Source organism: Eleutherodactylus coqui, chromosome 1 (genome assembly GCF_035609145.1).
Source record: "Eleutherodactylus coqui strain aEleCoq1 chromosome 1, aEleCoq1.hap1, whole genome shotgun sequence".
Taxonomy (NCBI): Eukaryota; Metazoa; Chordata; class Amphibia; order Anura; family Eleutherodactylidae; genus Eleutherodactylus; species Eleutherodactylus coqui.
The window spans coordinates 5,473,761-5,602,877 of record NC_089837.1 but is presented as its reverse complement, the minus strand read 5'-3'; the positions used below and the strand labels follow the sequence as shown (position 1 = coordinate 5,602,877).

Sequence of the window (129,117 nt, the reverse complement as noted above, 5' to 3'; positions counted from 1 at the left end):
TCCACACACACACACACACACACACACACACGTAGTATTACGTCCCCGGTGACGCTCCCCCCCCTTGTAGTATTACGTCCCCGGTGACGCTCCCCCCCCCCCCCCCTTGTAGTATTACGTCCCCGGTGACGCTCCCCCCCCCCCCTTGTAGTATTACGTCCCCGGTGACCGCTGCCCCCCCCACACACACACACACACACACACACGTAGTATTACGTCCCCGGTGACGCTCCCCCCCTTGTAGTATTACGTCCCCGGTGACGCTCCCCCCCCCCCCCTTGTAGTATTACGTCCCCGGTGACGCTCCCCCCCCCCCCCTTGTAGTATTACGTCCCCGGTGACGCTCCCCCCCTTGTAGTATTACGTCCCCGGTGACGCTCCCCCCCCCCCCCTTGTAGTATTACGTCCCCGGTGACGCTCCCCCCCCCCCTTGTAGTATTACGTCCCCGGTGACGCTACCCCCCCCCCCCCCACCACCACACACACACACACACACACACACACACACACTTGTAGTATTCTGTCCCCGGTGACGCTCCCCCCCCCCCCTTGTAGTATTACGTCCCCGGTGACGCTCCCCCCCCCCCCCTTGTAGTATTACGTCCCCGGTGACGCTCCCCCCCCCCCCCCCTTGTAGTATTACGTCCCCGGTGACGCTCCCCCCCCCCCCCCCCGTAGTATTACGTCCCTGGTGACGCTCCCCCCCCCCCCTTGTAGTATTACGTCCCCGGTGACGCTCCCCCCCCCCCCCCTGTAGTATTACGTCCCCGGTGACGCTCCCCCCCCCCCCCTTGTAGTATTACGTCCCCGGTGACGCTTCCCCCCCCCCCCCCCTTGTAGTATTACGTCCCGGGTGACGCTCCCCCCCCCCCCCCCTTGTAGTATTACGTCCCGGTGACGCTCCCCCCCCCCCCCCTTGTAGTATTACGTCCCCGGTGACGCTCCCCCCCCCCCATTGTAGTATTACGTCCCCGGTGACGCTCCCCCCCCCCCTTGTAGTATTACGTCCCCGGTGACGCTCCCCCCCCCCCCCCTTGTAGTATTACGTCCCCGGTGACGCTCCCCCCCCCCCCCCCTGTAGTATTACGTCCCTGGTGACGCTCCCCCCCCCCCCCCTTGTAGTATTACGTCCCCGGTGACGCTCCCCCCCCCCCCCTGTAGTATTACGTCCCTGGTGACGCTCCCCCCCCTTGTAGTATTACGTCCCCGGTGACGCTTCCCCCCCCCCCCTTGTAGTATTACGTCCCGGGTGACGCTCCCCCCCCCCCCCTTGTAGTATTACGTCCCGGGTGACGCTCCCCCCCCCCCTTGTAGTATTACGTCCCCGGTGACGCTCCCCCCCCCCCTTGTAGTATTACGTCCCCGGTGACGCTCCCCCCCCCCCCCCCCTTGTAGTATTACGTCCCCGGTGACGCTCCCCCCCTTGTAGTATTACGTCCCGGGTGACGCTCCCCCCCCCCCCCCCTGTAGTATTACGTCCCTGGTGACGCTCCCCCCCCCCCCCCCTTGTAGTATTACGTCCCGGGTGACGCTCCCCCCCCCCCCCTTGTAGTATTACGTCCCCGGTGACGCTCCCCCCCCCCCCTTGTAGTATTACGTCCCGGTGACGCTCCCCCCCCTTGTAGTATTACGTCCCCGGTGACGCTCCCCCCCCCCCCTTGTAGTATTACGTCCCCGGTGACGCTGCCCCCCCCCCCCCCCCCCACACACACACACACACACTTGTAGTATTCTGTCCCCGGTGACGCTCCCCCCCCCCCCCCCTTGTAGTATTACGTCCCCGGTGACGCTCCCCCCCCCCTTGTAGTATTACGTCCCCGGTGACGCTCCCCCCCCCTTGTAGTATTACGTCCCCGGTGACGCTCCCCCCCCCCCCCCCTGTAGTATTACGTCCCTGGTGACGCTCCCCCCCCCCCCCCTTGTAGTATTACGTCCCGGGTGACGCTCCCCCCCCCCCCTTGTAGTATTACGTCCCCGGTGACGCTCCCCCCCCCCCCCTTGTAGTATTACGTCCCCGGTGACGCTCCCCCCCCCCTTGTAGTATTACGTCCCCGGTGACGCTCCCCCCCTTGTAGTATTACGTCCCGGGTGACGCTCCCCCCCCCCCCCCCCCTGTAGTATTACGTCCCTGGTGACGCTCCCCCCCCCCCCCCTTGTAGTATTACGTCCCGGGTGACGCTCCCCCCCCCCCCCTTGTAGTATTACGTCCCCGGTGACGCTCCCCCCCCCCCCTTGTAGTATTACGTCCCCGGTGACGCTCCCCCCCTTGTAGTATTACGTCCCCGGACGCTGACGCTGCCCCCCCCCCCCCCCCACACACACACACACACACTTGTAGTATTCTGTCCCCGGTGACGCTCCCCCCCCCCCCCCCCTTGTAGTATTACGTCCCCGGTGACGCTCCCCCCCCCTTGTAGTATTACGTCCCCGGTGACGCTCCCCCCCCCCCCCCCCCTGTAGTATTACGTCCCTGGTGACGCTTCGTCCCCGGTGACGCTTCCCCCCCCCCCCCCCCTTGTAGTATTACGTCCCGGGTGACGCTTCCCCCCCCCCCCTGTAGTATTACGTCCCCGGGTGACGCTCCCCCCCCCCCCCCCTTGTAGTATTACGTCCCGGGTGACGCTCGCCCCCCCCCCCCTTGTAGTATTACGTCCCCTGGTGACGCTCCCCCCCCCCCCCTTGTAGTATTACGTCCCCGGTGACGCTCCCCCCCCCCTTGTAGTATTACGTCCCGGTGACGCTCGCCCCCCCCCCCCCTTGTAGTATTACGTCCCCGGTGACGCTCCCCCCCCCCCTTGTAGTATTACGTCCCCGGTGATGCTCCCCCCCCCTTGTAGTATTACGTCCCCGGTGACGCTCCCCCCCCCCCTTGTTGTATTACGTCCCCGGTGACGCTCCCCCCCCCTTGTTGTATTACGTCCCCGGTGACGCTCCCCCCCCCCCCCTTGTTGTATTACGTCCCCGGTGACGCTCCCCCCCCCCCCCTTGTAGTATTACGTCCCCGGTGACGCTCCCCCCCCCCCCTTGTAGTATTACGTCCCCCGGTGACGCTGCCCCCCCCCCCCCCCCTTGTAGTATTACGTCCCCGGTGACGCTGCCCCCCCCCCCTGTAGTATTACGTCCCCGGTGACGCTGCCCCACACACACACACACACACACACACACACACACACATCGTCCCCGGTGACGCTGCCCCACACACACACACACACACACACACACACACACACACACTTGTAGTATCACGTCCCCGGTGACGCTGGGGGGGGCCCCCTTGTAGTATCACGTCCCCGGTGACGCTGCCCCCCCCCCCCCTTGTAGTATTACGTCCCCGGTGACGCTGCCCCCCCCCACACACACACACGCACACACGCACGTAGTATTACGTCCGCGGTGACGCTCCCCCCCCCCCTTGTAGTATTACGTCCCCGGTGACGCTCCCCCCCCCCCCCTTGTAGTATTACGTCCCCGGTGACGCTCCCCCCCCCCTTGTAGTATTACGTCCCCGGTGACGCTCCCCCCCCCTTGTAGTATTACGTCCCCGGTGACGCTGCCCCACACACACACACACACACACACTTGTAGTATTACGTCCCCGGTGACGCTGCCCCCCCCCCCTTGTAGTATTACGTCCCCGGTGACGCTCCCCCCCCCCCTTGTAGTATTACGTCCCCGGTGACGCTGCCCCCCCCCCCCCCCTTGTAGTATCACGTCCCCGGTGACGCTGGGGGGGGCCCCCTTGTAGTATCACGTCCCCGGTGACGCTGCCCCCCCCCCCCCCTTGTAGTATTACGTCCCCGGTGACGCTGCCCCCCCCCACACACACACACGCACACACGCACGTAGTATTACGTCCGCGGTGACGCTCCCCCCCCCCCCTTGTAGTATTACGTCCCCGGTGACGCTCCCCCCCCCCCCTTGTAGTATTACGTCCCCGGTGACGCTCCCCCCCCCCTTGTAGTATTACGTCCCCGGTGACGCTCCCCCCCCCTTGTAGTATCACGTCCCCGGTGACGCTGCCCCCCCCCCCCCTTGTAGTATTACGTCCCCGGTGACGCTCCCCCCCTTGTAGTATTACGTCCCCGGTGACGCTCCCCCCCCCCCCCCCTTGTAGTATTACGTCCCCGGTGACGCTGCCCCCCCCCCCTTGTAGTATCACGTCCCCGGTGACGCTGCCACACACACACACACACTTGTAGTATTACGTCCCCGGTGACGCTCCCCCCCCCCCCCCTTGTAGTATTACGTCCCCGGTGACGCTCCCCCCCCCCCCTGTAGTATTACGTCCCCGGTGACGCTCCCCCCCCCCCCCCCCTTGTAGTATCACGTCCCCGGTGACGCTGCCCCCCCCCCCCCTTGTAGTATCACGTCCCCGGTGACGCTGCCCCCCCCCCCCTTGTAGTATCACGTCCCCGGTGACGCTGCCCCCCCCCCCCCCCTTGTAGTATCACGTCCCCGGTGACGCTGCCCCCCCCCCCCCTTGTAGTATCACGTCCCCGGTGACGCTGCCCCCCCCCCCCCCTTGTAGTATTACGTCCCCGGTGACGCTGCCCCCCCCCCCCCTTGTAGTATCACGTCCCCGGTGACGCTGCCCCCCCCCCCCTTGTAGTATCACGTCCCCGGTGACGCTGCCCCCCCCCCTTGTAGTATTACGTCCCCGGTGACGCTGCCGCCCCCCCCCCCCCCTTGTAGTATCACGTCCCCGGTGACGCTGCCCCCCCCCCCCCTTGTAGTATTACGTCCCCGGTGACGCTGCCACACACACACACACACACACTTGTAGTATTACGTCCCCGGTGACGCCCCCCCCCCCCCCTTGTAGTATTACGTCCCCGGTGACGCTCCCCCCCCCCCTTGTAGTATTACGTCCCCGGTGACGCTCCCCCCCCCCCCCTTGTAGTATTACGTCCCCGGTGACGCTCCCCCCCCCCCCTTGTAGTATTACGTCCCCGGTGACGCTGCCCCCCCCCCTTGTAGTATCACGTCCCCGGTGATGCTGCCCCCCCCCCCCTTGTAGTATCACGTCCCCGGTGACGCTGCCCCCCCCCCCCCCTTGTAGTATTACGTCCCCGGTGACGCTCCCCCCCTTGTAGTATTACGTGCCCGGTGACGCTCCCCCCCCCCCTTGTAGTATTACGTCCCCGGTGACGCTGCCCCCCCCCCCCCTTGTAGTATCACGTCCCCGGTGACGCTGCCACACACACACACACACACACACACACTTGTAGTATTACGTCCCCGGTGACGCTCCCCCCCCCCCCCCCTTGTAGTATTACGTCCCCGGTGACGCTGCCCCCCCCCCCCCCTTGTAGTATTACGTCCCCGGTGACGCTGCCCCCCCCCCCTTGTAGTATCACGTCCCCGGTGACGCTGCCCCCCCCCCCCCCTTGTAGTATCACGTCCCCGGTGACGCTGCCCCCCCCCCCCTTGTAGTATCACGTCCCCGGTGACGCTGCCCCCCCCCCCCTTGTAGTATCACGTCCCCGGTGACGCTGCCCCCCCCCCCCTTGTAGTATTACGTCCCCGGTGACGCTCCCCCCCCCCCCCTTGTAGTATTACAGCCCCGGTGACGCTCCCCCCCCCCCCTTGTAGTATTACGTCCCCGGTGACGCTCCCCCCCCCCCCTTGTAGTATTACGTCCCCGGTGACGCTCCCCCCCCCCTTGTAGTATTACGTCCCCGGTGACGCTCCCCCCCCCCTTGTAGTATTACGTCCCCGGTGACGCTCCCCCCCCCCTTGTAGTATTACGTCCCCGGTGACGCTGCCCCCCCCCCCCCTTGTAGTATCACGTCCCCGGTGACGCTGCCCCCCCCTTGTAGTATCACGTCCCCGGTGACGCTGCCCCCCCCCCCTTGTAGTATCACGTCCCCGGTGACGCTGCCCCCCCCCCCTTGTAGTATCACGTCCCGGTGACGCTGCCCCCCCCCCTTGTAGTATCACGTCCCCGGTGACGCTGCCCCCCCCCCCCCTTGTAGTATTACGTCCCCGGTGACGCTGCCCCCCCCCCCTTGTAGTATCACGTCCCCGGTGACGCTGCCACACACACACACACACTTGTAGTATTACGTCCCCGGTGACGCTCCCCCCCCCCTTGTAGTATTACGTCCCCGGTGACGCTGCCCCCCCCCCCCTTGTAGTATCACGTCCCCGGTGACGCTGCCCCCCCCCCCCCCCTTGTAGTATTACGTCCCCGGTGACGCTGCCACACACACACACACACACACACACACACACGTAGTTTTACGTCCCCGGTGACGCCGTCCCCCCTCTAGTAATATGACCCCGGTCCCGCGTCCCCCCCTTCCCCTGTAGTATTATGTCCCCGGTCCCGCGTCCCCCCCTTCCCCTGTAGTATTATGTCCCTGGTCCTGCATCCCCCCCTTCCCCTGTAGTATTATGTCCCTGGTCCTGCATCCCCCCCTGTAGTATTATGACCCTCCCTGTAGTATTGCGTCCCCCCTGTAGTATTATGTCCCTGGTCCTGCGTCCCCCCCCTGTAGTATGATGTCCCTGGTCCTGCGTCCCCCCCCCCTGTAGTATTATGACCCTCCCTGTAGTATCACGTCCCCCCCTGTGGTATTATGTACCGGTCCCATGTCCCCCCTCCAGTATTGCGTCCCCCCGCAGTACCCTATGACGGTCCCGGTCTCTGTCACACAGCAGCGGGCCTCCACCTTGGCGCCGGCAGCGGCTGCACACCGCCTCCCCACCTCGGACGTGCTGCTCATCTCTCCGGGACATGAGGTGCAGATGGGCTACGGAGACAGAAGGGTTAATCACTGACTCGGCGGGGGGTGGAGCCTATCCTGCTGGGCCCGCACTGCGGATGATGCGGGTAGTTGTCGCCGCTCACCTCCGCCACGACCAGCGCTCCGCTCACCAGCAGCAGCAGACACACCGCGGCCGCCATCTTACCGGTCATGTGACCTCAGCGGCCGGACTACCGGTCATGTGATCGAAACTCTCAGGGGGCAGGGGCTGGAAGGTCACGTGAGCGGGACAAGGGCGTGGCCTTGTAATGGCGGCTGAGGCGTTAGTGAGGCTCGGCCCCGCCCCCTCCAGGGTCCCCTGTGTATTTGGAAGGAGATTCATGAAACCAATGACCCTTAGAAACCGGACCGCAGCAGCTAATCATCCCTAGCAACCAATGACCCTTAGGAATCAATCACCCCTAGCAACCAGTCCCCCAGCAACCAATCCCCCCTAGCAACCAATGACCGTTAGCAACCTGTCACCCCACAGCAACCAATTACCCCTAGCAACCAGTCACCCCCCCCCAGCAACCAATCACCCCTAGCAACCAATGACCCTTAGGAGCCAGTCACTCAGCAGTAACCAATCACCGCTAGCAACCAATCAACCCTAGCAACCAATAACCCGTAGGATCCAATCAATCCTAGCAACCAGTCACTCAGCAACTAATCACCCCTAGCAACCAGTCACTCAGCAACTAATCACCCCTAGCAACCAGTCACTCAGCAACTAATCACCCCTAGCAACCAGTCACTCAGCAACTAATCACCCCTAGCAACCAGTCACTCAGCAGCAACCAGTCACCCATAGCAGCAACCAGTGACCCTGCAGCAACCAATCACCCCTAGCAACCAATGACCCTTAGGAACCAATCACCCCTAGCAACAAGTCACTCAGCAGCAACCAATCACCCTTAGCAGCCAGTCGCTCAGCAGCAACCAGTCACCCCTAGCAACCAATGACCCGTAGGAACCAATCACAACTAGCAAAGAGACACTCCCAGCAACCAGTCACTCAGCAGCAACCAATCATCCCGTAGCAACTAATCCCCCTGTAGCAACCAATTGACCCACAACAAACATACACGCCTTATAGCAAGTCCCCCCAGCAACCAGTCAACCTGCAGCAACCAGTCACCCCTAGCAACTGGTCACCCCTAGTAACCAATCACCCCTAGCAACTGGTCACCCTGCAGCATCCAATCACCCCGAAGCTATCATTTAGTACTATGTACTGGTAGAATGAAAGCTGCTCTGCGATTGGTTGCTAGGGGCTACTAGGACCGGTTTCCCCGTGGTCTCTGTCGGTCCGATTGCCCCATGACTGGTAATACCCAGCTGTGGCACTGAGGGCCCCATTACATCACACACAGGGGCCGCGGGGGTTGGGCAGTTTGTGGGGGATGTCCTGGGGGAGATTTATCAGAGATTTGGGGGAAGAAAGTTGAAAAATTTGGCACAAGCCCGCTGATGCCATGGAAGGAGGCGTGTCCTGTCTGAAGGGCGTGTCCACCACCGCTGTGCGTAGATAGCGGAGCGGCGGCTGTCGCTGCTTCAGGAACCGGTTTGGCTCTGCTGACTTACCTTATGTTCTGGTTTATCAGCGACACAAACCGTTTCTCGGAGTTTGTAAAGCTGTTTGTCCGCTGCGGGCGGGCGGCGATGACACGTGCTGCGCTCCTTTGACAAGAGGTTCTGCCTGACATGACGCCATTAGTCACACCGCCGGTAACGAAGGACATCCCCCGCCACCAACAGAACCTGTTTATTTACATGGACACAATTTTCGGTTGCCTGAAAAACAACCCAGCGCGTCTTGAGATCAGTCCCGTCAGCGGGGGTCCGGGCTTTATACACTCCGTGTCACAGACACACCGCCCCCAAAAGAAGGCATTGTGTTGCTGTAAACCCCAACTTGCAGCTCCATCTCAGGCACATCTGTAAATGATGAGAGTTGTGGGGTTATTATGCAACGGCCGAGTGCCCCAAAGAGGTTGAGACCACGGGGATTGTAGGATGGTTGCCCCGGGTGGCTCTGTAATCCCTCCCGACAGGGGCAATAAGGGTGCTCTGCTCAGCCCTCGCACAGTGGCAAGGTTAATGTACATGGTTACGTCTACAATAAACTGTTGTTTTGTCACGGGTGACGCCAGCACTCCAACCTGAACTCCCAAGTCTAAAGATGGCAGAATAACTTGAGACGAGTCCAGCAGCTTGTATTAGTAAACTGGGAGCCCACAGGTTTACTGAAGCCTGTGATGATAACAATTAGTAATAGCATAAACTTTGCAGCAGTAAAGACGTAGCAGAGCCAGCAGGGATGCAGGAATTGAACATGGTGGATTTGTTCTTTACAACAACAATTCCTTCAACACTCTCTACTTTCCTAGAAGTTGCTCAGGAAGATCCTCCCTCAATGCTAGTTAGCTGGTGGGTTTACCGGAAGTGTAAGATGCAGGTGTCGGATGAAGGTTAAAGATGGCCGCTGACTAATCCTGGCTTTGAATTTACCGGGTAGTTAAACTCACTCTTTTGTGGAATGCTAGCCTTCAACTCAGATCTCCTCACTGCAGGACAGACAAGGGAGTGGAAAGGGACCTCGCTACCCCTGCTGGCTTGCTAACACTCCTCCTCTCCGACCATAATTGCTGCATACTCCTTCTCCTCCGACTTCTCTCTTCACTCTTTACACTGTCTCCTCCTTCACTTCCTCACCCAGTTCCCACACTTTCTCTCCTCTCTGCCCACTCTACATAGAGACTCATATTAAGGCTTTTAGCCTGGGACTCACTCACCAATCAGTGGAGGTGTGACAGACAGCCAATAGGTAACTAGCTATTTGCCAACAGAGCCCTGATCTTAGGAAGGGGAGAAACTGGGTTTCCCTGACACGCAGCACCTTCTCTGCTTAAGAGAAGTTCATAGACAGGTGTCACAGTTGATGTGACTATTCTGGAGGACCTTCCGGGCCACTACAGTTTCCCCCTACTTAAAAACACAGCCGCCCTCAGCTATACTGAGCTGCGAGGGGCGGAAAGATGTGCCTACCGAGTGTATATGGCAGACATTATTTTAGAGTTTTGGTGTACTTGCTCGTTTTTAAGACTTTGTTGGGGTAAGACTGACTCTTAGGTCCCTGCTAGCTATGGGGCACCTACTGAGCTCTTCTCCCCAAAGACAGACTATGCGTAATACAAATGCAAACAGTAAATGACATTTTCAAGAAAAGCACTGTATAGTAGACAACCGGTTAGGAGAGGAATTTATTAGAAAGGCAGCAATCACATAACTTTAGAGTCCTTTGCAAGAGTCTATATATGCATGTACAACCTGAAAATGAAAGCATGCAGTGAAAGACAGAAAGTTTCTTCTTTTCTTGGCAAACCTTTCGAAAAAGTGGTTACGCTACCACCAGGGTAGGCAGGAAAGCATAAGGATGAGCAGAGGAAACTAGAGTCCATAAAGCAGTGGTGCGGGGCACTAAATCAAGCCTCCCTGAAAAAGGTTAAAGTGAGGATGAGCATAAAAACACAAAAGCAGTATTAATAACGCGTAGAACTCATCAAGTAGTCTTTTGAGGTGGGATTCTTCAACGTTACTAAGAACACGCTGGGAAGTCTCTCAGGGCACAAAGCTTGATGACCTTGAGAATGTTACATAAATTAAACTGATGAGGAATCCATAGGATTAATAAAGGCTCTTTATATAATGAAGTTAGTCTTGGCGTCTGCAGGGCAGTTGTCCACGAGTGGATCTGGTGGATCTTCTGGGAACAAGTGGTAGTCCAGGAAGTCGTCTCCTTCAAATAGGTGAGATGACTGGTGAAGGGGCTGGTGACTGTGACATTGAATTTCCTGGATCTGCTGGCGATGAAGAACTGAGTATTGGTGGTACCGGTGCTAGTGGCTGATATATCAATTGAGCAGACGGGTTCTGGTACCACAGTATCTGGTTTTCCTGGTCAAATGAAAAAGGACATTCGATACTTGACTTTTCTGTTACTTTAGTATCTGAATCAGAGTCTATTTCTTCCGTACCTGAATCTGATGAAGAAGGTTGAGCTAAACAAATCTTAAGGCGGTTTTTGTGTACGGTCTGGATCTTTCCTTCTCGGTGAGCAATACGGTAGAGTCCTCTTTCATGTGAGATAATGGTAATGATGGTATAGGGCTGAAGTTCCCATCTGGGGTCTAATCTTCCAGTGTAGTGTTCTTTGTGTAACCATACTTGGTCTCCTATTTGTAGAATCACAGGGGCAGAACTTTGTCTGACTAAATCAAATTGGAGCCCTTCACAGTGATAGACAGACTAAAATATAACTTTAATTCAAGACTAACATAAAATAATGACTTGGGCTAGGAACAAGACAAACAGACAGAGAATATTACAGATAGGTGGGTAATTGGAGTTATTAGAATCACCCCACCTAGGCTATGGTAAAGACGAGACTGAAGAGTCGCTAGTGATGCATCAGATAGTCCGTAATTTAATGAGTAGAACCACGGGTATCAGATATAAGTCTAAGAACACTTTGGTACTGGAGCAAAATTGCTCAAAAAACCTATGGAGATCGCACTGGTTTAGTCGTCACTTGCGATTAATTAATCCAATGGTCACTAAAGTGGGGCCCCAGTACCTATAAACTATAAGAAGAGTGTCACGCATCAGTATAGCGACCGTCTGTAACAAAGTGGTCACATTCGGATAGGTTGATGATCACAGGATTTGATAGTTACTTAGCCAATAATATGATTTGAGGAAACCAAAAAAGTACCTCAAGTATTTGGCTCAGAGTAGTATCAGTCCATATCATTTGGAGAGAACGGTAAGCTCTCTTTAGTATAAGTATAGCTCAATATACAACTCATATAACTCAAGAGAGAAGAATGGATGACCTCTCTTTATGTGAAAGGGTGATTACTGCTCAAGAATAATTACTGCTCAACGCGTTTCCCTACTAGGATTGTTGGTAGTTCATCAGGAGCAATTGTATGAGTTATGCCATACGATATGACAGGTTCATTGAGTTGAAAACTCAAGAGAAAGAGAGAGAAAGTGCCACAATCTTGTTTTGAGACACGAAGGGTTAAATACTTTGTCAGATTTTGAGAAAGTACCACAATCGTGTTTTGGGACACGAAGGGTTAATTACTTTCTGCCAGATTTTGAGAAAGTGCCACAATGGTGTTTTGGGACATAGAGGGTTATATAATCTCTGTCAGGTTTTTGTTGGTGTGGTCATGCAGGCGCGTTAGGGGATGTGCAGGAGATATACTGATTTATAGAGAAATACTGCACATCAACTGACCTCAAAGAATTGGAATGGGATCAGAACTAGAAAGTAGGGATTATTCAGGACCCATACTTAGTTCATCATCCAATAATCTTTGTACAAGGTCGCTAAATAGCGAAATAATAGCGGTCTGCAACTTGTTCATATAATAAGCTCTATAGATATATAGTAGCCTGGGACTAGTCTATCAAAAAAGAGAGAGAGTTCTAGGCTACATAGAGCTTTTTTCAGATCCCTTTCATTCTATCAAGGTCTCTAGGCAGCGCATAGTAGCATAAGCAGAGCGGTGTCTGTGCTGCCTGATATGAGACCTGCATCCAACACACACACATTCAGATAAAATAACAGAAGTGGTAGAGCCTGGAGCTCTGATGGTGAGCTCAGGCATTATCACCATCAGAGCTCCAGGCTCTACCACTTCTGTGTGTTGGATGCAGGTCTCATATCTAGGCAGCACAGACACCGCTCTGCTTATGCTACTATGCGCTGCCTAGAGACCTTGATAGAATGAAAGGGATCGGAAAAAAGCTCTATGTAGCCTAGAACTCTAGTCCCAGGCTACTATATATCTATAGAGCTTATTATATGAACAAGTTGCAGACCGCTATTATTTCGCTATTTAGCGACCTTGTTCAAAGATTATTGGATGATGAACTAAGTCTGGGTCCTGAATAATCCCTACCTTCTAGTTCTGATCCCATTCCAATTCTTTGAGGTTAGTTGATGTGCAGTATTTCTCTATAAATCAGTATATCTCCTGCACATCTCCTAACGAGCCTGCATGACCACACCAACAAAAATCTGACAGAGATTATAGAACCCTCTATGTCCCAAAACACCATTGTGGCACTTTCTCAAAATCTGGCAGAAAGTAATTAACCCTTCGTGTCCCAAAACACGATTGTGGTACTTTCTCAAAATCTGACAAAGTATTTAACCCTTCGTGTCTCAAAACAAGATTGTGGCACTTTCTCTCTCTTTCTCTTGAGTTTTCAACTCAATGAACCTGTCATATGGTATTGCATAACTCATACAATTGCTCCTGATGAACTACCAACAATCCTAGTAGGGAAACGCGTTGAGCAGTAATTATTCCTGAGCAGTAATCACCCTTTCACATAAAGAGAGGTCATCCATTCTTCTCTCTTGAGTTATATGAGTTGTATATTGAGCTATACTTATACTAAAGAGAGCTTACCGTTCTTTCCAAATGATATGGACTGATACTACTCTGAGCCAAATACTCGAGGTACTTTTATGGTTTCCTCAAATCATATTATTGGCTAAGTAACTATCAAATCCTGTGATCATCAACCTATCCGAATGTGACCACTTTGTTACAGACGGTCGCTACACTGATGCGTGACACTTTTCTTATAGTTTATAGGTACTGGGGCCCCACTTTAGTGACCATTGGATTAATTAATCGCAAGTGACGACTAAACCAGTGCGATCTCCATAGGTTTTTTGAGCAATTTTGCTCCAGTACCAAAGTGTTCTTAGACTTATATCTGATACCCGTGGTTCTACTCATTAAATTACGGACTATCTGATGCATCACTAGCGACTCTTCAGTCTCGTCTTTACCATAGCCTAGGTGGGGTGATTCTAATAACTCCAATTACCCACCTATCTGTAATATTCTCTGTCTTTATGTTTGTCTTGTTCCTAGCCCAAGTCATTATTTTATGTTAGTCTTGAATAAAAGTTATATTTTAGTCTGTCTGTCACTGTGAAGGGCTCCAATTTGTAGATCTGATGCGCGGGCCTTTTTGTCAAAGTGTCTTGCTTGTTTCTCACTTACTCTAATTAGACGGGTGTCAGCAGTTTCTTGGGCTTCTTTTAGATGTGTTTGATGATCTTGATGATTCTGTTTTGGGCAAAGGATTAGTGTCGTTAGAAACTTGGATTCCTAGTCTGATGTCTGCCCGCAATTTCCCTTGATGGCCAAACATAAGGTAGTAAGGGGTATATCCCATAGACCAATGAGGGGTGTTATTATAGGTGTAGATGAGTTCTGGCAATAAGGTGGGCCAATGAGCTTTCTGCTTGGGTGGAATAGTCCTTAATAATTCTAGAATGGTTTGGTTTGCTTCCTCACATAGTCCATTACCCTGTGGATGGTATAAGGTGGTTCTGAGTTTCGTGCAGTCATAGGTGTCACAAAGTTCTTGGAATAACTGGGATTCAAATGCGGGTCCTCGGTCAGACAGAATATGACCGGGGCATCCATAATTCAGAATGAAGTGTTTCCATATAATGGCAGCTGTAGTTTTGGCGGTCAAGTCTTTTACTGTTAAGGCAACTGTGAGTTTGGTATAATGATCAATGAGCGTTAGCGCATAACTAAACCCCAACTTACTGGTTTCAATTTTCAAATGGTCAATAGCTAAGAGTTCAAGTGGTTTAGTGGAAACAATGGGATGTATCGGGGCTTTCTGGTCATTTTTGGCTCTGCTGCGAGTTCCATAAACTGTACATTCTGGAAACCATTTTTCTATATCATTGCACAAACCTATCCAATAGAAACGTCGTCTGAGGATTGCTTCTGTGCTACGTACGCCGAAGTGTCCAGATTGGTCATGATAGGCAAGTAGAACTTGGTTGGCATCTCTGCGTGGGATTACTATTCGGTGTAGGCGATTTCCAGAGGCCGGATCAATAGAACTTCTGAAAAGTTAATTCTTTTTTAGAAACGGTCTTTTCCTTTGTCTCCACAAGCGCTGTAGTTCAGGGTCCATGCATTTATGTAGAATGGCTCCTATTGTTCAATAGTCTTGCAGTTCTCCAAATGTCCTGCTGTAGGAGAAACCATCTTTGTAGAGAATCTGTAGTTTCTGAGAAGGAATTAGTTAGTGAATCCAGTCTGACAATTTTGGTGAGTTGTGAAGTTTGGCATTTCAATGTCTTCCCATAGGCCATCTTCAGGGGAGTGATCCATTGAGCGTTTTCCTGTACAGTATTTTATATTGAAGTTGAAATTTGCTGCTCTTGAGAGCCATCTTTGTTCTAATGCTCCTGGTTTGGCTGAACTCCAATGGGCGACTGGGTTGTTATCCGTTTAGGCAGTAAATGTTGCAGCAGCGAAATGGTCCTTAAATTTTTCATTGACTGCCCAAACTAATGCAAGTAGTTCCAGTTTGTAAGAGCTGTAGTTCTGATGAATTCTTTCTGAGCCTTTTAGTGACCGGCTGACATAGGCAATGACTCTCTCTTTACCTTCTTGTATTTGGCTGAGTACGGTGCCTAACCCTTTGAGCTGGCGTCTGTGTACAGGTTGAATGGGAGGGTATAGTCTGAGTAAGCAAGTATAGGAGGGGTTGTCAGTTCCTCTTTTAACGTCTGAAACGCTTCTTCTTGATCTTTTTCCCAGTTTATGGACAGCTGTCTTTTATGGATCTCCTTAGGATGTCCTCGCAAAACGTCTTGGAGAGGGGCAGCAATCTGTGCAAATTTTGGAATGCACCTTCTATAATACCCCACAAAGCTTCTAATGTCTTTTAGCGTTTTGGGGTAGACCAGTTGTGTACTGCAGCACCTTTGTCTAGATCTGGACAGACTCCCTCTGCACTGACAATATGCCCGAGGTAGCGTTGCAGAGACCGAAGGGCATGCAGTTAAACTGAAATTAACTTAAGGTTAATGGGGTAATTACCCCAAGAAGTGGTGAAGGCAGTTTTCTCTCTATCTAGCTAACTCATGGGCACCTCCACTGGTCAGGTCTAGGATGGAGAAGTAGGTGTTAGCACCTAGGGCAGTTAGGGACTCTTCAATGCGGGGTAATGGATAAGCATTAGAGATGAGCGAGCATACTCGTCCGAGCTTGATGCTCGTTCGAGTATTAGGGTGCTCGAGATGCTCGTTACTCGAGATGAGCACCACGCAGTATTCGTCTCGATTAAACGAGCACTGACCATTGAATTCAATGGAGCCGGCAATACAGTCGACTCCATTGAAAGCAATGGACTGCTGGCGATCTCAGGATGAATTTTCGGGAAGGGCTTAAAAATATAAGCCCCTCACTGAAAATCATCCAAAACTGTGTAAAAAAAAATATATATATATATATGTCAGCATAAAGATCGTTCTCCTCTGCATAGCTGTAACAGCTGTGGCAGAGAAGAACGATGTTAGCCCATTGAATTCAATGGAGCTGGCAATACAGCCGGCTCCATTAAAAGCAATGGGCTGCCGGCGATCGCGGGATGAATTGTCGGGAAGGGCTTAAATATATAAGCCCTTACCTGAAAATCATCCTAAAATGTGTAAAAATAAAAAAAAAAAATGTATACTCACCTTTCCGCTGAAGCCGGAGTTCAGCCACGTCTGGCCGGCAGTTCTCCTGAACTGCTCTCTGTAGTATTCAGCAGGTGGGGATTTAAAATCCCCGCCTGCTGAATGAGCTGCCTCTGATTGGTCTCAGCCTCACCAATCAGAGGCAGGTCTCACTCACACCCATTCATGAATTCATGAATGGGTGAATGAGAGCTGCCTCTGATTGGCTGAGCACAGGGACCAATCAGGGGCAGCTCTCAGCTGTCATTCATGAATTCATGAATGGGTGTGAGTGAGAGCTGCCTCTGATTGGTGAGGGCTGTGACCAATCAGAGGCAGCCCATTCATCAGGCGGGGATTTTAAATCCCCGGCTGCTGAATACTACTCAGTGCAGTTCAGGAGAACTGCCGTCCGGCTGTGGCTGAATTCCGGCTGCAGCGGAAAGGTGAGTATACATTTTTTTTATTTTTACACATTTTAGGATGATTTCCAGGAAGGGCTTATATATTTAACCCCTTCCCGACAATTCATCCCGCGCTCGCCGGCAGCCCATTGCTTTCAATGGAGCCGGCTGTATTGCCGGCTCCATTGAATTCAATGGGCTAACATCGTTCTGCTCTGCCACAGCTGTTACAGCTGTGGCAGAGGAGAACGATCGTTATGCTGACAGTGGGGGTGGGGGTCTCACTCTTGCCACTATTGTGGCTTAATAGTGAGACCTTGGAGCCCGAAATGCAGCCCTGCATGTTGCTCCTCGCTGCCTTATCCATTTCTGTGTTTTTACATGACTTTGGTGATTTGCTAAGATTTTCACAAATGAAAACCTTAGCGGAGCACCAGTCATATACAAAAATGCTCTAGTCGCCCATTGACTTCAATGGGGTTCGTTACTCGAAACGAACTCTCGAGCATCACTGAAAGTTCGACTCAAGTAACGAGCACCCGAGCATTTTGGTGCTCGCTCATCTCTAATAAGCATCTTTGTGTGTGACACTACAGAGCTCGTGGTAATCTACGCAGAAGCGGATGCCTCCATCCTTCTTCTTAACTAGGACAAGTGGAGCGGCCCAGGGACTTGGACGTTCTCTGATGAGTTGATTATCTTTCATTTCTTCAAGCACATTTTTCACTTGTTGGTAGAAGGAAGGTGGAATGGGCTTATATCTTTCTTTGATGGGAGCGTAACCATTAGTTGGAACGGAGTGGTAAATGTCTCTGACCATACCAAAGTCCAAACTATGATGACTGAAGGTGTTCTGCTTTTCTACAGCTACATCTTTCACCCCCTTGTATCTGGTCAGCAGAGGTCTGTGCGTGCCCAATGTGAAGGTCAATGGGGAAGGAGGCTTGGCAGGATCTGGCTACGTGGACTGCGCCCCCTGGTGGACGCTGTCAGTCTGTTTCTCAAGTACATCGTCAGGTGAGAGCCGGGATACCTGAGCTACTGCAGTGTATTTCTTTAGATGCACTGGAACACTTCCAATATTAATTAAACGGATCAGCACTTTGCCATCTTTGACAGTGGCCAGACTCCGGGCGGACAGTAAGAACGGGTGACCATCAATGGGAATGGGCTTAATAAAAGCCTCGCACTCGCGACCATGTAGTCCCGGACGTGTCTGGCACCATAGCACAGATTCAGACTCAGGTGGCACTGAAAGCGGTCTGATGTTGGCCTACGTGACCCTGTGGGTGAGTGAAGCGTTGCTGAGCCGTGAGAGCTCTGATTGCTGTTCTTAGCACAGGGCTGAGCCTGGGACGCTGCAGGGATAGGACTCTGGAGGGCCTCCAGCATTTCTACATAGCAGTGATGGTATAGTTCTGCTGTGTCGGCTGACAGTAGGCTCCCAGTACCCAACTATTGGTACGGCCAACCTGTTGCTAGCTGTGACATTAATGAGCTGCTTGGGCGGGCAGCTGAGAACCTCAGGGGACCAATATTTGTCACATTTCCGGATGGTGGTCACCTGTGATCCGGTGTCAAGCAAAGCGGGTAATGGCATACCGTCCACATAGATGGTAACTTCCTGATGGAGGCCAACATATTTAGCTATCCCTTTCGGGGGGCGAGGACCTATTATAGTCTGTCCTCCCGGGGTACGGTTCTACTTCCCAAGAGTTGCCCATTTAAAAGGTAGCATGAGTTACCTTCATGTCTGTAGCGGCAGGAATGTTCATAAAATGGCGGCGAGGGGCGCGGATAACTTACAGCCGGCTGAGGCGATCCAGGCGGTAGCCTGCGCTCGGGCGGTGGGGGCTGAGAGGCAGCTGGAGGACTCTCCATTTCACTAACTTTTTTTACACGAAGCGTCGACTCTGCGAGTCACTTCAGTCATCTGTCTCTGTATTTCTAGTAACGGTGTTGATGTGTCAGCGCTGCATGGCGCAGCCTGTCTATACACGTCACACTTGCGAGGGACGTCCCCCAGGAGGTTCATCCACTGTTTAGGCTGCTCCCCCTCAGCGGTCTGGGGCTCGGTACCCAGAATATTGATGGCCAACTCCTTGAACTCAAGGAATGTGCTGTCGGGATGTTGTACTGATGACATTTTGAGTCGGCTCCTAAGAGTTTCAATCAATGAGCCCTCAATAAATTGTTCTTTGAGGGCCCGATTAGCATTGGTGGCCTCCGTAGGGTCGGCACGCACCACGGCCTTCATATCCTCCTGTAAGGACAATGCATTTTTTATTTTAGACATGGTATGCATGCCAAATATAGTTTGGAGTCTTTCAAAGATGTCCTCCACCGTCTTTTTATGCTCACACGGCCATGTTTTGACTTCTCTGGCAGCGGCGCCCTCTAATTGTCCCATAAGTATTTCTATTTTTTGTTCCATCGCTAATGGGTATAAGTGGAATATAAGTGGAATATAGCTCCCATCTCACCTCCAAATTTCCAGACGGTATGGCGCTGGACACTATATTTGGGCAACCAGCGTGCTGCCAGACAGTAGAGCATGGTTAAAGGTGCGAAAGTAGAAGGACCAGTAGCTGCAGGGGCGGCATCTGCAGGCGCTATGGCAACTGGCGCGGCAACAGGCGCTGAATACGGAAGGCCTACCGGAGCATCTGCGGCAGCTGGCTGAATGCCAATGGAGTGATCTCCATTATCCAACATTTTGAGGAAGGATTACTTGGAGTGTTGCCCAATTTTGAAACTGGTGGTTGCAATTTAGGTTTTCTGCATTACCCAACCACGTGCATGCGGCACAGAGGCGGCTTTATCCTGTCCGTGACACCAAGGTTGGTGGGTATGCAGCGGGCGGGTGTAAATTTCTTTATTTGTACATTTTGTCATTTTGCTAAGAAAAAAATTGAAAAAAATAACTGTGATTGGAAGTCGTCACACTCAGGAGACTAAATGATTGTTGGAGCCGACCAAGGACCATCATCTGGAAAGACGTCGGCCGTGTTTGAAACTTCCACCCGATAGTTGGACACAAGACCTGTCATCCACAAATGTTCTCCAGAAGATCTGTCATCCATTGGTCGGCATCATGGAAGGAGTGCGGACAGTTAGAATGGCGGTGATGGCTTTTAAGGACTAATATGTCAGTGTCTGCATCTAAGAGACATTGTTCAACCATCAGCCTACTTCTGTCTAGTGTGTATGGCTGCCTTCAGAGCAGGAGCATCAAGTGCTAGAGTATAAGGGGGAGCCATACAGATGCAAATGGCCCCGAACTGGTGTGTGGTCCCGCAGTCCAGTGTGTAGAAGATGGCGGTGTGAAAGAGACTCTACCAGTGGACTGCAGCTTAAGATGTGGTTGTGACTGTCCGAGCGGAGAGGCAGCTGAGTGACTGAGCAGGCTGAATACTGCTGTACTAACCCCTGTCAGGAAGGACTGACGAGGACTAACCTGGTGTCAGGGAGGACTACCAAGGAGTAACCCGTGTCAGGGAGGACTACCAAGGACTAACCCGTGTCAGGGAGGACTACCAAGGACTAACCCGTGTCAGGGAGGACTACCAAGGACTAAGCCGTGTCAGGAAGGACTACCAAGAACTAACCCGTGTCAGGGAGGACAACCAAGGACTAACCCGTGTCAGGGAGGACTACCAAGGACTAACCCGTGTCAGGGAGGACTACCAAGGACTAAGCCGATGTCAGAGAAGGCTACTAAGGACTAACCCGTGTCAGGGAGGACTATGAAGGAGTAACCCAGTGTCAGGGAGGACTGCCGAGGACTAACGCGGTGTTAGGAAGGGCTAGTAAGTACTAACTTGGTGTCAGGGAGGACTACCGAGGACTAACCTGTATAAGGGAGGATTACTGAGAGAGAGTTCTGCTGCAGAAGTTTGTATTGCAGATTCCCAGAGCTGACAGCCAGAGGGATCATGTCTGAGACCACCATGGAGGAGGATATATCATCTAACCATTACCAGAGACCATCAAGGGAGTTTGGAGGTCTACAGGTCAGAGGACGCCTGAGGCTGTTAGTGAGGATGGACCTCTATAATTACTGAGTGTGTGCACATGAATAACTGGGGTTAGATAGCAGGCCTGCTAGACAGGGACATACTGGGTTATTAAATCGGATGTCTGCAGTTGTGTTCGCTCGCAGTGATGTATTTTTTACGACCTGGAGACAAGCCAGTACTTTGTGTACAATCCTATCTGCTCGTCTTAATTGTACAAGCTATTCGGTCAGCTTCTTTGTTAACATTGCGCTATAGTTGAGTTCATGCCGCCGTCAGAGACGTCCGTTGTCCAGTTCACAGAATACATCGTTATACTTGTGTACTAATTGTAGAGTCTGAAATCATGATTGTTAGTTAGCGCAGCCGTTCACAAATGTGGCACAAATTCTCACAGACACCCCAAAATCTTGTGGAAAAACTTCCCAGAAGATTGGGGGCTCTTAAGGCTGCAAAAGGGGGGGCGGTCATATTAAAGGGGTTGTGCCGTTAGCGGACAACATCTCTTCAGTAGCGCTCACTGTAGTAAAATAAAGTGATCAGTATTTGCTCCTCCGCCGCAGTCAGAATCCAGTGCTGCAGCCCGCCGCGGTACCGGTGTCTGTTGTGACAGCTGCTGTCACCGGACGTCAGGTGACCGGTGCAGCATTGCCACTTGCTCTCCTGGCATCAGTGCTCACATCCTGGGCACCATGATACCAGGAGAGCCGACCAGTAACAGTAAAGCCTCTGATTGGCTGCAGCGGTCACCGGACTTCTGGGGATGTCAGCTGTCACAACAGTTAGTGAGACCTGGCAGACCGGCAGCACTGGATCCTTGCGACAGAGGAGAGGTAAGTACGGATCAGTGTGTTGTTTTATCACAGTCAGAAGGGATGTTTTCCGGTAACACCATGGTTTTATATGGGATATCCAATCAGCTGATACGGGTTTGATGGTCAGGGGTTCACATACTTTTAGTCACATAGTGTAGCAAATTACAACGCCATGGATGCCCCTTGTGGTGGGGGAGGAGCTGGCACGCACCAATAAGGTTGAGAGCTATGCTGGTGGTAGTGTATTCTGTTGGTAGGGCCACCCATGCCAGACAGGTTTCAACCGAGGAGCCTTACTAAGTGTATCCGCCCAGATGACGGGCAGGCTGGGCTTACTCGCCTTCATTGGTCACCAGCCTACGAGAAGGACAACTCTGACGTAAAAACCTATGAAGCGGGGTACCCATAGTCCTAGCTCGGTGGGCCACATCAGATGTACCCCAGGGGAAACAGGTGGGTCGGTACTGCGCACGTTGTACTCAACATAAAATTTCCCCTGCGTAGGTTTGAAAGGCATGCCCATGTCTATCCTGACTTGGACTTGTCGGCCACCAGCAAGTCTGTAGTGGACCCCCCTTACCTAAATCACCAAGCCACATGCAGAGCAGGTTGACAGATTTGGTATATCGGACCACAGAAGTCACCTACAGATCAGAGAGCCCGGGGTCCTCGTGACCGCAACAGACCTAATCATCACATCTTGCATCAGCTTAAACCTCCTAAAATGGCGCCAGTATATAATGCCAACAGAAGAGATTTATCAGAGATTTTTTTCAAATAGGAGGCGGAGCCATATGCTGATAGCGCATCTGTCTGCACTGCTAAACAAAGCAAATCCAGAGGAGAGGGATGAGGGTCTGGCACAGCTCTACATCCACTTATCATTAGGGAGCTAAGGATGCAAAAGGTTAAAATGCCTCGTATCAGTCCAGAATCAGACACAGCATGGTCCTCCTAGGTTATAGACCGGAGAACAGTCCAGTACCTGGTTCAGTATGGTCCTCCTAGGTTATACACCAGAGAACAGTCCATCACCTGGTACAGTACGAACTACCTAGATTATAGGTTATAGATTGGAGAGCAGTCCAGCACCTAGTACATCATGGTCCTCATAGGTTATAAATTAGAGAGCAGTCCAGCACCTGGTACATCATGATCCTCATAGGTTATAGATTGTAGAGCAGTCCAGCACCTCGTACATCATGGTCCTCCTAGGTTATAGATTGTAGAGCAGTCCAGCACCTGGTACTTCATGGTCTTCCTAGGTTATTGACCAGTGAGCAGTCCAGCACCTGGTACATCAGGGTCCTCCTAGGTTATAGATTGTAGAGCAGTCCAGCACCTGGTACATCAGGGTCTCCTAGGTTATAGATTGTAGAGCAGTCCAGCACCTGGTACTTCATGGTCCTCCTAGGTTATAGATTGTAGAGCAGTCCAGCACCTGGTACATCATGGTCCTCCTAGGTTATAGATTGTACAGCAGTCCAGCACCTGGAACATCATGGTCCGCCTAGGTTATAGATTGTAGAGCAGTCCAGCACCTGGTACATCAGGGTCCTCCTAGGTTATAAATTAGAGAGCAGTCCAGCACCTGGTACATCATGGTCCTCATAGGTTATAGATTATAGAGCTGTCCAGTACCTGGTACTTCATGGTCTTCCTAGGTTATTGACCAGAGAGCAGTCCAGCACCTGGTACATCATGGTCCTCATAGGTTATAGATTGTAGAGCAGTCCAGCACCTGGTACATCATGGTCCTCATAGGTTATAGATTGTAGAGCAGTCCAGCACCTGGTACATCATGGTCCTCATAGGTTATAAATTAGAGAGCAGTCCAGCACCTGGTACATCATGGTCCTCATAGGTTATAGATTGTAGAGCAGTCCAGCACCTCGTACATCATGGTCCTCCTAGGTTATAGATTGTAGAGCAGTCCAGCACCTGGTACTTCATGGTCTTCCTAGGTTATTGACCAGTGAGCAGTCCAGCACCTGGTACATCAGGGTCCTCCTAGGTTATAGATTGTAGAGCAGTCCAGCACCTGGTACATCAGGGTCTCCTAGGTTATAGATTGTAGAGCAGTCCAGCACCTGGTACATCATGGTCCTCCTAGGTTATAGATTGTAGAGCAGTCCAGCACCTGGTACATCAGGGTCCTCATAGGTTATAAATTAGAGAGCAGTCCAGCACCTGGTACATCATGGTCCTCATAGGTTATAGATTATAGAGCTGTCCAGTACCTGGTACTTCATGGTCTTCCTAGGTTATTGACCAGAGAGCAGTCCAGCACCTGGTACATCATGGTCCTCATAGGTTATAGATTGTAGAGCAGTCCAGCACCTTGTACATCATGGTCCTCCTAGGTTATAGATTGTAGAGCAGTCCAGCACCTGGTACATCAGGGTCCTCCTAGGTTATAGATTGTAGAGCAGTCCAGCACCTGGTACATCATGGTCCTCTTAGGTTATAGATTGTAGAGCAGTCCAGCACCTGGTACTTCATGGTCCTCCTAGGTTATAGATTGTAGAGCAGTCCAGCACCTGGAACATCATGGTCCTCCTAGGTTATAGATTGTAGAGCAGTCCAGCACCTGGTACATCATGGTCCTTTTAGGTTATAAATTGTACAGCAGTCCAGCACCTGGAACATCATGGTCCTCCTAGGTTATAGATTGTAGAGCAGTCCAGCACCTGGAACATCAGGGTCCTCCTAGGTTATAGATTGGAGAACAGTCCAGCACCTGGAACATCAGGGTCCTCCTAGGTTATAGATTGTAGAGCAGTCCAGCACCTGGTACATCATGGTCCTCCTAGGTTATAGATTGTAGAGCAGTCCAGCACCTGGTACATCATGGTCCTCCTAGGTTATAGATTGTAGAGCAGTCCAGCACCTGGAACATCATGGTCCTCCTAGGTTATAGATTGTAGAGCAGTCCAGCACCTGGAACATCAGGGTCCTCCTAGGTTATAGATTGGAGAACTGTCCAGCACCTGGAACATCAGGGTCCTCCTAGGTTATAGATTGGAGAACAGTCCAGCACCTGGTACATCAGGGTCTCCTAGGTTATAGATTGTAGAGCAGTCCAGCACCTGGTACATCATGGTCCTCCTAGGTTATAGATTGGAGAACTGTCCAGCACCTGGAACATCAGGGTCCTCCTAGGTTATAGATTGGAAAACAGTCCAGCACCTGGTACATCATGGTCCTCCTAGGTTATAAATTAGAGAGCAGTCCAGCACCTGGTACATCATGGTCCTCATAGGTTATAGATTGTAGAGCAGTCCAGCACCTCGTACATCATGGTCCTCCTAGGTTATAGATTGTAGAGCAGTCCAGCACCTGGTACTTCATGGTCTTCCTAGGTTATTGACCAGTGAGCAGTCCAGCACCTGGTACATCAGGGTCCTCCTAGGTTATAGATTGTAGAGCAGTCCAGCACCTGGTACATCAGGGTCTCCTAGGTTATAGATTGTAGAGCAGTCCAGCACCTGGTACTTCATGGTCCTCCTAGGTTATAGATTGTAGAGCAGTCCAGCACCTGGTACATCATGGTCCTCCTAGGTTATAGATTGTACAGCAGTCCAGCACCTGGAACATCATGGTCCTCCTAGGTTATAGATTGTAGAGCAGTCCAGCACCTGGTACATCAGGGTCCTCATAGGTTATAAATTAGAGAGCAGTCCAGCACCTGGTACATCATGGTCCTCATAGGTTATAGATTATAGAGCTGTCCAGTACCTGGTACTTCATGGTCTTCCTAGGTTATTGACCAGAGAGCAGTCCAGCACCTGGTACATCATGGTCCTCATAGGTTATAGATTGTAGAGCAGTCCAGCACCTTGTACATCATGGTCCTCCTAGGTTATAGATTGTAGAGCAGTCCAGCACCTGGAACATCATGGTCCTCCTAGGTTATAGATTGTAGAGCAGTCCAGCACCTGGTACATCATGGTCCTTTTAGGTTATAAATTGTACAGCAGTCCAGCACCTGGAACATCATGGTCCTCCTAGGTTATAGATTGTAGAGCAGTCCAGCACCTGGAACATCAGGGTCCTCCTAGGTTATAGATTGGAGAACAGTCCAGCACCTGGAACATCAGGGTCCTCCTAGGTTATAGATTGTAGAGCAGTCCAGCACCTGGTACATCATGGTCCTCCTAGGTTATAGATTGTAGAGCAGTCCAGCACCTGGTACATCATGGTCCTCCTAGGTTATAGATTGTAGAGCAGTCCAGCACCTGGAACATCAGGGTCCTCCTAGGTTATAGATTGGAGAACTGTCCAGCACCTGGAACATCAGGGTCCTCCTAGGTTATAGATTGGAGAACAGTCCAGCACCTGGTACATCAGGGTCTCCTAGGTTATAGATTGTAGAGCAGTCCAGCACCTGGTACATCATGGTCCTCCTAGGTTATAGATTGTAGAGCAGTCCAGCACCTGGTACATCATGGTCCTCCTAGGTTATAGATTGGAGAACTGTCCAGCACCTGGAACATCAGGGTCCTCCTAGGTTATAGATTGGAAAACAGTCCAGCACCTGGTACATCATGGTCCTCCTAGGTTATAGATTGGAGAACTGTCCAGCACCTGGTACATCATGGTCCTCCTAGGTTTCTGCTCTAGCGATACAATCCTTCTGCCAGCGGCGCTGTTCACATTGGCTGTGGCTCCTTGGTTATTTACAGCTTCATTCTGAAATAACAAGCACAACGTCATCAAATGTCATTGAGCAGTCACATTTACCATATCTATGGTCATAGTCCCTATGGTCATCCTGACATTTACCATATCTATGGTCATAGTCCCGATGGTCACCCTCAGATTTACCGTATCTATGGTCATAGTCCCTATGGTCACCCTCAGATTTACTGTATCTATGGTCATAGCCCCTATGGTCATCCTGACATTTACCCTATCATTGGTCATAGTCCCTAGGGTCACCCTCACATTTCCCCTATCTATGGTCATAGTCCCTATGGTCATCCTCACATTTACTCTATCTATGGTCATAGTCCCTATGGTCATCTTCATATTTACCATATCTATGGTCATAGTCCCCATAGTCACTCTCACATTTACCATACCTATGGCCATAGTCCCTATGGTCACCTTCACATTCACTTTTACCCCATCTATGGTCATAGTCCCTATGGTCATCCTCACATTTACCCTATCAATGGTCATAGTCCCTATGGTCACCCTTACATTTACTCTATCTATGGTCATAGTCCCTATGGTCATCTTCATATTTACCCTATCTATGGTCATAGTCCCCATAGTCACTCTCACATTTATCATATCTATGGTCATAGTCCCTAGGGTCATCCTCACATTTACCATATCTATGGTCATAGTCCCTAGGGTCACCCTCACATTTCCCCTATCTATGGTCATAGTCCCTAGGGTCACCCTTACATTTCCCCTATCTATAGTCATAGTCCCTAGGGTCACCCTCACATTTCCCCTATCTATGGTCATAGTCCCTAGGGTCACCTTTACATTTCCCCTATCTATGGTCATAGTCCCTAGGGTCACCCTTACATTTCCCCTATCTATAGTCATAGTCCCTAGCGTCACCCTCACATTTCCCCTATCTATAGTCATAGTCCCTGAGGGTCACCCTCACATTTCCCCTATCTATGGTCATAGTCCCTAGGGTCACCCTCACATTTCCCCTATCCATGGTCATAGTCCCTATGGTCATCCTCACATTTACCATGTCTATGGTCACCCTCACATTTCCCCTATCTATGGTCATAGTCCCTATGGTCACCCTCACATTTCCCCTATCTATGGTCATAGTCCCTAGGGTCACCCTCACATTTCCCCTATCTATGGTCATAGTCCCTATGGTCACCCTCGCCAGCCACTGAGGTCATCTTCTGCAGTCTTCTCCTGGCATCCTCAGCTCCCTCCGACATAGCGGTCCTGCTGTCTGACTCCTCTCCATACATCCCCTATGTCCAGGTAGCTTCCCGATCCCTGCACACCAACCAGTCCTACATCCCTCTCCATCCTTACCTTCGGTCAGCGTCATTGCTGCTCCGCCTGACACTCCGCAATCAGCAGCAGCTGCTGGATCTCCTGCTGCAGCTTCAGCTCTAAGACCTCCACAAGGATGGACTGACGCAACGTCTCTTGTTGGATTCCCATCCGCTGCAGCAAATTATCCGTCAACCTCAGCAGAGCCCGTCCTGCAAGAAGAGCCGGAACATACCACTGATGGGGCCTGTCACATCATCCAGCCTCCACCATTAACCATGCCTCTGCACATCATTCATCATCTTCTCCCACATCATCCATCTTCCACCACTAATTATGTCCTATACATCACCCATCCTCCATCACTAATTAAGTCATCTCACATCATCCGCCATTAATCATGTCCCCTCACATCCTCCATCACTAATCAAGTCATCTCACATCATCCGCCATTAATCATGTCCCCTCACATCCTCCATTACTAATCTCCCCATCACCCATCCTCCATCACGTATCAAGTCATCTCACATCATCCGCCATTAATCATGTCCCCTCACATCCTCCATTACTAATCTCCCCATCACCCATCCTCCATCACATATCAAGTCATCTCACATCATCCGCCATTAATCATGTCCCCTTACATCCTCCATTACTAATCTCTTACATCACCCATCCTCCATCACTAATCAAGTCATCTCACATCATCCGCTATTAATCATGTCCCCTCACATCCTCCATCACTAATCAAGTCATCTCACATCATCCGCCATTAATCATGTCCCCTCACATCCTCCATTACTAATCTCTCACATCACCCATCCTCCATCACTTATCAAGTCACCTCACATCATCCGCCATTAATCATGTCCCCTCACATCCTCCATTACTAATCTCTCACATCACCCATCCTCCATCACTTATCAAGTCACCTCACATCATCCGCCATTAATCATGTCCCCTCACATCCTCCATCACTAATCAAGTCATCTCACATCATCCATCATTAATCATGTCCCCTTACATCCTCCATTACTAATCTCTTACATCACCCATCCTCCATCACTAATCAAGTCATCTCACATCATCCGCCATTAATCATGTCCACTCACATCCTCCATTACTAATCTCTCACATCACCCATCCTCCATCACTTATCAAGTCATCTCACATCATCCACCATTAATCATGTCCCCTCACATCCTCCATTACTAATCTCCCCATCACCCATCCTCCATCACTAATCAAGTCATCCCACATCATCCGCCATTAATCATGTCCCCTCACATCCTCCATAACTAATCTCTCACATCACCCATCCTCCATCACTTATCAAGTCATCTCACATCATCCGCCATTAATCATGTCCCCTCACATCCTCCATTACTAATCTCCCCATCACCCATCCTCCATCACTTATCAAGTCATTTCACAACATCATTAATCACTTCCCTTCACATCACCCATGCTCCATAACTAATCATCTCCCCTCACATCATTGAACCTCCATTATTAATGTTCCCTCACATCATCCATCACTAATCACCTTCTGTCATGTCATCCATCACTAATCATCCCTCTCACATCACCAATTCTCCACCACTACTCATCACCATCCACCTGTAATAACAGATTTGGAATAATCCAGGGGTGAGTGATGATAATAAACGATTGACTGAAAGGCTTGTCCAGGATGAGAAAAGCATGACGTTTTTCTTCCATAAACAGCGCCACACCTGTCTGCAGGTTGTTTGTGGTATTGCAGCTCAGTTGCATTAACTACAATGGAGCCGAGCTGCACTAGCAGACACAATCCATAGACAGATATGGTGCCATTTTTGAAGGAAAGCGGCCATGTTTTTGTAATCGCAGACAACCCTTTAAGCTCCGGCACCTGAGATGTGATGGGAATACGCTGCTTGAACGAGGCCGGCCGCGTTCTGTAAGGGTCCGTACTGCAGCCAGGAGCAGACGTCTTGTACTGACCAGTCACTGACCGGCTTCTCCCAGATCTCCTCGTCCTCGGAATTCTGCGGCACTAAACCCTGGAAGAGAAGAGAAGACATCTGACCATAGAACGAGAGTGGTGGATGGTGACTACTGACAGCGCGCCCCCACGGCCGGGTCGTGGACCCCCGCCTGTTATAGTATCACCTATAGAGATGCAGCCCCCTTATATCACTACAACTTCCTGCGGACGAATGCACCGCGCTCGTTCCACCTCTGCTGCCGCGGCCGGCCCCACTAGTAGCCGGGGAGCCGGCCTGTATTATGTGCAGACGTCCGCATCTACGCTGCCTTGGCCGTAATACTTGTCATCTGACCGACCTGCAAAAGAAATCGGTACTAGGAAGTGCAACAACGGAGATGACTGCTGCGGGTGTGGTTGGAGAGCCTCGCCGTCCAACAGCATGATATATTGTAAGCGTGACTTCCGGTTAAAGGTAACACGCAACATTTAAAGAACACGTAGCGTCCTACGGGGAGAAGACTGAGCGCAGCTCTGTACAACAATGTATGCTGCCGCGCCGTACACAACGCCATCCATCTGCTTCATCCCCATCACAGCCATGTTTGGCCCCGCTGGGATGATCTCTTTAAATGGGGTGCTTCCATCTCCACAATTCAATTCCAAAGCACTCGCCCACGACACGGCCGATTCAAAAATGCTCCGTTCACTTCAAAAGCCTCAGTCTACTTTATGATTATTTACTGAAGTGAAGTGGAGATGGACGGCTCAGCTGGACCCTCCCACCCATCCTGGTTACAACAGCCGGACCCTGACCCTCGTTACAACAGCCGGACCCTCACACCCATCCTCATTACAACAGCTGGACCCTCCTACCCATCCTCATTACAACAGCTGGACCCTCACACCCATCCTGGTTACAACAGCTGGACCCTCACCCTCGTTACAACAGCCGGACCCTCACACCCATCCTGGTTACAACAGCTGGACCCTCACACCCATCCTGGTTACAACAGCTGGACCCTCCCACCCATCCTGGTTACAACAGCTGGACCCTCCCACCCATCCTGGTTACAACAGCTGGACCCTCCCACCCATCCTCATTACAACAGCTGGACCCTCCTACCCATCCTCATTACAACAGCTGGACCCTCCTACCCATCCTCATTACAACAGCTGGACCCTCACACCCATCCTCATTACAACAGCCGGACCCTCACACCCATCCTGGTTACAACAGCTGGACCCTCCCACCCATCCTCGTTACAACAGCTGGACCCTCCTACCCATCCTCATTACAACAGCTGGACCCTCCTACCCATCCTCATTACAACAGCTGGACCCTCACACCCATCCTGGTTACAACAGCTGGACCCTCACACCCATCCTGGTTACAACAGCTGGACCCTCACACCCATCCTGGTTACAACAGCTGGACCCTCCCACCCATCCTGGTTACAACAGCCGGACCCACACACCCATCCTGGTTACAACAGCTGGACCCTCCCACCCATCCTCATTACAACAGCTGGACCCTCCTACCCATCCTCATTACAACAGCTGGACCCTCCTACCCATCCTCATTACAACAGCTGGACCCTCACACCCATCCTGGTTACAACAGCTGGACCCTCACACCCATCCTCATTACAACAGCTGGACCCTCCTACCCATCCTGGTTACAACAGCTGGACCCTCACACCCATCCTGGTTACAACAGCTGGACCCTCACACCCATCCTCATTACAACAGCTGGACCCACACACCCATCCTCATTACAACAGCTGGACCCTCACACCCATCCTGGTTACAACAGCTGGTCCCTCACACCCATCCTCGTTACAGCAGCTGGACCCTCACACCCATCCTCGTTACAACAGCTGGACCCTTACCCTCGTTACAACAGCTGGACCCACAACTCTCGTTACAACAGCTGGACCCACAACTCTCGTTACAACAGCTGGACCCACAACTCTCGTTACAACAGCTGGACCCTCACCCTCGTTACAACAGCCGGACCCTCACCCTCGTTACAACAGCCGGACCCTCACCCTCGTTACAACAGCCGGACCCTTACCCTCGTTACAACAGCTGGACCCTCACCCTCGTTACAACAGCTGGACCCTCCCACCAATCCTCATTACAACAGCTGGACCCTCACCCTCGTTACAACAGCTGGACCCTCACCCTCGTTACAACAGCTGGACGCTCACACCCATCCTGGTTACAACAGCTGGACCCTCATCCTGGTTACAACAGCTGGACCCTCCCACCCATCCTCGTTACAACAGCTGGATCCTCCCACCCATCCTCGTTACAACAGCTGGACCCTCACCCTCGTTACAACAGCTGGACCCTCACCCTCACACTCATCCTGGTTACGACAGCTGGATCCTCACACTCATCCTGGTTACGACAGCTGGACCCTCACACCCATCCTGGTTACAACAGCTGGACCCTCACACCCATCCAGGTTACGACAGCTGGACCCTCACACCCATCCTGGCTACGACAGCTGGACCCTCACACTCATCCTGGTTACGACAGCTGGACCCTCACACTCATCCTGGTTACAACAGCTGGACTCTCACACCCATCCTGGTTATAACAGCTGGACCCCCACACCCATCCTGGTTACGACAGCTGGACCCTCACACTCATCCTGGTTACAACAGCTGGACCCTCACGCCCATCCTGGTTACAACAGCTGGACCCTGACACCCATCCTGGTTACAACAGCTGGACCCTCACACCCATCCTGGTTACAACAGCTGGACCCTCACACCCATCCTGGTTACAACAGCTGGACCCTCACACCCATCCTGGTTACAACAGCTAGATCCTCACGCCCATCCTGGTTACAACAGCTGGACCCTCACACCCATCCTGGTTACAACAGTTGGACCCTCACACCCATCCTGGTTACAACAGCTGGACCCTCACACCCATCCTGGTTACAACAGCTGGACCCTCACACCCATCCTGGTTACAACAGCTGGACCCTCACACCCATCCTGGTTACAACAGATGGACCCTCACACCCTCATCCTGGTTACAACAGCTGGACCCTCACACCCTCATCCTGGTTACAACAGCTGGACCCTCACACCCTCATCCTGGTTACAACAGCTGGACCCTCACACCCATCCTGGTTACAACAGCTGGACCCTCACACCCATCCTGGTTACAACAGATGGACCCTCACACCCTCATCCTGGTTACAACAGATGGACCCTCACACCCATCCTGGTTACAACAGCTGGACCCTCACACCCATCCTGGTTACAACAGCTGGACCCTCACACCCCCATCCTGGTTACAACAGCTGGACCCTCACACCCCCATCCTGGTTACAACAGCTGGACCCTCACACTCATCCTGGTTACAACAGTTGGACCCTCACACTCATCCTGGTTACAACAGCTGGACCCTCACACCCATCCTGGTTACAACAGCTGGACCCTCACACCCATCCTGGTTACAACAGCTGGACCCTCACACCCCCATCCTGGTTACAACAGCTGGACCCTCACACCCATCCTGGTTACAACAGCTGGACCCTCACACCCTCATCCTGGTTACAACAGCTGGACCCTCACACTCATCCTGGTTACGACAGCTGGACCCTCACACTCATCCTGGTTACGACAGCTGGACCCTCACACCCATCCTGGTTACAACAGTTGGACCCTCACACCCATCCTGGTTACGACAGCTGGACCCTCACACCCATCCTGGTTACAACAGTTGGACCCTCACACCCATCCTGGTTACAACAGCTGGACCCTCACACCCCTCCTGGTTACAACAGTTGGACCCTCACACCCCTCCTGGTTACAACAGTTGGACCCTCACACTCATCCTGGTTACAACAGTTGGACCCTCACACTCATCCTGGTTACAACAGTTGGACCCTCACACTCATCCTGGTTACAACAGTTGGACCCTCACACTCATCCTGGTTACAACAACTAGTCATACAAGAGTCTAGTACTTGGTTCTTCGGACAGAGAGCTGAGTAGCACCTGCTGGAGGAGAGAATGTTACCTGGGAGGGTGCAGCCATGTTGAGTCTAGAGGCACCACGTGACCACTCAGATTAGATCTGACCTCCCGACTGAACCTGCAAATAAACAGTCAATCAATACAAGCTGAAGAATTCCTGTGATTCTGTAGTGCGGCTCATGAATATGCAACTGTAGGCCCTACACAATAACACTGTAAAAAGAGCAGAGGGTTGGGGCAAGTAAAGCTGTGATGACCACAGTGCCCTCCACACTTATCCCGGTATAATACCGCCCCTCCACACTTATACCATTATAATGCTGCACCTCCGCACTTATCCCGGTGTAATACTGCACCTCCACACTTATCCCGGTGTAATACCGCACCTCCACACTTATCCCGGTGTAATACCGCACCTCCACACTTATCCCGGTGTAATACCGCACCTCCACACTTATCCCGGTGTAATACCGCACCTCCACACTTATCCCGGTGTAATACCGCACCTCCACACTAATTCCGGTGTAATACCGCCCCTCCACACTTATCCTGATGTAATACCGCACCCCCACACTTATCCCGATGTAATACCACCCCTCCACACTTATCCCTGTGTAATGCCGCACCTCCACACTAATCCCAGTGTAATACCGCCCCTCCACACTAATCCAAGTGTAATACCGCCCCTCCACACTTATCCCAGTGTAATACCGCCCCCCACACTTATCGCGGTGTAATACCGCACCCCCACACTTATCCCGATGTAATACCGCACCCCCACACTTATCCCGGTGTAATACCACCCCTCCACACTTATCCCGGTGTAATACCGCACCTCCACACTAATCCCAGTGTAATACCGCACCTCCACACTAATCCCAGTGTAATACCGCCCCTCCACACTAATCCAAGTGTAATACCACCCCTCCACACTTATCCCAGTGTAATACCGCCCCTCCACACTTATCCCGGTGTAATACCGCCACTCTACACTTATCGCGGTGTAATACCGCCCCCCACACTTATCCCGGTGTAATACCGCCCCTTCACACTTATCCCGGTGTAATACCGCCCCTCCACACTTATCCCTGTGTAATACCGCCCCTGTCCACACTTATCCCGGTGTAATACCACCCCCCCCCCCACACTTATCCCGGTGTAATAACGCCTCCCCACACTTATCCCAGTGTAATAGCGCCCCTCCACACTTATTCCGGTGTAATTCCACCCACCACACTTATCCTGGTGTAATACCGCCCCTCCACACTTATCCCGGTGTAATACCGCCCCTCCACACTTATCCCGGTGTAATACCGCCCCTCCACACATATCCTGAGGTAATACTGCTCCTCCACACTTACCCCGGTGTAATACCGCACCTCCACACTTATACCGTTATAATGCTGCACCTCCTCACTTATCCCAGTTAAATACCGCACCTCCACACTTATCCCGGTGTAATACCGCCCCTCCACACTAATTCCGGTGTAATACCGCACCCCCACACTTATCCCGGTGTAATACCGCCCTTCCACACTAATTCCGGTGTAATACCGCACCCCCACACTTATCCCGATGTAATACCGCACCCCCACACTTATCCCGATGTAATACCACCCCTCCACACTTATCCTGGTGTAATACCGCTCCTCCACACCAATCCCAGTGTAATACCGCCCCTCCACAATAATCCAAGTGTAATACCGCCCCTTCACACTAATCCAAGTGTAATACCGCCCCTCCACACTTATCCCAGTGTAATACCGCACCCCCACACTTATCCTGGTGTAATACCGCACCTCCACACTTATGCCGGTGTAATACTGCACCTCCACACTTATCCCGGTGTAATACTGCACCTCCACACTTATCCCGGTGTAATACCGCACCTCCACACTAATTCCGGTGTAATACCGCACCTCTACACTAATCCCAGTGTAATACCGCCCCTCCACACTAATCCAAGTGTAATACCGCCCCTCCACAATAATCCAAGTGCAATACTGCCCCTCCACACTTATCCCAGTGTAATACCGCCCCTCCACAATTATCGCGGTGTAATACAGCCCCTCCACACTTATCCCGATGTAATACCGCCCCTCCACACTTATCCCGGTGTAATACTGCCCCTCCACTCTTATCCCTATGTAATACCGCCCCCCCTTACACTTATCCCGGTGTAATACCGCCCCTCCACACTTATCCCGCTGTAATACCGCTCCTCCACACATATCCTGAGGTAATACCGCTCCTCCACACTTATCCCAGTGTAATACCGCCCCTCCCCACTTATCCTGGTATAATACCGCACCTCCACACTTATACCGTTATAATGCTGCACCTCCGCACTTATCCCGGTGTAATACCGCCCCTCTACACTAATTCCGTTGTAATAGCGCACCCCCACACTTATCCCGATGTAATACCACCCCTCCACACTTATCCCGGTGTAATACCGCTCCTCCACACTAATCACAGTGTAATACCGCCCCTCCACACTAATCCCAGTGTAATACCGCCCCTCCACACTTATCCCAGTGTAATACCACCCCTCCACACTTATCGCGGTGTAATACCGCACCCCCTCACTTGTCCCGGTGTAATACCGCACCCCCACACTTATCCCGATGTAATACAACACCTCCACACTTATCCCGGTATAATACCGCCCCTCCACACTTATACCGTTATAATACCGCACCTCCACACTTATCCCGGTGTAATACCGCACCTCCACACTTATCCCGGTGTAATACCGCACCTCCACACTAATTCCGGTGTAATACCGCCCCTCCACACTTATCCCGATGTAATACCGCACCCCCACACTTATCCCGATGTAACACCACCCCTCCACACTTATCCCGCTGTAATGCCGCACCTTCACACTAATCCCAGTGTAATACCGCCCCTCCACACTAATCCCAGTGTAATACCGCCCCTCCACACTAATTCAAGTGTAATACCGCCCCTCCACACTTATCCCAGTGTAATACCGCCCCCCACACTTATCGCGGTGTAATACCGCACCCCCACACTTATCCCGATGTAATACCGCACCCCCACACTTATCCCGATGTAATACCACCCCTCCACACTTATCCCGGTGTAATACCGCACCTCCACACTAATCCCAGAGTAATACCGCACCTCCACACTAATCCCAGTGTAATACCGCCCCTCCACACTAATCCAAGTGTAATACCGCCCCTCCACACTTATCCCAGTGTAATACCACCCCTCCACACTTATCGCGGTGTAATACCGCACCCCCACACTTATCCTGGTGTAATACCACACCTCCACACTACTTCCGGTGTAATACCACCCCTCCACACTTATCCCGGTATAATACCACCCCTCCACACTTATACCGTTATGATGCTGAACCTCCGCACTTCTCCCGATGTAGTACCGCACCTCCACACTTATCCCGGTGTAATACTGCACCTCCACACTTATCCCGGTGTAATACTGCACCTCCACACTTATCCTGGTGTAATACCGCACCTCCACACTAATTCCGGTGTAATACCGCACCTCTACACTAATCCCAGTGTAATACCGCCCCTCCACACTAATCCAAGTGTAATACCGCCCCTCCACAATAATCCAAGTGCAATACTGCCCCTCCACACTTAACCCAGTGTAATACCGCCCCTCCACAATTATCGCGGTGTAATACAGCCCCTCCACACTTATCCCTGTGTAATACTGCCCCTCCACTCTTATCCCTATGTAATACCGCCCCCCCCACACTTATCCCGGTGTAATACCGCCCCCCCACACTTATCCCGGTGTAATCCTGCCCCCCCCCACACTTATCACGGTGTAATAGCGCCCCTCCACACTTATTTCGGTGTAATACCGCACCTCCACACTAATCCCAGTGTAATACCGCCCCCCCACACTTATCCTGGTGTAATACTGCCCCTCCACACTTATTCCGGTGTAATACCGGCCCTCCACACTTATTCTGGTGTAATACCGGCCCTCCACACTTATTCTGGTGTAATACCGCCCATCCACACTTATTCTGGTGTAATACCGCCCCTCCACACTTATCCCGGTGTAATACCGCCCCTCCACACTTATCCCGGTGTAATACCGCCCCTCCACACTTATCCCGGTGTAATACCGCCCCTCCACACTTATCCCGGTGTAATACCGCCCCTCCACACTTATCCCGGTGTAATACCGCCCCTCCACACTTATCCCGGTGTAATACCGCCCCTCCACACTTATCCCGGTGTAATACTGCCCCTCAACACTTATCCCTGTGTAATACCGCCCCCCCCACACTTATCCCGGTGTAAAACCGCCCCCCCCACACTTATCCCGGTGTAATACCGCCCCCCCACACTTATCCCGGTGTAATACTGCCCCCCCCCCCCACACTTATCACGGTGTAATAGCGCCCCTCCACACTTATTCCGATGTAATACAACACCTCCACACTTATCCCGGTATAATACCGCCCCTCCACACTTATCCCGGTGTAATACCGCACCTCCACACTAATCCCAGTGTAATACCGCCCCTCCACACTAATCCCAGTGTAATACCGCCCCTCCACACTAATCCAAGTCAATACCGCACCCCCACACTTATCCTGGTGTAATACCACACCTCCACACTACTTCCGGTGTAATACCACCCCTCCACACTTATCCCGGTATAATACCACCCCTCCACACTTATACCGTTATAATGCTGAACCTCCGCACGTATCCCGATGTAGTACCGCACCTCCACACTTATCCCGGTGTAATACTGCACCTCCAAACTTATCCCGGTGTAATACTGCACCTCCACACTTATCCCGGTGTAATACCGCACCTCCACACTAATTCCGGTGTAATACCGCACCTCTACACTAATCCCAGTGTAATACCGCCCCTCCACACTAATCCAAGTGTAATACCGCCCCTCCACAATAATCCAAGTGCAATACTGCCCCTCCACACTTATCCCGATGTAATACAACACCTCCACACTTATCCCGGTATAATACCGCCCCTCCACACTTATACCGTTATAATGCTGCACCTCCGCACTTATCCCGGTGTAATACCGCACCTCCACACTTATCCCGGTGTAATACCGCCCCTCCACACTTATCCTGGTGTAATACCACACCTCCACACTACTTCCGGTGTAATACCACCCCTCCACACTTATCCCGGTATAATACCACCCCTCCACACTTATACCGTTATAATGCTGAACCTCCGCACGTATCCCGATGTAGTACCGCACCTCCACACTTATCCCGGTGTAATACTGCACCTCCAAACTTATCCCGGTGTAATACTGCACCTCCACACTTATCCCGGTGTAATACCGCACCTCCACACTAATTCCGGTGTAATACCGCACCTCTACACTAATCCCAGTGTAATACCGCCCCTCCACACTAATCCAAGTGTAATACCGCCCCTCCACAATAATCCAAGTGCAATACTGCCCCTCCACACTTATCCCGATGTAATACAACACCTCCACACTTATCCCGGTATAATACCGCCCCTCCACACTTATACCGTTATAATGCTGCACCTCCGCACTTATCCCGGTGTAATACCGCACCTCCACACTTATCCCGGTGTAATACCGCCCCTCCACACTTATCCCGGTGTAATACCGCCCCTCCACACTTATCCCGGTGTAATACCGCCCCTCCACACTTATCCCGATGTAATACCGCCCCTCCACACTTATCCCTGTGTAATACTGCCCCTCCACTCTTATCCCTATGTAATACCGCCCCCCCTTACACTTATCCCGGTGTAATACCGCCCCTCCACACTTATCCCGCTGTAATACCGCTCCTCCACACATATCCTGAGGTAATACCGCTCCTCCACACTTATCCCAGTGTAATACCGCCCCTCCCCACTTATCCTGGTATAATACTGCACCTCCACACTTATCCCGGTATAATACCGCACCTCCACACTTATACCGGTATAATACCGCACCTCCACACTTATACCGGTATAATACCGCACCTCCACACTTATACCGTTATAATGCTGCACCTCCGCACTTATCCCGGTGTAATACCGCCCCTCTACACTAATTCCGTTGTAATACCGCACCCCCACACTTATCCCGGTGTAATACCGCACCCCACACTTATCCCGATGTAATACCACCGCTCCACACTTATCCCTGTGTAATACCGCCCCCCCACACTTATCCCGGTGTAATACCGCCCCCCCCCCCACACTTATCCCGATGTAATACCGCCCCCCCACACTTATCCCGGTGTAATACTGCCCCCCCCCACACTTATCACGGTGTAATAGCGCCCCTCCACACTTATTCCGATGTAATACAACACCTCCACACTTATCCCGGTATAATACCGCCCCTCCACACTTATACCGTTATAATGCTGCACCTCCGCACTTATCCCGGTGTAATACCGCACCTCCACACTTATCCCCGTGTAATACCGCACCTCCACACTTATCCCGGTGTAATACCGCCCCTCCACACTTATCCCGGGGTAATACCGCCCCTCCACACTTATCCCGATGTAATACCGCCCCTCCCCACTTATCCTGGTATAATACTGCACCTCCACACTTATCCCGGTATAATACCGCACCTCCACACTTATACCGTTATAATGCTGCACCTCCGCACTTATCCCGGTGTAATACCGCCCCTCTACACTAATTCCGTTGTAATACCGCACCCCCACACTTATCCCGGTTTAATACCGCACCTCCACACTAATCACAGTGTAATACCGCCCCTCCACACTAATCCAAGTGTAATACCGCCCCTCCACACTTATCCCAGTGTAATACCGCCCCTCCACACTTATCGCGGTGTAATACCGCACCCCCTCACTTGTCCCGGTGTAATACCGCACCCCCACACTTATCCCGATGTAATACAACACCTCCACACTTATCCCGGTATAATACCGCCCCTCCACACTTATACCGTTATAATGCTGCACCTCCGCACTTATCCCGGTGTAATACCGCACCTCCACACTTATCCCGGTGTAATACCGCACCTCCACACTAATTCCGGTGTAATACCGCCCCTCCACACTTATCCTGATGTAATACCGCACCCCCACACTTATCCCGGTGTAATGCCGCACCTCCACACTAATCCCAGTGTAATACCGCCCCTCCACACTAATTCAAGTGTAATACCGCCCCTCCACACTTATCCCAGTGTAATACCGCCCCCACACTTATCGCGGTGTAATACCGCACCCCCACACTTATCCCGATGTAATACCGCACCCCCACACTTATCCCGATGTAATACCACCCCTCCACACTTATCCCGGTGTAATACCGCACCTCCACACTAATCCCAGTGTAATTGCGCACCTCCACACTAATCCCAGTGTAATACCGCCCCTCCACACTAATCCAAGTGTAATACCGCCCCTCCACACTTATCCCAGTGTAATACCGCCCCTCCACACTTATCCCAGTGTAATACCGCACCCCCTCACTTGTCCCGGTGTAATACCACCCCTCCACACTTATCCGGTATAATACCGCCCCTCCACACTTATCCCGGTATAATGCTGCACCTCCGCACTTATCCCAGTGTAACACCGGCCCTCCACACTTATCCCGATGTAATACCGCACCCCCCCCCACTTATCCCCATGTAATACCACCCCTCCACACTTATCCCGATGTAATACAACACCTCCACACTAATCCCAGTGTAATACCGCCCCTCCACACTAATCCAAGTGTAATACCGCCCCTCCACACTAATCCAAGTGTAATACTGCCCCTCCACACTAATCCAAGTGTAATACTGCCCCTCCACACTTATCCCAGTGTAATACCGCCCCCCACACTTATCGCAGTGTAATACCACACCCCCACACTTATCCCGATGTAATACCACACCCCCACACTTATCCTGATGTAATACCACCCCTCCACACTTATCCCGGTGTAATACCGCCCCCCACACTTATCCCGGTGTAATACCGCCCCTCCACACTAATTCAAGTGTAATACCGCACCTCCACACTAATTCCGGTGTAATACCACCCCTCCACACTAATCCCAGTGTAATACCGCCCCTCCACACTAATCCCAGTGTAATACCGCCCCTCCACACTAATTCAAGTGTAATACCGCCCCTCCACACCTATCCCAGTGTAATACCGCCCCCCACACTTATTGCGGTGTAATACCGCACCCCCACACTTATCCCGATGTAATACCGCACCCCCACACTTATCCCGATGTAATACCACCCCTCCACACTTATCCCGGTGTAATACCGCACCTCCACACTAATCCCAGTGTAATACCGCCCCTCCACACTAATCCCAGTGTAATACCGCCCCTCCACACTTATCGCGGTGTAATACTGCACCCCCTCACTTGTCCCGGTGTAATACCACCCCTCCACACTTATCCGGTATAATACCGCCCCTCCACACTTATCCCGGTATAATGCTGCACCTCCGCACTTATCCCAGTGTAACACCGCCCCTCCACACTTATCCCGATGTAATACCGCACCCCCCCACTTATCCCCATGTAATACCACCCCTCCACACTTATCCCGGTGTAATACAACACCTACACACTAATCCCAGTGTAATACCGCCCCTCCACACTAATCCAAGTGTAATACCGCCCCTCCACACTAATCCAAGTGTAATACTGCCCCTCCACACTAATCCAAGTGTAATACCGCACCCCCACACTTATCCCGATGTAATACCACACCCCCACACTTATCCCGATGTAATACCGCACCTCTACACTAATCCCAGTGTAATACCGCCCCTCCACACTAATTCAAGTGTAATACCGCCCCTCCACACTAATCCAAGTGTAATACCGCCCCTCCACACTTATCCCAGTGTAATACCGCCCCTCCACACTTATCCCAGTGTAATACCGCCCCCCACACTTATCCCAGTGTAATACCGCCCCTCCACACTTATCCCGGTGTAATACCGCCCCTCCACACTTATCCCGGTGTAATACCGCCCCCCCCACACTTATCCCGGTGTAATACCGCCCCCCCACACTTATCCCGGTGTAATACCGCCCCCCCACACTTATCCCGGTGTAATACTGCCCCCCCCCCACACTTATCACGGTGTAATACCGCCCCCCCCCCACACTTATCCCGGTGTAATACTGCCCCCCCCACACTTATCACGGTGTAATAGCGCCCCTCCACACTTATTTCGGTGTAATACCGCACCTCCACACTAATCCCAGTGTAATACCGCCCCCCCACACTTATCCTGGTGTAATACTGCCCCTCCACACATATTCCGGTGTAATACCGGCCCTCCACGCTTATTCTGGTGTAATACCGCCCATCCACACTTATTCTGGTGTAATACCGCCCCTCCACACTTATCCCGGTGTAATACCGCCCCTCCACACTTATCCCGGTGTAATACCGCCCCTCCACACTTATCCCGGTGTAATACCGCCCCTCCACACTTATCCCGGTGTAATACCGCCCCTCCACACTTATCCCGGTGTAATACCGCCCCTCCACACTTATCCCGGTGTAATACCGCCCCTCCACACTTATCCCGGTGTAATACCGCCCCTCCACACTTATCCCTGTGTAATACCGCCCCCCCACACTTATCCCGGTGTAATACCGCCCCCCCCCCACTTATCCCGGTGTAATACCGCCCCCCCACACTTATCCCGGTGTAATACTGCCCCCCCACACACTTATCACGGTGTAATAGCGCCCCTCCACACTTATTCCGATGTAATACAACACCTACACACTTATCCCGGTATAATACCGCCCCTCCACACTTATACCGTTATAATGCTGCACCTCCGCACTTATCCCGGTGTAATACCGCACCTCCACACTTATCCCGGTGTAATACCGCCCCTCCACACTTATCCCGGGGTAATACCGCCCCTCCACACTTATCCCGGGGTAATACCGCCCCTCCACACTTATCCCGGGGTAATACCGCCCCTCCACACTTATCCCGGGGTAATACCGCCCCTCCACACTTATCCCGGGGTAATACCGCCCCTCCACACTTATCCCGGGGTAATACCGCCCCTCCACACTTATCCCTGTGTAATACTGCCCCTCCACACTTATCCCGCTGTAATACCGCTCCTCCACACATATCCTGAGGTAATACCGCTCCTCCACACTTATCCCAGTGTAATACCGCCCCTCCCCACTTATCCTGGTATAATACTGCACCTCCACACTTATCCCGGTATAATACCGCACCTCCACACTTATCCCGGTATAATACCGCACCTCCACACTTATACCGTTATAATGCTGCACCTCCGCACTTATCCCGGTGTAATACCGCCCCTCTACACTAATTCCGTTGTAATACCGCACCCCCACACTTATCCCGGTGTAATACCGCACCCCACACTTATCCCGGTGTAATACCACCCCTCCACACTTATCCCGGTGTAATACCGCACCTCCACACTAATCACAGTGTAATACCGCCCCTCCACACTAATCCAAGTGTAATACCGCCCCTCCACACTTATCCCAGTGTAATACCGCCCCTCCACACTTATCGCGGTGTAATACCGCACCCCCTCACTTGTCCCGGTGTAATACCGCACCCCCACACTTATCCCGATGTAATACAACACCTCCACACTTATCCCGGTATAATACCGCCCCTCCACACTTATACCATTATAATGCTGCACCTCCGCACTTATCCCGGTGTAATACCGCACCTCCACACTTATCCCGGTGTAATACCGCACCTCCACACTAATTCCGGTGTAATACCGCCCCTCCACACTTATCCCGATGTAATACCGCACCCCCACACTTATCCCGATGTAATACCACCCCTCCACACTAATCCCAGTGTAATAGCGCACCTCCACACTAATCCCAGTGTAATACCGCCCCTCCACACTAATCCAAGTGTAATACCGCCCCTCCACACTTATCCCAGTGTAATACCGCCCCTCCACACTTATCGCGGTGTAATACCGCACCCCCTCACTTGTCCCGGTGTAATACCACCCCTCCACACTTATCCGGTATAATACCGCCCCTCCACACTTATCCCGGTATAATGCTGCACCTCCGCACTTATCCCAGTGTAACACCGCCCCTCCACACTTATCCCGATGTAATACCGCACCCCCCCCCCACTTATCCCCATGTAATACAACACCTCCACACTAATCCCAGTGTAATACCGCCCCTCCACACTAATCCAAGTGTAATACCGCCCCTCCACACTAATCCAAGTGTAATACTGCCCCTCCACACTTATCCCAGTGTAATACCGCCCCCCACACTTATCGCAGTGTAATACCACACCCCCACACTTATCCCGGTGTAATACCGCCCCCCCACACTTATCCCGGTGTAATACCGCCCCCCCCACACTTATCCCGGTGTAATACCGCCCCCCCACACTTATCCCGGTGTAATACCGCCCCCCCACACTTATCCCGGTGTAATACTGCCCCCCCACACTTATCACGGTGTAATAGCGCCCCTCCACACTTATTCCGGTGTAATACCGCCCCTCCACACTTATTCTGGTGTAATACCGCCCATCCACATTTATTCTGGTGTAATACCGCCCCTCCACACTTATCCCGGTGTAATACCGCCCCTCCACACTTATCCCGATGTAATACCGCCCCTCCACACTTATCCCGGTGTAATACCGCCTCTCCACACTTATCCCGGTGTAATACCGCCCCTCCACACTTATCCCAGTGTAATACCGCCCCTCCACACTTATCCCGGTATAATAATGCACCTCCATACTTATCCCAGTGTAATACCGCCCCTCCACACTTATCCCGGTGTAATACTGCCCCTCCACACTTATCCCGGTGTAATACCGCCCCTCCACACTTATCCCGGTGTAATACCGCCCCTCCACACTTATCCCGGTGTAATACCGCCCCTCCACACTTATCCCGGTGTAATACCGCCCCTCCACACTTATCCCGGTGTAATACCGCCCCTCCACACTTATCCCGGTGTAATACCGCCCCTCCACACTTATGCCGGTGTAATACCACCCCTCCACACTTATCCTGATGTAATACCGCCCCTCCACACTTATCCCGGTATAATACCGCACCTCCACACTTATCCCGGTATAATACCGCACCTCCACACTAATCCCGGTGTAATACCGCCCCCCCACACTTATCCCGGTGTAATACTGCCCCCCCACACTTATCACGGTGTAATAGCGCCCCTCCACACTTATTTTGGTGTAATACCGCACCTCCACACTAATCCCAGTGTAATACCGCCCCCCCCACACTTATCCCGGTCCAATACTGCCCCTCCACACTTATCCCAGTGTAATACCGCCCCTCCACACTAATCGCGGTGTAATACCGCCCCTCCACACTTATCTCGGTGTAATACCACCCCTCCATACTTATCTCGGTGTAATACCGCCCCTCCACACTTATCCCTGTGTAATACCGCCCCTCCACTCTTATCCCTATGTAATACCGCCCCCCCCCCCCCACACTTATCCCGCTGTAATACCGCCCCTCCACACTTATCCCGGTGTAATACCGCTCCTCCACACATATCCTGAGGTAATACTGCCCCCCCACACTTATCACGGTGTAATAGCGCCCCTCCACACTTATTTCGGTGTAATACCGCACCTCCACACTAATCCCAGTGTAATACCGCCCCCCCACACTTATCCCGGTGTAATACTGCCCCTCCACACTTATTCCAGTGTAATACCGCCCCTCCACACTTATTCTGGTGTAATACCGCCCATCCACACTTATTCTGGTGTAATACCGCCCCTCCACACTTATCCCGGTGTAATACCGCCCCTCCACACTTATCTCGATGTAATACCGCCCCTCCACACATATCCCGGTGTAATACCGCCTCTCCACACTTATTGCGTTGTAATACCGCCCCTCCACACTTATCCCGGTGTAATACCGCCCCTCCACACTTATCCCGGTGTAATACCGCCCCTCCACACTTATCCCGGTGTAATACCGCCCCTCCACACTTATCCCGGTGTAATACCTCCCCTCCACACTTATCCTGGTATAATACCGCACCTCCACACTAATCCCGGTATAAAACCGCACCTCCACATTTATCCCGGTATAACACCGCACCTCCACACTAATCCCGGTATAATACCGCACCGCCACACTTATCCTGGTATAATACTGCACCTCCACACTTATCCCGGTATAATACCGCACCTCCGCACTTATCCCAGTGTAATACCGCACCTCCACACTAATCCCGGTATAATACCGCACCTCCACACTTATCCTGGTATAATACTGCTCCTCCAGACTTATCCCGGTATAATACCGCACCTCCCCCCACTTATCCTGGTATAACACCGCACCTCCACACTTACCTCGGTATAATACCGCCACCCAACACTTACACCGGGATAAGTGTGGGGGGGGCGGTATTACAGCGGGATAAGTGTGGGGGGGCGGTATTACACTGGGATTAGTGTGGAGGTGCGGTATTAAACCGAAATAAGTGTGGAGGGTCACTATTACACTGTGATAAGTGTGGGGGGGGGGGCGGTATTACACCGGGATAAGTGTGGGGGGGCGGTATTACACCGGGATAAGTGTGGAGGGGCGGTATTATACCGGGTTAATACCGCCCCCCCACACTTATCCCGGTGTAATACCGCCCCCCCCCCACACTTATCACAGTGTAATAGTGACCCTCCACACTTATTTCGGTTTAATACCCCACCTCCACACTAATCCCAGTGTAATACCGCCCCTCCACACTTATCCCGGTGTAATACCGCCCCTCCACACTTATCCCGGTGTAATACCGCCCCTCCACACTTATCCCGGTTTAATACTGCCCCTCCACACTTATCCCGATGTAATACCGCCTCTCCACACATATCCCGGTGTAATACCGCCTCTCCACACTTATTGCGTTGTAATACCGCCCCTCCACACTTATCCCGGTGTAATACCGCCCCTCCACACTTATCCCGGTATAATACTGCACCTCCATACTTATCCCAGTGTAATACCGCCCCTCCACACTTATCCCGGTGTAATACCGCCCCTCCACACTTATCCCGGTGTAATACTGCCCCTCCACACTTATCCCGGTATAATACCGCCCCTCCACACTTATCCTGGTGTAATACCGCCCCTCCACACTTATCCTGGTGTAATACCGCCCCTCCACACTTATCCTGGTATAATACTGCACCTCTACCCTTATCCCGGTATAATACCGCCCCTCCACACTTATCCCGGTGTAATACCGCCCCTCCACACTTATCCCGGTGTAATACCGCCCCTCCACACTTATCCTGGTGTAATACCGCCCCTCCACACTTATCCTGGTATAATACTGCACCTCTACCCTTATCCCGGTATAATACCGCACCTCCACACTTATCCCGGTATAACACCGCACCTCCACACTAATCCCGGTATAATACCGCACCTCCACACTAATCCCGGTATAATACCGCACCTCCACATTTATCCCGGTATAACACCGCACCTCCACACTTATCCCGGTATAACACCGCACCTCCACACTTATCCCGGTATAACACCGCACCTCCACACTTATCCCGGTATAATACTGCACCTCCACACTTATCCCGGTATAATACTGCACCTCCACACTTATCCCGGTATAATACCGCACCTCCACACTTATCCCAGTGTAATACCGCACCTCCACACTTATCCTGGTATAATACCGCACCTCCACACTTATCCCGGTTTAACACCGCACCTCCACACTTATCCCGGTGTAATACCGCACCTCCACACTTATCCCGGTATAATACCGCACCTCCACACTTATCCTGATGTAATACCGCACCTCCACACTTATTCCGGTATAATACCGCACCTCCACACTTATCCCAGTGTAATACCGCACCTCCACACTTATCCCGGTGTAATACTGCACCTCCACACTAATCCCAGTGTAATACCGCCCCCCCCCCCACACTTATCCTGGTATAACACCGCACCTCCACACTTATCTCCGTATAATACCGCCACCCAACACTTATCCTGGTATAATACCGCACCCCCACACTTATCCCGGTATAATACTGCTCCTCAGGGTGGCGTCATCGGTGCAGTGACCGGCACAGGGGGAGGCATCGGTGTAGTGACTGGCAGATATGCATTAAATGCCCACCTGTAGACCAAGAATGGTCCTTATGGGCGGCTTCACATGACTGTATTGCAAAATACGCTCGTTGCTGTGCAACTTTTTTGCATGTTAAATGAGGGCACTGGACGTGTGTGTATGACATCACAGGCAGGTATGTATGACATCACAGGCAGGTATGTATGACATCACTGGCAGGTATGTATGACATCACAGGTCAGCGTTGGTACGTATGATGTAGGACTTATTATAATTACTCCCCACTATAATTGGGTAGTTACCTTATAACTGTAGATTGTCCTCCTCTATACGGATAGACACCGCGCCACTTCTGAACGGATGTCCGCAAACTGATAGTCCGTGAAGAACACGTCCATGTGCGGCACATAGGACAGTATACGGGTGGGATGTCCGAAGCAAGTTGCCCCGGGAATCTTGGGCACAACTTTTACATTGCCCTTGTGTAAGTAGGCGTCATCTCTGAGCACATTGCCTGCACGCCCTGAACGAGAGGGATATGGAGCCCGAGGCTATAGAAAGCAGAGAGGTCTGGTTCTGGTTACCTCGCCCCGTGTCCGGCCTCCGGCCTCACTTATGGAGCCTGTCCTCATCTATTGCACCGGCCTCATAAAGGGTCATCCTTATGTCTCCAGCCGTCCGTCCACTCGCTGCGCCCACCTGGAGAGGACTGTTCTCTGTCCTGCCCGCAGACCCGTCCCGCTGCCACACTCTTTCCTTACTCTGTCTGCCACTCCTTTCTGCTTCCCTGATCCCGTGTGCGCTCCACCCCTCACCTAATCCTCTCCCCTTACCTGTCTGTACTGGCCGGGCGGCGCGCCTACCTCGCCTGCAGCAGCGCTGACAGGATGGCCTCCTGCACAGAAGACGATCACCAGCTGTCTGCTTCGGCCTCATCCATTAACGTCAATGGGATTGCGTCGCCACGCACGCTACATTCGTATTCGCACATGAAATCCATGGCGCCGTCTTGTGGGGTTTTTTCAGTAACGTGAAAAAGGTGATGAATATATACGCACAAAAACCGCAATGCCAGTAAATCGGCGCAGCTTCAGCCTCCTCACATGGCCTTTATGCGAATGCCAGTAAATTGGCGCAGCTTCAGCCTCCTCACATGGCCTTTATGCGGATGCCAGTAAATCGGCGCAGCTTCAGCCTCCTCACATGGCCTTTATGTGGATGCCAGTAAATCGGCGCAGCTTCAGCCTCCTCACATGGCCTTTATGCGAATGCCAGTAAATCGGCGCAGCTTCAGCCTCCTCACATGGCCTTTATGCGGATGCCAGTAAATCGGCGCAGCTTCAGCCTCCTCACATGGCCTTTATGCGGGTACTTGCGCTCATAAAACATGCGTGCCCCAAACGCTCCGAACACAACCCGCTGACGTCATCGGCCTCCTTCGCAGCGTGGACAACAGGACGACCTGCTCTACTCTCTGCATTGTGTGCCGCAGAAGACGCCACAGGAGGGGCAGAAATACGGAAGGAGACGTGAGCGCTGCGCAAAACGCACGGGAAAAACCACACCTGCACCTCATTAGGCCAATCAACCTTTTATTTCATGGAAACGGTGTGTCGCCCGCGCGTGTGAACTGGCGCCGCGTGCGGAGAAAGTACAGCAGTGTGCGCAGACACGTGCGCAAATCAACATCATCCACCCCCGTTCATGCACAGAACGTTGCGGGGCGGCGAGCATATTTGCGCATAGGGTCGTCTGAACAGCCCTCGGGCCTCACAGGAGCGTTTATCTAGCTGTGTAAACATGTCGGCCACAGACCGCGCCCATCTGAAGCTTTGGCTGCCAATGAACGCATCCTGATCACCGATATGTAAAAACATCGCGCCGGAAAAAATAGGACATGCGCGACCAAAATCGGCGACCGAATTTAAACGCTGCCGGAAAACATAGGTCTTGCTCGATTGTTTGACCGTTACATGCTGGCGGCTCCCATAGACTCCTATGGGAGCTACTAAAACCGTAGGGGGAGGGAGTTTAGCGGTGGCTAAGAAAACATTACAGGTGCCGCTATGTAGGCATTAGAGGAATAAGTTGGCGCTATACAAATAAAGATTATTATTATTCCGTGGGTTATGCCGACCGAGGGATTTGCGGGCTGCGGTGTATTTTTTTGCTGATACGTCGCACCTGGCCGTGTGACTGGGCGAGAAAACACTAATTTGGCCGTGACTCGATCACGATGCGACCGGCGTGAAAACTCAACAGTCATGTGAATGAGACCTTAGGACTCGCACGGGCGGATTAGCCCAAAATTTGTGTGCGCAATACGCAGAAAACGGAGCCTTTGCTTCGAATGTGTTCATTCACGTTACCTTTTTTGTGCGCACATTTCTTGTGCTTATAAAAAATTAGGACTTGCTCTATTTTCCTGGGCAGCAAAGGTTCCCGTAGAAGTCTATCTGGGTGTACGAATCTGCACTCAATGCGCGTGCAAATACGCCATACACTGCACAATTCCTCTGTGAGGAGAACCTATCTGTTGCCTTGTCAATCCCATATTTGGTCATTCTCATCCAACTACTTGCATACATGCTGTTTAATAATCTGTTCAGAGATATTTCCCAGTATAGAAGTCAGGCTCACAGGCCTGTAGTTTCCTGGATCCACCTTCTTCCCTTTTTTTGAAGATAGGGACAACATTTTCCCCTTTCCAATCTTCTGGGACTTCTCCTGTTCTCAAGGAATTTTCACAGATTATGGCGAGTGGTTCAGCAATTACCTCTGCTGCTTCCTTTAGTATCCTAGGTTGTAATTCATCTGGACCTTGGGACTTGAATTCATGTAAGTTAGCTAAGTGTTCCCTCACCATCTCTCTGCTTACAGATAGCCTGCATTCTTATATCCCCCCAATAGCACAGGGAAGATCAGTTGATGTTCCATCTACTTTCTGAGAGAAAACAGATACAAAATAGGAATTTAGAAGTTCTTCCTTCTCACCATCATTCTTAACCAATTCACCATTTTCATCCTGTAATCATCCAATGGCATCTGTGACTTTTCTTTTGACCCCCAAATCCTTTTTTTATTGCTTTTAGCCTCCCTTCATTATCAGCTTTAGCTTTTTGTGTGCCCCATCTACTGGTCCCAACACCTCCTAACAGTCTGGTCAGGCACTCCTCTCTACAGGTGGTCTGTAGGGGGCGTCCTGAGCCCGGTCACCCTGTGTGCCCCTCATCCACTAGTCCAAACACCTCCTAACAGTGTGGTCAGACGCTGCTCTCTACTGGTGGTCTGTAGGGGCGCCCTGAGCCTGGTCACCATGTGTGGCCCCCATCCACTGGTCCCAACACCTCCTATCAGTCTGGTCAGACGCTCCTCTCTACTGGTGGTCTGTAGGAGGCGTCCTGAGCCCGGTCACCATGTGTGGCCCCCATCCACTGGTCCCAACACCTCCTAGCAGTCTGGTCAGACGCTCCTCTCTACTGGTGGTCTGTAGGAGGCGTCCTGAGCCTGGTCACCATGTGTGGCCCCCATCCACTGGTCCCAACACCTCCTATCAGTCTGGTCAGACGCTCCTCTCTACTGGTGGTCTGTAGGGGGAGTCCTGAGCCCGGTCACCTTGTGTGCCCCCCATCCACTGGTCCCAACACCTCCTAACAGTCTGGTCAGACGCTCCTCTCTACTGGTGATCTGTAGGGGGCGTCCTGAGCCCGGTCACCTTGTGTGCCCTCACACATCCACTGGTCCCAACCCCCTGCTAACAGTCTGGTCAGACACTCCTCTCTACTGGTGGTCTGTAGAGGGCGTCCTGAGCCTGGTCACCTTGTGTGCCCTCATCCACTGGTCCCAACACCTCCTAACAGTCTGGTCAGGCACTCCTCTCTACAGGTGGTCTGTAGGGGGCGTCCTGAGCCCGGTCACCTTGTGTGCCCCCATCCACTGGTCCCAACACCTCCTAACAGTCTGGTCAGGCACTCCTCTCTACAGGTGGTCTGTAGGGGGCGTCCTGAGCCCGGTCACCTTGTGTGCCCCCATCCACTGGTCCAAACACGTCCTAACAGTGTGGTCAGACGCTGCTCTCTACTGGTGGTCTATAGGGGGCATCCTGAGCCCGGTCACCATGTGTGGCCCTCATCCACTGGTCCAAACACCTCCTAACAGTGTGGTCAGACGCTGCTCTCTACTGGTGGTCTATAGGGGGCATCCTGAGCCCGGTCACCATGTGTGGCCCCCATCCACTGGTCCGAACATCTCCTAACAGTCTGGTCAGACGCTCCGCTCTACTGGTGGTCTGTAGGGGGCATCCTGAGCCCGGTCACCTTGTGTGTCCTCACTCATCCACTGGTCCCAACACTTCCTAACAGTCTGCTCAGACGCTCCTCTCTACTGGTGATCTGTAGGGGGCGTCCTGAGCCCAGTCACCTTGTGTGCCCCCATCCACTGGTACCAACACCTCCTATCAGTCTGGTCAGACGCTCCTCTCTACTGGTGGTCAGTAGAGGGCATCCTGAGCCCGGTCACCTTGTGTGCCCCCATCCACTGGTCCCAACACCTCCTAACAGTCTGGTCAGACGCTCCTCTCTACTGGTGGTCTGTAGGGGGCATCCTGAGCCCGGTCACCTTGTGTGCCCCCATCCACTGGTCCCAACACCTCCTAACAGTCTGGTCAGACGCTCCTCTCTACTGGTGGTCCGTAGGGGACGTCCTGAGCCCGGTCACCTTGTGTGCCCCCATCCACTGGTCCCAACACCTCCTAACAGTCTGGTCAGACGCTCCTCTCTACTGGTGGTCTGTAGGGGGCATCCTGAGCCCGGTCACCTTGTGTGCCCCCATCCACTGGTCCCAACACCTCCTAACAGTCTGGTCAGACGCTCCTCTCTACTGGTGGTCTGTAGGGGGCATCCTGAGCCCGGTCACCTTGTGTGCCCCCATCCACTGGTCCCAACACCTCCTAACAGTCTGGTCAGACGCTCCTCTCTACTGGTGGTCTGTAGGGGGCATCCTGAGCCCAGTCACCCTGTGTGCCCCCATCCACTGGTCCCAACACCTCCTAACAGTCTGGTCAGATGGTCCTCTCTACTGGTGGTCTGTAGGGGGGTCCTGAGCCCGGTCACATTGTGTGCCCCCATCCACTGGTCCCAACACCCCCTAACAGTCTGGTCAGACGCTCCTCTCTACTGGTGGTCTGTAGGGCGTGGCCTGAGCCCGGTCACCTTGTGTGCCCCCATCCACTGGTCCCAACACCCCCTAACAGTCTGGTCAGATGCTCCTCTCTACTGGTGGTCTGTAGGGGGGGGGGGGGGGGGTCCTGAGCCCGGTCACCTTGTGTGCCCTCATCCACTGGTCCCAACACCTCCTAACAGTCTGGTCAGACGCTCCTCTCTACTGGTGGTCTGTAGGGGGCGTCCTGAGCCCAGTCACCTTGTGTGCTCTCACACATCCACTGCTCCCAACACCTCCTAACAGTCTGGTCTGACGCTCCTCTCTACTGGTGGTCTGTAGGGGGCGTCCTGAGCCCAGTCACCTTGTGTGCCCTCACACATCCACTGGTCCCAACACCCCCTAACAGTCTGGTCAGATGCTCCTCTCTACTGGTGGTCTGTAGGGGGCGTCCTGAGCCCAGTCACCTTGTGTGCTCTCACACATCCACTGCTCCCAACACCTCCTAACAGTATGGTCAGACTCTCCTCTCTACTGGTGGTCTGTAGGGGGCGTCCTGAGCCCGGTCACCTTGTGTGCCCCCATCCACTGGTCCCAACACCCCCTAACAGTCTGGTCAGACGCTCCTCTCTACTGGTGGTCTGTAGGGGGCATCCTGAGCCCGGTCACCATGTGTGGCCCTCATCCACTGGTCCAAACACCTCCTAACAGTGTGGTCAGACGCTGCTCTCTACTGGTGGTCTATAGGGGGCATCCTGAGCCCGGTCACCATGTGTGGCCCCCATCCACTGGTCCGAACATCTCCTAACAGTCTGGTCAGACGCTCCGCTCTACTGGTGGTCTGTAGGGGGCATCCTGAGCCCGGTCACCTTGTGTGTCCTCACTCATCCACTGGTCCCAACACTTCCTAACAGTCTGCTCAGACGCTCCTCTCTACTGGTGATCTGTAGGGGGCGTCCTGAGCCCAGTCACCTTGTGTGCCCCCATCCACTGGTACCAACACCTCCTATCAGTCTGGTCAGACGCTCCTCTCTACTGGTGGTCTGTAGGGGGCATCCTGAGCCCGGTCACCTTGTGTGCCCCCATCCACTGGTCCCAACACCTCCTAACAGTCTGGTCAGACGCTCCTCTCTACTGGTGGTCTGTAGGGGGCATCCTGAGCCCGGTCACCTTGTGTGCCCCCATCCACTGGTCCCAACACCTCCTAACAGTCTGGTCAGACGCTCCTCTCTACTGGTGGTCTGTAGGGGGCATCCTGAGCCCAGTCACCCTGTGTGCCCCCATCCACTGGTCCCAACACCTCCAAACAGTCTGGTCAGATGGTCCTCTCTACTGGTGGTCTGTAGGGGCATCCTGAGCCCGGTCACCTTGTGTGCCCCCATCCACTGGTCCCAACACCCCCTAACAGTCTGGTCAGACGCTCCTCTCTACTGGTGGTCTGTAGGGTGTGGCCTGAGCCCGGTCACCTTGTGTGCCCCCATCCACTGGTCCCAACACCCCCTAACAGTCTGGTCAGATGCTCCTCTCTACTGGTGGTCTGTGGGGGGGGGGGGTCCTGAGCCCGGTCACCTTGTGTGCCCTCATCCACTGGTCCCAACACTTCCTAACAGTCTGGTCAGACGCTCCTCTCTACTGGTGGTCTGTAGGGGGCGTCCTGAGCCCAGTCACCTTGTGTGCCCTCATCCACTGGTCCCAACACCTCCTAACAGTCTGGTCAGACGCTCCTCTCTACTGGTGGTCTGTAGGGGGCGTCCTGAGCCCAGTCACCTTGTGTGCCCTCACACATCCACTGGTCCCAACACCCCCTAACAGTCTGGTCAGATGCTCCTCTCTACTGGTGGTCTGTGGGGGGCGTCCTGAGCCCAGTCACCTTGTGTGCTCTCACACATCCACTGCTCCCAACACCTCCTAACAGTATGGTCAGACTCTCCTCTCTACTGGTGGTCTGTAGGGGGCGTCCTGAGCCCGGTCACCTTGTGTGCCCCCATCCACTGGTCCCAACACCCCCTAACAGTCTGGTCAGACGCTCCTCTCTACTGGTGGTCTGTAGGGGGCGTCCTGAGCCCGGTCACCTTGTGTGCCCCCATCCACTGGTCCCAACACCCCCTAACAGTCTGGTCAGACGCTCCTCTCTACTGGTGGTCTGTAGGGGGCGTCCTGAGCCCGGTCACCTTGTGTGCCCCCATCCACTGGTCCCAACACCCCCTAACAGTCTGGTCAGACGCTCCTCTCTACTGGTGGTCTGTAGGGGGCGTCCTGAGCCCGGTCACCTTGTGTGCCCCCCATCCACTGGTCCCAACACCCCCTAACAGTCTGGTCAGACGCTCCTCTCTACTGGTGGTCTGTAGGGGGCGTCCTGAGCCCGGTCACCTTGTGTGCCCCCATCCACTGGTCCCAACACCTCCTAACAGTCTGATCAGACGCTCCTCTCTACTGCTGGTCTGTAGGGGGCGTCCTGAGCCCGGTCACCATGTGTGGCCCTCATCCACTGGTCCCAACACCTCCTAACAGTCTGGTCAGATGGTCCTCTCTACTGGTGGTCTGTAGGGGGCGTCCTGAGCCCGGTCACCTTGTGTGCTCTCACACATCCAATTGGTGGAGTCTTTTTGGGAGAGATAACCTGTTATACCTCAGAGTACAGGGGCCACAGTTACCGGTATATTCCAGCTTTCAGGAGCCACAGTGATATTCCAGAGTACAGGGCCCACAGTTTTATCCTGGAATTTAGGGGCCACAGTCATATTCTGGGGTACAGGGGCCACAGTCATATTCTGGGGTACAGGGGCCACAGTCATATTCCTGGGTACAGGGGCCACAGTCATATTCTGGGGTACAGGGCCACAGTTATATTCTGGGGTACAGGGGCCACAGTTATATTTGGGGTACAGGGGCCACAGTTATATTCGGGGTACAGGGGCCACAGTTATATACCGGGTACTGTGCCCACAGTTATATTCGGGGTACTGTGCCCACAGTTATATTCGGGGTACTGTGCCCACAGTTATATTCCGGGGTGCAGGGGCCACAGTGATATTCCAGGGTACAGGGGCCACAGTTATATACGGGGTACAGGGGCCACAGTTATATACGGGGTACAGGGGCCACAGTTATATACGAGGTACAGGGGCCACAGTTATATACGGGGTACTGGGGCCACAGTCATATTCCAGAGTACAGAGTACAGGGCCCACAGGTATGTCCTGGAGTTGAGGGGCCACAGTCATATTCCGGGGTACAAGTGCCATAGTTATATTCTGGGTTACAGGGACCACAGTCATATTCCGGGGTACAGGGGCCACAGTTATATTCCGGGGTACAGGGGGCCACAGTTACAGATGAGGGGCCACCAACATCACATTATATACTGAGCGCCAGCGCTGCCAGGATGTGGCAGCCAATCAGAGCGCGCCTTACATCTCCTGTGCCGTGTGACACACCTGAGTGCCGAGCTCTGATTGGCTGCAATCTTCGTCGCTCCCGTTTGTCTCCTCGATAAGCTGTAGAACAGATGTTGGAAGAGTCCATTACACTGGCGGGGGGAGAACACACCTCACATCGGCACCTTCCTCGGCGCTCATCCAGCTCAGTGTATGTATTGGTCCATCTGTGTACCGCCCCTGGGGCGTGGTCTGACCTGTAGTTCCGCCCATACGCGTTGACTCCTCCCGCTCGTCAGTGTTGCTGTCTGCGCGCTGATCCCTCCCCTTTGAAGTTATAACCCTCTTCTTTGCGCTGGCTCCGCCCACAGTTCCCCTGTGTATGTGTAGGCTCCTCCTCTCTTGGCCACTGGCCCGCCCCTCCAGTAGCTCCTCCCCTGCGAACACGTGTCCGGTGTCGGCCTGCCAGGCTCAGTCGTCGCTCACATGGCGCTGCCGGCGGAGCTCATTCTGCAGGATGGAAGCCGCTTCACGGGGCGGATGTTCGGGGCCGGCGTCCCGGTGTCCGGGGAAGTGGGTGAGGAGCGCTGGGGGGGGACGAGAGGGGGGGAGACATGACGATGAGGGGGACATGACGATGAGGGGGACATGAAGTGCCCAGTGCCGCCTCACAGGAGGCTGTTGGTATGCTGCATCCTGCAGCGCTCCCCCGCGGGCGGCCATACTGCAGCTCACATGAATTGCGTACATTTCGCACGCGAGGACAGCGCCGCACGTTCCATCTTGGCGCACGCAGACGCTACAATGGTACATGGCGATCAGCGGGTGCAGAAAATACGCAGCGAGATAACTCCGTGTGAGAAGAGCAGAGGGGGCGCACAACCCGGAGAAACAGAAGAGGGGGGGACGCGGGGGGGATGGAGAGCAGAGCAGGGGGGATGCGGCAGGATGGAGAGCGGGGGGGATGGAGAGCAGGGGGGGACGCGTGGGGATGGAGAGCAGGGGGGACGCGGCGGGATGGAGAGCGGGGGGGACGGAGAGCAGGGGGGACGCGGGGGAGATGGAGAGCAGGGGGGAGGCGGCGGGATGGAGAGCAGGGGGGAGGCGGCGGGATGGAGAGCAGGGGGGAGGCGGCGGGATGGAGAGCAGGGGGGAGGCGGCGGGATGGAGAGCAGGGGGGACGCGGGGGAGATGGAGAGCAGGGGGGACGCGGGGGAGATGGAGAGCAGGGGGGACGCGGGGGAGATGGAGAGCAGGGGGGACGCGGGGGAGATGGAGAGCAGGGGGGACGCGGGGGAGATGGAGAGCAGGGGGGAGGCGGGGGAGATGGAGAGCAGGGGGGAGGCGGGGGAGATGGAGAGCAGGGGGGAGGCGGGGGAGATGGAGAGCAGGGGGGAGGCGGGGGAGATGGAGAGCAGGGGGGAGGCGGGGGAGATGGAGAGCAGGGGGGAGGCGGGGGAGATGGAGAGCAGGGGGGAGGCGGGGGAGATGGAGAGCAGGGGGGAGGCGGGGGAGATGGAGAGCGGGGGGGAGGCGGGGGAGATGGAGAGCGGGGGGGAGGCGGGGGAGATGGAGAGCGGGGGGGAGGCGGGGGAGATGGAGAGCGGGGGGGAGGCGGGGGAGATGGAGAGCGGGGGGGAGGCGGGGGAGATGGAGAGCGGGGGGGAGGCGGCGGGATGGAGAGCGGGGGGGAGGCGGCGGGATGGAGAGCGGGGGGGAGGCGGCGGGATGGAGAGCGGGGGGGATGGAGAGCAGGGGGGACGCGGCGGGATGGAGAGCGGGGGGGATGGAGAGCAGGGGGGACGCGGCGGGATGGAGAGCGGGGGGATGGAGAGCAGGGGGGACGCCGCTGGATGGAGAGCGGGGGGGATGGAGAGCAGGGGGGATGCGGCGGGATGGAGAGCAGGGGGGATGCGGCGGGATGGAGAGCGGGGGGGATGGAGAGCAGGGGGGACGCGGGGGAGATGGAGAGCAGGGGGGACGCGGGGGGAGATGGAGAGCGGGGGGATGGAGAGCAGGGGGGACGCGGGGGGATGGAGAGCAGGGGGGACGCGGGGGGGATGGAGAGCGGGGGGGATGGAGAGCAGGGGGGACGCGGGGGGGATGGAGAGCAGGGGGGGCGCGGCGGGATGGAGAGCAGGGGGGGGCGCGGCGGGATGGAGAGCAGGGGGGGGCGCGGCGGGATGGAGAGCAGGGGGGGGCGCGGCGGGATGGAGAGCAGGGGGGACGCGGGGGGGATGGAGAGCAGGGGGACGCGGGGGGGATGGAGAGCAGGGGGACGCGGGGGGGATGGAGAGCAGGGGGACGCGGGGGGGATGGAGAGCAGGGGGACGCGGGGGGATGGAGAGCAGGGGGGACGCGGGGGGGATGGAGAGCAGGGGGACGCGGCGGGATGGAGAGCAGGGGGGACGCGGGGGGATGGAGAGCAGGGGGGACGCGGGGGGATGGAGAGCAGGGGGGACGCGGCGGGATGGAGAGCAGGGGGGACGCGGCGGGATGGAGAGCAGGGGGGACGCGGCGGGATGGAGAGCAGGGGGGACGCGGCGGGATGGAGAGCAGGGGGGGACGCGGCGGGATGGAGAGCAGGGGGGACGCGGCGGGATGGAGAGCAGGGGGGACGCGGCGGGATGGAGAGCAGGGGGGGACGCGGCGGGATGGAGAGCAGGGGGGGACGCGGCGGGATGGAGAGCAGGGGGGGACGCGGCGGGATGGAGAGCAGGGGGGACGCGGCGGGATGGAGAGCAGAGGGGGTGCACAACCCGGAGAAACAGAAGAGAGGGGGGGTGGAGAGCAGAGGGGGACGCGGCGGGATGGAGAGCAGGGGGGGACGCGACGGGATGGAGCGCAGGGGGGGACGTGGCGGGATGGAGAGCAGAGGGGGTGCACAACCCGGAGAAATAGAAGAGAGGGGGGGGTGGAGAGCAGAGGGGGATCGGCGGGATGGAGAGCAGGGGGGATGTACAACCCAGAGAAACAGAAGAGAGAGGGACGCGGCGGGATGGGGAGCAGGGGAGGGGGGGGACGCGGAGGGATAGGGAGCAGGGGGGGACGCGGCGGGATGGGGAGCAGGGGAGGGGGGGACAGTACACTGACATCGGCGTACTGACCGGCACTGTTCAGTGTCTTGTCGGAGCAGGACTAGTGGCTGGCAGACTCCTTTAAAGGTAGCCATCAGGGACCGAGAAGGAGCCCCCCTGGAGCTCTGACTGTAAGTGTCTGGCGGGCATCATCTGACCTGTCTCTTTCCCTCCCAGTGTTCCAGACTGGCATGGTGGGCTACCCTGAGGCCCTGACAGACCCCTCCTACAAGTCTCAGATCCTGGTCCTCACGTACCCGCTGGTGGGTAACTATGGCATCCCGCAGGACGAGGTGGATGAATTCGGACTCAGTAAGGTGAGCGGCGCTGGCAGGAGGTCACACGGGTGGGCACCAATCACTTATCAATGCCAACACTGTGTAGACGTCATTGGTGACTGTCGCTTACCCTGCGGCTCCCCCTTCCTAGCACTAGACGGGGAGGGGACGGCTCCAGGTACTATACGGGTAACATCAGCGGAGGGGCTCCAGGTACTATACGGGTGACATCAGCGGAGGGGCTCCAGGTACTATACGGGTGACATCAGCGGAGGGGCTCCAGGTACTATACGGGTGACATCAGGGGAGGGGCTCCAGGTACTATACGGGTGACATCAGGGGAGGGGCTCCAGGTACTATACGGGTGACATCAGGGGAGGGGCTCCAGGTACTATACGGGTGACATCAGGGGAGGGGCTCCAGGTACTATACGGGTGACATCAGGGGAGGGGCTCCAGGTACTATATGGGTGACATCTGGTGGGGATGAGGGGGTTCTAGGTAATTTCAGAGGGGAGGGACTCCAGGTAGTATCCAAGTGACATCGGGGTGGGGGGTAGTACTATCAGGGTGACATCGTGGGTGAGGAAGGGGGTTCCAGGTTCTTTCAGGGTGACATCTGGCGGGGCTTCCGGGTAGGGGGGGAACCCCAGGTAGTATCCGGGTGACATCGGGGAAAGTGGGGCCCCAGGTACTTTCGGGGGGACATCTGGGGAAGGGAAGCCCCAGGTACTTTCGGGGGGACATCTGGGAAAGGGGAGCCCCAGGTACTTTCGGGGGGGACATCTGGGAAAGGGGAGCCCCAGGTACTTTCGGGGGGGACATCTGGGAAAGGGGAACCCCAGGTACTTTCGGGGGGGACATCTGGGAAAGGGGAACCCCAGGTACTTTCGGGGGGGACATCTGGGGAAGGAGCCCCAGGTACTTTCGGGGGGGACATCTGGGGAAGGGGAGCCCCAGGTACTTTCGGGGGGACATCTGGGGAAGGGGAGCCCCAGGTACCTTCGGGGGGACATCAGTGGGAAGGGGAGCCCTAGGTACCATCGGGGGGACATCAGGGGGAAGGGGAGCCCCAAGTACCATCGGGGGGACATCAGGGGGAAGGGGAGCCCCAAGTACCATCGGGGGGACATCAGGGGGAAGGGGAGCCCCAAGTACCATCGGGGGGACATCAGGGGGAAGGGGAGCCCCAAGTACCATCGGGGGGACATCAGGGGGAAGGGGAGCCCCAAGTACCATCTCGTGGACATCAGGTGGAAGGGGAGCCCCAGGTACCATCTCGTGGACATCAGGTGGAAGGGGAGCCCCAAGTACCATCGGGGGGACATCAGGGGGAAGGGGAGCCCCAAGTACCATCGGGGGGACATCAGGGGGAAGGGGAGCCCCAAGTACCATCTCGTGGACATCAGGTGGAAGGGGAGCCCCAGGTACCATCTCGTGGACATCAGGTGGAAGGGGAGCCCCAGGTACCATCTCGTGGACATCAGGTGGAAGGGGAGCCCCAGGTACCATCTCGTGGACATCAGGTGGAAGGGGAGCCCCAGGTACCATCTCGTGGACATCAGGTGGAAGGGGAGCCCCAGGTACCATCTCGTGGACATCAGGTGGAAGGGGGGCCCCAAGTACCATCGGGGGGACATCAGGGGGAAGGGGAGCCCCAGGTACCATCGGGGGGACATCAGGTGGAAGGGGAGCCCCAGGTACCATCGGAGGGACATCAGGTGGAAGGGGAGCCCTAGGTACCATCGAGGGGACATCAGGTGGAAGGGGAGCCCTAGGTACCATCGGGGGGACATCAGGTGGAAGGGGCGCCCCAAGTACCATTGGGGGGACATCAGGTGGAAGGGGCGCCCCAAGTACCATTGGGGGGACATCAGGTGGAAGGGGGGCCCCAAGTACCATTGGGGGGACATCAGGTGGAAGGGGGGCCCCAAGTACCATTGGGGGGACATCAGGTGGAAGGGGGGCCCCAAGTACCATTGGGGGGACATCAGGTGGAAGGGGGGCCCCAAGTACCATTGGGGGGACATCAGGTGGAAGGGGGGCCCCAAGTACCATTGGGGGGACATCAGGTGGAAGGGGGGCCCCAAGTACCATTGGGGGGACATCAGGTGGAAGGGGGGCCCCAAGTACCATTGGGGGGACATCAGGTGGAAGGGGGGCCCCAAGTACCATTGGGGGGACATCAGGTGGAAGGGGGGCCCCAAGTACCATTGGGGGGACATCAGGTGGAAGGGGGGCCCCAAGTACCATTGGGGGGACATCAGGTGGAAGGGGGGCCCCAAGTACCATTGGGGGGACATCAGGTGGAAGGGGGGCCCCAAGTACCATCGGGGGGACATCAGGTGGAAGGGGAGCCCTAGGTACCATCGGAGGGACATCAGGTGGAAGGGGGTCCCCCAGGTACTATCGTCGGGACATCTGGGAGGAGGAAGATGGGAACCCCAGGTACAATCCGGGTGACATCGGGGGAAGGGGGGCCCCAGGTACTATCGGTGGTGGGAGGGGGGGTTCCAGGGACTATGCGGGAAGGGGGGGGGGGGGGAGAGGGTTCTAGGTACTATCTGGGTGACAGGGGGCCTCAGGTACTATCAGGGTGACGGGGGGAGGGGTGGCCTCTTGTTCCCAGCGTTATCTGCGTCTCTTCTCCTCGACCTTGGGACGGGAAGATTCCTTCGGCCGCTGCTGTCCTTGTGCTGGTCATGTGATCGGGGGGTGGAGCTTCTTCCTGCCGGCACGTTTTGGTGGCTCCCGGCAGCGTTCTCAGCTGTCACGTTGCGCGGCAGCCGCCATGTTTGTCACCTCTCCATGTATGTTCCGTGTCGCAGTGGTTCGAGTCCGCCCGGATCCACGCCGCCGGCCTTATCGTGGGGGAATGTTCCGACAACCCGAGTCACTGGAGCTGCGCCAAATCACTGGACCAATGGCTGACGGAGCAAGGCATTCCGGGACTGCAAGGTGTGTGGAAGGACCAGAGCGTGATACATGCGTGTTAGATCCCCTCCCCCATGTAACCGGTCAGTATATACCGCCTCCTCTCCACAGGGGTGGACACGCGGGCCCTCACCAAGAAGATCCGGGAGACGGGCACCATGCTGGGCAAGCTGGTACCTCAGGGCACCGATGAGCAGCAGGTGCCGTATGACGACCCTGAGAAGAGGAACCTGGTGACGGAGGTGTCCCTGAAGGTAAGTGTGTGGGGGAGGGGCCAGCGTGGCGCTGTGCCAGCCGGGGTCTCACCACTCTGTCACCGCAGGAGCCCCGCGTGTTTAATCCCGGAGGGGCCCTGAAGATCGCAGCCCTGGACTGCGGCCTGAAGTACAACCAGATACGCTGCCTGTGCCAGAGGGGGGCGGAGGTGACCGTGCTGCCCTGGGACGCGCCAATCAACAGCGCAGGTAACTACTGTATGTATATGTGCACCACACGTACCTGTCTGCAGCTGGGCATACACTGACTGCCTGAGATCACGCCGGGTATATATACATATATACTCAGCCGGCGAGGTCTCCCGCATCAGGTGACTGCACAAGGCAGATGTGATTACTGCGCCAAGGTCAGTGTTGCTGGGCTCTGTGCCCGGATGTCGCCCTCCTCCTTGGTAGCTGGAGTCATGCCCCCGGTCACTGTTGGAGACTCAGCAGTGTAGTCTGGCTCAGACGGCACTACATTACCCACAGTGCAATGCAGCACGTTTCTTCCCGGCAGCGGACCATCTTCTAGTATTACTGCACCCTGTAGAGTCCCCCGGCTGTTCCTAGGGGGCGCCCTGCCCATGCTGCCGCGGCCTCAGTTATTCTTTCTCCTGCAGACTTTGACGGCCTCTTCCTGAGTAACGGACCCGGAGATCCCGTGTACTGCCGCCAGTCCGTGCTCAACATCCAGCGCTTCATGGGGCAGGAGAACCCCAAACCCGTGTTCGGGATCTGCCTGGGACACCAAATCCTCTCCCTGGTGATCGGCGCCAAGACCTACAAGATGAAGTAAGTGAAGCAGCGCCCAGCGTGCCACGAATGTCCATGTCTCTGCTGGCAGCTGTGGTGCTAAGTGTGCAGACTTAGTGTGCAGACACTGCCTCCTTCCCTGATTTGGCAGGTGTAGCACCTATCCAGTCGCTCTGCCCGCTCCCCTGATCTCAGGCCTGTCCATCACTGCGCTGGCAGGTGTAGCACCTATCCAGTCGCTCTGCCCGCTCCCCTGATCTCAGGCCTGTCCATCCCTGCGCTGGCAGATGTAGCACTCATCCAGTCGCTCTGACCGCTCCTCCACTGCGCTGGCAGGTGTAGCACCTATCCAGTCGCTCTGCCCGCTCCCCTGATCTGAGGCCTGTCCATCCCTGCGCTGGCAGGTGTAGCACTCATCCAGTCGCTCTGACCGCTCCTTCACTGCGCTGGCAGCTGTAGCACTCATCTAGTCGCTCTGCCCGCTCCCCTGATCTCAGGCCTGTCCATCACTGCGCTGGCAGGTGTGGCACTCGTCTAGTTGCGCTGACCGCTCCTCCACTGCGTTGGCAGGTGTAGCTCTCATCTAGTCGCTCTGCCCGCTCCTCTGATCTCAGGCATGTGCACTGCTGCGCTGGCAGGTGTGGCACTCATCCAATCGCTCTGACCGCTCCTCCACTGTGCTGGCAGGTGTAGCACTCATCTAGTCGCTCTGCCCGCTCCTCTGATCTCAGGCCTGTTCACCGCTGCACTGGCAGGTGTGGCTTACATCTGGTCGCTCTGCCTGCTCCTCTGATCTTAGGCCTGTGCACCGCTGCGCTGGCAGGTGTGGCACTCATCTAGTCGCTCTGCCCGCTCCTCTGATCTTAGGCCTGTGCACCGCTGCGCTGGCAGGTGTGGCACTCATCTAGTCGCTCTGCCCGCTCCTCTGATCTCAGGCCTGTTCACCGCTGCGTTGGCAGGTGTGGCTCTCATCTAGTCGCTCTGCCCGCTCCTCTGATCTCAGGCCTGTTCACCGCTGCGCTGGCAGGTGTGGCACTCATCCAGTCGCTCTGACCGCTCCTCCACTGCGCTGGCAGGTGTAGCACTCATCTAGTCGCTCTGCCCGCTCCTCTGATCTCAGGCCTGTTCACCGCTGCGCTGGCAGGTGTGGCACTCTAGCCGCTCTGCCCGCTCCTCTTATCTTAGGCCTGTTCACTGCTGCGCTGGCAGGTGTGGCACTCATCTAGTCGCTCTGCCCGCTCCTCTGATCTCAGGCCTGTTCACCGCTGCGCTGGCAGGTGTGGCACTCATCCAGTCGCTCTGACCGCTCCTCCACTGCGCTGGCAGGTGTAGCACTCATCTAGTCGCTCTGCCCGCTCCTCTGATCTCAGGCCTGTTCACCGCTGCGCTGGCAGGTGTGGCACTCTAGCCGCTCTGCCCGCTCCTCTGATCTCAGGCCTGTTCACCGCTGCGCTGGCAGGTGTGGCACTCATCTAGTCGCTCTGCCCGCTCCTCTGATCTCAGGCCTGTCCACCGCTGCACCACAGGCTAAGTCCCCGGTCATTTGCTTCCTCCAGGATCTCCCTTCACCCTTCTGCCTCATCCCTCCAGGTACGGGAATCGCGGTCACAACCAGCCATGTATCCACGAGGGGTCCCAGCGCTGCTTCATCACCTCCCAGAACCACGGCTATGCTGTGGACCCCGCCACTCTCCCAGCCGACTGGTCTCCGCTCTTCACCAATGCCAACGACCACTCCAATGAAGGAATCGTTCACGACTCCAAGCCGTTTTTCAGGTAGGCGGGGCTTGTCCTGGCGGTCGCTTATGGTAGAGCTGTTATCAGAATTGCGCTTCTTGCTGACGCTCGTCTCGCCCCCCAGTGTGCAGTTCCACCCCGAACACTGCGCCGGCCCCATGGATCTCGTCTGTCTGTTCGATGTGTTCCTGGATACCGTCTGTGACATGAAAGCGGGGAAGACGGGGCTGAGCACCGGTAAGTGATGCCCCCGGAGGAGGAGCCCTCCCTTATGTGACCGCGCTCTGCCGCAGACGGCTTGTGATGTCATCACTAATCCTCCATCTTGTCTTCTCAGTGAAGGAACGTCTCAATCAGGTCCTGACGTACAAGGACGCCCCAGAGGTGTCGGAGCTGCACGCCACCCGCCCTCATAAGGTGCTCATCTTGGGCTCCGGCGGGCTGTCCATCGGTCAGGCTGGAGAGTTCGACTATTCGGGATCTCAGGTAAGGACAGGGCAGAGTGTCCAGCTGCAGGTCAAAGGTCATGTCCCACAATGCCTTTTTCCATTTAGGCCATTAAAGCTCTGAAGGAGGAGAACATTCAGACGGTCCTCATTAACCCCAACATTGCCACGGTGCAGACCTCCAAGGGCCTGGCCGACAAGGTCTACTTCCTGCCTATCACAGCCGAGTACGTGACTCAGGTAGGTCCAGCGGCGGTGGTGGCTGTTGCTGCTGGCGGCGTCTTGTCCTTCCTCCATGTACTCAGGCGGTTCCTTCTACGCCGCAGGTGATTAAGAACGAGCGGCCCGATGGCATTCTGCTAACGTTCGGCGGTCAGACGGCTCTGAACTGCGGCGTGGAGCTGACCAAGCGTCAGGTGCTGGAGAAGTACAACGTGCGGGTCCTGGGGACCCCCGTCCGCTCCATCGAGATGACCGAGGACCGCAAGGTGTTTGTGGAGAAGATGGAAGAGATCGGGGAACACGTCGCTCCAAGTGAAGCCGCCTTCTCTCTGGAACAGGTAAGTGGCCTGAGCTACATGTATCCCATCAGCTGCAACTAATGCACTGGACTACATCTCCCACAATACACCAGGGCAGGATGTGCTCAGGAGGACACTGAACCAGCAGACTGCTATATATATACCACAACGCCCATAGTGTACAATCATCGATCCTGCCCCGTGCAGACACTGAACCAGCAGAAAGAGATACTGCAGTCTATATGACTACTGCAGCAGAACCTGCCCCGTGCAGACACTGAACCAGCAGACTGCTATATATATATACTACAACGCCCATAGTGTACAATCATCGATCCTGCCCCGTGCAGACACTGAACCAGCAGGAAGAGATACTGCAGTCTATATGACTACTGCAGCAGAACCTGCCCCGTGCAGACACTGAACCAGCAGACTGCTATATATATATATATATATGCAGCACTACAGTGCCCATAGTGTACAATCAGGAAGAGATACTGCAGTCTATATGACTACTGCAGCGGAACCTGCCCTGTGCAGACACTGAACCAGCAGACTGCTATATATATACCACAACGCCCATAGTGTACAATCATCGATCCTGCCCCGTGCAGACACTGAACCAGCAGAAAGAGATACTGCAGTCTATATGACTACTGCAGCAGAACCTGCCCCGTGCAGACACTGAACCAGCAGACTGCTATATATATATACTACAACGCCCATAGTGTACAATCATCGATCCTGCCCCGTGCAGACACTGAACCAGCAGGAAGAGATACTGCAGTCTATATGACTACTGCAGCAGAACCTGCCCCGTGCAGACACTGAACCAGCAGACTGCTATATATATATATATATATGCAGCACTATAGTGCCCATAGTGTACAATCAGGAAGAGATACTGCAGTCTATATGACTACTGCAGCGGAACCTGCCCTGTGCAGACACTGAACCAGCAGACTGCTAGATATATACTACAACGCCCATAGTGTACAATCATCGATCCTGCCCCGTGCAGACACTGAACCAGCAGGAAGAGATACTGCAGTCTATATGACTACTGCAGCAGAACCTGCCCCGTGCAGACACTGAACCAGCAGACTGCTAGATATATATATATACTACAACGCCCATAGTGTACAATCATCGATCCTGCCCCGTGCAGACACTGAACCAGCAGGAAGAGATACTGCAGTCTATAGGACTACTGCAGCAGAACCTGCCCCGTGCAGACACTGAACCAGCAAACTGCTATATATATATACTACAACGCCCATAGTGTACAATCATCGATCCTGCCCCGTGCAGACACTGAACCAGCAGACTGCTAGATATATAAATCTACAGCACTACAGCGCCCATAGTGTACAATCAGGAAGAGATACTGCAGTCTATAGGGCTACTGCAGCAGAACCTGCCCCGTGCAGACACTGAACCAGCAGACTGCTATATATATATATATACTACAACGCCCATAGTGTACAATCATCGATCCTGCCCCGTGCAGACACTGAACCAGCAGAAAGAGATACTGCAGTCTATATGACTACTGCAGCAGAACCTGCCCCGTGCAGACACTGAACCAGCAGACTGCTATATATATATATATATATGCAGCACTACAGTGCCCATAGTGTACAATCAGGAAGAGATACTGCAGTCTATATGACTACTGCAGCAGAACCTGCCCCGTGCAGACACTGAACCAGCAGACTGCTAGATATATCTACAGCACTACAACGCCCATAGTGTACAATCATCGATCCTGCCCCGTGCAGACACTGAACCAGCAGCTACAACCGGCCTCTCATCTCCCTTCCTCACAGGCGCAGGCAGCTGCCGATCGTCTTGGCTATCCGGTTCTGGTGCGCTCGGCCTACGCGTTGGGCGGTTTGGGCTCCGGATTTGCGAACTCGAAGGAGGAGCTGACGGCGCTGGTGTGCCAGGCGTTCGCTCACACGACTCAGGTGCTGGTGGACAAATCTCTGAAGGGCTGGAAGGAGATCGAGTACGAGGTGGTGCGCGACGCCTACAACAACTGCGTGACGGTGAGGACAGTGTACCAGCAGGGGGCCCCCTCGCAGCGGCCACGAGTTCTCTCTTACCTCCATTACGCCCAAAGTGAATGGTCGTGACTGGGAAACCGTCAGCAGGGTGGCCCCTTTGGCTTTGCTGACTATTTCCTCCCCTCCCTGTGCAGGTGTGTAACATGGAGAACGTGGACCCGCTGGGCATTCACACGGGAGAATCCATCGTGGTGGCCCCCAGCCAAACGCTGAACGACCGGGAGTACAACCTGCTGCGCAACACGGCCATCAAGGTGATCCAGCACCTGGGGATCGTGGGCGAGTGCAACATCCAGTATGCCCTGAACCCCGAGTCCGAGCAGGTGAGTGTCGGGGGAGCTGGGGTGGGGGCGCTGCCGTCGCCACGTCTCATGGACCCTCTCTTCGCAGTATTACATCATCGAGGTGAACGCGCGGCTGTCCCGCAGCTCCGCTCTGGCAAGTAAGGCCACCGGCTATCCCCTGGCCTATGTGGCGGCTAAGCTGGCACTGGGTATCCCGCTGCCGGTTCTCAGGTAGGGATGGATGGGCGGGGAGAGGAGGGGTGCTCGCTGTACGCGTGGCGATGCTCACAATCTGCTTTGTCCGCTCCCAGGAACTCGGTCACTAATTCCACCACCGCCAACTTTGAGCCCAGCCTGGACTACTGCGTGGTGAAGGTGCCACGCTGGGACCTCAGCAAGTTCCTGCGGGTCAGCACCAAGATCGGCAGCTCCATGAAGAGCGTGGGTGAGCTACTGTCATCGCCATCTAGTCATGTGTCTTGTAGTGGGGGCTGCAGTAGCTGATGACCCCCGCCTGTTATCGCAGGGGAAGTCATGTCCGTGGGGCGGAGCTTCGAGGAGGCGTTCCAGAAGGCTCTGCGCATGGTGGACGAGAACTGCGTGGGGTTTGACCACACCGTGAAGTCTGCGTCTGATGAGGTGAGACGTGATGCATTGTTGGGGTGGTGCCCTAAATGGGGCGGGATTACTAAACTCCTCCCTCTGCCCAGGAACTGGCCACTCCCACGGATAAACGGATCTTCGTGCTGGCGGCCGCCCTGCGTGCAGGTTACACCATTGATCGCCTGTATGAGCTGACCAAGATAGACCGCTGGTTCCTGCACAAGATGAAGAACATCACCGACCACCTGGCGGCGCTAGAGACTTACCAGGATAAAGACACCATGCCGCGTGACGTCCTCTTCCGGGCCAAGCAGCTGGGCTTCTCGGACAAGCAGATCGCGCAGGCAGTGCAGAGGTGACACCCCTCCCCCGCCCCTCCTTGAGCTGTCCGTAAGGGCCGCCTGTGTAACTTTCCCTGGTTTCTCCGCAGCACCGAGCTGGTCGTCCGGAAAATGCGCCAAGAGTGGCAGATTCTGCCGATGGTGAAGCAGATTGACACGGTGGCCGCGGAGTGGCCGGCGCAGACCAACTACCTGTACCTGACCTACAATGGCAGCCAGCACGACCTGGAGTTCCAGGAGCCGCACGTCATGGTGATCGGATCCGGGGTGTACCGCATCGGCAGCAGTGTGGAGTTTGACTGGTGCGCAGTGGGCTGCATCCAGGAACTTCGGAAGGTAAAGTGCTGCTACCAGAGAGCAGTAGCTGGCGTGTGTGCTGACCTTACATCATGTCTAATGCTCCAGTCACAACCAGAGCTGTGCGGACGCGCTCTAGTAGCGTAGCTGAATACCCATAATCCCTCATACTGATACTGGTTCTCCAGCAGACTACTGTAGAGAATGACTACGTGTGTCACAATGCCGTGCAGCGGCTCTTCTCCCAGTATTGGGGTGACCTGGGAGTTTGGGGTACAGTCTCCATGAGCTCATGGGTTCCTTATTCTTGGCTCTTCTCACAGATGGGCTTCAAGACCATCATGGTGAATTATAACCCGGAGACGGTGAGCACCGACTACGACATGTGTGACCGCCTCTACTTCGATGAGATCTCCTTTGAGGTAAGTGCTTGTGAGTTATGATTTGTGAGTAAAAAGAAAAACAGTTGATAACCAGGCTGTGGTGGAGGGGACATGGGGGGGATCACTGGGCTGTGGTGGAGGGGACATGGGGGGGATCACTGGGCTGTGGTGGAGGGGACATGGGGGGGATCACTGGGCTGTGGTGGAGGGGACATGGGGGGATCACTGGGCTGTGGTGGAGGGGACATGGGGGGATCACTGGGCTGTGGTGGAGGGGACATGGGGGGATCACTGGGCTGTGGTGGAGGGGACATGGGGGGGATCACTGGGCTGTGGTGGAGGGGACATGGGGGGATCACTGGGCTGTGGTGGAGGGGACATGGGGGGGATCACTGGGCTGTGGTGGAGGGGACATGGGGGGATCACTGGGCTGTGGTGGAGGGGACATGGGGGGGATCACTGGGCTGTGGTGGAGGGGACATGGGGGGGATCACTGGGCTGTGGTGGAGGGGACATGGGGGGGATCACTGGGCTGTGGTGGAGGGGACATGGGGGGATCACTGGGCTGTGGTGGAGGGGACATGGGGGGGATCACTGGGCTGTGGTGGAGGGGACATGGGGGGATCACTGGGCTGTGGTGGAGGGGACATGGGGGGGATCACTGGGCTGTGGTGGAGGGGACATGGGGGGGATCACTGGGCTGTGGTGGAGGGGACATGGGGGGGATCACTGGGCTGTGGTGGAGGGGACATGGGGGGGATCACTGGGCTGTGGTGGAGGGGACATGGGGGGGATCACTGGGCTGTGGTGGAGGGGACATGGGGGGGATCACTGGGCTGTGGTGGAGGGGACATGGGGGGATCACTGGGCTGTGGTGGAGGGGACATGGGGGGGATCACTGGGCTGTGGTGGAGGGGACATGGGGGGATCACTGGGCTGTGGTGGAGGGGACATGGGGGGGATCACTGGGCTGTGGTGGAGGGGACATGGGGGGGATCACTGGGCTGTGGTGGAGGGGACATGGGGGGGATCACTGGGCTGTGGTGGAGGGGACATGGGGGGGATCACTGGGCTGTGGTGGAGGGGACATGGGGGGGATCACTGGGCTGTGGTGGAGGGGACATGGGGGGATCACTGGGCTGTGGTGGAGGGGACATGGGGGGGATCACTGGGCTGTGGTGGAGGGGACATGGGGGGGGGATCACTGGGCTGTGGTGGAGGGGACATGGGGGGGGGGGATCACTGGGCTGTGGTGGAGGGGACATGGTGGGGGGGAACACTGGGCTGTGGTGGAGGGGACATGGGGGGGATCACTGGGCTGTGGTGGAGGGGACATGGGGGGGATCACTGGGCTGTGGTGGAGGGGACATGGGGGATCACTGGGCTGTGGTGGAGGGGACATGGGGGGGGATCACTGGGCTGTGGTGGAGGGGACATGGGGGGGATCACTGGGCTGTGGTGGAGGGGACATGGGGGGGGATCACTGGGCTGTGGTGGAGGGGACATGGGGGGGGGGATCACTGGGCTGTGGTGGAGGGGACATGGGGGGGGATCACTGGGCTGTGGTGGGGGGGATCACTGGGCTGTGGTGGAGGGGACATGGTGGGGATCACTGGGCTGTGGTGGAGGGGACATGGGGGGGATCACTGGGCTGTGGTGGAGGGGACATGGGGGGGATCACTGGGCTGTGGTGGAGGGGACATGGGGGGGGGATCACTGGGCTGTGGTGGAGGGGACATGGGGGGGGGATCACTGGGCTGTGGTGGAGGGGACATGGGGGGGATCACTGGGCTGTGGTGGAGGGGACATGGGGGGGGGGGATCACTGGGCTGTGGTGGAGGGGACATGGGGGGGATCACTGGGCTGTGGTGGAGGGGACATGGGGGGGATCACTGGGCTGTGGTGGAGGGGACATGGGGGGGATCACTGGGCTGTGGTGGAGGGGACATGGGGGGGATCACTGGGCTGTGGTGGAGGGGACATGGGGGGGATCACTGGGCTGTGGTGGAGGGGACATGGGGGGGATCACTGGGCTGTGGTGGAGGGGACATGGGGGGGGGATCACTGGGCTGTGGTGGAGGGGACATGGGGGGGGGATCACTGGGCTGTGGTGGAGGGGACATGGGGGCGATCACTGGGCTGTGGTGGAGGGGACATGGGGAGATCACTGGGCTGTGGTGGAGGGGACATGGGGGGGATCACTGGGCTGTGGTGGAGGGGACATGGGGGGGATCACTGGGCTGTGGTGGAGGGGACATGGGGGGGGATCACTGGGCTGTGGTGGAGGGGACATGGGGGGGATCACTGGGCTGTGGTGGAGGGGACATGGGGGGGGATCCCTGGGCTGTGGTGGAGGGGACATGGGGGGGATCACTGGGCTGTGGTGGAGGGGACATGGGGGGGATCACTGGGCTGTGGTGGAGGGGACATGGGGGGGGGATCACTGGGCTGTGGTGGAGGGGACATGGGGGGGATCACTGGGCTGTGGTGGAGGGGACATGGGGGGGGATCACTGGGCTGTGGTGGAGGGGACATGGGGGGGATCACTGGGCTGTGGTGGAGGGGACATGGGGGGGGATCACTGGGCTGTGGTGGAGGGGACATGGGGGGGGATCACTGGGCTGTGGTGGAGGGGACATGGGGGGGATCACTGGGCTGTGGTGGAGGGGACATGGGGGGGATCACTGGGCTGTGGTGGGGGGATCACTGGGCTGTGGTGGGGGGATCACGGCTGTGGTGGGGGGGACATGGGGGGGATCACTGGGCTGTGGTGGGGGGGACATGGGGGGATCACTGGGCTGTGGTGGAGGGGACATGGGGGGGATCACTGGGCTGTGGTGGAGGGGACATGGGGGGGATCACTGGGCTGTGGTGGAGGGGACATGGGGGGATCACTGGGCTGTGGTGGAGGGGACATGGGGGGGATCACTGGGCTGTGGTGGAGGGGACATGGGGGGGATCACTGGGCTGTGGTGGAGGGGACATGGGGGGGATCACTGGGCTGTGGTGGAGGGGACATGGGGGGGATCACTGGGCTGTGGTGGAGGGGACATGGGGGGGATCACTGGGCTGTGGTGGAGGGGACATGGGGGGGGATCACTGGGCTGTGGTGGAGGGGACATGGGGGGGATCACTGGGCTGTGGTGGAGGGGACATGGGGGGGATCACTGGGCTGTGGTGGAGGGGACATGGGGGGGATCACGGCTGTGGTGGAGGGGACATGGGGGGGATCACTGGGCTGTGGTGGAGGGGACATGGGGGGGATCACTGGGCTGTGGTGGAGGGGACATGGGGGGGATCACTGGGCTGTGGTGGAGGGGACATGGGGGGGATCACTGGGCTGTGGTGGAGGGGACATGGGGGGGATCACTGGGCTGTGGTGGCGGGGACATGGGGGGGATCACTGGGCTGTGGTGGAGGGGACATGGGGGGGATCACTGGGCTGTGGTGGAGGGGATCACTGGGCTGTGGTGGGGGGGACATGGGGGGGATCACTGGGCTGTGGTGGAGGGGACATGGTGGGGGGGATCACTGGGCTGTGGTGGAGGGGACATGGGGGGGGATCACTGGGCTGTGGTGGAGGGGACATGGTGGGGGGGATCACTGGGCTGTGGTGGAGGGGACATGGTGGGGGGGATCACTGGGCTGTGGTGGAGGGGACATGGTGGGGGGGATCACTGGGCTGTGGTGGAGGGGACATGGTGGGGGGGATCACTGGGCTGTGGTGGAGGGGACATGGGGGGGGATCACTGGGCTGTGGTGGAGGGGGGATCACTGGGCTGTAGTGGAGGGGGGGGTCACTGGGCTGTAGTGGAGGGGGGTGGGTCACTGGGCTGTAGTGGAGGGGGGGGGTCACTGGGCTGTAGTGGAGGGGGGGGGGTCACTGGGCTGTAGTGGAGGGGGGGGGTCACTGGGCTGTAGTGGAGGGGGGGGGGTCACTGGGCTGTAGTGGAGGGGGGGGCGGGTCACTGGGCTGTAGTGGAGGGGGGGGCGGGTCACTGGGCTGTAGTGGAGGGGGGGCGGGTCACTGGGCTGTAGTGGAGGGGGGGCGGGTCACTGGGCTGTAGTGGAGGGGGGGGGTCACTGGGTTGTAGTGGAGGGGGGGGGGGGGTTCACTGAGCTGTAGTGGAGGGGGGGGCGGGTCACTGGGCTGTAGTGGAGGGGGGGGCGGGTCACTGGGCTGTTGTGGAGGGGGGGCGGGTCACTGGGCTGTAGTGGAGGGGGGGGCGGGTCACTGGGCTGTAGTGGAGGGGGGGGCGGGTCACTGGGCTGTAGTGGAGGGGGGGGGCGGGTCACTGGGCTGTAGTGGAGGGGGGGGCGGGTCACTGGGCTGTAGTGGAGGGGGGGGCGGGTCACTGGGCTGTAGTGGAGGGGGGGGGCGGGTCACTGGGCTGTAGTGGAGGGGGGGGGCGGGTCACTGGGCTGTAGTGGAGGGGGGGGCGGGTCACTGGGCTGTAGTGGAGGGGGGGCGGGTCACTGGGCTGTAGTGGAGGGGGGGGCGGGTCACTGGGCTGTAGTGGAGGGGGGGGCGGGTCACTGGGCTGTAGTGGAGGGGGGGGCGGGTCACTGGGCTGTAGTGGAGGGGGGGGCGGGTCACTGGGCTGTAGTGGAGGGGGGGGCGGGTCACTGGGCTGTAGTGGAGGGGGGGGGCGGGTCACTGGGCTGTAGTGGAGGGGGGGGGGCGGGTCACTGGGCTGTAGTGGAGGGGGGGGGGGCGGGTCACTGGGCTGTAGTGGAGGGGGGGGGCGGGTCACTGGGCTGTAGTGGAGGGGGGGGGGCGGGTCACTGGGCTGTAGTGGAGGGGGGGGGGCGGGTCACTGGGCTGTAGTGGAGGGGGGGGGCGGGTCACTGGGCTGTAGTGGAGGGGGGGGCGGGTCACTGGGCTGTAGTGGAGGAGGGGGCGGGTCACTGGGCTGTAGTGGAGGAGGGGGCGGGTCACTGGGCTGTAGTGGAGGGGGGGCGGGTCACTGGGCTGTAGTGGAGGGGGGGGGTCACTGGGCTGTAGTGGAGGGGAAGTGGGGGGGGATCACTGGGCTGTAGTGGAGGGAAAATGGAGGGGGGGGATCACTGGGCTAGTGGAGGATGAGTAGGAATCACTGGGCTGTGGTGAAGATCGGAAGGGGGATCAGCGGGCTGTGGTGGAGGGATCGGAAGGGGGATCAGCGGGCTGTGGTGGAGGGATCGGAAGGGGGATCAGCGGGCTGTGGTGGAGGGATCGGAAGGGGGATCAGGGTGCTGTGGTGGAGGGATCGGAAGGGGGATCAGGGGGCTGTGGTGGAGGGATCGGAAGGGGGATCAGGGGGCTGTGGTGGAGGGATCGGAAGGGGGATCAGGGGGCTGTGGTGGAGGGATCGGAAGGGGGATCAGGGGGCTGTGGTGGAGGGATCGGAAGGGGGATCAGCGGGCTGTGGTGGAGGGATCGGAAGGGGGATCAGCGGGCTGTGGTGGAGGGATCGGAAGGGGGATCAGCGGGCTGTGGTGGAGGGATCGGAAGGGGGATCAGCGGGCTGTGGTGGAGGGATCGGAAGGGGGATCAGCGGGCTGTGGTGGAGGGATCGGAAGGGGGATCAGCGGGCTGTGGTGGAGGGATCGGAAGGGGGATCAGCGGGCTGTGGTGGGGGGGATCGGAAGGGGGATCAGCGGGCTGTGGTGGGGGGGATCGGAAGGGGGATCAGCGGGCTGTGGTGGGGGGGATCGAATGGTGGGTCAGCGGGCTGTGCTGGAGGGGGGTCGGAAGGGGCATCAGCGTGCTGTGCTGGAGGGGGGTCGGAAGGGGCATCAGCGGGCTGTGCTGGAGGGGGGTCGGAAGGGGCATCAGCGGGCTGTGGTGGAGGGATCAGTACCGCTTTCCTGGTCACGTGACTTCCTCCTTTGTTGGTGTTGCAGGTGGTGATGGACATCTACGAGCTGGAGAACCCGGAGGGGATCATCCTGTCCATGGGGGGGCAGCTTCCTAATAACATCGCTATGGACCTGCACCGCCAGCAGTGCCGTGTTCTGGGCACTTCCCCTGACTCCATAGACTCTGCTGAGAACCGCTTCAAGTTCTCGCGTCTGCTGGACACGATCGGGATCAGTCAGCCGCAGTGGAAGGAGCTCTCGGACACACAGGTGAGCTGGTGGGGCAAGGTGAAGTCTTAGGTGTCCCCTGTTGTGTCTGACCTCCCATCTTCCCGTCTCCAGTCTGCGCGGCAGTTCTGTAACTCCGTTGGATACCCTTGTGTGGTGCGGCCGTCGTACGTCTTGAGTGGCGCCGCCATGAACGTGGCCTATAGTGATGAAGACCTGGAGAAGTTCCTCTGCAGCGCTGTGGCCGTATCTAAGGAGCAACCGGTCGTCATCTCCAAGTACATCCAGGAGGCCAAGGTTGGTGCGACGGCATCCACGGGGGTGAGGGTAGCGGTCGGGCCTTGAGGAGGAGGAGTGGGGTCAGGCCATGAGATGCAGCGCTCGGTGACGTAACTCTCGTACTGTAACTAGGAGATCGATGTTGATGCGGTGGCATGCGATGGCATGGTGGTGGCGGTGGCCATTTCTGAACACGTGGAGAACGCCGGGGTGCACTCTGGAGACGCCACGCTGGTCACCCCTCCTCAGGACATCACTCCCAAAACCCTGGAGAGGATCAAGGCAATCGTCCATGCCGTGGGGCTGGAGCTCCAAGTGACCGGACCCTTCAACCTGCAGCTCATCGCCAAGGTAACGACCGACGCCATGTATTTGCAAGATGCCCGGTGGCAACGCTACGTCTCCGGCGACGTGTCTCCATTAACCCTTCCTTGTCTCTGCAGGACGATCAGCTGAAGGTGATCGAGTGCAACGTCCGGGTCTCCCGCTCCTTCCCGTTCGTCTCTAAGACGCTCGGCGTGGATCTGGTGGCCCTGGCCACGCAAGTCATCATGGGGGAGGAGGTGGAGCCAGTCGGACTTATGGCGGGCACAGGAATTGTGGGAGTTAAGGTTAGTGGCGGTCCCCTTACTCCTCTCAGCGCTGACACCCTCCCCCATCACTTACCTCTCGTCTGTGGGTTCTCCTCAGGTGCCGCAGTTCTCCTTCTCCCGCTTGGCCGGAGCGGACGTGGTTCTCGGGGTGGAGATGACCAGCACCGGGGAGGTCGCCTGCTTCGGGGAGAACCGCTACGAGGCCTATCTGAAGGCCATGCTGAGCAGCGGCTTCAAGATCCCTCAGAACAACATCCTGCTGACCATCGGCAGCTACAAGGTGACAGCGCAGACCGCCGTCGGGGGGGGGGGGGGGGGATTGTGGGGGGCTCAGGAGTCGCCATCCGCAGCGGGACTGACAGCCGACCTGCTGTTAACCCCTTACATGCTGCAATCGAGGTTGGTCGCATCATGTTTGCACAGGGAGGGCGCTCCCTCTGTAAGGTACAAGAGGTGATAATACACAGCAGTACTTCTGCACTACCTGAGCGTCACAGGTTCAAGTTCCCTACAGGAACACGAAAAAGAGAGAGGCTAATCTACAACAAACGCTCTTTGGCGCTCTTCGCCTCATGCTTGGTGCGGTCGCATCCCTAACGACCCGCAGAATTAACCGAACGCTTTATCCTGCATGGCAAACGCTGCATTAAAGGGAAAAAGCCCAAAGCGTGCAGCCCGCACAGAGCTCCGCCCACGGGACAATAAAGTTATGGGACTTTGAATGCAGAGATGCAAAAAAAATTACAAACAAAAAAGTTTTAATTTAATTGTGCAAAATTGGTGAAACATAAAATACATAATTTTGTTTGTACGACCCGAAGAAAAAATGTGTCCTGCCAGCTACGGTGCAGATGAGAGCTGTGAGCGCAGCTCTGGAGGTGCTGACTGCGGCTCTGTCTTACAGAACAAGAGTGAGCTGCTGCCCACGGTGCGGACGCTGGAGAGCCTCGGGTACAGCCTGTACGCCAGTGTGGGCACAGCGGACTTCTACACGGAGCATGGCATCAAGGTAACGTGACCCGCAGCCCCGCCCCTCGCAGGTCGTGGGTGGCTGCGGAGTAACGGCCATCTTGTTTGCAGGTGAAGGCCATGGATTGGCCCTTTGAGGAGACGGACAACGGCGATGGGGCCCTGAAGGAGAAGCAGCGGAGCATCATGGACCATCTGTCAGAGAACCACTTCGACCTCGTCATCAATCTCTCCATGAGGAACTCTGGGGGGCGCCGGCTCTCCTCCTTCGTGACCCGCGGGTACCGCACCCGCCGACTGGCCGTGGATTACTCCGTGCCACTCATCATCGACATCAAGTGCACCAAGCTGTTTGTGGAGGTGAGGGTGGGGGGGAACACGGGTGTAGAAGTGAGGGGGGGCACGGGGGTGCTGTGGAGGTGAGGGGGGGGGGGGCACAGGGGCGCTGTGGGGGAACATGTTGGGGGGGACGCTGTGGAAGAGCATGTTGGAGGGGGAGGGGGGGCACAGGGGGTCTCGGTGCCTGATGTAGCGTCAGGACGATGTTCCATGTCTTCTGCTTCTCCTTCAGGCTCTCCGACTGATCCGAGCGGCTCCTCCTGTGAAGACACACGTGGACTGCATGACCTCCCAGAAACTCATCCGCCTGCCAGGTGAGGGCGCTGCGGCTACATTAGGTGGTCAGCGGGTTCAGCCAACATTCATCCAATGTCAATGATCACCGAAGGTCTGTCGTCTGTCTGTTGGGTGTTCTAGAACAACGAGCAGCAGGGTTCTAGATCTACCAAGGTTTCTGGGTGCAGAGTGCTGGCTGGATGAAGGCCCTGCACAGAGTTCTAGAGTGATCCGTGCCACGGTGGACACCTAAGGGCTTGTGCTCAGTTCTAGATTTATATAGGGCTTGTGCAGATTTCTAGATTTAAAATGGCCTCTCTATGGAGGATTCTAGATCTACTGAAGTGCTTGTACAGGGTTTAGAACCACTAACCGTTCTCTGCATTGTCCCAAACCTACGGGATCTGAGTGCAGGGTTCTAGATCCACATAGTGATCGCGGACAGGGTTCTGGACCTACAAAGCCTTTTGTGCAGGGTTGTAGATACACGAAGGAGCAGATGGGGCAGAGTTCTAGATCTACAAAGGACTCTACACAGGGTTCCAGACCTACAAAGGTTTTTGCGCAAGGTTCTAGATTCATAAAGGGGCTGTGAGTGCAGGGTTCTAGACCCACAGAGTGATTGGGGCGGGGTTCTAGACCCACAGAGTGATTGGGGCGGGGTTCTAGACCCACAGAGTGATTGGGGCGGGGTTCTAGACCCACAGAGTGATTGGGGCGGGGTTCTAGACCCACAGAGTGATTGGGGCGGGGTTCTAGACCCACAGAGTGATTGGGGCGGGGTTCTAGACCCACAGAGTGATTGGGGTGGGGTTCTAGACCCACAGTGATTGGGGTGGGGTTCTAGACCCACAGTGATTGGGGCGGGGTTCTAGACCCACAGAGTGATTGGGGCGGGGTTCTAGACCCACAGAGTGATTGAGGCGGGGTTCTAGACCCACAGAGTGATTGGGGCGGGGTTCTAGACCCACAGAGTGATTGGGGCGGGGTTCTAGACCCACAGAGTGATTGGGGCGGGGTTCTAGACCCACAGAGTGATTGGGCGGGGTTCTAGACCCACAGAGTGATTGGGGCGGGTTCTAGACCCACAGAGTGATTGGGGCGGGGTTCTAGACCCACAGTGATTGGGGCAGTGCTTAGACCTATACTTTGTGCAGGGTTCTAGATCCTCAGATGCAGGGTTTAGTGTTTGGGTGTAGATGTACAGATGAGACCCCCCCTCCCCCCGCAGGCTCTGGGTCGTGATCCAGTTTTGGGGGCTGCTGCCTCATTTTGGGGTTCTCTTGGCGCAGGTCTGATCGACGTCCACGTTCACCTGCGGGAGCCCGGAGCCACGCACAAGGAAGACTTCTCCTCCGGGACGGCGGCGGCGCTGGCTGGCGGTGTGACCATGGTGTGCGCCATGCCCAATACCAATCCTGCCATTACAGACACGGACAGCTTCTCGCTGGCGCAGAAGGTGAGCGGCCGCTACTGGCGCGGGTCCTGCTCTACCGGGCGCTGCCGCTGAACCTGGTTAACCCCCTTGTATTTTGTCTCTTCAGTTGGCAGAAGCCGGTGCCCGCTGTGACTTTGCCCTGTTTCTTGGCGCTTGCTCTGAGAACACGGATTCCCTCGCCACCATCGCCAGCGCAGCGGCCGGACTCAAGATGTACCTGAACGACACCTACTCCCAACTGAAGATGGACAACGTGTCCCTGTGGATGGAGGTGAGCGCCGTGCCCAGACTTGTAGCTGCTGCCACCTGTGCCCCTTGGTGTATCCTGATGTGTGATTGACACGGGCACAGCACCAGCTGCAGGATTGTAGCGGGCACCAGCTCCTGTTGGTTGGGGGAAGGGGGGGGTGTTTGCGGCTCATGTTGGTTAGGGGAAAGGGGTATCTGAGAGAAGGGCTAGGGGCATCTGGTGGCTGAGGTATTTGGGTTTTCTGGTTGATCTGGGGGGGTAATGCGACGCTCATGTTGGTCAGGTGAGGGGTATCCGGTGCAAGGTAGGGTGGGGGGGGGGGGTATCCGGAGCTGCTGTTGGTCAGGGGAGGGATATCTGGGGGCATGGGGGGTAGCTGGAGCTGCTGTTTGTCGGGGGGAGGGGTAACTGGGGGGTAGCCGGAGCTGCTGTTGGTCGGGGGAGGGGTAACTGGGGGCATGGGGGGTAGCCGGAGCTGCTGTTGGTCGGGGGAGGGGTATCTGGGGGCATGGGGGGTAGCTGGAGCTGCTGTTTGTCAGGGGGAGGGGTAACTGGGGGGTAGCCGGAGCTGCTGTTGGTCGGGGGAGGGGTATCTGGGGGCATGGGGGGTAGCCGGAGCTGCTGTTGGTCGGGGGAGAGGTATCTGGGGGGTAGCCGGAGCTGCTGTTGGTCGGGGGAGGGGTATCTGGGGGCATGGGTGGTTTCCGGAGCTGCTGTTGGTCGGGGGAGGGGTAACTGTGGGCATGAGGGGTATCCAGAGCTGCTGTTGATCGGGGGAGGGGTAACTGTGGGCATGAGGGGTATCCAGAGCTGCTGTTGGGGTATCTGGGGGCATGAGGGGTAGCCGGAGCTGCTGTTGATCGGGGGAGGGGTAACTGTGGGCATGAGGGGTATCCAGAGCTGCTGTTGGTTGGGGTATCTGGGGGCATGAGGGGTAGCCGGAGCTGCTGTTGGGGAAGGGGTAGCTGAGGGCATGGGGGGGTTTCTGGGGCTGCTGTTGGGCGCTGCCTCCATTACTTACTTTCCTCCCTCCGTTTGCAGCACTTTGAGAAGTGGCCCGCTCACTTGCCCATCGTGGCCCACGCTGAGAACCAGACGGTCGCTGCCATCTTGATGGTGGCACAGCTGTACAAGCGCTCGGTGCACATCTGCCACGTGGCCAAGAAGGAGGAGGTGGGTTCCTGTCCCCCCTATGTGAAGACCTCTGCAGACCCCTATAGACCCTCGCTCACCAGCTTATTCCCCACTCCAGATCCTCATCATCAAGGCAGCCAAGCAGAGGGGCATCCGTGTGACCTGTGAGGTGGCCCCCCACCACCTCTTCCTGTGCCAGGACGACCTGGGGCGGCTGGGTCAGACTCGTGGGCAGGTGCGCCCCATGCTGGGCACCAGAGACGACCAGCAGGCGCTGTGGGACAACCTGGACATCATCGACTGCTTTGCCACGGACCACGGTGTGAACCCCCCCCCCATGCAGGTAGATGTGTAGCCCCCCCCCATCAGTTCTGGGGTGACCCTGTGGTCTCTCCTTGCAGCCCCCCATTCTGTAGAGGAGAAGGAGAGTGCGAGCCCCCCACCCGGATACCCCGGCCTGGAGACCATGCTGCCCCTGCTACTCACTGCCGTCAGCGAGGGGCGGCTGACCATCGATGACATCGTTCAACGGTTGTACGAGAACCCCCGCAAGATCTTCTCCCTCCCGGTCCAGGAGAACACTTACATAGAGGTAAGTACCCCCGGCGCTCCTGCTGGGTGTGTCCTCCTCCGTACTGTCATCTGCTACGCCCTCTCCTCTGGGTGTTTACTACTCGCCTTCTGCTGCCCCTGGCTGGGTGTGGCCCCCTGGCTGCCACTTCTCTCTGCTTTCCTTTCTCCTTCCCATCCGCTGCTCCTCCCTTGTCGGGGTCGGCTCCCGGCTTGGGTGGTGGGCGACTCCTCGGGTGCCGGCTCCTCTCTGCTTTCCTTCCCCCTTCTCATCCGCTGCTCCTCCCCCTCTCCTCCTTTCCCTCCTCGGGGCCAGCTCCTGGGTGGGGCACCTCCTTGGCACCGGCTGCTGGGTGGGTCAGTCAGCTCCTGGCTTGGGTGGTGAGCGACTTTTTGGGGCCAGCTCCTCTCTGCTTTCCTTCCTCCTTCCCATCCGCTGCTCCTCCCCCTTCCCTCCTCGGGGCCGGCTCCTGGCTGGGTGGGGCACCTCCTTGGCTCCTGGCTGGGTGGGGCACCTCCTTGGCTCCTGGCTGGCTGGGGCACCTCCTTGGCTCCTGGCTGGCTGGGGCACCTCCTTGGCTCCTGGCTGGGTGGGGCACCTCCTTGGCTCCTGGCTGGGTGGGGCACCTCCTTGGCTCCTGGCTGGGTGGCGCGCTCCTCTCTGCTTTCCTTCCTCCTTCCCATCCGCTGCTCCTCCCCTTTCCCTCCTCGGGGTCGGCTCCTGGCTGGGTGGGGCACCTCCTTGGCTCCTGGCTGGGTGGGGCACTTCCTTGGCTCCTGGCGGGTGGCCTGCTCCCCTCTGCTTTTCTTCCTCCTTCTCATCCGCTGCTCCTCCCCCTTCCCTCCACGGGGTCGGCTCCTGGCTGGGTGGGGCACCTCCTTGGCTCCTGGCGGGCGGCCTGCTCCTCTCTGCTTTCCTTCCTCCTTCCCATCCGCTGCTCCTCCCCCTTCCCTCCTCAGGGCCGGCTCCTGGCGGGCGGCCTGCTCCCCTCTGCTTTCCTTCCTCCTTCCCATCCGCTGCTCCTCCCCCTTCCCTCCTCGGGGCCGGCTCCTGGCTGGGTGGGGCACCTCCTTGGCTCCTGGCGGGCGGCCCGCTCCTCTCTGCTTTCCTTCCTCCTTCCCATTCGCTGCTCCTCCCCCTGCCTTGCTGACTGTCTCCCCCTGCAGGTGGATCTGGAGCAGGAGTGGCTCGTCCCGCAGTCCATGCAGTTCACCAAATCTAAGTGGACTCCGTTTGAGGGTATGAAGCTGAAGGGCGCCGTGCGCCGGGTGGTTCTGCGCGGTGAAGTCGCCTACATAGACGGCCAGGTACTGTAACAACCAAACACCCCTCCCCCGCCGGGCCCTGCGTTGTGCTCACTGTCTGTTCCGCAGGTCCTAGTGCCCGCCGGTTATGGGCAAGATGTCAGAAAATGGTCTCCACCGCTGGTCACAGCCGCACCGCCCGCAGCCCAGAAGGAGGTAGTGAAGGTGAGTGCGGGGGAGGGGTCGGTGAAGCAGGTATAGCTCCTCCCCCCCAGAAGCTCTTAACCAATCGGTGGTGGTCATGTGACACCACCTTAGAATCTGTCCTGGGAGGGAGTGGCTGCATATGCTAATTCAGTTCTCTAAGCCCCTCCCCAACAGTTTCCTCCGCCCACCTGCCCTGGATTTGACCTTGCTGGGGTGGGCTGGACATTACGGGGCCCCACCCATTAGTGCTTGTCATTAACATTTGCCTTGTCTTAGACCCCGGAGCGCCACCGCCATGTGACCGTGCAGAGTGAAGCCATCCGCAGCCGCGCGCCCAGCCCCCGCAGGGCCGGCCCCTCCGGAGACGCCCGCTTCCATCTGCCCCCCAGGATCCATCGCTCCTCCGACCCCGGGTTCCCAGGTGAGAGGCTCGGTGTAGGGTCGGCCGTGTGAGCGGGGAAGGGGCGGAGACTTGGTGTTCATGGCGGTTCTGTTAACCCTTTATCACCATGTCCAGTGCTCAGGAGGACGTCTGTGTCGCGGTTACGGGGGAGCAGCGCCAAGAGCGGTAACTCTACCAGGAGGGTCCAGAATCTACGGGGAAGGGGAGGGGGGGGGGGAGATTGGCACTAATCACACCAGCAATCAGTCACAGCCAATCACAGGGGCCGCGGGGGGAGGTGGGCGGAGCTTATGTAGGAGTGTCCGTAATTTACCAATGATGTCCGTGATTGGTCGACAACTTCACATATGATGGTGACAGCGGGGACCCTGCACTCCAGTCACATCCAGAGCTGCCGCTACATCATGTAACACTCCAGTCACACCCAGAGCTGCCGCTACATCAGGTAACACTCCAGTCACACCCAGAGCTGCCGCTACATCGTTATACTCCAGTCACACCCAGAGCTGCCGCTACATCATGTAACACTCCAGTCACACCCAGAGCTGCCGCTACATCGTGTACCACTCCAGTCACACCCAGAGCTGCCGCTACATCATGTAACACTCCAGTCACACCCAGAGCTGCCGCTACATCATGTTATACTCCAGTCACACCCAGAGCTGCCGCTACATCATGTGATACTCCAGTCACACCCAGAGCTGCCGCTACATCATGTAATACTCCAGTCACACCCAGAGCTGCCGCTACATCATGTGATACTCCAATCACACCCAGAGCTGCCGCTACATCATGAAATACTCCAGTCACACCCAGAGCTGCCGCTACATCATGTAACACTCCAGTCACACCCAGAGCTGCCGCTACATCATGAAATACTCCAGTCACACCCAGAGCTGCCGCTACATTGTGTAATACTCCAGTCACACCCAGAGCTGCCGCTACAGCATGAAATACTCCAGTCACACCCAGAGCTGCCGCTACATCATGTAATACTCCAGTCACACCCAGAGCTGCCGCTACATCATGTGATTCTCCAGTCACACCCAGAGCTGCCGCTACATCATGTGATTCTCCAGTCACACACAGAGCTGCCGCTACATCATGTGATTCTCCAGTCACACACAGAGCTGCCGCTACATCATGTGATTCTCCAGTCACACACAGAGCTGCCGCTACATCATGTGATTCTCCAGTCACACACAGAGCTGCCGCTACATCATGTGATTCTCCAGTCACACCCAGAGCTGCCGCTACATCGTTATACTCCTGTCACACCCAGAGCTGCCGCTACATCGTTATACTCCTGTCACACCCAGAGCTGCCGCTACATCATGTAATACTCCAGTCACACCCAGAGCTGCCGCTACATCATGTAATACTCCAGTCACACCCAGAGCTGCCGCTACATCATGTTATACTCCAGTCACACCCAGAGCTGCCGCTACATCATGTTATACTCCTGTCACACCCAGAGCTGCCGCTACATCATGTAATACTCCAGTCACACCCAGAGCTGCCGCTACATCGTGTGATACTCCAGTCACACCCAGAGCTGCCGCTACATCGTGTGATACTCCAGTCACACCCAGAGCTGCCGCTACATCATGTAACACTCCAGTCACACCCAGAGCTGCCGCTACATCAGGTAACACTCCAGTCACACCCAGAGCTGCCGCTACATCATGTGACACTCCAGTCACACCCAGAGCTGCCACTACATCGTGTAACACTCCAGTCACACCCAGAGCTGCCGCTACATCATGTAACACTCCAGTCACACCCAGAGCTGCCGCTACATCATGTGATACTCCAGTCACACCCAGAGCTGCCGCTACATCGTGTGATACTCCAGTCACACCCAGAGCTGCCGCTACATCGTGTGATACTCCAGTCACACCCAGAGCTGCCGCTACATCGTGTACCACTCCAGTCACACCCAGAGCTGCCGCTACATCGTGTACCACTCCAGTCACACCCAGAGCTGCCGCTACATCGTGTACCACTCCAGTCACACCCAGAGCTGCCGCTACACCGTGTACCACTCCAGTCACACCCAGAGCTGCCGCTACACCGTGTACCACTCCAGTCACACCCAGAGCTGCCGCTACACCGTGTACCACTCCAGTCACACCCAGAGCTGCCGCTACACCGTGTACCACTCCAGTCACACCCAGAGCTGCCGCTACACCGTGTACCACTCCAGTCACACCCAGAGCTGCCGCTACACCGTGTAACACTCCAGTCACACCCAGAGCTGCCGCTACACCGTGTACCACTCCAGTCACACCCAGAGCTGCCGCTACACCGTGTACCACTCCAGTCACACCCAGAGCTGCCGCTACACCGTGTACCACTCCAGTCACACCCAGAGCTGCCGCTACACCGTGTAACACTCCAGTCACACCCAGAGCTGCCGCTACACCGTGTAACACTCCAGTCACACCCAGAGCTGCCGCTACACCGTGTAACACTCCAGTCACACCCAGAGCTGCCGCTACACCGTGTAACACTCCAGTCACACCCAGAGCTGCCGCTACACCGTGTAACACTCCAGTCACACCCAGAGCTGCCGCTACACCGTGTAACACTCCAGTCACACCCAGAGCTGCCGCTACACCGTGTAACACTCCAGTCACACCCAGAGCTGCTGCTACACCGTGTAACACTCCAGTCACACCCAGAGCTGCTGCTACCTGACCGCTCTTATTACGTGTCCAGCCATCTCTGACCCGTGTTACATGCTTTGTGTCCACAGCTGAGGAGCAGAGAGAGCGCGGCGCGGCCAAGAAGCCCCCTGAAGCAGGTTAGTATCTGCCCCTCCTCCCATCGTCTCTGTCCTCTGCGCCGTCGGGGCTCGGGGTCGCCGCCCTTGTGGCCGCAGCCTCTTCATGCACGGACCACTGTTTTGCAGACTTCTCCTCCATCCTGGACGGGTACAGCCACCCCCCTCCCATCCCGCGGCTCGTGTCCCCCCAGAACATGTCCGTGCAGAGCGCCCCCCATGTGCAGACCTCCCCGCTGCTGCACCCCCTCATAGGGCAGCACATCCTGTCCGTCAAGCAGTTCAGCAAGGACCAGGTGAGCCCCGCCATGTGTGACCGCTGGCATTCTCTTCTACTCTGCTCCCCTCCAGAGCTGCGTCTGCTGTGTGCCGCGGTGCAGCTCTGGATGTGACTGGAGTCTTCTCTCTTCTGACTTTTTGTTGCAGATGTCGCATCTCTTCAATGTGGCGCACACGCTGCGGATGTTGGTGCAGAAGGAGCGCAGCCTGGACATTCTGAAGGTGCCTTACGCTTCTGTCCTCCATCTTGGCGGCGGCACTATCGTTCCTCAGCCCCCGCCGCCCTGTGCCCGCTTCTCTTCGCCCCGCCCCCCCTGTGCCCGCTTTTCCTCTTCGCCCCGCCCCCCCTGTGCTTTCTTCGCCCACGCCTCATGGCTCTCCGCTCTCCTGCAGGGTAAGGTGATGGCCTCCATGTTTTTCGAGGCGAGCACCCGGACCAGCAGCTCCTTCGCGGCGGCCATGCACCGGCTGGGCGGGTCTGTGCTGACGTTTTCGGAGACCACGTCGTCCTCTCAGAAGGGAGAGTCGCTGGCGGACTCTGTGCAGACCATGAGCTGCTACGCGGATGTGCTGGTGGTGAGACACCCGGAGCCCGGCGCTGTGGAGGTAGGTGTGCCGCCGTCACCCCACCAACGCCGCCATCCCATCCCGTTGGTAACGCTCCGTATCTTCCTCAGCTCGCCGCTAAGCACTGCCGGAAACCGGTGATCAACGCGGGAGACGGGGTGGGCGAGCATCCAACGCAGGCACTGCTGGACATCTTCACCATCCGGGAGGAGCTGGGCACCGTCAACGGGATGACCGTAAGCGCTGCCGGGAGGGGGGGCACATGCCACGTGCCGTGCCTGTGAGGGAATGAAGGAGGGGGGCACATACCTACGTGCCGTGCCTGTGAGGGTATGAAGGAGGGGGGCACATGCCACGTGCCGTGCCTGTGAGGGTATGAAGGAGGGGGGCACATGCCACGTGCCGTGCCTGTGAGGGTATGAAGGAGGGGGGGCACATGCCACGTGCCGTGCCTGTGAGGGTATGAAGGAGGGGGGCACATGCCACGTGCCGTGCCTGTCAGGGTATGAAGGAGGGGGGCACATGCCACGTGCCGTGCCTGTAAGGGTATGAAGGAGGGGGGCACATGCCACGTGCCGTGCCTGTGAGGGTATGAAGGAGGGGGGCACACGTGCCGTGCCTGTGAGGGTATGAAGGAGGGGGGCACATGCCACGTGCCGTGTCTGTGAGGGTATGAAGGAGGGGGGCACATACCGTCATACCCTCACAGACTCAGGGCATATGTGCTGTGTCTGTAAGGGCATGTGACCCCCTCCTTCATACTGATGTCTTGTCTGTGAGGGTATGATGTAGGAGGGGGCACATACCACGTGCCGTGCCTGTGAGGGTATGAAGGAGGGGGCACATACCTTCATACCCTCACAGACTCGGGGCATATGTGCTGTCTGTATGGGCATGTGACCCTCTCCTTCATACTGATGTCTGTGAGGGTATGATGTAGGAGGGGGCACATACTTATGTCCTGTGTCTGTGGTGATTGATTTGGTGTGCTGCCATGTGCGGTTATGGTGGCCGGCTGGCATCGTCCCGTGTTGGGTCATCACATATATGTACAGTATATATCCCGCTCCTTCCTAGATCACGATGGTCGGTGACCTGAAGCATGGCCGCACGGTGCATTCTCTCGCTTGCCTCCTCACCCAGTACCGCGTGAACCTGAGGTACGTGACGCCGCGCAGCCTGCGAATGCCCTCCAAGATCATCCACTTTGTGGCTTCCAAAGGAATCAAGCAGGTGAGGGTCCGCGCTGGGGTGTGGGTGGGTGCGACTCTAGTGTGGTCAGGGCGTGGGCTGGGGTGCGGCTCTTACATGGTGAGGGTGCGGGCTGGGGTGTGGGTGGGTGCGACTCCAGTGTGGTCAGGGCGTGGGCTGGGGTGCGGCTCTTACATGGTGAGGGTCCGCGCTGGGGTGTGGGTGGGTGCGACTCTAGTGTGGTCAGGGCGTGGGCTGGGGTGCGGCTCTTACATGGTGAGGGTGCGGGCTGGGGTGTGGGTGGGTGCGACTCCAGTGTGGTCAGGGCGTGGGCTGGGGTGCGGCTCTTACATGGTGAGGGTCCGCGCTGGGGTGTGGGTGGGTGCGACTAGTGTGGTCAGGGCGTGGGCTGGGGTGCGGCTCTTACATGGTGAGGGTGTGGGTGGGTGCGACTAGTGTGGTCAGGGCGTGGGCTGGAGTGCGGCTCTTACATGGTGAGGGTCCGCGCTGGGGTGTGGGTGGGTGCGACTCTAGTGTGGTCAGGGCGTGGGCTGGAGTGCGGCTCTTACATGGTGAGGGTCCGCGCTGGGGTGTGGGTGGGTGCGACTCTAGTGTGGTCAGGGCGTGGGCTGGGGTGCGGCTCTTACATGCTGAGGGTGCGGGCTGGGGTGTGGGTGGGTGCGACTAGTGTGGTCAGGGCGTGGGCTGGGGTGCGGCTCTTACATGCTGAGGGTGCGGGTGGGTGCGACTCTAGTGTGGTCAGGGCGTGGCTGGGGTGCGGCTCTTACATGGTGAGGGTCCGCGCTGGGGTGTGGGTGGGTGCGACTAGTGTGGTCAGGGCGTGGGCTGGGGTGCGGCTCTTACATGCTGAGGGTGCGGGTGGGTGCGACTCTAGTGTGGTCAGGGCGTGGCTGGGGTGCGGCTCTTACATGGTGAGGGTCCGCGCTGGGGTGTGGGTGGGTGCGACTAGTGTGGTCAGGGCGTGGGCTGGGGTGCGGCTCTTACATGGTGAGGGTGTGGGTGGGTGCGACTAGTGTGGTCAGGGCGTGGGCTGGAGTGCGGCTCTTACATGGTGAGGGTCCGCGCTGGGGTGTGGGTGGGTGCGACTAGTGTGGTCAGGGCGTGGGCTGGGGTGCGGCTCTTACATGCTGAGGGTGCGGGTGGGTGCGACTCTAGTGTGGTCAGGGCGTGGCTGGGGTGCGGCTCTTACATGGTGAGGGTGCGGGCTGGGGTCTGGGTGGGTGTGACTCTAGTGTGGTCAGGGCGTGGGCTGGGGTGCGGCTCTTACATGCTGAGGGTGCGGGCGGGTGCGACTCTAGTGTGGTCAGGGCGTGGGCTGGGGTGCGGCTCTTACATGGTGAGGGTGCGGGCGGGTGCGACTCTAGTGTGGTCAGGGCGTGGGCTGGGGTGCGGCTCTTACATGCTGAGGGTGCGGGCGGGTGCGACTCTAGTGTGGTCAGGGCGTGGGCTGGGGTGCGGCTCTTACATGGTGAGGGTGCGGGCTGGGGTTTGGGTGGGTGCGACTCAAGTGTGGTCAGGGCGTGGGCTGGGGTGTGGCTCTTACATGGTGAGGGTGCGGGCTGGGGGGCGGCTCTCGCATGGTGAGGGCGCGGGCTGGGGGCGGCTCTCGCGTGGTGAGGGTGCGGGCTGGGGTGTGGACTTTTGAGGCTCTCACATGGTGAGGGCGCGGGCTGGGGTGCGGCTCTTACGTGGTGAGGGTGCGAGCCGGGGGCGCGGCTCTCGCGTGGTGGGGGCGCGGCTCTCGCGTGGTGGGGGCGCGGCTCTCGCGTGGTGGGGGCGCGGCTCTCGCGTGGTGGGGGCGCGGCTCTCGCGTGGTGGGGGCGCGGGCTCGGGGGGGGGGGGTCTTGTATGATGCTGATGTTCCTTGCTCTCTTAGGAGGAGTTCGGCAGCATCGAGGAGGCGCTCCCGGACTCGGACGTTCTTTACATGACCCGGATCCAGAAGGAGCGGTTCGAGAGCAAGGAGGAGTATGACAGTGTGAGTGGGGAGGGACGGGGTTAATGTGGCAGCCTTACCGCCGCCGAGTGCAGACCTTGAGCTCCAGGTGACACCGGGTGTTTCTTTAGTGCTTCGGACAGTTCATCCTCACCCCGCACATCATGACCCGCGCCAAGAAGAAGATGGTGGTGATGCACCCGATGCCACGTGTCAATGAGATCAGGTGAGCGGCCGCTGCGTGCCGCAGGGTTGTCGTGGCGGCGTCCTCATTTCTGTCTGCTCAGCTATTCATCTCCGTATTTACACTGCTCGGGGAGGCCCCCTAGAGGCGCTCAATAGTAGAGGGCAGCCGTATGGAGCGAACCTACAGAGGTCGCCCATCAATAGGATAGAGGGCGGCCGTGCGGAGGGCACCCCTGTTGGCGGGATAGAGGGCGGCCGTGCGGAGGGCACCCCCCATGGGCGGGATAGATGGCGGCCGTGCGGAGGGCACCCCCCGTTGGCGGGATAGATGGCGGCCGTGCGGAGGGCACCCCCCGTGGGCGGGATAGAGGGCGGCCGTGCGGAGGGCACCCCCCGTTGGCGGGATAGAGGGCGGCCGTGCGGAGGGCACCCCCGTTGGCGGGATAGAGGGCGGCCGTGCGGAGGGCACGCCCGTTGGCGGGATAGAGGGGATCTGTATGGAGAAAGCCCATCACTGGGATGGAGCGGTGAAGGGGCCCTCCGGGTACAGCGGTCCGCTGGGTAGGGCCACCGGTGATCTGACTGCAGCCCCTCTAGCTTTTCATCTTCTCTTTCCTTGTCATCCCCCTTAGCCTTGAAGTGGACTCGGACCCCCGGGCAGCGTACTTCCGCCAGGCGGAGAACGGGATGTACGTGCGCATGGCACTGCTGGCCACCGTCTTGGGAAAGTACTGATTCCAAGAAAGCTTTACACTGGACCAAACCTGCCTGAGCCCCCTGGAGGAATGACTGGAGGAGACCCCCGAGCACTCCCGCAAGAAGCCCCGCCCCCGTGTCCCTGGGCTGGCTCCAGATACGTCTTCTGATTGGATGACTCGTACCCACTGCCCGATGCTCACGCTGGCATGTGGTCACCTTGTACATCACATGAGCTGCTGATCGCCGTGACTTGCTGCCAGGCCACGCCCACCGTGTGACATAAGATCCATCTTTTCAGCAGGCTGTAAAGTGCTTCCCCCCTGGTCAGTGATGGAGGTTTCCTGTGACTGGTGGCGGGACGCTCGGACTGATGGCGGGACGCTCGGACTGATGGCGGGCTCCGCTGATGGAGTTTGACTTCTATTCCTCCTTTTTATAAATAAAGTCAATAGCGCAAAATAATTCCCGCCTCCATCTTGTTGCGCGTCGCGCTGGGAGCACACGGCATCCCCCACAATGCCATGCAGCCAGTGTACGCAGCATGTGACCCCGGAGGGCGCAGGATTCCAGCAGGACGCGGCTTTATTCACAAACACTAAGCGTGGCGCCGGTTGGCCTGCGATCTGTCGAGGCGCGGATACAGACCGCCGGTCACATGACACAAACCGAATACATATGTGCACATCCAGCGGCGTTCACTGGGCGCTGATCACTCTGCATCCTCATGTCGCTCCACCGCGCCCATCACGGAGACCGTCTCGGGCGCCATATCCTCTGTGGCGCTCCGGGCGCTGTGTTCATGCGCCATATCCTCTGCGGCGCTCCGCTCATGCGCCATATCCTCTGCGGTGCTCCGGGCGCTGTGTTTATGCGCCATATCCTCTGCGGCGCTCCGCTCATGCGCCATATCCTCTGCGGCGCTCCGCTCATGCGCCATATCCTCTGCGGCGCTCCGCTCATGGGCCATATCCTCTGCGGCGCTCCGCTCATGGGCCATATCCTCTGCGGCGCTCCGCTCATGGGCCATATCCTCTGCGGCGCTCCGCTCATGGGCCATATCCTCTGCGGCGCTCTGCTCATGCGCCATATCCTCTGCGGCGCTCCGCTCATGCGCCATATCCTCTGCGGCGCTCCGCTCATGCGCCATATCCTCTGCGGCGCTCCGCTCATGCGCCATATCCTCTGCGGCGCTCCGCTCATGCGCCATATCCTCTGCGGCGCTCCGCTCATGCGCCATATCCTCTGCGGCGCTCCGCTCATGCGCCATATCCTCTGCGGCGCTCCGGGCGCTCCGCTCATGCGCCATATCCTCTGCGGCGCTCCGGGCGCTCCGCTCATGCGCCATATCCTCTGCGGCGCTCCGGGCGCTGTGCTCATGCGCGGACCAGTTATATAGATATGTACAAACTCCATACCATCATCCTACATAGAACTGCCTGTGACTAAGACCTCTCCTGGCCGGCTGGCCATGTATGGTGGCTCAGGCCTCACTGGGGGTAGATATTGTTTGTAGACAGATGTACATCCACTATGTATAGACATATATGTACGTGTATAGTGCCCCCATATGTACATCCACTATATATATATACAGACCTATATGTACAGCCGCAGTACATGTATAGTGTGTCCCATATGTAAGTACATCCACTATATATATATATATATATATATATATATATATATATATATATATATACACAAACCTGTATGTACATCCGCAGTACATGTATAGTGTCCCCCTATATGTACATCCGCTATATTTACAATTAGATACGTAGCTTCAGTCTTCCTTGCTGCCATCACCTATAGCTATCACATGCATCCATCTGCCTTCGGCGCGGCCTGACAGACACGAGCAGAATCCTAGGCCGGTGGAGTTGGAGGGTCATCAGGTCCTCTGGGGTCCTCTAGAATCATAGGCTCATCAGGTCCTCTGGAATCATGGGCTCATTGGGTCCTCCTGCTCAGTGTAGGATCACTAAATCATCCCAGACAGATATTTGTCCTGCCTTTGTTTGAACACTTCCATTGAAGGAGAACTCCCCACCTCCTGTGGCAACCTGTTCCACTCACTGATCCCCTCACTGTCTAATATCTAATCTGTGTCTCCTGCCTCTCAGTTTCCCCCCATTGCTTCTAGTCTTTCCTTGTGCAGATGAGAATAGGGCTGATCCCTCTGTACTGTGACGGCCCTTCAGATATTTGTAGACGGCTATTAAGTCTCCTCTCAGCCTTCTCTTCTGCTAAACATTCCCAGATCCTTTACCCGTTCCTCATAGGACATGATTTGCAGACCGCTCACCATCCTGGTAACTCTTCTCTGAACTTGCTCCAGTTTGTCTATGTCTATTATAAAGTGGGGTGCCCAGAACTGGACCCAGTATTCCAGATGAGGTCTGACTAAGGAGGAGTAGAGGGGATAATGACCTCACGTGATCTAGACTCTATGCTTCTCTTACACCCCAGAACTGGACCCAGTATTCCAGATGAGGTCTGACTAAGGAAGAGTACAGGGGATAATGACCTCACGTCATCTAGACTCTATGCTTCTCTTCTTCCCTCCGCTGCTCCTGGAGTGCAGGTCCGCTCAGTGTTCCTCCCCATCTCCCTGCTTGTAGATCAGCTGCTGTTACATCGGCCTTCTGTATTTTATTGTTCGGGTTGTTACGGACAATACCACAGAGAAAAATATAAATCATAGAGAAAGTGCAAAAAAAAAGCTTTTTTTTTTCCTTCTTCCATTCCTGTAGGGTACTTGAACCTGTGCTGCTATGATTGCTCTGATAATACACTGCAGTACTCTATGTATTGTCATTTACTACAATCACAGGCCACGCTGTCTGGTTGCTGATGAAACCCACTGACCCTCTCTGATTACATGACGGAGGGCCGATGACGACTCAGAGGAAGCTCCTGCTCTTGATCGCGGCATGTAAGGGGTTAACAGTGGAGATCAGCCTCCTCACTGTTGGCCACAGCTGGCTCCTGCTGCGTTCCATGAGACGTAAGGCCCATTCGCAGGAGCCCCCTCTCACCAATCCATGCTTGCCGCGCCGCGGTGCCCCCAACATGAAGGTGGCCACGCCGCAGCACACCGCCCTCAACATAAAGGTGGCCGCGCCACAGCACACCGCCCTCAACATAAAGGTGGCCGCGCCGCAGAGCACCACCCCCAACATAAATGTGGCAGCGCTGCAGCGCACCGCCATCAACACAAAGGTGTCCGCGCCGCAGAGCACCACCCCCAACATAAAGGTGGCCGCGCTGCAGCACACCGCCATCAACGTAAAGGTGGCCGCTCCGCAGTGCCCCCAACATAAAGATGGCCGCGCTGCAGCACACCGCCGCCAATACAAAGGTGGCCGCGCCGCAGCACACCGCCCTCAACATAAAGGTGGCCGCACCGAGGAGCACCACTACCCCAACATAAAGGTGGCGGCGCAGCAGCGCACCGTCCTCAACATAAAGGTGGCCGCACCGCGGAGCACCACTACCCCAACATAAAGGTGGCCGCGCCGCAGCGCACAGCCCCCAACATAAAGGTGGCAATGGCCGTGCCGCAGCGCCCCCTACATAAAGTTGGCCGCGCCGCAGCGCACTTCCCCCAACATAAAGGTGGCCACGCCGCAGAGCAATGACCCCAACATAAAGGTGGCCGGGCTGCAGCGCACCGCCATCAGCATAAAGGTGGCCGCGCCGCAGAGCACCACCCCAAGATAAAGTTAGCCGCGCCACAGTGCCCCCAACATAAAGGTGGCCGCGCCGCAGCACACCGCCCTCAACATAAAGGTGGCCGCGCCACAGCACACCGCCCTCAACATAAAGGTGGCCACGCCGCAGAGCACCACCCCCAACATAAAGGTGGCCGCGTCGCAGTGACCCCAACATAAAGGTGGCCACACTGCAGCACACCGCCCCCAACATGAAGGTGGCCACGCCGCAGCGTACCGCCCCCAACATAAAGGTGGCCGCGCCGCAGCACACCGCCCTAAACATAAAGGTGGCCACGCCGCAGAGCACCACCCCCAACATAAAGGTGGCCGCGCTGCAGCGCACCGCATCAGCATAAAGGTGGCCGAGCTACAGCGCACCGCCATCAGCATAAAGGTGGCCGCGCTGCAGCGCACCCCCATCAGCATAAAGGTGGCCACGCCGCAGAGCACCACCCACAACATAAAGGTGGCCGCGCCGCAGTGCCCCCAAGATAAAGGTGGCCGCGCCGCAGCACACCGCCCTCAACATAAGGGAGGCCGCGCCGAAGAGCAGCACCCCCAACATAAAGGTGGCCGCGCCGCAGCACACCGCTCTCAACATAAAAGTGGCCGCGCCGCAGGACACCGCCCTCAACATAAAGGTGGCCGCGCCGCAGGACACCGCCCTCAACATAAAGGTGGCCATGCCACAGAGCACCGCCATCAACATAAAGGTGACCGCGCCGCAGCGCCCCCAACATAAAGGTGGCCGCGCCGCAGCACACCGCCCTCAACATAAGGGAGGCCGCACCGCAGAGCACCACCCCCAACATAAAGGTGGCTGCGCTGCAGCACACCGCCATCAACATAAAGGTGGCAGCGCCGCAGTGCCCCCAACATAAAGATGGCCGCGCTGCAGCACACCACCACCAACACAAAGGTGGCCGTGCCGCAGCGCACCGCCCCCAACATAAAGGTGGCCGCGCTGCAGCGCACAGCCCCCAACATAAAGGTGGCCGCACCGCGGAGCACCACTACCCCAACATAAAGGTGGCCGCGCCGCAGCGCACCGCCCCCAACATAAAGGTGGACGTGGCCGTGCCACAGCGCCCCCAACATAAAGGTGGACGCGCCGCAGCGCACTGCCCCCAATATAAAAGTGGCCACGCCGAAGAGCAATGACCCCAACATAAAGGTGGCCGCGCCGCAGTGCCCCCAACAGAAAGGTGGCCACGCCGCAGCACACCGCCCCCAACATGAAGGTGGCCGCACCACAGTGCCCCCAACATAAAGGTGGCCGCGCAGCAGCACAACGCCGCCAACACAAAGGTGGCCGCACCGCAGCGCACCGCCCCTAACATAAAGGTGGCCACGCCGCAGCACACCGCCCTCAACATAAAGGTGGCCGCGCCACAGAGAACCACCCCCAACATAAAGGTGGCCGCGCTGCAGCGCACGGCCATCAACATAAAGGTGGCCGCGCCGCTGAGCACCACCCCCAACATAAAGGTGGCCGTGCCGCAGCGCACCACCATCAACATAAAGGTGGCCGAGCCGCAGAGCACCACCATCAACACAAAGGTGGCCGTGCCGCAGCGCACCGCCCCCAACATAAAGGTGGCCGCACCGCAGTACACCACCCTCAACAAAAAGGTGGCCGCGCCGCAGCGCACCGCCCTCAACATAAAGGTGGCCGCACCGCGGAGCACCACTACCCCAACATAAAGGTGGCCGCGCCGCAGCGCACCGCCCCCAATATAAAGTTGGACGCGCTGCAGTGCACTGCCACCAACATAAAAGTGGCCACGCCGCAGACCAATGACCCCAACATAAAGGTGGCCGCGCCGCAGTGCCCCCAACATAAAGGTGGCCACGCTGCAGCACACTGCCCCCAACATGAAGGTGGCCACGCCGCAGCGCACCGCCCCCAACATAAAGGTGGCCGCGCTGCAGCGCATCGCCCCCAACATAAAAGTGGCCATGCCGCAGCACACCGCCCCCAACATAAAGGTGGCCGCGCCGCAGAGCACCACCCCCAACATAAAGGTGGCCGCACTGCAGCGCACCGCCATCAACATAAAGGTAGCCGCGCCGCAGTGCCCCCAACATAAAGATGGCCGCGCCGCAGCACACCGCCGCCAACACAAAGGTAGCCGCGCCGCAGCGCACCACCCCCAACATAAAGGTGGCCGCGCTGCAGCGCACTTCCCCCAACATAAAGGTGGCCGCGCCGCAGCGCACCGCCCCCAACATAAAGGTGGCCGCGCCGCAGCGTTCCGCCCCCAGCATAAAAGTAGCCGTGCCGCAGAGCACCGCCCCCAACATAAAGGTGGTCGTGCCGCAGCACACCGCCCCCAACATGAAGGTGGGCACGCCACAGTGCAGCACCCCAACATAAAGGTGGCCGCGCCGCAGAGCACCACCCCCAACATGAAGGTGGCCGTGCTGCAGCGCACTGCCCCAACATAAAGGTGGCCGCGCCGCAGAGCACCACCCCCAACATGAAGGTGGCCGTGCCGCAGCGTACCGCCCCCAACATAAAGGTGGCCGCGCCGCAGAGCACCACCCCAACATAAAGGTGGCTGCGCCGCAGCACACCGCCGCCAACACAAAAGTGGCAGCGCCGCAGTGCACCGCCCCCCAACATAAAGGTAGTCACGCCGCAGAGCACCACCTCTAACATAAAGGTGGCCGTGCCACAGCACACCGCCCCCAACATGAAGATGGTCACGCAAAAGTGCATCGCCAACAACATAAAGGTGGCCACGCCACAGCACACCGCCCCCAACATAAAGGTGGCCGTGCCGCAGCACACCGCCCCCAACATGAAGGTGGCCACGCCGCAGCGCCCACGACATAAAGGTGGCTGAGCCGCAATGCACTGCCCCCAACATAAAGGTGGCCGCGCACCATTCCCAACATAAAGGTGGCCGCGCCGCAGCACACCGCCCCCAACATAAAGGTGGCCGCGCCACAGCACACCGCCCTCAACATAAAGGTGGCCGCGCCGCAGCACACCGCCCCCAACATGAAGGTGGGCACGCCACAGTGCAGCACCCCAACATAAAGGTGGCCGCGCCGCAGAGCACCACCCCCAACATGAAGGTGGCCGTGCTGCAGCGCACTGCCCCAACATAAAGGTGGTCGCGCCGCAGCGCACCGCCCCCAACATAAAGGTGGCCGCGCCGCAGAGCACCACCCCAACATAAAGGTGGCTGCGCCGCAGCACACCGCCGCCAACACAAAAGTGGCAGCGCCGCAGTGCACCGCCCCCCAACATAAAGGTGGTCACGCCGCAGAGCACCACCTCTAACATAAAGGTGGCCGTGCCACAGCACACCGCCCCCAACATGAAGATGGTCACGCAAAAGTGCATCGCCAACAACATAAAGGTGGCCACGCCACAGCACACCGCCCCCAACATAAAGGTGGCCACGCCGCAGCACACCGCCCCCAACATGAAGGTGGCCACGCCGCAGCGCCCACGACATAAAGGTGGCTGAGCCGCAATGCACTGCCCCCAACATAAAGGTGGCCGCGCACCATTCCCAACATAAAGGTGGCCGCGCCGCAGCACACCGCCCCCAACATAAAGGTGGCCGCGCCACAGCACACCGCCCTCAACATAAAGGTGGCCGCGCCGCAGGGCACCACCCCAACATAAATGTGGCAGCGCTGCAGCGCACCGCCATCAACATAAAGGTGGCCGCACCGCAGTGCACCGCCCCCAACATAAAGGTGGCCGCGCCGCAGCGCACCGCCCCCAACATAAGGGTGGCTGCGCCGCAGCGCACTGCCCCCAACATAAAGGTGGCCGTGCCGCAGCGCACCGCCCCCAGCATAAAGGTGGCTGCGCCGCAGCACACCACCCCCAACACAAAAGTGCCCGCGCCGCAGCACACCGCCCCCAACATGAAGGTGGCCGTGCCACAGCACACCGCCCCCAACATGAAGATGGTCACGCAAAAGTGCATCGCCACTAACATAAAGGTAGCCACGCCACAGCACACCGCCCCCAACATAAAGGTGGCCGTGCCGCAGCATACCGCCCCCAACATGAAGGTGGCCACGCCGCAGCACAGCGCCCTCAACATAAAGGTAGCCGCGCTGCAGTGCACCGCAGCCCAACATAAAGGTGGCCGCGCCGCAGCACACCGCCCTCAACATAATGGTGGCCGCGCCGCAGAGCACCACCCCCAACATAAAGGTGGCCACGCCACAGTGCAGCGCCCGCAACATAAAGGTGGCCACATCACAGCACACCGCCCCCAACATAAAGGTGCCCGTGCCGCAGCACACCGCCCCCAACATGACGGTGGCCACGCCTCAGCGCCCCCAACATAAAGGTGGCCGCGCCGCAGCGCACTGCCCCTAACATAAAGGTGGCCGCGCCGCAGCACACCGCCCTCAACATAAAGGTGGCCGCTCTGCAGTGCACCGCCCCCAACATAAAGGTGGCCGCTCCGCAGAGCACCACCCCCAAGATAAAGGTGGCGGTGCCGCAGCGCACCGCCCCCAACATAAAGGTGGCCGCACAGCAGCACACCGCCCTCAACAAAAAGGTGGCCGCGCCGCAGAGCACCACCCCCAACAAAAAGGTTGCCGTGGCGTAGTGCCCCTAACATAAAGGTGGCAGCGCCACAGCACACCGCCGCCAACAAAAAGGTGGCCATGCTGCAGCGCACCACCCCCAACATAAAGGTGGCCGCGCCGCAGCGCACCACTCCCAACATAAAGGTGGCCGCTCCGCAGCACACCGCCCCCAACATAAAGGTGGCCGCGCCGCAGAGCACCACCCCCAACATAAAGGTGGCCGCGCCGCAGTGCCCCCAACATAAAGGTGACCACGCCGCAGCACACCGCCGCCAACACAAAGGTGGCCGCATAGCAGCGCACCGCCCCCCAACACAAAGGTGGACGCGCCGCAGCACACCACCTTCGACATAAAGGTGGCCGCTCCGCAGAGCACCACCCCCAACATAAAGGTGGCCGCGCTGCAGCGCACCGCCCTCAACATAAAGGTGGCCGCGCCGGAGAGAACCACCCCCAACATAAAGGTGGACGTGCCGCAGCGCACCACCATCAACACAAAGGTGGCCACACCGCAGCACACCGCCCCCAACATAAAGGTGGCCGTGCCGCAGCGCACCGCCCCCAACATAAAGGTGGCCGCACCGCAGCACACCGCCCTCAACATAAAGGTGGCCGCGCCGCAGCGCACCGCCCCCAACATAAAGGTGGCCATGGCCGTGCCGCAGCGCACCACCATCAACACAAAGGTGGCCACACCGCAGCACACCGCCCCCAACATAAAGTTGGCCGCGCCGCAGCGCACTTCCCCCAACATAAAGTTGGCCGCGCCGCAGAGCAATGACCCCAACATAAAGGTGGCCGTGCTGCAGTGCACCGCCCCCCAACATAAAGGTGGCCATGGCCGTGCCGCAGCGCCCCCTACATAAAGGTGGTCGCGCCGCAGAGCACCACCCCCAACATAAAGGTGGCCGTGCCGCAGCACACCGCCCCCAACATGAAGGTGGCCACGCCACAGTGCAGCGGTCCCAACATTAGGGTGGCCACACCACAGCACACCGCCCCCAACATGAAGGTGGCCACGCAGCAGCGCAGCGCCCCCAACATAAAGGTGGCCGCGCTGCAGAGCACCACCCCCAACATAAAGGTGGCCACGCTGCAGCGCACCGCCCCCAACATAAAGGTGGCCGTGCCGCAGAGCACCACCCCCAACATAAAGGTGCCCGTGCCGCAGCACACCGTCCCAACATGAAGGTGGCCACGCCACAGTGCAGCGGCCCCAACATAAGGGTGGCCACACCACAGCACACCGCCCCCAACATGAAGGTGGCCACGCAGCAGCGCAGCGCCCCCAACATAAAGGTGGCCACGCCGCAGCGCACTGCCCTCAACATAAAGGTGGCCGCGCCGCAACACACCACCCCAAACATAAAGGTGGCCGCGCCGCAGCACACCGCCGCCAACGTAAAGGTGGCCGCGCCGCAGCGCACCGACCCCAACATAAAGGTGGCCGCGCCGCAGCACACCGCCCCCAACATAAAGGTGGCCGCTCTGCAGTGCACCGCCCCCAACATAAAGGTGGCTGCGCCACAGCACACCGCCCTCAACATAAAGGTGGCCGTGCCGCAGAGCACCACCCCCAACATAAATGTGGCAGCGCTGCAGCGCACCGCCATCAACACAAAGGTGTCCACGCCGCAGAGCACCCTCCCCAACATAAAGGTGGCTGCGCTGCAGCACACCGCCATCAACATAAAGGTGGCCGCTCCGCAGTGACCCCAACATAAAGATGGCCGCGCTGCAGCACACCTCCGCCAATACAAAGATGGCCGCGCCGCAGCGCACCGCCCTCAACATAAAGGTGGCCGCACCGAGGAGCACCACTACCCCAACATAAAGGTGGCCGCGCTGCAGTGCACAACCCCCAACATAAAGGTGGCCGCGCCGCAGCACACCGCCCTCAACATAAAGGTGGCCGCACCGAGGAGCACCACTACCCCAACATAAAGGTGGCGGCGCAGCAGCGCACCGTCCTCAACATAAAGGTGGCCGCACCGCGGAGCACCACTACCCCAACATAAAGGTGGCCGCGCCGCAGCGCATCGCCCCCAACATAAAGGTGGCCATGGCCGTGCCGCAGCGCCCCCTACATAAAGTTGGCCGCGCCGCAGCGCACTTCCCCCAACATAAAGGTGGCCACGCCGCAGAGCAATGACCCCAACATAAAGGTGGCCGCGCCGCAGTGCCCCCGACATAAAGGTGGCCACGCCGCAGCGCACCGCCCCCAACATAAAGGTGTCCGCGCTGAAGCACACCGCCCTCAACATAAAGGTGGCCATGCCGCAGAGCACCACCCCCAACATAAAGGTGGCCGCGCCGCAGCGCACCGCCCCCAACATAAAGGTGGCCATGGCCGTGCCGCAGCGCCCCCTACATAAAGTTGGCCGCGCCGCAGCGCACTTCCCCCAACATAAAGGTGGCAACGCCGCAGAGCAATGACCCCAACATAAAGGTGGCCGGGCTGCAGCGCACCGCCATCAGCATAAAGGTGGCCGCGCCGCAGAGCACCACCCCCAAGATAAAGTTAGCTGCGCCACAGTGCCCCCAACATAAAGGTGGCCGCGCCGCAGCACACCGCCCTCAACATAAGGGTGGCCGCGCCGCAGAGCACCACCCCCAACATAAAGGTGGCCGGGCCGCAGTGCCCCCAACATAAAGGTGGCCGCGCTGCAGCACACCACCGCCAACACAAAGGTGGCCGCGCCGCAGCACACCGCCCCTCAACATAAAGGTGGTCGCGCCGCAGAGCACCGCCCCCAACATAAAGGTGGTCGTGCCGCAGCACACCGCCCCCAACATGAAGGTGGGCACGCCACAGTGCAGCACCCCAACATAAAGGTGGCCACGCCAAAGCACACCGCCCCCAACATAAAGGTGGCCGTGCCGCAGCACACAGTCCCCAACATGAAGGTGGCCACGCCACAGCGCAGCGCCCCCAACATAAAGGTGGCCGCGCTGCAGCGCACCGCCCCCAACATAAAGGTGGCCGTGCCGCACCACACCGCCCCCAACATAAAGGTGGCCGCACCGCAGCACATTGCCCTCAACATAAAGGTGGCCGCGCCGCAGAGCACCACCCCCAACATAAATGTGGCCACGCTACAGTGCACCGCCATCAACATAAAGGTGGCCGCGCCGCAGAGCACCTCCCCCAACATAAAGGTTGCCGCGGCGTAGTGCCCCTAACATAAAGGTGGCCGCGCCACAGCACACCGCCGCAAACACAAAGGTGGCCACGCTGCAGCGCACCACCCCCAACATAAAGGTGGCCGCGCCGCAGCACACCGCCCCCAACATAAAGGTGGCCGCTCCGCAGAGCACCACCCCCAACACAAACGTGGCCACGCTGCAGCGCACCACCCCCAACATAAAGGTGGCCACGCCGCAGCACACCGCCCCCAACATTAAGGTGGCCGCTCCACAGAGCACCTCCCCCAACATAAAGGTTGCCGCGGCGTAGTGCCCCTAACATAAAGGTGGCCGCGCCACAGCACACCGCCGCAAACACAAAGGTGGCCACGCTGCAGCGCACCACCCCCAACATAAAGGTGGCCGCGCCGCAGCACACCGCCCCCAACATAAAGGTGGCCGCTCCGCAGAGCACCACCCCCAACATAAAGGTGGCCGCGCCGCAGTGCCCCCAACATAAAGGTGGCCGTGCCGCAGCACACCGCCCTCAACATAAAGGTGGCCGTGCCGCAGAGCACCACCCCCAACATAAGTGTGGCAGCGCTGCAGCGCACCGCCATCAACACAAAGGTGTCCACGCTGCAGAGCACCCTCCCCAACATAAAGGTGGCTGCGCTGCAGCACACCGCCATCAACATAAAGGTGGCCGCTCCGCAGTGACCCCAACATAAAGATGGCCGCGCTGCAGCACACCTCCGCCAATACAAAGGTGGCCGCGCCGCAGCGCACCGCCCTCAACATAAAGGTGGCCGCACCGAGGAGCACCACTACCCCAACATAAAGGTGGCCGCGCTGCAGTGCACAACCCCCAACATAAAGGTGGCGGCGCAGCAGCGCACCGTCCTCAACATAAAGGTGGCCGCACCGCGGAGCACCACTACCCCAACATAAAGGTGGCCGCGCCGCAGCGCATCGCCCCCAACATAAAGGTGGCCATGGCCGTGCCGCAGCGCCCCCTACATAAAGTTGGCCGCGCCGCAGCGCACTTCCCCCAACATAAAGGTGGCCACGCCGCAGAGCAATGACCCCAACATAAAGGTGGCCGCGCCGCAGTGCCCCCGACATAAAGGTGGCCACGCCGCAGCGCACCGCCCCCAACATAAAGGTGTCCGCGCTGCAGCACACCGCCCTCAACATAAAGGTGGCCATGCCGCAGAGCACCACCCCCAACATAAAGGTGGCCGGGCTGCAGCGCACCACCATCAGCATAAAGGAGGCCGCGCCGAAGAGCACCACCCCCAAGATAAAGTTAGCCGCGCCACAGTGCCCCCAACATAAAGGTGGCCGCGCCGCAGCACACCGCCCTCAACATAAGGGTGGCCGCGCCGCAGAGCACCACCCCCAACATAAAGGTGGCCGGGCCGCAGTGCCCCCAACATAAAGGTGGCTGCGCTGCAGCACACCACCGCCAACACAAAGGTGGCCGCGCCGCAGCACACCGCCCGTCAACATAAAGGTGGTCGCGCCGCAGAGCACCGCCCCCAACATAAAGGTGGTCGTGCCGCAGCACACCGCCCCCAACATGAAGGTGGGCACGCCACAGTGCAGCACCCCAACATAAAGGTGGCCACGCCAAAGCACACCGCCCCCAACATAAAGGTGGCCGTGCCGCAGCACACAGTCCCCAACATGAAGGTGGCCACGCCACAGCGCAGCGCCCCCAACATAAAGGTGGCCGCGCTGCAGCGCACCACCCCCAACATAAAGGTGGCCGTGCCGCACCACACCGCCCCCAACATAAAGGTGGCCGCACCGCAGCACACTGCCCTCAACATAAAGGTGGCCGCGCCGCAGAGCACCACCCCCAACATAAATGTGGCCACGCTACAGTGCACCGCCATCAACATAAAGGTGGCCGCGCCGCAGAGCACCTCCCCCAACATAAAGGTTGCCGCGGCGTAGTGCCCCTAACATAAAGGTGGCCGCGCCACAGCACACCGCCGCCAACACAAAGGAGGCCACGCTGCAGCGCACCACCCCCAACATAAAGGTGGCCGCGCCGCAGCACACCGCCCCCAACATAAAGGTGGCCGCTCCGCAGAGCACCGCCCCCAACATAAAGGTGGCCGCGCCGCAGCACACCGCCGCCAACACAAAGGTGGCCGCACCGCAGCGCACCGCCCCCAACATAAAGGTGGCCACGCTGCAGCGCACCACCATCAACATAAAGGTGGCCGCAGCGCAGAGCACCACCCCCAACATAAAGGTGGCCGCGCCACAGCACAACATAAAGGTGGCCGTGCCGCTGCACACCGCCCCCAACATGAAGGTGGCCACGCCACAGTGCAGCGCCCCCAACATAAAGGTGGGCACACCACAGCACACCGCCCCCAACAAGAAGGTGGCCACGCAGCAGCGCAGCGCACCCAACATAAAGGTGGCCGCGCCGCAGCGCACTGCCCCCAACATAAAGGTGGCCGTGCCGCAGCACACCGCCCCCAACATAAAGGTGGCCGCGCTGCAGCGCACCGCCATCAACATAAAGGTGGCCGCGCCACAGAGCACCACCCCCAACAAAAAGATGTCCACGCCGCAGTGCCCCCAACATAAAGGTGGCCGCGCGGCAGCACACCACCGCCAAAACAAAGGTGGTCACGCCGCAGCGCACCGCCCCCAACATAAAGGTGGCCACGCCGCAGCGCACCATTCCCAATATAAAGGTGGCCGCGCCGCAACACACCGCCCCCAACATAAAGGTGGCCGCGCCGCAGCACACTGCCCTCAACATAAAGGTGGCCGCGCCGCAGAGCACCACCCTCAACATAAAGTTGGCCACGCTGCAGTGCCCCCAACATAAAGGTGGCCGCGCCGCAGCACACCGCCGCCAACATAAAGGTGGCCGAGTGGCAGCGCACCGCCCCCAATATAAAGGTGGCCGCGCCGCAGCACATCGCCCTCAACATAAAGGTGGCCGCGCCGCAGTGCACCCAACATAAAGGTGGCCGCGCCACAGCACACCGCCGCCAACACAAAGTTGGCCGCGCCATAGCGCATCACCCCCAACATAAAGGTGGCTGCGCTGCAGCGCACCGCCATCAACATAAAGGTGGCCGCGCCGCAGAGCACCACCCCCAACATAAAGATGGCCACGCCGCAGTACCCCCAACATAAAGGTGGCCGCGCGGCAGCACACCGCCGCCAACTCAAAGGTGGCCACGCCGCAGCACACCGCCCCCAACATAAAGGTGGCCACGCCGCAGCGCACCGCCCCCAAAACAAAGGTGGCCGCGCCACAGCACACCGCCCCCAACATAAAGGTGGCCGCGCTGCAGAGCACCACCCCCAACATAAAGGTGGTCGCTCCGCAGCACACCTCCGCCAACACAAAGGTGGCCGCGCTGCAGAGCACCACCCCCAACATAAAGGTGGTCGCTCCGCAGCACACCGCCACCAACATAAAGTTGGCCGCGCTGCAGCGCACCGCCCCCAACATAGAGGTGGCCACGCCACAGCACACTGCCCCCCAACATAAGGGTGGTCGTGCCGCAAAGCACCACCGCCAACATAAAGGTGGCCTTGCCACAGCACACCGCCCCCAACATGAAGATGGTCACGCAAAAGTGCATCGCCCCCAATATAAAGGTGGCCCCGCCACAGCACATCGCCGCCAACATAAAGGTGGCCGTGCCGCAGCACACCGCCCCCAACATGAAGGTAGCCACGCCGCAGCGCAGCGCCCCCAACATAACGGTGGCTGCGCCGCGGCACACCATTCCCAAAATAAAGGTGGCCGCGCTGCAGCACACCGCCCCCAACATAAAGGTGGCCGTGCCGCAGCACACCGCCCCCAACATGAAGGGGGCCACGCCGCAGCGCACCATTCCCAACATAAAGGTGGCTGCGCCGCAGCACCCCGCCCCCAACATAAAGGTGGCCGTGCCACAGCACACTGCCCTCAACATAAAGGTTGCGCTCCGCAGCACACCGCCGCCAACATAAATGTGGCCGCGCTGCTGCGCACCGCCATCAACATAAAGGTGGCCGCGCTGCAGAGCACCACCCCCAACATATAGGTGGTCGCTCCGCAGCACACCGCCGCCAACACAAAGGTGGCCGTGCCGCAGCACACCGCCACCAACATAAAGGTGGCCACGCCACAGCACACCGCCCCCAACATAAAGTTGGCCGCGCTGCAGCGCACCGCCATCAGCATAAAGGTGGCCTCGCCGCAGAGCACCACCCCCAACATAAAGGTGGCCGCGCCGCAGTGCCCCCAACATAAAGGTAGCCGCGACACAGCACACCGCCGCCAACACAAAGGTGGCCGCGCCGCAGCGTACCGCCCCCAACATAAAGGTGGCCGTGCCGCAGTGCACCGCCCCCCCACATAAAGGTGGTCACGCCGCAGAGCACCACCTCTAACATAAAAGTGGCCGCGCTGCAGAGCACCACCCCCAACATAAAGATGGCCACGCCGCAGTACCCCCAACATAAAGGTGGCCGCGCGGCAGCAGACCGCCACCAACTCAAAGGTGGCCACGCCGCAGCACACCGCCCCCAACATAAAGGTGGCCACGCCGCAGCGCACCGCCCCCAAAATAAAGGTGACCGTGCCGCAGCACACTGCCCTGAACATAAAGGTTGCGCGCCGCAGCACACCGCCGCCAACATAAATGTGGCCGCGCTGCTGCGCACCGTCATCAACGTAAAGGTGGCCGCGCTGCAGAGCACCACCCCCAACATAAAGGTGGTCGCTCCGCAGCACACCGCCGCCAACACAAAGGTGGCCGTGCCGCAGCACACCGCCACCAACATAAAGTTGGCCGCGCAACAGCGCACCGCCCCCAACATAGAGGTGGCCACGCCACAGCACACTGCCCCCCAACATAAAGGTGGTCGCGCCGCAAAGCACCACCCCCAACATAAAGGTGGCCTTGCCACAGCACACCGCCCCCAACATGAAGATGGTCACGCAAAAGTGCATCGCCCCCAACATAAAGGTGGCCCCGCCACAGCACACCGCCCCCAACATAAAGGTGGCCGTGCCGCAGCACACCGTCCCCAACATGAAGGTGGCCACGCCGCAGCGCAGCGCCCCCGACATAAAGGTGGCCGCACCGCAGCGCACTGCCCCAACATAACGGTCGCTGCGCCGCGGCGCACCATTCCCAACATAAAGGTGGCCGCGCCGCAGCACACCGCCCCCAACAGAAAGGTGGCCGCGCCGCAGCGCACTGCCCCCAACATAAAGGTGGCCGTGCCGCAGCGCACCATTCCCAACATAAAGGTGGCCGCGCCGCAGCATACTGCCCCCAACATAAAGGTAGCCGTGCCGCAGCATACTGCCCCCAACATGCAGGGGGCCACGCCGCAGCGCACCATTCCCAACATAAAGGTGGCTGCGCCGCAACACACCGCCCCCAACATAAAGGTGGCCGTGCCACAGCACACCGCCCTCAACATAAAGGTGGCCACGCCGCAGGGCACCTCCCCCAACATTAATGTGATAGCGCTGCAGCGCACCGCCATCAACATAAAGGTGGCCGCGCCGCAGAGCACCACCCCCAACATAAAGGTGGCCACGTCGCAGCACACCGCCGCCAACACAAACGTGGCCGCGCCGCAGCGCACCGCCCCCAACATAAAGGTGGCCGCGCCAAAGCACACCGCCCACAACATAAAGCTGGCCGCGCTGCAGCGCACCGCCATCAACATAAAGGTGGCCTCGCCGCAGAGCACCTCCCCCAACATAAAGGTGGCCGCGCCGCAGTGCCCGCAACATAAAGGTAGCCGCGATACAGCACACCGCCGCCAACACAAAGGTGGCCACGCCGCAGCACACCTTCCCCAACATAAAGGTGGCCACGCCGCAGCGCACCGCCCCCAAAATAAAGGTGGCCACGCCGCAGCACACTGCCCTCAACATAAAGGTTGCGCGCCGCAGCACACCGCCGCCAACATAAATGTGGCCGCGCTGCAGCGCACCGCCATCAACATAAAGGTGGCCGCGCTGCAGAGCACCACCCCCAACATAAAGGTGGTCGCTCCGCAGCACACCGCCGCCAACACAAAGGTGGCCGTGCCGCAGCACACCGCCACCAACATAAAGGTGGCCACGCCACAGCACACCGCCCCCAACATAAAGTTGGCCGCGCTGTAGCGCACCGCCCCCAACATAGAGGTGGCCACGCCACAGCACACTGCCCCCCAACATAACGGTGGTCGCGCCGCAAAGCACCACCCCCAACATAAAGGTGGCCTTGCCACAGCACACCGCCCCCAACATGAAGATGGTCACGCAAAAGTGCATCGCCCCCAACATAAAGGTGGCCCCGCCACAGCACACCGCCCCCAACATAAAGGTGGCCGTGCCGCAGCACACCGCCCCCAACATGAAGGTGGCCACGCCGCAGCGCCCCCGACATAAAGGTGGCCGCACCGCAGCGCACTGCCCCCAACATAACGGTGGCTGCGCCGCGGCGCACCATTCCCAAAATAAAGGTGGCCGCGCCGCAGCACACCGCCCCCAACATAAGGGTGGCCGCGCCGCAGTGCACTTCCCCCAACATAAAGGTGGCCGTGCTGCAGCGCACTGCCCCAAACATAAAGGTGGCCGCGCCGCAGCGCACCATTCCCAACATAAAGTTGGCCGCGCCGCAGCATACTGCCCCCAACATAAAGGTGGCCGTGCCGCATCACACCGCCCCAACATGAAGGGGGCCAGGCCGCAGCACACCGCCCCCAACATAAAGGTGGCCGCGCCACAGCACACCGCCCTCAACATAAAGGTGGCCGCGCCGCAGGGCACCACCCCCAACATTAATGTGGTAGCGCTGCAGTGCAACGCCATCAACATAAAGGTGGCCGCGCCGCAGAGCACCACCCCCAACATAAAGGTGGCCGCGTCGCAGCACACCGCCGCCAACACAAACGTGGCCGCGCCGCAGCGCACCGCCCCCAACATGAAGGTGGCCGCGCCACAGCACACCGCCCCCAACATAAAGCTGGCCGCGCTGCAGCGCACCGCCATCAACATAAAGGTGGCCTCGCCGCAGAGCACCACCCCCAACATTAAGGTGGCCGCGCCGCAGTGCCCCCAACATAAAGGTAGCCGTGATACAGCACACCGTCGCCAACACAAAGGTGGCCGCGCCGCAGCGCACCGCCCCCAACATAAAGGTGGCCACGCCGTAGAGCACCACCCCCAACATGAAGGTGGCCGTGCTGCAGCGCACCGCCCCCAACATAAGGGTGGCCGCACCGCAGCACACCCCACAGAATGTCCACCTCACACGCTGCTCATAACACACAGCTCAGATAGATTCCTCTCAGTGTATAGGCAGATAGGAAAGAGATTTATCCCAGACTGTATATGATAATGTCACCTCACAGAATGTCCACCTCACACACTGCTCATAACACACAGATCAGATAGATTCCTCTCAGTGTATAGCAGATAGGAGAGAGATTTATCCCAGACTGTATGTGATAATGTCACCTCACAGAATGTCCACCTCACACACTGCTCATAACACACAGGTCAGATAGATTCCTCTCCATGTATAGGCAGGTAGGACAGATTTATCTCAGACTGTATGTGAAAATATCAACCCACAGAATGTGCCACCTCACACTCTGCTCATAACACACAGCTCAGATAGATTCCTCAGTGTATAGGCAGATAGGACAGAGATTTATCTCAGACTGTATGTGATAATGTCACCCCACAGAATGTCCACCTCACACACTGCTCATAACACACAGATCAGATAGATTCCTCTCAGTATATAGGCAGATAGGAGAGAGATTTATCTCAGACTGTATGTGAAAATGTCACCCCACAGAATGTCCACCTCACACACGCTGCTCATACCACACAGGTCAGATAGATTCCTCTCAGTGTATAGGCAGATAGGAGAGAGATTTATCTCAGACTGTATGTGAAAATATCAACCCACAGAATGTCCACCTCACACACGCTGCTCATACCACACAGCTCAGATAGATTCCTCTCACTGTATAGGCAGGTAGGACAGATTTATCTCAGACTGTAAGTGATAATGTCACCCCACAGAATGTCCACCTCACACACTGCTCATAACACACAGATCAGATAGATTCCTCTCAGTATATAGGCAGATAGGAGAGAGATTTATCTCAGACTGTATGTGATAATGTCACCCCACAGAATGTCCACCTCACACACTCTGCTCATAACACACAGATCAGATAGATTCCTCTCAGTATATAGGCAGATAGGAGAGAGATTTATCTCAGACTGTATGTGAAAATGTCACCCCACAGAATGTCCACCTCTCACACGCTGCTCATAACATACAGGTCAGATAGATTCCTCTCAGTTTAAAGGCAGATAGAATAGAGATTTATCTCAGACTGTATGTGAAAATGTGACCCCACAGAATGTCCACCTCACACACGCTGCTCATAACACACAGGTCAGATAGATTCCTCTCAGTGTATAGGCAGATAGGAGAGGGATTTATCTCAGACTGTATGTGATAATGTCACCCCACAGAATGTCCACCTCTCACACACTGCTCATAACACACAGTTCAGATAGATTCCTCTCAGTGTATAGGCAGATAGGAGAGAGATTTATCTCAGACTGTATGTGATAATGTCACCCCAAAGAATGTGCCACCTCCCACACTCTGCTCATAACACACAGATCAGATAGATTCTTCTCATTATATAGGCAGATAGGAGAGAGATTTATCTCAGACTGTATGTGAAAATGTCACCCCACAGAATGTCCACCTCACACACTCTGCTCATAACACACAGGTCAGATAGATTCCTCTCAGTGTATAGGCAGATAGGAGAGAGATTTATCTCAGACTGTATGTGATAATGTCACCCCAAAGAATGTGCCACCTCTCACACTCTGCTCATAACACACAGTTCAGATAGATTCCTCTCATTATATAGGCAGATAGGAGAGAGATTTATCTCAGACTGTATGTGAAAATGTCACCCCACAGAATGTCCACCTCACACACTCTGCTCATAACACACAGGTCAGATAGATTCCTCTCAGTGTATAGGTAGATAGGAGAGAGATTTATCTCAGACTGTAAGTGATAATGTCACCCCACAGAATGTCCACCTCTCACACACTGCTCATAACACACAGGTCAGATAGATTCCTCTCAGTGTATAGGCAGATAGGAGAGAGATTTATCTCAGACTGTATGTGATAATGTCACCCCACAGAATGTCCACCTCACACACACTGCTCATAACACACAGGTCAGATAGATTCCTCTCAGTGTATAGGCAGATAGGAGAGAGATTTATCTCAGACTGTATGTGATAATGTCACCCCAAAGAATGTCCACCTCTCACACTCTGCTCATAACACACAGTTCAGATAGATTCCTCTCATTATATAGGCAGATAGGAGAGAGATTTATCTCAGACTGTAAGTGATAATGTCACCCCACAGAATGTCCACCTCACACACACTGCTCATAACACACAGGTCAGATAGATTCCTCTCAGTGTATAGGCAGATAGGAGAGAGATTTATCTCAGACTGTATGTGAAAATATTGACCCACAGAATGTCCACCTCACACACACTGCTCATAACACACAGCTCAGATAGATTCCTCACAGTGTATAGGCAGATAGGAGAGAGATTTATCTCAGACTGTATGTGATAATGTCACCCCACAGAATGTCCACCTCTCACACGCTGCTCATAACACACAGATCAAATAGATTCCTCTTAGTGTATAGGCAGATAGGAGAGAGATTTATCTCAGACTGTAAGTGATAATGTCACCCCACAGAATGTCCACCTCACACACGCTGCTCATAACACACAGGTCAGATAGATTCCTCTCAGTGTATAGGCAGATAGGAAAGGGATTTATCTCAGACTGTATGTGAAAATATCGACCCACAGAATGTCCACCTCACACACTGCTCATAACACACAGGTCAGATAGATTCCTCTCAGTGTATAGGCAGATAGGAGAGAGATTTATCTCAGACTGTATGTGAAAATGTCACCCCACAGAATGTCCACCTCACACACACTGCTCATAACACACAGCTCAGATAGATTCCTCTTAGTGTATAGGTAGATAGGAGAGAGATTTATCTCAGACTGTATGTAATAATGTCACCCCACAGAATGTCCACCTCACACACTCTGCTCATAACACACAGGTCAGATAGATTCCTCTCAGTGTATAGGCAGATAGGAGACAGATTTATCTCAGACTGTAAGTGATAATGTTACCCCACAGAATGTCCACCTCTCACACACTGCTCATAACACACAGATCAAATAGATTCCTCTTAGTGTATAGGCAGATAGGAGAGAGATTTATCTCAGACTGTAAGTGATAATGTCACCCCACAGAATGTCCACCTCACACACACTGCTCATAACACACAGGTCAGATAGATTCCTCTCATTATATAGGCAGATAGGGGAGAGATTTATCTCAGACTGTATGTGAAAATGTCACCCCACAGAATGTCCACCTCACACACGCTGCTCATAACACACAGATCAGATAGATTCCTCTCAGTGTATAGGCAGATAGGAGAGAGATTTATCTCAGACTGTAAGTGATAATGTCACCCCACAGAATGTCCACCTCACACACGCTGCTCATACCACACAGCTCAGATAGGTTCCTCTCAGTGTATAGGCAGATAGGAGAGAGATTTATCTCAGACTGTATGTGATAATGTCACCCCACAGAATGTCCACCTCACACACACTGCTCATAACACACAGGTCAGATAGATTCCTCTCAGTGTATAGGCAGATAGGAGAGAGATTTATCTCAGACTGTATGTGAAAATGTCACCCTACAGAATGTCCACCTCACACACTCTGCTCATAACACACAGCTCAGATAGATTCCTCTCAGTGTATAGGCAGATAGGAGAGAGATTTATCTCAGACTGTAAGTGATAATGTCACCCCACAGAATGTGCCACCTCTCACACTCTGCTCATAACACACAGGTCAGATAGATTCCTCTCATTATATAGGCAGATAGGAGAGAGATTTATCTCAGACTGTAAGTGATAATGTCACCCCACAGAATGTCCACCTCACACGCTGCTCATAACACACAGCTCAGATAGATTCCTCTCAGTGTATAGGCAGATAGGAGAGAGATTTATCTCAGACTGTATGTGATAATGTCACCCCACAGAATGTCCACCTCACACACACTGCTCATAACACACAGGTCAGATAGATTCCTCTCATTATATAGGCAGATAGGGGAGAGATTTATCTCAGACTGTATGTGAAAATGTCACCCCACAGAATGTCCACCTCACACACACTGCTCATAACACACAGATCAGATAGGTTCCTCTCAGTGTATAAGCAGATAGGAGAGAGATTTATCTCAGACTGTAAGTGATAATGTCACCCCACAGAATGTGCCACCTCATACACTCTGCTCATAACACACAGATCACATAGATTCCTCTCAGTGTATAGGCAGATAGGAGAGAGATTTATCTCAGACTGCATGTGAAAATGTCACCCCACAGAATGTCCACCTCACACACACTGCTCATAACACACAGATCAGATAGGTTCCTCTCAGTGTATAAGCAGATAGGAGAGAGATTTATCTCAGACTGTAAGTGATAATGTCACCTCACAGAATGTGCCACATCACACACTGCCCATAACACACAGCTCAGATAGATTCCTCTCAGTGTATAGGCGATTGGAGAGAGATTTATCTCAGACTGTATGTGATAATGTCACCCCACAGAATGTCCACCTCACACACGCTGCTTATAACACACAGATCAGATAGATTCCTCTCAGTGTATAGGCAGATAGGAGAGAGATTTATCTCAGACTGCATGTGAAAATGTCACCCCACAGAATGTCCACCTCACACACTCTGCTCATAACACACAGGTCAGATAGATTCCTCTCAGTCTATAGGCAGATAGGAAAGGGATTTATCTCAGACTGTATGTGATAATGTCACCTCACAGAATGTGCACCTCACACATGATTCTCATAACACACAGATCAGATAAATTCCTCTCAGCGTTTAGGCAGATAGGAGAGAGATAATGTCACCCCACAGAATGGCGGTCCTGAAGGTGGGACGGATGCGTCCGCGCAGGAAGCACCGCCCAATCATTTCATCGGATTCCTTTACCTGCGCTTTTTTGGCGTGCAGAACCCCCGACACGAAAAGCCACGCTGCGGCTGCGACTCTGCATTTCCTGCGCAGGGAAGGCGGCCGCAAGCTCCTTACACCAAGTAGCCCTTTCAGAGTCTGAGAGCAGCGGCGTCACAAAACCGTAGACGGACGAGCAAATGTACAAGGATGTGAGGGAGACGCGCATGCACAGCAGGCCGGAGGGGTCATGTGATGTCACCATCCAGCGGTCTGCGTGGATATATCCATGTCTGTGCCATGTCATAAGTGTGTGTATATATATATCCATGTCTGTGGCATGTCATAAGTGTGTGTATATATATATCCATGTCTGTGCCATGTCATAAATGTGTGTATGTATATATATATATATATATATATATATATATATATATATATATATATCCATGTCTGTGACATGTCATAAGTGTGTGTATATATATATCCATGTCTGTGCCATGTCATAAGTGTGTGTATATATATATATATATATATATATATATCCATGTCTGTGCCATGTCATAAGTGTGTGTATATATATATCCATGTCTGTGCCATGTCATAAGTGTGTGTATATATATATCCATGTCTGTGCCATGTCATAAGTGTGTGTATATATATATATATATATCCATGTCTGTGCCATGTCATAAGTGTGTGTATATATATATCCATGTCTGTGCCATGTCATAAGTGTGTGTATATATATATATATATATCCATGTCTGTGCCATGTCATAAGTGTGTGTATATATATATATCCATGTCTGTGCCATGTCATAAGTGTGTGTATATATATATATATCCATGTCTGTGCCATGTCATAAGTGTGTGTATATATATATATATATCCATGTCTGTGCCATGTCATAAGTGTGTGTATATATATATCCATGTCTGTGCCATGTCATAAGTGTGTGTGTATATATATATATATATCCATGTCTGTGCCATGTCATAAGTGTGTGTATATATATATCCATGTCTGTGCCATGTCATAAGTGTGTGTATATATATATATATCCATGTCTGTGCCATGTCATAAGTGTGTGTATATATATATCCATGTCTGTGCCATGTCATAAGTGTGTGTATATATATATCCATGTCTGTGCCATGTCATAAGTGTGTGTATATATATATATATCCATGTCTGTGCCATGTCATAAGTGTGTGTACATATATATATCCATGTCTGTGCCATGTCATAAGTGTGTGTGTATATATATATATCCATGTCTGTGCCATGTCATAAGTGTGTGTATATATATATATCCATGTCTGTGCCATGTCATAAGTGTGTGTATATATATATATATATCCATGTCTGTGCCATGTCATAAGTGTGTGTATATATATATATATCCATGTCTGTGCCATGTCATAAGTGTGTATATATATATATATCCATGTCTGTGCCATGTCATAAGTGTGTGTATATATATATATATCCATGTCTGTGCCATGTCATAAGTGTGTGTATATATATATATATATCCATGTCTGTGCCATGTCATAAGTGTGTGTATATATATATCCATGTCTGTGCCATGTCATAAGTGTGTGTGTATATATATAACACGGCAGGGGAGAGACCCTCAGCACTGCTCTACTGCACAGGTTCCGCCTTCTATCACATCACATGACTTCAGGCTAAGACTACAGCTCCCATAATGCTCTGCTCCTCGTGATGTCACTTCCTGTCAGGAGGCTCCATAGTGTCACATTGTAAGTAATTACCAGCCTTCATAATTACGATAACGAGGGACCTATATATATATATATACACACATACAGTACAGCACCGGGAGCAGGTTGCATGTTACACGTATGTACGGCGCTGGGAGCAGGTTGTATGTTACACAGGTGTACGGCGCTGGGAGGCGGTCATGCGTTATACAGGTGTACGGCGCCGGGAGCAGGTTGTATGTTACACAGGTGTACGGCGCTGGGAGCAGGTTGTATGTTACACGGGTGTACGGAGCTGGGAGGGGGTCATATGTTATACAGGTGTACGGCGCTGGGAGCAGGTTGTATGTTACACAGGTGTACGGCGCTGGGAGGCGGTCATGCGTTATACAGGTATACGGCGCTGGGAGCAGGTTGTATGTTACACGGGTGTACGGCGCTGGGAGGGGGTCATATGTTATACAGGTATACGGCGCTGGGAGCAGGTTGTATGTTACACGGGTGTACGGCGCTGGGAGGCAGTCATGCGTTATACAGGTATACGGCGCCGGGAGCAAGTTGTATGTTACACGTATGTACGGCGCTGGGAGCAGGTTGTATGTTACACAGGTGTACGGCGCTGGGAGGCGGTCATGCGTTATACAGGTGTACGGCGCCGGGAGCAGGTTGTATGTTACACGGGTGTACGGCGCTGGGAGGCAGTCATGCGTTATACAGGTATACGGCGCCGGGAGCAGGTTGTATGTTACACAGGTGTACGGCGCTGGGAGGGGGTCATGCATTATACAGGTATACGGTGCCGGGAGCAGGTTGTATGTTACACGGGTGTACGGAGCTGGGAGGGGGTCATATGTTATACAGGTGTACGGCGCTGGGAGCAGGTTGTATGTTACACGGGTGTACGGCGCTGGGAGGCAGTCATGCGTTATACAGGTATACGGCGCCGGGAGCAGGTTGTATGTTACACGTATGTACGGCGCTGGGAGCAGGTTGTATGTTACACAGGTGTACGGCGCTGGGAGGCGGTCATGCGTTATACAGGTGTACGGCGCCGGGAGCAGGTTGTATGTTACACGGGTGTACGGCGCTGGGAGGCAGTCATGCGTTATACAGGTATACGGCGCCGGGAGCAGGTTGTATGTTACACAGGTGTACGGCGCTGGGAGGGGGTCATATGTTATACAGGTATACGGCGCTGGGAGGCGGTCATGCGTTATACGGGTATATGGCGCTGGGAGCAGGTTGTATGTTACATGGGTGTACGGCGCTGGGAGGGGGTCATATGTTATACAGGTATGCGGCGCCGCTCTTCGGGGAGGTGGTGCGTTATACAGGTGTACGGCGCCGGGAGCAGGTTGTATGTTACACGGGTGTACGGCGCTGGGAGGGGGTCATGCGTTATACAGGCATACGGCGCCGGGAGCAGGTTGTATGTTACACGGGTGTACGGCGCTGGGAGGGGGTCATATGTTATACAGGTATACGGCGCCGCTCTTCAGGGAGGTGGTGCGTTATACAGGTGTACGGCGCCGGGAGCAGGTTGTATGTTACACGGGTGTACGGCGCTGGGAGGCGGTCATGCGTTATACAGGTATACGGCGCCGGGAGCAGGTTGTATGTTACACGGGTGTACGGCGCTTGGAGGGGGTCATATGTTATACAGGTATACGGCGCCGCTCTTCGGGGAGGTGGTGCGTTTTACAGGTATACAGCGCCGGGAGCAGCTTGTATGTTACACGGGTGTACGGCGGCGGGAGCAGGTTGTATGTTACACGGGTGTACGGTGCTGGGAGGCGGTCATGCGTTATACAGGTATACGGTGGCGGGAGCAGGTTGTATGTTACACGGGTGTACGGCGGCGGGAGCAGGTTGTATGTTACACGGGTGTACGGCGCTGGGAGGCGGTCATGCGTTATACAGGTATACGGCGCCGGGAGCAGGTTGTATGCTACTCGGGTGTACGGCGCTGGGAGGCGGTCATGCGTTATACAGGTATACGGCGTTATACAGGTATACGGCGCTATACAGGTATACGGCGCCAGGGGCAGGTTGTATGTTACACGGGTGTACGGCACTGGGAGGGGGTCATGCGTTATACAGGTATACGGCGCCGGGAGCAGGTTGTATGTTACATGGATGTACGGGACTGGGAGGGGGTCATGCGTTATACAGGTATACGGCATCGGGAGCAGGTGCTATGTTACACGGCTGTACGGCGCTGAGAGGGGGTCATGCGTTATACAGGTATACGGCGCCGGGAGCAGGTTGTATGTTACACGTATTTACGGCGCTAGGAGGTGGTCATGCGTTATACAGGTGTTTGGCACCGGGAGCAGGTTGTATGTTACATGGGTGTACAGCGCTGGGAGGGGGTCATGCGTTATACAGGTATACGGCGCCGGGAGCAGGTTGTATGTTACACAGGTGTACAGCGCTGGGAGGGGGTAATGCCTTATACTGGTATACGCCGCCGCTCTTCGGGGAGGTGGTGCGTTATACAGGTGTACAGCGCCGGGAGCAGGTTGTATGTTACACGGGTGTACGGCGCTGGGAGGGGGTCATGCGTTATACTCGTATACGGCACCTGGAGCAGGTTGTATGTTACACATATGTACGGCACTGGGAAGGGGTCATGCGGTATACAGGTATACGGCGCCGGTTGTATGTTACACAGGTGTACGGCGCTGAGAGGGGGTCATGCGTTATACAGGTGTACGGCGCCGGGAGCAGGTTGTATGTTACACGTATGTACGGCGCTGGGAGCAGGGTGTGACACGGGTGTACGGCGCCGGCAGCAGGTTGTATGTGACACGGGTGTACAGCGCTGGGAGGGGGTTATGCGTTATACAGGTATACGGCGTCGGGAGCTGGTTGTATGTTACACGGGTGTACTGCGCTGAGAGGGGGTCATGCGTTATACAGGTATACGGCGCCCGGAGCAGGTTGTATGTTACACGTGTGTACGGCGCTGGGAGGGGGTCGTGCGTTATACAGGTATACGGTGCCGGCAGCTGGTTGTATGTTACACGGGTGTACGGTGCCGGGAGCAGGTTGTATGTTACACGGGTGTACTGCGCTGAGAGGGGGTCATGCGTTATACAGGTATACGGCGTCGGGAGCAGGTTGTATGTTACACGTGTGTACGGCGCTGGGAGGGGGTCGTGCGTTATACAGGTATACGGCGCCGGCAGCTGGTTGTATGTTACACGGGTGTACGGCGCCGGGAGCAGGTTGTATGTTACACGGGTGTACTGCGCTGAGAGGGGGTCTTGCGTTATACAGGTATACGGCGCCCGGAGCAGGTTGTATGTTACACGTGTGTACGGCGCTGGGAGGGGGTCGTGCGTTATACAGGTATACGGTGCCGGCAGCTGGTTGTATGTTACACGGGTGTACGGCGCCGGGAGCAGGTTGTATGTTACAGGGGTGTACTGCGCTGAGAGGGGGTCATGCGTTATACAGGTATACGGCGTCGGGAGCAGGTTGTATGTTACACGTGTGTACGGCGCTGGGAGAGGGTCGTGCGTTATACAGGTATACGGCGCCGGCAGCTGGTTGTATGTTACACGGGTGTACTGCGCTGAGAGGGGGTCGTGCGTTATACAGGTATACGGCGCCGGCAGCTGGTTGTATGTTACACGGGTGTACTGCGTTGGGAGGGGGTCATACGTTATACAGGTATACGGCGCCGATCTTCGGGGAGGTGGTGTGTTATACAGGTGTACGGCGCCGGGAGCAGGTTGTATGTTACACGGGTGTACGGCACTGAGAGGGGGTCATATGTTATACAGGTATACGGCGCCGCTCTTCGGGGAGGTGGTGCGTTATGTGTGTTCGTTATGCCAAGTGCGGTTTGGGCCATTATATTGTATATAATGCGGCGGTGACGTCATGTGACCTCTGTCTTCTAGCTCCCTGTCGCTCAGGCATTATGGCCGCCCTGTGGCGCGGTTACCAGCGGCTTCTCTTCCGCCATCCGTGGAAGGTGCAGATCATCACTGCCGGTAAGTTCCATCCACACTGGCTGATAACAGGAAGGAATAGCTTGCTCTGCCCTGCAGAGGATCTGGGTGGCAGCATGCTCCCTGATCACCACTAGATGTCAGCAGAGGACGCCATGTGCCACATGGTATACGGGGGGGGGGGGGGGGGGGGGAGAGTTCAGGGGGCTTCTGCCTGTGTGATATCGGGGGTCTCATCATCTTGTCAGACGGGAGCTCCGGGGCAAACCCAAGAAGTACGCAGGGGGTAGGAGGGACAGGCTTTCCCAGGCGTCTTCCATGGCAGATGCCCTGCCCGGCCACTAGAGGGGGCTCACTGCACAGGGGGGGACAGATCTCTCTCTCTCCCCTCTGCCGCCCCCCCCCCCCCCCCCCCCACACACATTTGCTCGGACCAGTATGTGATGGGAATGTTAGCTCATGCACATGGGCAGGAACATGCGTGTCACCGCTACATGGGAAACCATTGGGAACACCGACATGGAGGACTTGGGGATTGTAGCTTAACTGCAGCAACCAGTGTCAGGCAGCTGCTGCCAAGGCAAATAGGATCATGAGGGCATCAAAGAGCTCTGGGAGCACATGGCAAGAACATGGTTCTTCCTCTCTACAAGTCACTGGTCAGACCACACGTGGGATAATGTGGACAACTTCAGGCACCGGTAGTCAAGGAGGACATAGCAGAGCTTGAGCGGGCACTAAGGTGGCAACTAAAGTAATAAATGGAATGTGCGGACTACAAGACCCAGAGAGGGTGTAAGAACTGGGGTTATTTAATTTAGAAAAGACGTCTCCAAAGTCATTACAGAGATCTCTGCCATCATCTATTATACCCAGGACTGTAACAAGGGGGCGCTCTAATAACTATGTATAGATATATCAGGGGTCAGTACAGAGATCTCTCCCATCATCTATTATACCCAGGGCTGTAGTAAGGGGGCGCTCTAATAACTATGTATAGATATATCAGGGGTCAGTACAGAGATCTCTCCATCATCTATTATACCCAGGAGTGTAACAAGGGGGCGCTCTAATAACTATGTATAGATATATCAGAGGTCAGTACAGAGATCTCTCCCATCATCTATTATACCCAGGACTGTAACACGGGGTCACTCTAATAACTATGTATAGATATATCAGGGGTCAGTACAGAGATCTCTCCCATCATCTATTATACCCGGGACTGTAACAAGGGGCCGCTCTAATAACTATGTATAGATATATCAGGGTCAGTACAGAGATCTCTCTCATCATCTATTATACCCAGGACTGTAACAAGGGGGCGCTCTAATACCTATGTATAATATATCAGGGGTCAGTACAGAGATCTCTCCCATTATCTATTATACCCGGGACTGTAACAAGGGGCCGCTCTAATAACTATGTATAGATATATCAGGGGTCAGTACAGAGATCTCTCCCATCATCTATTATACCCGGGACTGTAACAAGGGGCCGCTCTAATAACTATGTATAGATATATCAGGGTCAGTACAGAGATCTCTCTCATCATCTATTATACCCAGGACTGTAACAAGGGGGCGCTCTAATACCTATGTATAATATATCAGGGGTCAGTACAGAGATCTCTCCCATTATCTATTATACCTAGGACTGTAACAAGAGGGCGCTCTAATAACTATGTATAGATATATCAGGGGTCAGTACAGAGATCTCTCCCATCATCTATTATACCCAGGACTGTAACAAGGGGGCGCTCTAATAACTATGTATAGATATATCAGGGGTCAGTACAGAGATCTCTCCCATCATCTATTATACCCAGGACTGTAACAAGGGGGCGCTCTAATAACTATGTATAGATATATCAGGGGTCAGTACAGAGATCTCTCCATCATCTATTATACCCAGGAGTGTAACAAGGGGGCGCTCTAATAACTATGTATAGATATATCAGAGGTCAGTACAGAGATCTCTCCCATCATCTATTATACCCGGGACTGTAACAAGGGGCCGCTCTAATAACTATGTATAGATATATCAGGGTCAGTACAGAGATCTCTCTCATCATCTATTATACCCATGACTGTAACAAGGAGGCGCTCTAATAACTATGTATAAATATATCAGGGGTCAGTACAGAGATCTCTCCCATCTTCTATTATACCCAGGACTGTAACAAGGAGGCGCTCTAATAACTATGTATAAATATATCAGGGGTCAGTACAGAGATCTCTCCCATCATCTATTATACACAGGACTATAACAAGGGGGCGCTCTAATAACTATGTATAATATATCAGGAGTCAGTACAGAGATCTCTCCCATCATCTATCACCCCATAGGACTGTAATAAGGGGGTGCTCTAATAACTATGTATAGATATATCAGGGGTCAGTACAGAGATCTCTCCCTTCATCTATTATACCCAGGACTGTAACAAGGGGGCGCTCTAATAACTATGTATAAATATATCATGGGTCAGTACAGAGATCTCTCCCATCATCTATTATACCCAGGACTGTGACAAGGGGGCGCTCTAATAACTATGTATATATATCAGGGGTCAGTACAGAGCTCTCTCCCATCATCTATTATACCCAGGACTGTAACAAGGGGGCGCTCTAATAACTATGTATAATATATCAGGGGTCGGTACAGAGATCTCTCCCATCATCTATTATACCCAGGACTGTAACAAGGGGGCGCTCTAATAACTATGTATAGATATATCAGGGGTCAGTACAGAGATCTCTTCCATCATCTATTATACCCAGGACTGTAACAAGGGGGCGCTCTAATAACTATGTATAAATATATCAGGGGTCAGTACAGAGATCTCTCCCATCATCTATTATACCCAGGAATGTAACAAGGAGGCGCTCTAATAACTATGTATAAATATATCAGGGGTCAGTACAGAGATCTCTCCCATCATCTATTATACCCAGGACTGTAACAAGAGGGCGCTCTAATAACTATGTATAGATGTATCAGGGGTTCATACAGAGATCTCTCCTATCATCTATCATACCCAGGACTGTAACAAGGGGGCGCTCTAATAACTATCACTGATCTAATAATCACCGACTGGGTTGATCAGGGAGATGCGGTGGATATAGTATATCCTGACCTTAGTAAAGCATTTGACAAAGTATCTCATACCATACTAATTGATGAAATGACCAAATCTGGGATTGACAAGGCAACTGTTAGGTGGATTCACAACTGGCTGAGTGATCGTACTCAAAGAGGGGTCATAAATGGCTGCACATCCAAGTGGAAGAATGTATCAAGTGGGGACCACAAGGCTCTGTCCTGGGCCCAGTGTTGGCCAACATTGTTATAAATGATCTGGAGAAAAAACTGTAGTCCTGCGCTCCTTGTCTATGAAGAACCAATTGAAGGTATCTCAGAAGTCAACCTCAGATTAAAATCAAGCGGTTTATTATTACAATAAGTCGTCCCAAACCTCATGTGATATCAGTAGACACTGATCGTAATCTGAGGTTGACTTCTGAGATACCTTCAATTGGTTCTTCATAGGCAAGTAGCGCAGGACTAGAGTTTTTTCTCCTTACTTTTCTACTGTATTATCCGACCTCTTATGAGGAACAGATTATTGTTGTGACCTGCGTCTCTCCAGCGATCTGGATCATGATGAATTGTGGACAAAGCAATTTCTAAAAGCCTATCAGGACCTTGGGTGCGGACATGATCACCTTAGGGTGACATGTCAAGCACCAGGTGAGTTATTCTATTGTACTACACTGCTTCCTGCTTAGAGGTGCCAGGCGCTCTCCTTGATGTTTACCTTTCTATAAATGATCTGGAGGAGAGAATTGTGGGCAACTGATCAAATCTGCTGATGACACAAAGCTAGGAGGGATAGCGAACACCAGGGAAGAGAGAGAGAGAGGATTCAGAAAGATCTAGAAAAGCTTGTATAGTGAGCGGTGACTAACAGAATGGGATTTACCAAGGAGAAATGCAAAGTCCTACATCTGGGCAAGAAAAATGAAGAAAGCCCATACAGAATGGGAGGAATTGGGCTAAACGGCACATGTGAAAAAGACTTGGGTATACTAATAGATCATAGACTGAACATGAGTCAACAATGTGATGCAGCAGCCAAAAAGGCAAACACAATTCTGGGATGTATTAAGAGAAGCATAGAGTCTAGATCACGTGAGGTCATTATCCCCTCTACTCTTCCTTAGTCGGACCTCATCTGGAATACTGGGTCCAGTTCTGGGCACCCCACTTTATAAAAGACATAGACAAACTGGAGCAAGTTCAGAGAGGAGTTACCAAGATAGTGAGCAGTCTGCAAATCATGTCCTATGAGGAACGGTTAAAGGATCTGGGAATGTTTAGCAGAAGAGAAGGCTGAGAGGAGACTTAATAGCCGTCTACAAATATCTGAAGGGCCGTCACAGTGCAGAGGGATTAGCCCTATTCTCATCTGTACAAGGAAAGACTAGAAGCAATGGGATGAAACTGAAAGGGAGGAGACACAGATTAGATATTAGACAGTGAGGGGGATCAATGAGTGGAACAGGTTGCCACAGGAGGTGGGGAGTTCTCCTTCAATGGAAGTGTTCAAACAGAGGCTGGACAGACATCTGTCTGGGATGATTTAGTGATCCTGCACTGAGCAGGGGGTTGGACCCGATGACCCCGGAGGACCCTTCTAACTCTACCATTTTAGGATTCTATGATACGGGAGGGCATGGAGGCTCTAGTACCCTGTTGGGTTACGTCTATCTTGGATTGAAAACCTGATACGAGCATGCTTGGAGTCTCTAACTTAGGTATAAAATGTGATACATGGAGACATACAGGTTCTGTATGGTGTGTTGTGACATTTTGCTCAACCTATGCTGTGATGGAGCCTCTAGATTGTGCAAACTTGTAGACTGTCAAATTTGGCATCCCAGATGGTCTCATACATGTTATATTGGTGATAAATCTGGTGACCGGGCAGCCATGGAAGTGTGACAGTGTTGTGGGGGCTCCTGTGACCCCCTTGTGTGCGGCTGAGCATTATCCTGCTGCCTCTTGGAAGCCACCATGAGAGGAACACGTGGCTGCAGGATGTCTTGAACATATCGCTGAGCTGTCATTGTCCCTGGTACCACAAGCACCCCCTGTCTCTGGTGGGCAAACAATGAAACCGTTGGAGCTGCTTGTTGGACGATCAGATGCTCCTCTCTGCTGGTGGTCTGTAGGGGGTCCTGAGCCCGGTCACCTTGTGTGCCCCCATCCACTGGTCCCAACACCTGCTAACAGTCTGGTTAGACGCTCCTCTCCACTGGTGGTCTGTAGGGGGCCTGAGCCCGGTCACCTTGTGTGCTCTTACATCCACTGGTCCCAACACCCCCTAACAGTCTGGTCAGAGCGGCCGTTGAGGGACAATTCATTGCAACGACCATCTGAGTTCTCACACCCCAATAATGCGCCCCTCTCAGACTCTGGTAACAGGATGAAATCTCTTCTCTGCGTCGCAGCGGCGTCTAGTGGTCAACAAGCTCAACACAAGCGGAAGGAGAGGTCACTACACACAAGAAGCCTCTGAGAGCCTTTTATAGGCCAAGGGGGGAACCACTTCTAGGACCTCCGGTGACAAGACCGTCCATCTAATCACCACAACTCATCATATCTGCCTGAGATGGAACCGCAGGACGGGGTCTGCAGCAACACAACGGTTTCTTCTGAGGGCCGGAGGGTTTTTGACACAGCGGGTATAACAGAAGCAAACGGATCCTTGTCAAACAGACAATAAATTTGTGCCTAATGACGGGGGAAGGTTCCGTTTGTTGGTTTCATCTCAGGACAAGTGTTTATGACGGAACTTAGTGTAGTAACAAACACTCCGGGAACGCTCCTGTAGTCGGGCAGCAGACTTGCGGATGGTCTGCATTGGCTCTTGTCTTGGATGGGAGGCCATTAAGACGGACATTGCAGTAGTCTAGATGGGAGATGATGAGGGCATGTACTTAAAGTTTTGCTGGTACAGGGTTGAGGAAAAACCGTATCGTAGAGATGTTTGAGATGGAGGTGGTGGGGGCTTGTATGTGCGGTTTGAAGTAGACTGAGTTAATAAACACTAAGACTACAAGAACTGGTGAGAGTATTTAGCCATTGATTGGTCCTCACTACCCTAAGGCCGCCTGCACACGGGCGAAAATCCCGCCGCGGGATTTCCGCCACTGAAAGCCTGCATAGGAGTGCATTACAATACGCACTCCTATGCAGGTGGTATGTCCTATTCGAGCCTCGCACAGAAACGTCACTCACCCGGCCGCCGGCTCTGGTCTGCGCGTATGCCGGCTGCTCGGCAGCCAGCACATGAAAGAGCCGGTGCCACCAGGCGCGGGTGTGTACGCGCTCCTCCCTGCAGGCGCTGGGGTCGGGTCCCGCAACGTGAATTCTCACCGCCGGATCCGACTCGCCCGTCTGCAGGCGGCCTAAATGTCCTAATTCCGATGTCCTTCCTCGTCATGGTTTCTTGTATTGCGTCCCTCCATATTACCCAAACACGCAACTTTGCAATCCGCAGAAGAAAATGAGGGATGACTTTGTAGTGGCCCAGACATAGTGGGGCCCCTCCATAATGTTCTGTGTCTGTCGTATCAAGGTGTGTGTATTGGATGTTTGTAGGCATGGATAGGTTAATGTCTGGTTATGTCAGGAAATGTATCGTTTTGTCCTATGTGCAGTGTAAAAGAAGGGTCACATGTCTATGTGAGGGGAATTGATTGAGAGAGAGTTAGAAGGAGAGCACCAGGAGACATGGAAGAGTTACTTAACATACTACATAACATAGTTCGTAAGGCTGAATGAAGACAATGTCCATCTAGTCCAGCCTGTTTAGCCTCCTGTTTTGTTGATCCAGAGGAAGGTGAATAATCCCAGTTTTGGTGCCTCTCTGGGTATTCCAGTCCCCTCATTCCATGTATTAGTTTAGTCGCCCTTCTTTGAACCCCCTCCAGTACTGTAACATCTTTCCTGAGCCCCGGTGACCAGAACTGTGCGCAGTATTCCATGTGAGGCCTGACTGGTGCCTAATATAGTGGGAGGATAATGTTCTCGTCCCTCGTCCCTATACCTCTTTTATTTGCCTTTGCAGCAGCTGACTGGCATTGGTTACTCCAGCTAAGTCTACAATCCACTAGTAACATAGTACATAGTAACATAGTATGTAAGGCTGAATGAAGACAATGTCCATCTAGTCCAGCCTGTCTATCCTCCTGTGTTGATCC

General features: G+C 56.0%; 4 protein-coding genes and 1 long non-coding RNA gene across 8 annotated transcripts in view; 2 read left to right on the top strand and 3 right to left on the bottom strand.

Annotated features, from left to right (window-relative positions):
• ATRAID (all-trans retinoic acid induced differentiation factor) overlaps window positions 1–6,964 on the bottom strand; it is a 14,473-nt gene extending 7,509 nt beyond the window's left edge. The window contains 2 exon segments of the mRNA XM_066589134.1: window positions 6,631–6,755; window positions 6,854–6,964. Of these exon segments, the coding sequence (XP_066445231.1) occupies window positions 6,631–6,755; window positions 6,854–6,922 (194 nt within the window). The 5' untranslated portion in view covers window positions 6,923–6,964.
• A 15,343-nt stretch (window positions 6,965–22,307) lies between these two features.
• Window positions 22,308–23,046, bottom strand: LOC136618834 (uncharacterized). Its single transcript, XR_010790991.1, has 2 exons — window positions 22,591–23,046; window positions 22,308–22,540 (listed from the first exon to the last, which is right to left on the bottom strand). It is a non-coding gene; the product is annotated as an uncharacterized lncRNA (long non-coding RNA).
• A 2,853-nt stretch (window positions 23,047–25,899) lies between these two features.
• LOC136618803 (sterile alpha motif domain-containing protein 12-like) lies at window positions 25,900–49,457 on the bottom strand. 3 transcript variants are annotated; one of them, XR_010790990.1, is made up of 6 exons: window positions 48,951–49,457; window positions 33,554–33,628; window positions 29,692–29,865; window positions 29,432–29,582; window positions 27,577–27,749; window positions 25,900–26,247 (listed from the first exon to the last, which is right to left on the bottom strand). XR_010790990.1 is itself a non-coding variant. In XM_066594360.1 (5 exons), exons 2-4 carry the CDS (start codon window positions 33,569–33,571, stop codon window positions 27,589–27,591), a joined length of 330 nt encoding a protein of 109 aa, XP_066450457.1. In that variant the 5' UTR covers window positions 33,572–33,628; window positions 48,951–49,446; the 3' UTR covers window positions 25,900–26,247; window positions 27,577–27,588. The 3 variants fall into 3 exon arrangements, 2 of the variants coding, with proteins under 2 accessions (XP_066450457.1, XP_066450458.1); XM_066594360.1 differs by lacking the exon at window positions 29,692–29,865 and having other exon boundaries at window positions 48,951–49,446; XM_066594361.1 differs by lacking the exon at window positions 29,692–29,865 and having other exon boundaries at window positions 49,233–49,446.
• Window positions 49,458–57,626: 8,169 nt separating this feature from the next.
• CAD (carbamoyl-phosphate synthetase 2, aspartate transcarbamylase, and dihydroorotase) lies at window positions 57,627–93,059 on the top strand. 2 transcript variants are annotated; one of them, XM_066594359.1, is made up of 45 exons: window positions 57,627–57,759; window positions 60,437–60,576; window positions 63,365–63,494; window positions 63,582–63,724; window positions 63,793–63,934; window positions 64,348–64,519; window positions 66,071–66,256; window positions 66,342–66,454; window positions 66,555–66,703; window positions 66,772–66,903; window positions 66,990–67,223; window positions 69,014–69,235; window positions 69,388–69,576; window positions 69,644–69,768; window positions 69,849–69,982; window positions 70,064–70,176; window positions 70,248–70,495; window positions 70,571–70,817; window positions 71,102–71,200; window positions 77,048–77,272; window positions 77,345–77,527; window positions 77,642–77,860; window positions 77,953–78,120; window positions 78,200–78,382; window positions 79,007–79,111; window positions 79,183–79,431; window positions 79,643–79,724; window positions 80,979–81,145; window positions 81,231–81,395; window positions 82,416–82,547; window positions 82,627–82,828; window positions 82,910–83,100; window positions 84,246–84,386; window positions 84,453–84,548; window positions 84,807–84,951; window positions 85,048–85,098; window positions 87,692–87,739; window positions 87,848–88,014; window positions 88,145–88,219; window positions 88,391–88,603; window positions 88,675–88,800; window positions 89,642–89,797; window positions 91,653–91,754; window positions 91,844–91,938; window positions 92,531–93,059. In XM_066594359.1, the coding sequence occupies exons 1-45, from the start codon at window positions 57,669–57,671 to the stop codon at window positions 92,631–92,633; spliced, it is 6,798 nt and encodes a 2,265-aa protein (XP_066450456.1). In that variant the 5' UTR covers window positions 57,627–57,668; the 3' UTR covers window positions 92,634–93,059. The 2 variants fall into 2 exon arrangements, with proteins under 2 accessions (XP_066450456.1, XP_066450455.1); XM_066594358.1 differs by lacking the exon at window positions 85,048–85,098.
• Window positions 93,060–117,787: 24,728 nt separating this feature from the next.
• The window catches only part of MPV17 (mitochondrial inner membrane protein MPV17), a 21,651-nt gene continuing 10,321 nt past the window's right edge, over window positions 117,788–129,117 (top strand). The window contains exons 1-2 of the mRNA XM_066594357.1: window positions 117,788–117,926; window positions 121,814–121,891. Of these exons, the coding sequence (XP_066450454.1) occupies window positions 121,819–121,891 (73 nt within the window). The 5' untranslated portion in view covers window positions 117,788–117,926; window positions 121,814–121,818. The remainder of the gene's footprint in view (window positions 117,927–121,813; window positions 121,892–129,117) is intronic.

What these genes read in the sequence shown, in the direction of transcription:
- LOC136618803 (XM_066594360.1), bottom strand. An exon ending in GTATTCCCATCACATCTCAG is followed by an intron (nt 27,750 to 29,431) that starts GTGCCGGAGCTT and finishes CTCTTCTTGCAG; the next exon opens with GACGGGCTCTGCTGAGGTTG.
- CAD (XM_066594359.1), top strand. Translation starts at nt 57,669, where the DNA reads ATGGCGCTGCCGGCGGAGCTCATTCTGCAGGATGGAAGCCGCTTCACG. An exon ending in AGGCATTCCGGGACTGCAAG is followed by an intron (nt 63,495 to 63,581) that starts GTGTGTGGAAGG and finishes TCCTCTCCACAG; the next exon opens with GGGTGGACACGCGGGCCCTC. An exon ending in ACGTGTCCCTGTGGATGGAG is followed by an intron (nt 81,396 to 82,415) that starts GTGAGCGCCGTG and finishes CTCCGTTTGCAG; the next exon opens with CACTTTGAGAAGTGGCCCGC.